Source organism: Bos indicus x Bos taurus, chromosome 26 (assembly GCF_003369695.1).
Source record: "Bos indicus x Bos taurus breed Angus x Brahman F1 hybrid chromosome 26, Bos_hybrid_MaternalHap_v2.0, whole genome shotgun sequence".
Lineage (NCBI taxonomy): Eukaryota > Metazoa > Chordata > Mammalia > Artiodactyla > Bovidae > Bos > Bos indicus x Bos taurus.
Window position 1 is genome coordinate 38,163,166 of NC_040101.1, and position 144,179 is coordinate 38,307,344.

General features: G+C 40.7%; 1 protein-coding gene across 1 annotated transcript; it reads right to left on the reverse strand.

The window, feature by feature from the left end:
* Positions 1–34,235: 34,235 nt before the first annotated feature.
* HECTD2 (HECT domain E3 ubiquitin protein ligase 2) lies at positions 34,236–108,359 on the reverse strand. Its single transcript, XM_027528590.1, has 21 exons — positions 108,079–108,359; positions 88,673–88,802; positions 67,613–67,751; positions 65,223–65,325; positions 64,589–64,675; positions 63,866–63,930; positions 61,553–61,598; positions 59,425–59,534; positions 57,834–57,982; positions 57,170–57,293; positions 54,394–54,490; positions 51,247–51,354; positions 50,285–50,417; positions 49,321–49,409; positions 45,337–45,495; positions 42,082–42,156; positions 40,816–40,903; positions 40,622–40,728; positions 38,764–38,879; positions 38,048–38,191; positions 34,236–36,733 (listed from the first exon to the last, which is right to left on the reverse strand). The coding sequence occupies exons 1-21, from the start codon at positions 108,214–108,216 to the stop codon at positions 36,613–36,615; spliced, it is 2,328 nt and encodes a 775-aa protein (XP_027384391.1). The 5' UTR covers positions 108,217–108,359; the 3' UTR covers positions 34,236–36,612.
* Between the last annotated feature and the right edge of the window lie 35,820 nt (positions 108,360–144,179).

Consider the following 144,179-nt stretch of genomic DNA (forward strand, 5'->3'; position numbering starts at 1 on the left):
GCTACGCAGCGTGGAAGGTGTGTATTTCTAGGTACAGAATGTTGTGCATGTATCCAGATAATCATAAAAATATTACAACGGCATTAGAGCACATGACAGGAAATTCATAAGATACAATGTCTTCCTGGAGACCCATTACAAGAATGGTGGGCCAATCTGTCCAGTACCTGGTACTGTGTTTTGCTGTGTATTGGGGGTGTAGCTTGCACCCTAGTATTTTGTTGCTGTAGCCTCTACTGCTGTTGTGGAATGTGGGTTCACGGGGTTTCTTTAGTCACTAAAACGATGCCGCCGAAGACGGAAATTGCAGTCTGTGGGGCGAGAGCCTCTGAAGGAGTGGCATCTAGAGAACTAGTCATTGGCTAAGATGGTGATGGTCAGGCTCTCTCTCCCCGCTTCCTGTAAACAATGACTTTGCATGGTTATATAACAACTGAGATCATCTATAGCAATGCACACACGTATCAGTATGCAATAGCTTGGGAAACTGCCACCTTTGTCCATGAATACCTATATAAGCCTGCCTGGGAAATCTCTGGCTGCAGTGCCAGCCAATAGCAAATAAAGCATGTCTGCAGTTCCTATGGCTCCTCGCATTTTCTTCCAGCTTCCCAGCTCATGCCTTGCCTATCCTAGCTGGGTTCAGTGATCAGCAAGACAGCAACCCACGCCAGTTTCTTGCTTGGGAAATTCTGCAGACAGAGGAGCCTGGTGGGTGACAGTCTACGGGGTCAAAAAGAGTCGGATAAGATTTACAGACTAAGCAAAAACATACCTATGTTTATCTGTCCCTTTCCCTGCACCATTGCTCTGGCTTGTTTTCTCTTTCTCTCTGCACGTGTATAGAATAGTAGATCTCAGGGAGGGTAATTTTGCTTCCCATCCCCCGCACATTTGGCAATGTCTGGAGATGTTTTTGGTCGTCACGACTGAGAGGATGCTACTGGCACCTTCTGGGTAGAGGCTAGATACACTGCTGATCGTCTCACAGCAAAGAATTATTCAGCTCCAAATGCGAATAGTGCAGGGTTGAGAAAACCTAGTATGAACGAATGTTTGTTGCCAAACTGTTAGTAATGTTTATTGATGGGACAGGGAGAGGAGGATGGAACAGTTTGGGAAAACTTGCCACTCACTAAGTTTATTTATGTGTTGTTGGGACTTTTTAACAACATGAGTGTATTACATTTGCACTCAGAATCAATTAGTAAGACAGAAATTTTTATGGTACACTTAGTGTATCTCAGGAGTCATCTAGACCCTGGGGATATAGAGATGAGTAAATAGTAGATGTTGCTCTTAAGGGGCCCACAAGTCAACAGAGAAGATCAAACAGTACTCATTTAGAGAGGTAGGAAGTGCTCAGAGCTAGCTGAAAATGACATGTTTTTTTTTTTGAAAATTAAGGAGAAAAAGTACTTGGTGTCACCAGGTGTAATCACTGTGCAGCTTGGTTCCAAAGCACGCAAGGGCATATTTGGCCTAAGGAGGAGGGGATGAGGCTCTGTCCAGGCCTGGAAACCCTCGTCTGGTCCTGGCCTCCAGGGCAGCCTCTCTGGGCAGGCCCAGCCTCTGCTCTGGCATCACCAACTCCTTCCCAGTGCCTCTCAGCCCTGATGGTGCAGGGAGCAGAGTCCCAGAGGAGACTGATATGAGAGGGAGCTCCCAATACAGAATAAGTAGCGAGATTCTCTGACCGAGCCCAGGGTTTCTGCTGGAAGGATGTTGGGAACATCAGTGTTAATAGCTCATTGAATGGAAGAGGCCAAGGGAGGGGAAAGGCTTGTCACACGGTGAGTTAATCTCAGGGCTGGGGCTAGAACCCAGATGCTAACCCCTAGGCTTGGGGGTCTGCTGCTGCTCCAGGACGCCCTTTGCTTCTTGCAGGGCTGGCCAATTTCCTCATCCCCCTCCCATCACCATGTGGAGGTAGTGGTGTTTAGTTGCTATGTGGTTATGTCCAACTCTGTTTCGATCCCATGTACTGTACTCTGCCAGGTTCCTCTGTCCATGGGATTTCCCAGGTAAGAGTGCTGGAGTGGGTTGCCATTTCTTTCTCCAGGGGATCCTCCCAACCCAGGGATCAAACTAGCATCTCCTGCATTGCAGGTGGATTCTTTATTGCTGAGCCAGTAGGGAAGCCCCCCCATTACCATAGCAGCCTTCAAATGTGTTTGCCTGGCCCTGAGATTGCTCCATGTTCCCAGGCTAAAGTTTTTACTTCTGCAAGTTCTGGTGAAGGCTAGGGAGATTCAAGAGTAGCCTGTTCAGACTCACAGGTGGAATGGTTTCCACCACCTCTGAGAGTCTAACCAGTGAGGTTTTGAAAGTGGTTGTGAGAGAGAAACCACACAGCAGTAACCTCATGTTTGGTAGACTTGGGGCAGTGCCAGTACGAAAAGCCTTGGGAATGAGTGTGTGTGTATAATAATACATACATTTGTGTTAGCAAAATAGATGTGGATTAAGTGTGTGGGTGTGCGAAGCCATTTAAAAGAGTTAGATCCACATGTGTTGGGTGGAAGGAATGTCCAAAATACAATATTAAAGATGAGAGTTACTGGAAAACAAGCTTAGTAATGATTCAATTTTTAGATCTAAACTTCTTGATGAACGTTTACATATGTTTGTATTAGTTCAGAGAAAAATACAGAGGGATACACACCAAACTGCTAACATATCTAATCAAGGGATTGAGACCACTGGCGGTTTAGAGGTTTCTCTGAGAAAATCCACATTCCCCTTGTATAGGGTTTGCGGGGCACCTCCAGTGTGTAGTGTGTGAAGTAGGAGAAGGTTTTCTTTTGGTTGGGGGTGGGGGTGGTGATGTGGAGGATGGCTGTACAAAAAAGAGGGTTTAGAAATCTCAGCCTATGTATTTTTAAAATTTTTTTGGCTGGTCACAGCTTGTGGGATCTTAGTTCCCTGAGGTATTGGTAGAACCATCTCTCTCCATCTCTCTTTCTCTCCACCTCCCTCTTCCCCCTCCTTCCTCCCCCCTCCCTCTCTCCTTCTTTCCCCTCTCCCTCCCTCCTCTCCCTCTTCCCCCTCCCCCATCCCACCCTCCCTCCCTCTCCCCTTCTTTCCCTCTTCCTCCCTCTCCCCCTCCCTCTCCCCTTCTTTCCTTCTTCCCCTCCCCTCTCTCCTCTACCTCCCTCCTTCCGCCCTTCCTCTGTCTCCCTGTCCCTCACCCTCTTCCTTCCTCTCCCCTCCCCTCTCTCATTTAGCAGGATTTCTCGGGCACCAGGATTTATTTGTTAAATTTGACTATGGGTCAGTGAAGTGGTTTACAGTGAAGCGCTCCCAACGTCCATTCCTACTCATTAGGGGTTAGAAAGCCTTTTTTCCAATGTTAGGTGAGTTCCCGTGCGTGTGTGTACGTGTGTGCACATGCACACTCACTGTCCCTCTGAGGAGACGCACCGAGACTGACCGAGGGTTGTACTGGCTGCTCCTCTGCGCACATGCGGTCCCTGTGAAACAAGCCAGCCATTCTGCTGAGCTGTTGTCCTTCTTGCTGTAAATGCTACCATGCCCCTTCTCCCCCTAGGCTGTTGGTAGCAGCCTGGGGAGTCTGAGAGAAAGAGGGACACCGTTGTCATTGGACCCCCTTCTTTGGGCAGGTGTCACTAGTAGTAAAGAACCCATCTGCCAATGCAGGAGATGCAAGAGACACAAGTTTGATCCCTGGGTTGGTAAGATCCCCTGGAGAAGGGCATGGCAACCCACTCCCATATTCTTGCCTGGAGACTCCCATGGACAGAGGAGCCTCGCGGGCCGCAGTCCATGGGGTCGCAAGGAGGCAAACATGACTGAAGCGATGTAGCACGGCTTAGCATGTTGGGACTGAGGCAGCTGCAGACAGGCTGGCGGGACTAGCAGGCAGAGGTGTTCTGGCATTTTTCTGATATTTCTGGGCCCAGTCACTGGGTGGGTCTGTCCTCCAAGAACTTGGGGCTCTGAGGCTGCTTTTCCCCCAGAAGCCAGAAAGTGAGAAGAGGAAGAAGGAAACCAAGGAGGGCAAGAGAGAGGAGGAGGAGGGGAGATGGGCCTTCCCTCAGAACGACTTCCAAGAACCCAGGGGGAACCTTGCCCAGCCCTCTCCTGACTGCCTCAGGGTGTCAGTGCGAGGGGCAGGCAGAGGGTGACTGTGCGCTCAAGCCTGCTGAGGGGAACCCTGGTTGCTGCTGTCTACTCTCTGTGCTTAATCACGAGCTCTGCCCTTTCTGCCCTCACTCAGGCTTCTCCAATCTGTCCATCTTCTTAGTCCTGACAGAATTTTCCTCCGCTGAGCCTTCAAACCTGGACCTCTGTTCCTGGGGAGGGAGTGGGGTGGGTCTCTACGTCGGTCTCCTGGTCTCCAGGTTCCCCTGTGCACCTTGGCTAGACCCTGCCACACCACCGCCCGAGAGCCTGCATCAGCTGCCGAAGGCTGGCAGCCCTCAACCACTGCAAACTCTTTGCTCCATTTTACTCAATGGACAGCTCGCCTGCTTTTCTCCCATCCAAACCCTCCTCTGATCTCCCGACTTCATCTCTGTGCTGTGCCTCACTTTGCTGCAGTTCTTATCCCTCCTGCATCAATTTAAAGTTCACTCTTCTCCCAAGACCTGTTCACAGACTGGAAACCTCAGGAAGCCTCCCTGGTCTCTTCAACCCACACTGACCACCCCTGTTGCCCCAATTCTCCTGCATATACAGTTCAGAAGTTCGTAGTTTTTGCTCATAGTTTTTTGTCCCCAGCTACATGCAGGCTCCTTTAGGGCATTTACCATGCCTTTTACTTTCTTCTCTCTCTTTCCCAACCCAAGACTGGGATCACTGATGGATTAAAATGGGAAAATGATCACAAGAGATTAGAGGAGGCAAGGTGCTTAGCCCAGAATCCTCCAGCAAGGTCGTCTTTAGCTGTGTCTGTGTTCACATGTTTGGCCATCGTAGGTGCCACCAACACTGTAGCAGATACTTGGATCTTCTATTGTTTATTGTCCTTTCTGGTTTCTTCTCCTCATATGGACATAGCCCAGGTGGCTACACAGAGGCAGAAAACATGAGAATGAAAACAGACTTGTGAGTCATTTCCCCTGCTCATTCTGTGACAAGAGAATCAACCACTCCATCTTGCTACCAAATCAGTTTTTTTGACTCCTACACACCAAGCCAAAACCCTGAGACACAGAGATTTGCAGCAAAACCACGGGTCATTCACAAAGGTAGCTAGAGGAGAAGACAAGACAAAAAAACTCAGTCTGCCTCCTGGAGGGTGCTCTGAGGAGTGAGGAGTGTTGGGAGGTTGGGGCAAGCTGATGAGAAACAGGTGTGGTAGTCGTTCTGCACCGGAATCACTAGGCTGTAGGCATCTGCATGTCCAAAGGTCACCTAGCGGACACTCACGCATGCCCAGTTGGAGGGTCAGTGGTCTCGTCCAGTCTTAACAAGCTCAGCTGCAGCTAGACACAGTGGATTCCAAGTTCCTAGAAAACTGCTCTGGCAAACACCTTGTTGTTTAGCTACGTGCAGCCTGGGGAACATTCAAGTCTTAAAACAACCCTGATTAGTGAAGGCAGGTGAAATGGACTTGGCTAATCATTACACCAGGTTTCCCACTGAACCACTGCAGCCAATTTCGGTGATCAGGAACTCCCTTCATCTCAGGTGCGTGCACGAATGTGTGTTCAGTTGTGTCCGACTCTTTGTGACCCCGTGGACCACAGCCCGCCAGGCTTCTCTGTCCAATTTTCCAGGCAAGAATACTGAAGCGGGTTGCCATTTCCTACTCCAAGGGATCTTCCCAACCCAGGGATTAAACCTGTGTCTCTTGTGTCTCCTGCATTGGCAGGTGAATTCCTTACCACTGCGCCACTTGGGAAGTCCCTGGATCTTAAGACCACCCACTGAATCTCCATGTTTCCAAGTGTGGGGGCATCCATCCTTCTTCAGAGTGCAAACCTGCCTGTGATGGGGCAATGTCCTGGTTGTCCTGTCACTGGTATCTGTAATTTTCTCCTAACTTCCTTTCCATGATGTTATGGCCTCTCTTTCCATAGAATAAAAGGTCAAGGAAGAGGGTGAATTTGAATGAGATTATCAGTTAAGATTCCTTACAATTTAGATTTGTGTTCCAATTATGATTTGCTATTGCTGTTCAGTCACTCAGTTGTGTCCAACTCTTTGCGAGTCCATGGGATGCAGCATGTCAAGCTTCCCTGTCCTTCACCATCTCCCAGAGCTTGCTCAAACTCATGTCCATTGAGTTGGTGATGCCATCCAACCATCTCATCCTCTGTCATCCCCCTTCTTCTCCTGCCTTCAATCTTTTCCAGCATCAAGGTCTTTTCTAATGAGTCGGGTCTTCTCATCAAGTGGCCAAAGTATTGTCGTTTAAACTTCAGCATCAGGCCTTCTAATGAATATTCAGGATTGGTTTCCTTTAGGATCGACTGGTTTGATCTCCTTTGACCTCCAATTATGATACATATCTTTATTACCTTTATAATGAGTCAGGAATCTCTGGTTGCAAGTTTCAAAAAACCTACAGATGTTTTCCACAGACACATCTGTGTCCATGGAATCCATTAACTGTTTCAGTGATTGATACTGTCCAAGAAGTATTGATATGTCTGGTGGACACTGTTGTCATTCCCCACAGCCATTCTACTCATCTTCTCCTCTGACAAAGCCTCAAGTGTGACCAGCCCCAGGTGCTGAATGTTGGGGGTTCCTGCGTTGGGGGTCCCAAGACCATCCCCAATTCTAGTAATTTGCTAGGAGGACTCACAGGACTCAGCACATAGTTGTACTCATAGCTAAGGTTTATGACAGTGAAAAGACAAAAAACCAAATCACAGAGGGGAAGAGGTACATGGACTATGGTTCAGAGGAACCCAGGCACAAGCTTCCAAGAGCTCCTCCCAGTGAAGTCACATGGGACATCCTTAATTCCTCTCTCAAATTGTGATAGTACATGTGAAATGTTGTCCACCAGGGAAGCTCATTAGAGACTCCATGCCCAGGGTTTGTATTGGAGACTCTCTGCCTAGCACATATCAATAATCCAGACTCCCAGAAGGAAAGCAGGTGTTCAACATAAACCATACTATTTTCACACACAGTTTCGACACAGTGAGGGGAGGTCTCTATGGGGAGGTCCTGAAGCAGAGGCAGAGAGAAGAGAAAGATCCCTCTTTGTGTCACTGGGTCTGGGACAGACCATAGCTGGTTATGGCTGTCTTCAGAGACAAGGACTCGCGGGGGGAGTCAAATGACAGTTACCTCTGTGTGGCCTCTGGCTTGTTACTAGGAAAGATGGTCAGTTTTCTGTGGGATGCCTTGGAATGTCCTTCTGGTCAGAATGATTCTGGGCCTCTTGAGGATATTGTGTGGCCCAAGATTACTAGCTAAAGGTATAAGTAAGTCAGAGTAGCCACAAACCCAACTCAGATTAATTTAAGCAAAAAAAAGATTTTATTAGCTTATGTAACTGGGGGTTCCAGAGCTGCAAGGGGCTTCAGTTGGATCAAGGGGCTCCTGAGGGTTGGTTTTCTTTCTCCACTTCCCAGTTCATCTTGTTTCTATGAGGCGTCATTCCTCCAACCGGCTGTTTCTACATGACTGTCAAGGAAGTCACTCGCACTCCTGCCAAAAGTAAACCCAGTCATGAGGAGATAATCAAACAGACCTAAATTCAGAAAAGTTCTACAAAACAGTTAGCCTATATTATAAAAAGATCCATCATGAAAGACAAAAAAAAAGCTAAAGAGCTCTTCAAACTATGTAAGACTAAAGTGTCTCATTTTTCATTTATGAAAAGTAAATATAATGTACCAACCTGGATCCTGAATTAGATCCTGGAAAGAAATTGTTATAAAGAAATGTTCTGTATATTAGGCAGTAGTATTGTTTCAATGTTAAATTTTCTGAATTTGATTTTTGTGTTGTGGTTATATGGGCTTTCCAAGTGGCTCAGTGGTACAGAATCCACCTGCAAGTGCAGGAGATGTGGGTTTTATCCCTGGGTCAGGAAAATCCCCTGGAGAAGGAAATGGCAACTCAGTCCAGTATTCTTGCCTGGGAAATCCCATGGACAGAAGAGGCTGGCGGGCTACAGTCTATGGGGTCACAGAAGAGTTGGACATGCCTTAGCGACTAAACAACAACAAATTGTGGTTATATAGAAGAATATTCTTGTTCTGAAGAGATAAATTTAGAGTATTTAGGAATAAAAGAGTAAGATGTCTGCAACTTACTCTCAAATACTGTAATAATTATGACAACAACTATATACTATAATACTAGAATAGACTAGAATAAAATATGCAGGGAAGGGGCAGAGAGATAGAAAATGATAAAAAAAATTTTGGCAAAATGCTAATCTAGGTGAAGGACAAACTAAGTTCATTGTATATATTATTCGTATTATTTTCTATAAGTTTGAGTTTGTTTTTTTTTTTGAAAATTTAGATTTAAAAATTGACAAAAAATGTTGTAATGGCAGACCTCTGTCTCTCAATGTGCCTGTATTGACCTCATAGACGAGTCTAATTGATGAGCCTGGATCATATACTCATTTCATGGGAATCAGATATTGTGACTGACAGCCCCACCAGGGACCTTCTGAAATGGGAAGAATTCCCCAAAGAATCCAAAGTAAAGAAGATTCCATCCATCACAACCCTCTCTGTCTTCTCTCTTCTCACAGCTCCCAGTCTCCCAGGCCCTCTTTTGTTGCTCTCCTGATGTCCACATGGCTCCATCTTTCCAGACCATGCCTCCCTCCAAAATGGCATCAGAAAAGGCAGATTCCTCTCAAGGAACAGTTCCACACTTGGGGCTTTGGGGGATTCCTCTCTCCTTTGATCACATCCATCCGGATCCCAGCCCTCTTGGTCCCACTTTCTCTTAGTCTGATGATGAAGAAATCTATGTTCATATAAAAGTGTTAACAAGGATTATGTGTGTGCTCTTACACTCAGCTTACAGATTCACATTTTTGACTGGACCTTACTTAACCCAGACAAGAGAAGCCAATGGCAGGAGTTTCAAGCACAGAAGTAGTCCAAAGAGAGAGAAGTAATTTGGGGCAGGGGGCCTATGGCTTCCTTTGCACCCCACTGTGTGGGTGGCTTTTTTCTTCATCTCAGGCCAGGATTTCTGACAGGGGGCTGACTGCTGTTCCTTGCAGTTGGAGGAAGCCAGGGTAGCCAAAAGGAACAGGGCCAATATCACTTCATTTCCCAAAAGGCAATTTGATAATTGATTTGTTCCCAAGCAGGAAAGCTGAGTTAGCAAAGAGATTGCTGGAACTCCATCAGTGCAGTCTTGGCATGGTTATCTCTGCATTCAGCCTTCTTGAGAACAAGGCGGAATTTAGGAGACCCATCTGCTGAAAGTGAAACTAGTTAGAAGAAATGAAGAGAATTCGTTCATCCATTTATCCTGTATTCACTCATTTGTTCATTTATGAAAAATTTAGAGATACCAAGGGAAACTTTCATGCAAAGATGGGCACAATAAAGGACAGAACTGGCATGGACCTAACAGAAGCAGAAGATATTAAGAAGAGGTGGCAAGAATACACGGAAGAACTGTACAAAAAAGATCTTCATGACCCAGATAACCACAATGGTATGATCACTCAGCTAGAGCCAGACATCCTGGAATGCGAAGTCAAGTGGGCCTTAGGAAGCATCCCTATGAACAAAGCTAGTGGAGGTGATGGAATTCCAATTGAGCTATTTCAAATCCCAAAAGATGATGCTGTGAAAGTGCTGCACTCAATATGCCAGCTAATTTGGAACACTCAGCAGTGGCCACAGGACTGGAAAAGGTCAGTTTTCATTCCAATCCCAAAGAAAGGCAATGCCAAAGAATGCTCAAACTACCGCACAATTGCACTCATCTCACATGCTAGCAAAGTAATGCTCAAAATTCTCCAAGCTAGGCTTCAACAGTATCTGAACCATGAACTTCCAGATGTTCAAGCTGGATTTAGAAAAGGCAGAGGAACCAGAGACCAAATTGCCAACATCTGTTGGATCATCAAAGAGCAAGAGAGTCCCAGAAAAACATCTACCTCTGCTTTATTGACTACACCAAAGCCTTTGACTGTGTATATCACAACAAACTGTGGAAAATTCTTCAAGAGATGAGAATACCAGACCACCTGACCTGCCTCCTGAGAAATGTGCATGCAGATCAAGAAGTAACAGTTAGAACTGGACATGGAACAACAAACTGGTTCCAAATTGGGAAAGGAGTACATCAAGGCTTTATATTGTTACCCTGTTTATTTAATTTATATGCAGGGCACATTAAGAGAAATACTGAGCTGAATGAAGCACAAGCTAGAATCAAGATTGCCAGAAAAAATATCAATAAATTCAGATACATAGATGATACCACCCTTGTGGCAAGAAGTAAAGAGGAACTGAAGGGCCTCTTGATGAAAGTGAAAGAGGAGAGTGAAAAAGTTGGCTTAAAACTCAACATTCAGGAAACTAAAATCATGGCATCCGGTCCCCTCACTTCATGGGAAATAGATGGAGAAACAATGGAAACAATGACAGACTTTATTTTTTTGGGTTCCAAAATCACTGCAGATGGTGACTGCAGCCATGCAATTAAAAGACTCTTGCTCCAGAAGATAAGCTATGACAAACCTAGACAGCATATTAAAAAACAGAGACATTACTTTGCCAACAAAGGTTCATCTAGTCAAAGCTATGGTTTTTCCAGTAGTCATGTATGGATGTGAGAGTTGAGAAAGCTGAGTGGCATAGAATTGATGCTTTTGAACTGAGTTGTTGGAGAAGACTCTTGAGAGTCCCTTGGACTGCAAGGAGATCCAACCAGTCCATTCTGAAGGAGATCAGTCCTGGGTGTTTATTGGAACGACTGATGCTGAAGCTGAAACTCCAATACTTTGGCCACCTGATGTGAAGAACTGACTCATTTGAAAAGACCCTGATGCTGGGAAAGATTGAAGGCAGGAGGAGAAGGGGACAACAGAAGTTGAGATGATTGGATGGCATCACCAACTCAATGGACATGAGTTTGAGCAAGCTCTGGGAGCTGGTGATGGACAGGGAAGCCTGGTGTGCTGCAGTCCATGGGGTTGCAAAGAACCGGACACGACTGGGAGACTGAACTGAGTAACATAGTGTTGAACATAGGCTCTCATGAACCTTCTTACAGGTTGTGCTGTGTTCTGCACAACTCCAGGGGGCGCTGTTCACAAGGATCGTACATGGCAGCCCCAGCTTAGAAGGCAGTTGTGTCGGGATTGCATCGCCTTGTTTCAAATCTGTTTACGTCACCTCCAGCTGTGTGATCTTGACTAGACTCTTCACATCTCTGACTGAATGACTTCATATGTAAAGTTAGGATACCATCTGCCTCAAGGGGTGTTGTAAGGATTAAACGCAAATACATCTTCAGTACTCTGAACAGTTTAGACAGCCTTGTAATGATCTGCTTCTAAAGGATTGGTAGAATTCTCTTGGGAAGCTGTTTGGGTCTGGAGTTTTCTGTGTGTCTGTATGTGTTTTGCCAGACATTTTAAAAGCAAATCCCAGACAACATATTATTTCACGATAAAGATGGTATGTACCTGTAACAGAAGAAGATGAAAGCAAAAAGCAAATAACAATGACAGCTCACTCATTTACAAGGCCATTATCACATAAACATAGTTATTAATACTAATTCCTAATATCCAGTTCATATTAAAATTTCTCTGTCTCAACTTTGTTGTTTTTGTATTATCCAAAACGTGTTTAGTAGGGTGGTTTCCCCTTCATCCTGGGGCATTTAGCACTGCTTCCATCCGAAGGAGCATCCTTCAGGCAGCCTTGCCTTGCCTCCTGCAGTAGCCAACACACACAGCTCCCCTTTGTGCTTGGTCACATGCCATGGCCATGCGACAGCCTCTGGGCATTTTGAATCCATGAAGTAGGGTCTGAGGCTCTGAACCAGCAATTCTGTTTCCTCCCCTGTTTTTGAGAGTGATGAAGAGACAGGGATCCTTTGAGAGACATGGTCACGTAGGAAGCTTGTTCCTGCAGGAAAGCTCATACTTTTTACAGATGGTTTTCAAATCAGAATCCAAACACAGTTCACAAATAGTATTCATCTGATATTTTACCTGGCCAGTGTGACTTGTGTGTACAAATGCCTCAAACTCCTTCCCACACGCTATGTCCCGTTTCCCTGGATGGGCGCCCTTGTTCCGTTTCCCACTTTGTGAAGGGTCTATATCCGCATTCCCAGGTTGCCTGCTTTTCTCCTTCCAGCACCCATGCTGACATGGATGGTGGCCCATTTCCCTTCATTTTCTCAAAACACTGCCTGCGTGTATTGCAGCTGTCGGGGGCCTCAGAGGGGACTGGGAGCAGCGGTGGTATGAGAGGAGAACTGGTGAAACGGTAGCAACACACAGCACAACACTCAAGTCCTGATGAACCTCTGCTCTCTCCGTCACCTGAGAATTCTCCCTAGTCTTTGCTTCTCTCCGGAATCCTGGTCTCTGGCCGTCTTGCTGGGCCCTCTCTCAGTTCCCATCAACGCAATATCTCTCCATCTCTGAGCTTCCTCATCCCTTCCTCTGAGATTGCCAATAGTGACCTCAGTTTGTTCTCTCATTATGGGGCCAGGCACAGAGTCCCCTTGGTCTAACTCCTCTCTCTCTCTCTCTTTAGTCGCTGAGTTGTGTCTGACTCTTGCAATCCCATGGACTGTAGCCTGCCAGGTTCCTCTGTCCATGGGATTCTCCAGGCAAGAATACTGGAGTGGGTTACCATTTCTTTCTCCAGGGGATCTTCCTGACCCAGGAATCGAACTGAGGTCCCCTGCATTGCCTCTGGGCAAACCCTCGAACCTCTTACTACAATGAAAAGCCCATCGGAGTGCTTTGTTAAACAAGAGCCGGAGTTCTCAGCTTCCCAACTCCCATCCCTAAGTCCTCTACAGCCTCTGGCACTGTGTTCATCCAGACTAGCACAGTTGTTCACCAGGACCATCACAGTAGCTTTTTACCTGGCCTCTGTGATGTCATCCTTGGTTCTCTCCAATGCATGCTTTATACTAAAGCTAGAGTGATCTTCCAAAAACACTGATGTGCTCACGCGGTTGTCCTGTTTAACATACATCAGTGGTTGGCATATTTAAGATGGATAATCAACAAGGACCTACTGTATAGCACAGGGAACTCTGTTCAATGTTATGTGGCAGCTGGATGGGGGAGGAGTTTGGAGGAGAATGGATACACGTATATGTGTGACTGAGTCCCTTTGCTGTCTGCCTGAAGCTATCACAACACTGTTAATTGACTTTACTCCAATATAAAATAAAAAGATTAAAAAAAAATCATTGGTGTTCCATTTGCTTCAGACAACACTCCAAATCTCCCACATGCTCAGTCCCTGCCTGAGTCCAATGTCCTCCCCACCCTCACCTCTCATTTTCTCCATCCACTGGTTTTCCTTCAGTTCCTGCAGTTCAAATATCTGTGGTTATCTCTAGTGGCCAGACTGTGGTCATGCTTTTTTCTTCATCATTTCTGCTCTCCTTCCTCCTTTCACCTGGTACCTCCCACTCCTCCTTTGAGTATTTACTTATAGAGAAATTTCCTGGCCTTCGGTTGCACCTTCCTCTGCCTTTGTTGTAGAGGACAAATGTCATAACATTGTTTGTCTAAAATCTGCTGTCCCTTCTGCAGTGTGAGGTATGTAAAGGCAGGGGCCATGACTGTCTTATTCATACCCCATTGCCAACTCCTGACACAATATCAGGCACAGATATTCAATGAATAATTGTAAATTCAATTGAGCATCTAAAAGGATACCGGTGGTGCCATGGCCTCTGGTGATAATGAAAAAACTCCAGTAACTCCAAAGCAGACTCATCGCTCTTTTAAGGAAATCAACAACACTGCATTAGGCTCGTACACAGGTGCCAGGATTCTGCCATTTCAAAAGGGAAAAAGAAATAAAAAGTGCATCCAAAGCTGCCCAGCTGGTGCTTACAGAAACATTGCTCTGCAACGTTGCTTTCTTCACCCAGGAGAGGGTACTTTTTAAACCACATTTCCAGAATTATACAGTTGCATGAGAAATGCTTCAGCTCCTGCTGATGAAGTGATTTCTGCAGAAAACTGACTGCCTTCCAAGAGGAAGGAAGGGCCCCGGAGATGTCTCTGAAAAAGATGAAAGAATTTCTAAAATAGCAGCTTAATGTTGTATTACATATGGGATTTTCAAATTCACAGCTGGTTGGAAAACCATTTCCGGCTTCAAGTCACTGACTTACTGTCTCTGTGGCTGCAAGCACCCAGAGCTTTCATTTATCTCCTGGTGACCCAGGGGGTTTCTCTGCCTTTTTCCTCCCCTGGTCCCTCTTTCCTGTTGAGTATGTCCAGTTGTGTGACATTAGCATTTGACGAAGTGTTCACATAGAACAGAAACTCCACGGAGGTTGTACCTCTTTTGTGCTTTGTCCCTTTGATCTTGCATATGGCTGTATCTCAATATGTTGTTGTTCAGTTCAGTCATGTCCAACTCTTTGCAACCCCATGGACTGCAGCATGCCCAGCTTCCCTGTCCTTCACTGTCTCCCAGAACTTGCTCAAACTCATGTCCATTGAATTGGTGATGCCATCCAACCATCTCGTTCTTAGTTGTCCCCTTCTCCTCCTGCCTTCAATCTTTCCCAGCATTAGGGTCTTTTCTAATGAGTCAGCTCTTTGCATCTGGTGGGCAAAGTATTGGAGTTTCAGCTTCAGCATCAGTCCTTCTAGTCAAAAAAGCATCCTGAAGAGAATCCCTTATGGATAATATTGACCCCTTATGATAATATCAAAAGAGAATATTGATACCAATCTAAACCCTCAACTTAAATGCACTCACTCATGCCTTATGCACACTTCAGTTCCTATTGCTACCTAACAAACTACTCCAAAACATACTGGCTCAAAACAACTACCATTTTTATTTTGCTCACAGACTCTGGGTCAAGAATTCAGACAGGGCCAAAGGGAATGGCTGGTTATTACTCTGTGATTTCTGGGACCTCAGCTGGAAAGACCCAAAAGTTGGGGGTGACTCAACAGATGGGAACAGTCGATTGGGGAAAAAAAAAAAGCACAACCTAAAAGCTGAGAGTTATGTTTTACTCAATGGACATACTGAGGATGTAAGCCCAGGATACAGCCTCTCAGATAGCTCTGAGGGGCTGTTCTGAAGAGGTAAGGGTGGAACCAGGATATATAGGAGTTTTTGCAAAAAAACTCGTGTAGCTGGAACATTGTAAGATTACTGTTAATTAAAGAAAAACAGACATCTAAAGTTAATAAACTTAGTGTTTTTCCACTATTTACAATATCCAGGACATGGAAGCAATCTAGATGTCTATTGACAGATGAAGGGATAAAGAAATTGTGGTATATATAGTGAAATATTACACAGTCATAAAAAGAGTGAATTTGAGTCAGTTCTGGTGAGGTGGATGAACCTAGAGCCTGCTATACAGAGTGAAGTAAGTTAGAAAGAGAAAAACAAATATTGTATATTAATGCATATATATGGAATCTAGAAAAATGGTACTGATGAATCTATTTGCAGGGCAGGAACAGAGACTCACACATAGAGAGCAGACTCATGGACATAGTGGGGGCAGGGGAATTGAAAGAGTAACATTGAAATATATACATTACCATATGTAAAATAGATAGCTAATGGGAAGTGTCTGTATAACACGGGGAGCTCAACCTGGAACCCTGTGACAACCTAGAGAGTGGGATATAGGAGGGAGGTTCAAGAGGGAGGGAACATATGTATGCCTATGACTGATTCGTGTTGATGTATGGCAGAAACCAACACAACACTGTAAAGCAATTATCCTCCAATTAAAAATAAGTAAATTTTGAAAAAATTTAATGCTTTCCTATGTATGGGGAGATGCAATGGTTTCTAGGTTCATTGAAATCATTCCTTAGCTATCCAGGGCCAGTATCCTGCTTATCTCCATCCTGACTCCCCTCAGGGTACACAGTCAGGGGTGGCTGTAGTGACTGATGACTTGATGACCACAACATCGTTTGTTTACTGGAAGAGACATTCTTCATCCACTTGCGATAATCACCTGCAGGTCCCTCAGTCACATCCGGTGCCTGGGCTGATATGACTTCAAGGTCAGTACTGACGACCAGAGCACCCACCTGTGGCCTCTCCATGGGGCTTGAGCTTCTTCACAGAGTGGCAGCCGCAGGATAGTTGGACTTCTTACACGGCTGTGAATTTCCAGGGAGTGAGGTACAATCTGTGGAGAAGGAAATGGCAACCCACTCCAGTGTTCTTGCCTGGAGAATCCCATGGACGGAGAAGCCTGGTAGGCTGTAGTCCATGGGGTCGCACAGAGTCGGACATGACTGAAGCGACTTGGCAGCAGGCAGAGGTACAATCTGCATCTCTTTTAATGAATTAATTTATTTATATTAAGTCTGCATTGCAGAAAGGAATGTGAGACAGGAGAGATTTTTGCAGTCATCTTTGAAAGATTCAGTCTGGCACATTCCTGCAGGCTTTCCCTGCTGATGGATGGGTAGCCAAGTTCCAGGGTATTGGAAGTAAGGACCTGGAGACAAGGCCATCTCATGTTCATACTGAATCTCTCTTGGGATTGTTTTTTCTTTTCAAGAAGAGATAAATGTCTTTTTTTTATCCATGCCTTTTTAAAACAAGTTTTTTCAATGATAGTTGATTTACGATGTTGTGCCAATCTCTGCTGTACAGCAAAGTGACTCAGTTATACACATGTAGACATTCTATTTTAAAATATTCTTTTCCATTATGGTTTATCACGGGATATTGAATATAGTTCCTTGTTCTTTACAGTAGGGCCTTGTTGTTTATCTATCCTATATATCATAATTTACATCCGTTAATCCCAAACTCCCAGTCCTTCCCTCCCCATCTTTCTCTCCTTGGCAAACAGGAGTCTGTTTGAAGAGATCCGTCTTTATCTTCTTAATCAGGATTGATTTTTGGCTTAGGAAATGATTGTTTTAGATACAAATAGATAGGCAAGATGAGACCAACATTTCCCACCTCCATTATTTATCAAGGCATTAATAAGTGTTTGTTGTGTAAGAAAGGACTTAAAGTTTGAAAAAAGGTTAAAAATGATTTTGCTCTTAGAAATTAATGCACATGATATAAATACTGAGAAGCCCTGCCATAAAGAAACCTTACATTTCAATTTGGGCACCTATTAGGTGGTCAACAAAATGGTTAATTTTGGGAGACCAGAGTCTGGTCCCTAGTGCTTCACTGACCATCTCATGACCCTGGGGAAGTTAATTCCCTTCTTTGAGTCTCAACTTACTCCATTTATAAAATGAAGAAGTTAAATTAGATGATACGGAAGGTCTGGTGGTCTCGAGGGGCAGATATCAGTTCCCCAAGCCACCCCCAAGTCGACTCAACAGTGTGTTTCCATGCACACCAAACTTCAAGATAATCCCCTTTCCAGGTCGCTGACCCAAAGAAATGACAATTCAGAAAACCTAACACGTGTGTGTGTTCTAAGCCGCTTCAGTCATGTCCAACTCTTTGCAACCCTATGGGCTGCAGCCCGCCAGGCTCCTTTGTGCATGGGATTCTCCAGGCAAGAATACTGGAGTGGGTTGCCATGCACTCCTCCAGGGGATCTTCCTGACCAATGGATAGAACCCGCGTCTCTTACATCTCCTGCATTGGCAGGCGGGTTCTTTACCACTAGTGCCACCTGGAGAAGCCCCTGAGAAAACCTAGGGCAGATGCCAAAGGTCCACCTGCTCTTAACCTGCTGGGCCAGCCTGGCCCCTTCAGCCTCATGGCGTTGTGGTGAGCTTTGAGGGGCAGGGTGTAGCAGAGATGCTGCATATGCTATGTCATTCATCTTTGTAAATAACATTTATCATTGTAAGTATCATTGAAATTCATCATTGTAAATAACATCATAACCGCTCAGAGGTGAGATCAAAGTCCAACCTGACTTGGTCTTTAGAGTGATCAAAGTGAGGAGTGGTTGATGATACATACGGCTTCCCAGGTGGCCCTAATGGTAAACAACCCGCCTGCCAGTGCAGGAGACATAAGAGATACAGGTTCGATCCCTGGGTCAGTAAGATCCCCTGGAGAAGGGCAGGGCAACCCACTCCAGTATTCTTTCCTGGGAAATCCCATGGACAGAGGAGCCTAGCGGGCTACAGTCCATAGGGTTGCACAGAGTTGGACAAAACTGAAGCAACTTAGCACACACGTGTAGATGATACATACCACTGACTACTTGAATTTGTAAACCATTTGTCAGGAGAAAAATTTTAGATTAGATTAGGTTAGGATTCATGGTTTGGTAGAAGGGCTAACAGACTGGGTGGTGAAATCAGTTGAGCAAACAGAAGTTTCCATAAAGCCTTTGGGACATTGGGTGGAGTGGTCTCTAGATGGAAGAACCAACCAGAAGCTTGTAGTTGTGGCTTCTCTCTCCGTGACCCCTGAGAGATCCTTACCCTATGTCTCCACTAAAGGCCATTGAGGGGTTTGTGTTGGGGAGTGATATGTACCAGTCAGCCTAGACTGCATGATCCACGAGCTGTAACAGCTGTAACAGTAGCCAACATTTATTAAGTGCTAAATAAATGCCAGGCCCCGAGCTAATGTTCTTACAAACTCATTGCATTTAGTCTTGCCAACAACCTTCTGAGCTGGGTCCTGTTACTATTCCCATTTTGTGGATGAGGAAACTGAAGTTCCAGAAGGCCATATCCTTTAGCGGGATTCAAACCCAGGTTTTCTAATTCCACAGGCATGTCCTAAATACTGCTTTGACCCTTGGCATCAGAGTTTCCACTGTTTGCTCCTTGAAGAGGGGAAAATGCCTTTTGAGCGTCCACGAGGAGGGTAGCACCAAGTACATAGTCTTCAATAAGTCTTCAGTAGCCCTGCAAGGAGGGTGTTATTATTTCCACTTTACAGGTAAGACTGAGCGTGGAGATTTAACACGGACAAAGTGACACAGCAGGACGTGGAAGATTTACACCTGACCTGCCCGGCTCTTCATCCTTCTCTGCTCCTGACCCTCCCTGAGCTGTCCCAGATCCACTCACAGAAATGATTGCTCCCTTCTAGGGATTCTGTGATGATTCTCTCTAACAGTACACCCCGCCGCATGCTCTATGACACCAGTGTATAGAGATCCCATCTCTACCAGGTGGAGAGCTCTCATCTCTGCTATCTGTGCCCTGAGGCCAAAGGAAAACATGGTCCTGAGTGGGACTGCAGAGAAGCTTGGTGGTAGAGTCCTTGGGCAGAGGTTTGGGAGCTCAGACTAGCAGGAAGGATCCTGAGATCTTGGGCAGAGGGGTAGAGCAATGCTTTGGGGATTCAAGGCCTGGACAAGGATCTAGGATGGAGTGGGGAGGTCATCGAGGGGGTAAGAGAGAGAAGAGGCTCTGAGAGCTGATGCCAACCAACAGGCCAGTCTCCAGGGCTTTATGTACACACATTCCCCCAAGGTCCTTTTTGGGAATGCCCTTTAAAAATGCCAAGGGGAGCATCACATCACCCCCACTGTCAGCCCTTGGTCCACACAATGCTTCATCAGTGCCCTGCAGTCCCTTGTTTAGAGGCGTCAGGCACAGCGAGCAGAGGCAGAAGGGGCCAGGGAGCTGGTGAGGCTCCCTGTCATGTGCCTCAGCACTGGGCCAGCCGTATCGAGGAGCCAGGGGTACCAAACGCTCTTGCAAACTGTCTGGGGCCAGTACTGATGCAACCACAGGCCTTGCTGCAAGCTGACATGGCCATCAGACCTCCAGGAAATCTTGAAAAGAGGAAAAGCGGCTCCATAAAGGCTGAGTCACCAGGGGAGCCCAGGCAGGGCTCTGCCAGCACTGTAAAACGATGGGACGGGTTTCCCCTCCCTGCCCCCCACCTCCAGCTCCTCCTGCAGCTACACCCCGAGGGGCTGGATTGGATGGGTGATGTTTTCTATTTAAGGTTTTGGGAGCCCTGAGGTTCTGCAAAGAGGCCTGGGGGAAACTACCAGATGGAAGCCAGGTGGTCTGAACCCTGAGTCCCTCACCCCACGTTAAACAAAGCTGCTCCTCTGATTTCTGTTCTTGGATACAGGCGTCTCTCCTCCTGCCTGTGTTGTCCAGTGCTCTGCCTCCCTCCCCGGCCTCTGCTGAAGAGCCAGTGTGTACATACATGCACACAAGCTACGAAGAAAGTCCACTTAGTTCTGTATCGCACATTCACAATGATGCATTCATAATTCAGACTACAGAAGTGGGTGAGGAGGTGGCCTGAACTTAGCTGCTCCACCTGTGCAGGGCCTTTCTCCAGCCCTCAGAGGTGTCCCAAAGGAACTGCAGAGCACGGCTCCCTCATCACTTCTCACCACCCTTCTCTGCTCCTACCCTGAACCCTGGCTCCTTCTGCAGTCCACGCCCCTAGATGGGGAAGTCTCCAAGCCTTGAATACGGAAGGGGGCCCTGTGATGAGTCATTCTTCCTGGGGGTGGAAGAGGGAGGGAAGATTGCCGAAGTGGTTGGGGGCTGGGATAGGGTGTAAAGGTGTAAGGGGACCCACCTGCCTTTTCTTGCTTTCTGACACACCCTGGAGAGTGAAGCTGAAAATCTGATGTGAAAAGGTAGTTTACTCATGAGACGATTCCCAGAGCTCTGGGGGCCTTACCTGCTGTATACACCATTCATCTCCTTTGTGGTCTTGGGTACAAAGCCTGGGATGCTGTGACTATGTTCCCTCCTAGGTGGTCTCTGAGTTCTGACCCAGTGTGTGAGGTTTCTGGTTCTGTGGGCGCTGACGTCCCTTACAACCAGGTTGCCATACTGGCCACAGTAAGGAGGCAAAAAAGAAGCAAGCCTTCAACAGATCAACCCATAGTGATGCAGAAAGGACTTTAGCATGGTCCCCAGGCATTTGAACAGAGGAACTGAGAATCAACAAAACCCTCCCCTGGGCGTCAGAGCTCCCTGCCGTCCGAGATCTGGTCTAACATCCACTCTACATGCCCATACCTGCTGTGCTGAGTAGGATTCCAGGTGCAAGACTTAGGGGTGGGGTGCTTTCTGCTTATCAACACAGGCTTACAAGCAGTGTATATGTGTGTGCTGGGGGTGAGGGTGGGAGGTATAATGGCTCCTTTTCCAGGGCCCTCTCTGGCTCTTGGGTGGGATAGAAGGACCACCTCACTGGCATGGAGAACAGCTTGTTGTCTTTCCCCACTGGTGAATCCTTAAAAACCGGGATTAATGAGAACAAAACCGTAGGTGGTTCTGGAGGAGACTCTCAGTGGTAAAAGGATGCTGAGTCAGGATGGACCCTTCATCTCTTTTCCTTCTCACTCCCACAGAATAAAGCACATGTTTCCAGCTTTCAAGGGAGGAAGCAGGGCAGTGGTTGGACTCAGATGGTGTTGGATCCAAGTTCCTTCGAGACAAACTTGGTGACTTCCTGGGATCAGGCTTTGCTCATAGGTGGTGACACTATGGGGGTGTCACACAGAAGCTGCTCTACCCTCCTCACCAATGCTACGTGTCCCCAGCGTCTACCACTGCATGCCCCGTCCTGGTTGCATGAGGGTATGGTGGCCACATCAATACTAGAAAAGAGTCTGGAAGAAAACGCTAGGTAGCTTTTCTAAGCTGGTTACCACCTGGGTCCTTCTGTCTAGATTGCTGCCCACTTGAGAGCCCTGGGGCAAATGCTGCTGTGTCCTGAGACCTCCAGTCCTGACCCTCTGGGCGGATCTCAGGCCTTTCCACATCAGGTAAGTCTTCCAGCTCTTTTGATGCTTGGTAGGTGATATAAACACCCCCCAGTGACTCTTAGAAGCTGCTTCCTCTTGTCTGCATCGATAGCGTCACTAGCCAGAACCAGCCTGGGATCCATGAGTCATGTCACATTTAGTTCAGTCAAATGCTGTTGTAAAACTGGTTGTAAAACTCCACACTTAAGGAGCCAAGAGCTCCCAAAGAGACCATCAAGATGGCAGTGTTAGCTCAGATGGTGCTGGTTTGTGGGAGGAGCAGCCCAGCCATTTGTGATATGTGCATCTCTGAGCTGTTTGGGTGACAAATGCTCCCAGTATCACTCCCTACGGTCACCAGTGTCCCAGCCTAGGCTGAAGTAGGGCACGAGTGGAGCCATTACTGCACAACTGGGCTCTGCCAGTCTATGGAGCCCCAGGATGGAACACCACATTCTGTGGTTGACCAGGGGCAGTCAAGGGGCAAGAACATGGCTTCAGGGGTGCAACCCTGCTGCTTACTAGCTGGTGACCCAGCTCTGGGCCCCAGGGTACAAGGGGGGCCCTGGTGTTCTGTGACCTCAGCACCCCTCCCTTTGAGAAAACTCTCGGATTCTGCTCTGAGGATTGGGAACTGGCCTATTTTGCCTGAATGTACTGTTTTCCAAACAAAATAAACCCTAGTTACTAATTACCTGACCTACATTTCCTGTGATTGCAATGGTGGGGGGCAGAGCTAAGATTTCTAAGGGAAAGTTGGAAAGAAGGGAACAGATAGTACTCAGAGGTGAGGCTGAAGGCTCACAACAATTGGGCAGAATCCTGAAATTCTGGTTGATGTCATTCTCCAGAAAAAGCTCTGTTTTAGAAGAGTCCCTTAGTCTTCAAACACAAATAAGAACTTTCCTTTTTTTATAGTTACAAAAATTAAGATGAGTTTATTATATGTATCACATTATGTAATTATGTTATTTATGATATATTATGTTACTATTCTATCAATATTCTATACATTCTCTATATATATGTTGCTATGTGATAATATATTATACATAGTAACTATTAGATAATGTATACAACATAGTTATTATGTATAATTCACATAATACACATGTGTGTATGTTAGTTGCTCAGTGGTGTCCTACTCTTTGAGATCTGCTGCCAGTCAGTCTCCTCTGTCCCTGGGATTCTCCAGGCAAGAATACTGGACTGGGTAGTCATTCCCTTCTCCAGGGGATCTTCCCAACCCAGGGAATGAACTCAGGTCGCCTGCATTGCACGTGAATAATACAGAATAATACACATAACTAAAATCAAACACCATAGACATGATGATTTAGAAAGATAAAATCTCCTGGAATTCTATGGCTATTTCCTAGCTGTTCCCAACCAAGTTAACAGTTTGGTTTATATTCTCATGTGTATTTTCAATGTAAAACCAAAAATAACTCTATGACTTTTATGGAAACTGGATGACACTGAATATGCTGCTCTGAAGGGTGTTTTTCATACTTAACCCATTTTGGATATCTGTCCACGTTCAGTTCAGTTCAGTTCAGTTGCTCAGTCGTGTCCGACTCTTTTCGACCCCATGAATCGCCAGGGCCTCCCTGTCCATCACCAACTCCCGGAGTTCACCCAGACTCACGTCCATCAAGTCAGTGATGCCATCCAGCCATCTCATCCTCTGTCGTCCCCTTCTCCTCCTGCCCCCAATCCCTCCCAGTGTCCACGTTAGCATGTGTCAATTTGTTTCATTTAACAGGAAGAGGTCTTCTTAAAGCACTGGGGATTTAAAAAAAAAGGAGTTTTTGAATTATATAAAGTTTTTTTTCCAGTTTCAGTATTGTTTCTGCTGTATTTAGGAAATGGAGACTGTCCAAAATTAGTTTTTAAATGCTTTAGATATAGTTGAAAAAACCATCACAGGAATGATAGTTGGATTGGTGTGGCAAATCAGTGAATAGATGGAAGGTGCACTTGCCAGGGGCTTCCCTATTGTGACCATTCCTCATCATTTTCTTTTTGTCCATTTTTGCCTTCAACTGGGCTGTTGGACAATGGAAACCTGTCTGTGGTATGCAGAACAGTAGCTTCCAAAGATGCCCACCTCTGAACCCACGGACTTGCGAATGTGTTACCTCACCTGGCCAGTGGACTTTGCATATGACTAAATAGGGATGTTGAGATGAGGCAGACTATCCTGGGTTATCTAGGTGGGCCTGAGGTAACCACAGCTGCTCTCATAGTGAAAGAGGAAGCAGGAGGGTCAGAGTGCTACACCGGTGGCTCTGATGATGGAGAAGGAAGGACCCTTGAGCCAAAGGAACACGGGCAACCTCCAGGTGCTTAACAAGCCAAACAAATGGATTCTCCTCCGGAAGGAAGGCAGCCCTGTTGACACCTCAGTTTCAGCCGAGTAAGACCCACTTGGCACATTGGAGCCCCAGAACTGCTAAGATGATAAGTTCATGTTGTTTTAAGCCTCTGGGTCTGCGGTAGTCTGTTACAGCAGCAATAGGAAATGAGTACACCTCCATTCATCTGTTCGTCTGCATGCTGAGATGACATCTGGTCCTCTTTTGGATCCAACCACAAAGGCTGTGTCCTAAATCATGACACTGAAGCTCCAATACTTTGGCCACCTGATGTGAGGAGCCAACTTATTGGAAAAGACCCCGATGCTGGGAAAGATTGAGGGCAAGAGGAGAAGGGGGCGGCAGAGGATGAGATGGTTAGACAGCATCACCAACTCAATGGACATGAGTTTCAGCAAACTCCAGGAGATAGAGAAGGACAGGGAAGCCTGGTGTGATGCAGTCCATGTGGTCACAAAGAACCGGACACGACTTAGTGACTGAACACCACCACCAAAATCATGACCCATCTGTGATCCCAGATGACCAGAAATCAACCAGAATTGGCTTGTGGGAAGCATTTTAGGTTATTAAAATGAAAAGAAGTATGACAGAGGAGAGCCCACTGGTCTCCAAGAGGATGTGCAGGATCTCCAGGTTTAAAGGCCACCAGAGAGACAGGGGGACTTCATATTCTGGCTCCATTTAGTGGCTGGATCATGAGGCTCTGTGAGGTTACTTCCCAAGGTCACAGAGTGGGCTAGGGCTTGAGCAGGTCTGAGATGATCTCCTCCCCTGGGTTCTGTGATGGCTCCCCAGCTGCCTAAAGGGAACCCCAGCTTTGGGCACCACTGAGGCGTGGCAGGGGGAGGGGTGGGCCTACAAATGTAGCCATGCAGCTACCCATGCAGCCAGGCCCACCCCTCACTTACCCCAGCTGGGGGCCCAAAGGGTTTCCTCCCTGGGGAGGTGCCATGGTACCCAGTCCTAGTTCCAGGTGATTAGGAACTCACCCGGGCAGCCTCCCTGGCTGGTCAGAACTTGTGTTTGGCTGGAATTTCCCAATGCTTCCATGCAAGAGGCCAAAGAGGAGGGCTGGGCAGTTGTGACCAGCACAGAGACCTGCCCAACTTGTCCTCTGACCATGGGAACCTCAGACGTGACAGTCAAAAGGAAAAAGTGGGTCACTTTGTACAAAGTGGGGGACTTACTCTAGGTCCTCAGATTTCTCTCTTGGACCTGAAGGTGACTGAAGGCCTTCAGCACCTCGGAGGTCAGAGCTGACAGGCCAGTACATAAACAAGGGCAGTTGTGTAACCCATTTTCATCTCTCCCTTTTTACTAAATACTTCACTCTGAGTTGTGATGAGAGGGACTCCAGCGGGGCTGGGCATGCTGTGAAAGAAGTCAGATCCAGTCATGAAAGCTGAGACAGAAGCCACATGGATTGGGCACCTCCCATCCAGGCACTTTGCAGATGCTATTCCTAGGGTTAGGTCTCTGTGCCTGCCACCCTGCTCCCCTCAGGGTTCTAGCAGGTGTGGGAAACCCGAGGCCAAATGCAGTTCAGGCTGTCTGCTGTGTCACTTCCCTCCCAAGTGCAGCCTCCTCTGTAAAGTTGGAGAGCGTGCTGAGACCTTGTCTGATTGTCAGCTGCCACCACACTGGGCTCTCCTTCCTCTTAGGCAGCTGGTCCACATTTCTTCGACTCCCTGGCAGTTAGGTGTGGCTGCGAGTGGCAGACTGCAGGCCTCCGGAGCCCCCAGGCAATGGCTTGCTGCCCAGGGGCAGACAGTTGCCGGCTGTCAGCCCTTCACGGTTAGCCTCAGCTGCAGAGAGCTGCCTGCCTGCCGTCACACCCTTCCCTGGGGCCACCTGACACCTGACAGGAAGGCTGGCCATTTTGGCCGACTGAGGACAACTCTGAGCGGCAGCATTGGCTCCATGACTTTGTCAGGACTGGGTTTTACCTCAATGGACCTCTCCCTTTGCCCGATGCGGCTTCCTCTTCTTTTCCTTTCACAGGCATTGATTCCCAGTAGCCTTTATGAACCCCACAATTTCATGTCAGCATCTGCATCCTGTGAATCCAGCCTACAACTGTGTGTGCTCGCTCTCCAGGGCGGTGTGGGCAGAGTGGAGGTCAGAGGAGAGGTTAGGGTGAGGGATGGAGCAGCCCTGGAAGGGGGCCCTGAGTGTGATGCATGCCTGCTGAGCAGGATCAAGCGGCTCTGGGGCTCACCCCTGCTTATCTGCCACTGTTTCTTGTTTCTAATCTAGTGTGGTTTTCCTTTTTACCTGATTATAATTTGCCAGAAGTTTATTGATTTTATAAAGCTCAAATCTCCTTTTGAGTTTATGACTCAATTATGCTTCTTTTATATTTTCTAATTGAACTATTGATTGATACTTTTTTCTTTATTCCCTGTTGTCTCCTTCCCTGAAATTTTATTTATTGAATTCATTACTTTTATCTTGTAGGCTTCCCTGATCGCACAGCAGGTAAAACATTTGCCTGCCAATGCAGGAGACTCAGGAGACGTGGGTTCAATCCCTGGGTCAGGAAGATTCCCCAGACAAGAAATGGCAATCCACTCCAGTTTTCTTGCCTCGAGAATCCCACAGACCAAGGAGCTTGATGGGCTATAGTCCATAGGGCCACAAAAGGTCGGATACGACTGAGCAACTAAGCACACACAATTTTATCTTTTAGTAAGTGAAATATTCAGGGCGATAAATTTCCTCGCAAATACTCTTTGTCTATATCCCATGAGATCAAATACATGGTTTTTGTCACTGTTACGGATTTCCAAGTAGTCCTTATTATAGACTTGATTTCTTCCTTAACCCAGAGCAAACTGTAATCTGTACTATATTTTAAAATTCTAAGGATATCTGTCACTTTTTTGGAAGACAAAAAGAGAAGCAAAAAAATCATTTCAGGTTATACAGCAATTGAGTGTCAGACTTAGGGCTAGAACTCAGACTGGCTGACTCTGACTCCTTGTCCAAACAGGGAGAACAAGTTTTATCCATTAGTATCAGAACAGTGCAAGCCTGGAAGTTTCTGAGCAGCCTAACTAGTTGAGGGAGCATATGAAATGGGATACAGTGATATTTAGAGCCAGAGAGACATGAATTCAAAATCTTGGGCAAGCTCCCAGGCCTGAGTTACCATTTCTTATCTTTAGCATGGAGACAATAACATCAGTTTTATGCTGTTGTAAAGATTAAATGAACGTGATATGGTGCACCTCATACATCTTAGATGATCAATAAACATCCATTTCTGCTCCTTCAATTTATATTCTATAGATACTTAGGATACTGGATGTTTTGTTTAGTCAGCGATTCGTGTCCAACTCTCTTGTGAACCTATGGACTAGAGTCTGCCAGGCTCTTCTATCCATGGGATTCTCCAGGCAAGAATACTGGAGTGGGTTGCCATTTCCTTCTCCAGGGGATCTTCGTGACCCAGGGATCAGACCCATATCTTCTGCACTAATAGGTGGATTCTTTACCACTGAGCCACCAAGGAAGATCTGGGGTACTGGATAACTGGTTTAAAAAATTAAACCAAGGGTTTTTTCTCTTATTACAAAGTGTTCATTGAAAGGAAACTTTTTAAGAAGCATGATAAAGCAAAAAAAGGTAAAATCATGTATAATCCCAGTGCTAATTACATTAACTGTGATAAAATTTTTCAGAACATACACGCACATATACACACACATTCATATACACTCACACTCACTCACAAACACACCCTCAGAATCTGGGTGATACCACAGAGCTGCTCTACAACCATCTTTTCCCCCCTTTCATAGTTAACCCCCGAAGGCACCACTGCTCACTGGTTTTGTGTCATTTGGTCACTGGCGGTGGGCAGGCCAAGGCTCTGTGGGAGTGAAAGGCTGCCCAGACTGATGGGACGTGGCAGTACATTTGGGGGCCAGGGTTTCAGGAGGTGCTTCCCTGAGGCTGCCACTCCCAAGTCGTGACAGCCAGGCTGATGGCGGGTCTGTGAGTCAGGGCAAAAGGTAACAAACTGTAGATGAGACTATTTACCCATGAGGGTTTTTGGTTCATTCCACTAATTTGATGAGTGTTTCACCTGCCCAGTCAAGTCAACAAGTCAGGTAGGATTTTATCTGAGTTGACTGACCCCGCTCTGTGCTGGATGAGGACACAGGAGATGCCTCTCTTTTCAAGTGGCTAATGTGCACACAATGAACCACAGCAAGCCTGAAAATATTAAGAGCCACCTGAGCAATGAAGACGGTGGGATGGGTGTGAAAAAGAGGGAGAGATGCCTTCCAGCTAGCTTCTTTCTTTGTGGGGGGAGGAATGGTGATGGTGGTGGTTCAGCACAAGGTTTGGCAGGGGAGGAGAGAAAATTCTAGTCTGGGGAGGTTTAGAGGGCAGGAGATCTGAGCTAAGGGAGGAGTTGATTAGAAAGCAGAAAGAGGACCTCAGAAGCACTGGGCTGAGCAGTGATGCCACAGTGCAGGGTGTCCACGGGACACAGGAAAGGAGCGATCTTTCTGGAAGATGGTACTGGGGAATATGCAAAATAAAAGTGGAACACAGGCTAGGCTTTGGAGTTAGGAGGTGGTCAGATAAGCATGGTAAGAACAGAATTTGATAAAGATTAATAATGGGGACCTTATGATAAATGGGGGAAGAGTAAGTCTATAGTCAGAGAAGCCAGTCAGCTATTGAGGGTCTAAACCAAGGAGGGGTCTGTGGAAATGGAGTAGAAAGAAGGGTCAAATCTGAGAAACAGCATAAAGATGAGGCTTGCAGACATGAGGTTAAAGAGAATGAAAAGTCAAAATGAGACCCATGTTTATGAGCCAAGCTCATCAGGAGAATCACGATTGCCAGCGACAGCAGTAAGGAAAGCATACTGAAGGTCTTACAAGCAGAGGTGACCAACATGCAGCTGGAAACAGCACAGGATTAGGCTCCTTGAGAAACTGAAATAATTCTATGCTTTTTCTGTTGCAACTTGTGTGTGTGTTTGCACACACAGGAAAAGTCAAGTTCGGATGCTGAAAAAAATCTACCAATTTAACTCAGTGGTGACTAATGCTTCTATGGTGCTTATATCTGAGTTGTAAAATTTATATGGCGTGAAAACTTTGAGTTGTAAAATTATCACGAAAGCCCTAGAGAAATTTTCTTGCTATGATACACATTAATGCTTTGCAAGGTAAGTACTCAGAACCACATTTGCTTATGTTTGTAAAGAATCAGCAAATGATGTATGGAACTGAAGATCAGCCTCTAACTGAAATATAATAGGCATGCAATACACAAATAGTAAATTAACACATAAATAAATTTGTGTAAATCATATATAGGAAACAATGCATTTAAAAGTTTTATGCACTGAATGGGGTAAAAAAAAAACCAAGAGGCAGGGCATGTATAGGCTGAGCTGAAATGGAAGAGGCCAGTTACAACCATAAACTTTTATAATTTGGGGGCAAAATATAGCTACAAAAGTCTTAAAATATAAATGTACAAGATTAAAAGGAAGAGAAGAAGAGAAATCAGTAATGGGAAATGAAGAAGAAATGCAGAAATAAAAAGCAAGATTAGGTGACTCATGTGGGTCATGAACTCTCTAATGGATATTAATGCCCATGTGAATTCAACAGACATTCCTTAAGCCCTATTCAAGGTGAAGAGCCAAAACTGATTCCACCTCATATAGCCCAGAATTTAAAAGGGCTGTTAAATCTATGAAAATGGGACAGAAAAACTTTACTCATAAACCCCAACCTGTGCCACTATAGGGGAGGGGCCCAAACATACACAAGTGGAAAAGAAGCCCCAATCTGAGGAGGTCACATACAAATTGGTATAGAAACCTGTAGGGCCTTTGTTGGCAACAATATGAAATTACTCTACTAGGACACTTGCATTTCTCAGGGCCCAAAATTAAATTAAAAGCAAAATTATAAGTGACACAAGGAAATAAATTACTATGAGAGCCAGTAGATGAACAAATACAAGAATCAGTATTTCAAGAACTGGGGAGAGTAAAAAAATAATATAAAATAAAATATCAAACAAGTATACTGAAAATTATTTTTTAAAAACCCATAGGAAAGAAACAACAGTATGAAATATGAGCGGATGGATTTGAAAAGGAACTGAAAGAATTTCTAGAAATGAAAAATACAGCTATTGAAATACACCTTGGTTAAACAGTATATTAGGCAATGAGAGGGATTTGATGATTGAGATGGTCCAACCTATGTTTAGTAAGAGCCAGACATCCTGGAATGTGAAGTCACATGGGCCTTAGAAAGCATCACTACAAACAAAGCTAGTGGAGGTGATAGAATTCCAGTTGAGCTCCTTCAAATCCTGAAAGATGATGCTGTGAAAGTGCTTCACTCAATATGCCAGCAAATTTGGAAAACTCAGCAGTGGCCACAGGACTGGAAAAGGTCAGTTTTCATTCCAATCCCAAAGAAAGGCAATGCCAAAGAATGCTCAAACTACCGCACAATTGCACTCATCTCATGTGCTAGCAAAGTAATGCTCAAAATTCTCCAAGCCAGGCTTCAGCAATATGTGAACCGTGAACTTCCAGATGTTCAAGCTGGTTTTAGAAAAGGCAGAGGAACCAGAGATCAAATTGCCAACATCCGCTGGATCATGGAAAAAGCAAGAGAGTTCCAGAAAAACATCTATTTCTGCTTTATTGACTATGCCAAAGCCTTTGACTGTGTGGATCACAATAAACTGTGGAAAATTCTGAAAGAGATGGGAATACCAGAGCACCTGACCTGCCTCTTGAGAAACCTGTATGTAGGTCAGGAAGCAACAGTTAGAACTGGACATGGAACAACAGACTGGTTCCAAATAGGAAAAGGAGTACATCAAGGCTGCATATTGTCACCCTGCTTATTGAACTTCTATGCAGAGTACATCATGAGAAATGCTGGGCTGGAAGAAGCACAAGCTGGAATCAAGATTGCCAGGAGAAATATCAATAACCTCAGATATGCAGATGACACCACCCTTATGGCAGGAAGTGAAGAGGAACTAAAAAGCCTCTTGATGAAAGTGAAAGTGGAGTGAAAAAGTTGGCTTAAAGCTCAACATTCAGAAAATGAAGATCATGGCATCTGGTCCCATCACTTCATGGGAAATAGATGGGGAAACAGTGGAAACAGTGTCAGACTTTTATTTTTTTGGGCTCCAAAATCACTGCAGATGGTGACTGCAGCCATGAAATTAAAAAACGCTTACTCCTTGGAAGGAAAGTTATGACCAACCTAGATAGCATATTCAAAAGCAGAGACATTACTTTGCGAACAAAGGTTCGTCTAGTCAAGTCTATGGTTTTTCCAGTGGTCATGTATGGATGTGAAAGCTGAACTGTGAAGAAAGCTGAGCGCCGAAGAATTGATGCTTTTGAACTGTGGTGTTGGAGAAGACTCCTGAGAGTCCCTTGGACTGCAACGAGATCCAACCAGTCCATTCTGAAGGAGATCAGTCCTGGGTGTTCTTTTGAGGGAATGATGCTAAAGCTGAAACTCCAGTACTTTGGCCACCTCATGCGAAGAGTTGACTCATTGGAAAAGACTCTGATGCTGGGAGGGATTAGGGGCAGGAGGAGAAGGGGACGACAGAGGATGAGATGGCTGGATGGCATCACTGACTCGATGGACGTGAGTCTGAGTGAACTCCGGGAGTTGGTGATGGACAGGGAGGCCTGGCGTGCTGCGATTCATGGGGTTGCAAAGAGTCGGACACGACTGAGCGACTGAACTGAATGGTAATATTATCAAACATATAAGGTTTATTATAGGTTAGGCATGACATAAGTACTTATTTATATATGCTAACTACATTTTATACGTGTGTATATATATATAAAATGTATAAGCATATATCTATATGAGTAACCCTAGTGGCTCAGCAGTAAAGAATCTGCCTGCCAGTGCAGGAGACATGGGTTCGATCCCTGGATGAGGAAGATGCCCTGAAGAAGGAAATTGCAACCCACTCCAGTATTTCTGCCTGGGAAATCCCATGGACAGAGGAGCCCAGCAGGCTGCAGTCCATGGGGTCACAAAGAGTCAGACACACCTTAGTGACTAAACAACAATATATATCTAATACATATATTTACAATAAGATATACACATACATAAGTATATAAACACACCTATAGAACTATATAGGTGTGTGTATAGGTTTATTGAACAACTCTATGAATTATGTATTATTAGAAGCAGTGGTTATAAGAGGTAATCCAACTGGAACCATGGTTCCTCTGGTGTCACATTATATTGCTTATTATATGCCAGGGACTGTGTAAGTGCTCTACACATACTAATTCATTTATTTCTCCCCAGTACTCTGTCATTGAGATAGGGTTATTTTCATTTCACAAATTATTATCATTTGATAATTAAGGCATGAACAGATTAACCTGACCAAGGAAACAGAAGTATTGAACAGTAAACTCAAACCCAGGCAGTTTCAAAGCTCAGTTCTTAACCAGTCACCAGGCCCTCTGGGTGAACCGATCTTGTACCCTCCCCTGTGAAAACTCACCTCAGTCTTCCACCCAGCTACCTAATTTCTCCTATCTATCACCCATGACATTCTCTCCTACATTCTCAGAATCTCTTCTCTTTGTTCATTAATCAAGGAAAATGTGGTAAGGGAAAACATGGCCAAACTAATGGTTTTGGTGGATCACAATAAACTGTGGAAAATTCTGAAAGAAATGGGAATACCAGAGCACCTGACCTGCCTCTTGAGAAACCTGTATGTAGGTCAGGAAGCAACAGTTAGAACTGGACATGGAACAACAGACTGGTTCCAAATAGGAAAAGGAGTACATCAAGGCTGCATATTGTCACCCTGCTTATTGAACTTCTATGCAGAGTACATCATGAGAAATGCTGGGCTGGAAGAAGCACAAGCTGGAATCAAGATTGCCAGGAGAAATATCAATAACCTCAGATATGCAGATGTCACTACCCTTATGGCAGAAAGTGAAGAGGAACTAAAAAGCCTCTTGATGAAAGTGAAAGAGGAGAGTGAAAAAGTTGGCTTAAAACTCAACATTTAGAAAACGAAGATCATGGCATCCGGTCCCATCACTTCATGGGAAATAGATGGGGAAACAGTGGAAACAGTGTCAGACTATTTTTTGGGGCTCCAAAATCACTGCAGGTGGTGACTGCAGCCATGAAATTAAAAGATGCTTACTCCTTGGAAGGAAAGTTAAGACCAACCTAGATAGCATATTGAAAAGCAGAGACATTACTTTGCCAACAAAGGTCTGTCTAGTCAAGGCTATGGTTTTACCAGTGGTCATGTATGGATGTGAGAGTTGGACTGTGAAGAAAGCTGAGCGCCGAAGAATTGATGCTTTTGAACTGTGGTGTTGGAGAAGACTCCTGAGAGTCCCTTGGAGTGCAAGGAGATCCAACCAGTCCCTTCTGAAGGAGATCAGCCCTGGGTATTCTTTTGAGGGAATGATGAGCTGAAGCTCCAGTACTTTGGCCACCTCATGCGAAGAGTTGACTCATTGGAAAAGACTCTGATGCTGGGAGGGATTAGGGGCAGGAGGAGAAGGGGACGACAGAGGATGAGATGGCTGGATGGCATCACTGACTCGATGGATGTGAGTCTCAGTGAACTCCAGGAGTTAGTGATGGACAGGGAGGCCTGGCGTGCTGCGATTCATGGGGTTGCAAAGAGTGGCACACGACTGAGTAACTGAACTGAACTGAATAGATCTGAAGCTGTTGATTGATGGCCAATGAAATGTCGCACTTAGTTCATTTCTAGGTGACCTCCATGGTGCTATAATGTTCATTTGGTGGATATTTGTGATCATCCAGTCATTGCCTATATGTTGTTTCATACCGAAAAATAATGCTAGTGGTTAGCTGCATTTGGTGTCAATAACACACCTTTTGAAGGAGTATGTAAATAATTTTCCAAAGCACCAGTTTAAAAGACAGTGTAACAAACAGAGTTAAATTTTAAAGTTTTAATTCATTGCCTAACGTTCAAAAAAAAATGAAGTCTAGTTGATTATATAACTTTAATATTTGAAAAAATTTATCCAGAAATTAACAATATAATACAATACACATTTGTACAAAAAAGAGGGGCATTTAAAAACTTCTGATCGTACAGACAAAAATATGATTAACTAAACAAAGATTTAAAAAGGACAGAACATTTTGTAAATACTGATAAATACTGTGCAATGCTTTAATTTACTGTGGCAGATACAAAAATCAAGAATTCATGAACAGATTATATAAAAAGAAAGCAACTGCATGAATTTTCTAGCTGTTTAAATTAACGAAATATAACAGTAGTGGTTCTTTTAAAAAATGAGGTATTAATTACACTGTAAACCAAAACCAGAGCATAAATAAATAAAGGCAATGTGCAATTTAGTGATAAATGATTATAAATTTCAACAACAGACAACAAACATTTTCCAGTTGTTTATGGACTCTGTCATTTAAAAATTTGGCTTGCTTGTATACTTCTTATTTAAAAATGACACAGCTATTGATATACAAGCACATCAAAGACATGCAGACCAAGCCACACAATTTTCCCATCTCTACCAAGTAGAAGTTTTGTTTACATTTTATTTAGAACACTTAAATCTGGTTTCTTATACATGATTCTTTTGTGCTTATTAGTTAGCAGTAACCTACACTAAACACCTTACTTTTTCTAGTTCAAGCAGTGTAAGAGAGAAGCAGTTTTATTTGCACATGGATTACAAACGGAGCAAACAAAACAAAACCAACATGCCCTTAAATCTCTTAGGTGTTCCAAGAATTTTAAGAAGAAAAATCCTTTAAATAGTATGTCCAAGTGGAAAAGTGGAATCACTTCTGTCCCAAACAGAATAGTAAATGAACTAACTCCTTTCCTCCAGGATTCACAAGCTGGCTTTGGAAATGCAGAACAAGCTGATTAGTTCCTCCACCCTAGAAGAATTCTGCTGGTGGGGGTGTAGGAATCATAGCAATAAGATAGTAGTGTAACTTGGAAATCGGGAAAGTATTATTTGCATGTGAACCATGTGCTGGTACTAAATGCTGGCTTCATTATTATTGCAAATACACCCTCAGAGTTTTCTGAAGGAAAGCTATCAAAGTATAATACAGAAGTCGATTTGGAAATACTGTAATGTGCTAATAAAACTGCTTCATTTGCTGTAAATTAAAACCATTTACTGTCTGACTTAAAATGCAGTTTCTTTTTACATGGTGCTTTATTAAGAAAGTCCAAAAAGGGTACTTTTGAATTTGCTATATTCAGAATCCAGTGAAAAACAAACATTTGGGCCAAAATGTTGAACCCTATCTTTTCATCAAGCTATGTCACTGAGTGACTTTCGCTTCGCTTCATGTCATTTTGACACAAATGTTATCGTATTCACTTTTGTCAAATATCTTATCCTACTTGTTTGCAAAAATTAGTGTTTCAGTACAACAGGTGATCAAAAAATACTATAAATAAGTCTTGTATGTCAGTCAAAGTATATATAAATCAGTTCTCTCTTTTTGTGCTTGTAATTGACTTCATCTATCGGTGACTAGTCAGATCTATTTCCTTTCTAGTATTCTGACCCCTAAGAAGAAAGGATTACACAAACAGTACAGAGTACTCAAAGTAACCAGTTTACTGAGCATGTGCATGCAGACTGACGATACTTAAAAGAATATAACCTGGAGTCCAATTAGTCTGAAAATAGTTACACTCTTGTACAATCATCTTTATTGATTTGTAAAAGCTGTACACACATCTAAAACCCTGAATTTACTTTGTAAAAATAAATCTTTAGCAATAAATGGCACTATCAAAATCCCATTATTCTCAGGCTATTATGTAGTTATTTACATGCTGATTTTCAGGAACGGTTGAAAAGAATCTTTAGAGGACCAAGCCAGTATATCAAAAAAACCCCTGTAAATTGCATTTGCTATTATACTGTTGTTTAACCGCTATATGAAAATATGGCTACATGCCCCACATTAATGATAATGTAGCTGTCCATGTTGCTACTGTGTGCGAGCAGCACACGCTCTGCCACTGGGCTCCACCCACCCTGTCATCTCTTTACTGCACGATGCTTCCCCAGCGGAACACCTGTGATGCACTACTTATGGAGGATGATAAAGTGCTATAAAAGGAGGGACCGGACCCACCTGTCTCTGCCATCTGGTCTTTCTCTCACTCAAACTGTGTTGTGTTTTTAGAAAACCATGCCTCTACTGAACACACTTCATATTTGATTTTTTTTTTTAAGTCAGTCTTTTAAAGTTGGTGAGCTTTTTCAAGGTATTTTGAGACAGAAAACATGAAAAGGTTAAAGGCACAGTAAGAGGGAAGTGAATGCTACATATAAATGTATTTCAAGTCTTCTTGGTCACTCAAGTCCAAAACCTTCTGAATTTGAAATTCCAATGATCAATTTCTGTTTCAGGTCCTTTTTGCTCTTGTAGGGGGGAAGGCAAAGTTGATTGAAGCAGGTGTGGGCCACAGGCAACCTAGGGGAAACATTTTCTTCAAAGATACCAAGTCTTAAAACACACACACAATGACTGCTAAGTAACTTTCCACCTACCTGAACACACATACTCAAATCTATTTCACTAGACTGAGACGACTCATCCATTCCTTTACTGAACAAATACTTCTGGAGTACCTGTTGTGTATGAGGCACCATTCCACACCCCGCGGCTGGGTTTACCGACAAGACAATGGCCCTGCTCTCACAAAACTTACATTCTGGAAGCATTATTTTTAGAGTCAGACAAATCAATCTGAATACAATCTCCCTCACTTTCTGGCTGTGAGATCTCGTTCAAGTGGCTTCATGTCTACAAATCTCAATTGCCTCATCACATAAGGCAAACTATCCGAATGGGTGGAAAGACCCAGTAGAATAGTAGGAAAAATAACTATTATTTTAGCCTTGACTGTCAAAAAAATCATAACATTTCTGAGACACTTGATACCCACACTTCTTCTGTTGCTGCCCTCAAGGTACATGCAACCTTCATCCTCTGAATCTTGCTGATCAGATCTCCCAGTCCTCTACCCAATGACACTTTTATCTATATCCAAGATTCCAGCAGAATCCTTAGACCCTTTCCCTCAGTTTTTATGAACTCCGCAGAATCAGAACAGCTGTTGTGGTAGCAGTGATAAAGGAAAGGACAAATTTCAGTTCTAATTGATGAAAGGAAGAACTGACAGAGCTCGGGGAATACATAGGGCAGGAGAAAAAACATTTATAATCAAAGTAGTATCTACTCAAATTAGCTTTAGAAATTACAATGAGATTGGGAAAAGAAGTAAGTAGATCAACATTACCCCACCAACACTCTAGAAAATAATTTAAAGCCACCATCAGCATCACTTTCATATGCAAAATAAGGAAAAAAAAAAGACCGGCACTAGAAGTATTCCAGTACAACAGGACTTCTGGAACTAATTATAATAATAGCCAGAAAACTCACCTGGCATCTTAAATAAAAAGACTTTCAAGTAAAAATGAAGATCAGACAAACTAAATACTATGAAAAACAAGCTAGATTCTGGAAGTGATGATAAAGTAATTGACTTGGCAAAGTAAAAAGTTGATGGAAAGGAATTATTATCAGTTAGTATTGGTATGTCTCAAAATTAATAAAGAACCTTAAGCCAGAGTCTATCTTACTTCAAAGCCATGTTTACTTCGAGGATTTTTCTAAGAAAACAACTTCATGTGGAAAGAATCTTCTAATTCCAAGCATACTATTATTAGCAAGACCTACAGATTAAAAAAAAAAAAAAAGAATGACAATCTGGAAATTTACCAGTTAGTAGATGTTTCATTCTTTGAGATTTTAAAGTTTAAATCAGCCATTCCTCCTACAGGAACTCTGTCGCTTCCTGTAGTAAAATGTAACAACTTCTTTTGAAGATCAAGAGGAAATCCAAGAACAACATCCCAAAAGTATCTAGAGAACACAAAGGAAATGTATATAAAATGTATATAAAATGACAAAAGTCCTGCAGATGAGAATAAAATAATATAAAGCAAGCTTTAGGGAAACAACTTCCCTTAAAGGTACATACTGCTCTCAAACTGAAATGGAGGAATGACAGGCTTCTATATATAAATTAGATTTTTGACTAACGTCATTATAAAAATAGTCCAGCAACAGAGAGTACATAAGCTATTTTTCTTCTATATAATTTTCCGTATTTTTCAACACAGTGCTATTAAAAGGCTTTTTATAAGCATGGCATCCCTGCAATTCTAGGACCAAAGTCATTTTTTAAAAGAAGTCAACTCTCTGGACTTCTGTAGAAACTTACTTATATCACTTTCTCCCAAGGGGACTGCTTAGTGATTTCATATTGAATATTCTCACATTACTTTCAAGAGATAAAAGAAGGCAGTGTGGGCTGTACGAGATTTCTGGTGACTTAACTTGATTCAAAGATTTTAAGTTACACAAATAAACCAACCACATTCCCTTTCATTCCCTCTTCAGCAGTCTCACTCTCAGAAGTACAAAGAGCTCACCGGATAGTCAAGTCAGTTTTTGCATAACCATCATACTGTGTACTTCTCTGCAGGGCGTGCATATCCAGCTCAGGACTTCCACAGACCAGAATTTCAACCTCTTCTGGACGAAGCAGCTGCCAATAATTATTCATCAAAAATGATAAGAAAAAGTGATGATGAAAAAACGTGAAACTGGAACTGTTTTCATTGAATCAAGCAACAAAAATCATGACCTTCTTATAGTAAATCAAACCATTTTTTAAGGAAAAATATTTTCCATTTATATTTTTCGTACTGAGATATTTTTGCTTCTGAAAGTTTATAAATCTTATCCAACTCTTAGATTCCCCCTTTTGCAAATAACAGCAATTAGCTAGAAAAACAAGCAGATGATTAAGCATAAATCCAAATTACAGCTCTTCCCCAAGACACAGCTTGGAACTCTGAGCCACTCTAGCATCTACTGACACGCCTGCGTCCAACACCCATGAAGCCGCCTGCGCACAATTGGCGGCTGAGTAGTAGGTTAGTCTGTTTTGTGTTGTTCACTTGTTTTTTCACCTACGTAGCTTGTCTCCCACCTAAAGAGATTAGAATTTAAAAGTGAAGACTTGCTACACTATTCATTTCCCCTCCTTCCACCCCTATAAATACAGTGCATCGCAGACAAAACTTAATTAGAAATCAACAAGTGCTCCACATTCAAAGGTACTTTCAATAAACATGTGATAAAGACCATCACATACTGAGAGCTGGACTAGAAACAAAGCTGAGCGCCGAAGAATTGGTGCTTTTGAACTGTGGTGTTGGAGAAGACTCTTGAGAGTCCCTTGGACAGCAAGGAGATCCAACCAGTCCATCCTAAAGGAAATCAGTCCTGAATATTCATTGGAAGGACTGATGTGGAAGCTGAAACTCCAATACTTTGGCCACCTGATGCGAAGAACTGACTCATTTGAAAAGACCCTGATGCTGGGAAAGATTGAGGGCAGGAGGAGAAGGGGACGACAGAGGATGAGATGGCTGGATGGCATCACCAACTCAATGGACATGAGTTTGAGGAAACTCCGGGAGTTGGCGATTGGCAGGGAGGCCTGGTGTGCTGCAGTCCATGGGGTCACAAAGAGTTGGACACGACTGAGTGACTGAACTGAACTAAACTGAAAGACCATTACTCTAAAGCAAGTTCTCTCCTATGCAAAATAATTCATATGGAAGACCTCACTCCAAACCCTCCTTATAAAACTGAGTGGAGATGGCTTGATGGAGTGTGCCCAGAGGAGCAGGGATGAAGATCACTTTTATGACATTTCTGATGTGGCATTCTCAACAGCAGCTGACCCACACTCACACAGCTAAGAAAAAGTCAAACCAAGCAGAGCCCACCATGACTCTGGAGACAAACTACTTCCTGAGGGTAAAAGGCCACTCAGAGTTGCTGGGGGACCCCTGAAGAGGAATGAAGCAGCTATAAAAACCTGTTCCTTAAACAGTGAGAAGTTGTAGCTTTTGCCGAGAGCTTATGTGTTAACCATTTTCTGTGCTTTGCACCTCAGTTTTAAAGATCTGGAGCCCTTGGGGATCTCTTCATCCACTCTACTTGGGGAAATTTTTTAAAGCTTAGAAGACATATTTTAAGACACAGCATGATGGGTGAGGGGGATGGAGTTGACTGGTCTTTTTTCCCTTTAGAGAATTAAGGCTGAAATGAGAGAACTATTTTTCTTTCCAGCTCTATCTTTAAAAACCAGAAAACAATTTTTTTTTTAATTTAAAAGTTAAAAAATTTTTTTTTAATTTAAAATGTTCTAAAGAATTACTTGTCAATATCATGGTATTACAAACCCTAACTGAAAGCATGAAGCTTTAAACTCACCATTAGGGCATTTGAAGCACACACACTATGAAATCCATAATAAAATGCAGCAAACTGCTTATAGATGGATTTGTTGAGAAGAAAGTCAATATAAAGCTGTACATATTCTGAAAAGCAATTTTACATCTGTTAAATAATAAAAGTAAATGGCAAACACTAATGTGCTTTAATTAAGAAATGGTGTTTTAACTTACCTTTCCTATTTTGATTGGTAACTGGAATTTTATCACCACCTGGCTTTAAATTATAGGACTTAATTATTCCGAATTCTTCTTGAAACACCTGATGGGAGATACCAACACACCACATTTATTGGTATATGTTAACAGACTTCAGTGAACAGGTTTGTAAAACTTGAAAAGTTTTTCCCCTTTTCTAAATTACAAAATACAGAAAGCTTAGGCTCTTGTGATATTTGTATTAAGAATGGTGTCATGAAAGCATTTTGGAGTAAAAAAGTGGGGTCTTAACCCTCTTAAATACAGCTAAACACTTTGCTGCTGCTGCTGCTAAGTCGCTTCAGTCACGTCCGACTCTGTGTGACCCCATAGACGGCAGCCCACCAGGCTCCGCCGTCCCTGGGATTCTCCAGGCAAGAACACTGGAGTGGGTTGCCATTTCCTTCTCCAATGCAGGAAAGTGAAAAGTAAGTGACGTCGCTCAGTCGTGTCCGACTCCTTGAGACCCCATGGACTTCAGCCCACCAGGCTCCTCCGTCCATGGGATTTTCCAGGCGAGAGTACTGGAGTGGGGTGCCATTGCCTTCTCCAAAGCTAAACACTTTACTGACGTTTAAAAAAATTTGTGTGACCATTTGGGTAGCACTCAGGCCTTTGGAGCTATGGGGATTACCACCATTTCCACCTTCCGATTATTTTTAGGCGAGTGGAAGTGAGAGAACTTTGGTCTGATGGAGTAACTTCTGCTCCTTACTTCTTGTCCTGAACCAACAGAAGAGGCTTGTTTTTAGAAGGTAAAAGCTCTGAGAAAGTAACTGCGTCCAGGATATAGGCCAGGTGCCTTGCAGAGTACCCTCAGCCTTGCTGGTTTTCCTTGATTGTTTACTTACACGTCTGCTTCAATGTCTTTGGGCTTCCCTGGCGGCTCAGACGGTAAGGAATCTGCCTGCAATACAGGTGACTTGGGTCTGATCCCTGTGTCAGGAAGATCCCCTAGAGTAGGAAATGGCAACCCACTCCAGTATTCTTGCCTGGAGAATTCCATGGACAAAGGAGCCTGGCAGGCTATAGTCCGTGGGGGTCAAAAAGAGTTGGATGCAACTGAGCAACTAACACTTACTTTTTCACTGTTTTTATCGGGTTAAGATCCTTTAAGATAGGGAGTGGTATGTACAGATCAATCCTTGTTCCTCTTTTCTAACAATGGGTATATGGTAACAAAAGGTATTTTTCATACATAAAATACCTGGTTAACAGAAAGCTATTTGCCCTTAATGGTACCTGAAATGTGGAATAGAAATCTTCTTCAACATTGCCTTCATATGACAGGAGTTCACTTAATCCGTGGGCCAACTCCTGTAAAGACAAACCTGTTATTTGTGTTTTTAAATCAAATAGTACTACCCAAACAGTAAACCAGATCTACTATAGCTCACTTACAAGTGAGATAAACTCAGATTTTGAAATAAAGATAATATTGGGACATATTTTCTAGGGTAAAAAATACTGGTTAACGATTTCGACCATGTAAAAGGTTTGGAAAAATTTACTGGAAAGGTCACATGAAGGAAAATATCCAGTTATACCCATAAAGGCATAACTCTGGGGTCTATTCTTATGTATAAGCTAAGAGTATAGTTTCCATCATAATTCACTGCTATTTGCAATATCACTGTTTATGAATTTGTAGTATTTCTCATTCTCAGTTTATATTCTTAAAAAAACCTGTTAGTGTTTTATAATTCCTCTTTTAAACGTAAAAATACACAGTTTATATGTGTTAAGTGGCTTTTACATTTCAGTTAAGGGCTCTCCCCCGCCAATAAAAAGTTGAGAACACTAGAAGAAATGTTTCCCTACATTGTAACTCATGTTTCCCCTTAACAGAGATTTATAAATAGAAAAACTAAGCCAGTATTTTTTAAAATTTCAGGTTGTATGAAAAATGTTTTATTTTAAATATTGGCAGAAAGATAAAGAACAGCATGTTTAGAATGAGCTTACACACTTTAAATATTAAGTTTTCCATTTCACTAAAATAAATTTTAAAACAAATCTAGGGTGACATAGGTTTTAGTATGATTCTTATCATTTGTTTCAATTACTAATAAAGTTATGGATGCTGAAAATTATAATTGGGAGATCTGAATTTTTTAAAAGAATTCAAGGAACTAGTAGATGAATCCAATTGAAAGAATTTACCATATTCTTTTAAAGATCAAATTTTTAGTGATAAAATACAAAGTCAATTAGGTAATAAAGTTATTTACTCAGATCTGCTTTATTCGACTGTAAGGAATTTTATTCCCAGCCTTTCTATTTTCAAAACTCAATTTTTATTTTTTTTATCTATAGTTAAGATTCTTAAATGTAAAAATATTATTAATTAGCCCATAGTTCATTTTCATGATTTTTATAAATATAAAATTAAAAGTGCATGAAGATATAGGTTTTATATACTATTTGAATACCCTGGTATTATTTAACAGACTGTATTGGACAGTGACTCAAACAGAAAAGAAAAGAGCTACTATAGTTGCTGATTTAAGGTTATACTTAGCCTCTCCATTCTCAACTGAACCCCTCAAGGGTAATTTTCACAAGGCTGTGTGGGGAAGATTTGTTGTTGCCATGGGATAGTTCTGATGCTTTGAGTCATGGATCCCTTCTCTACAAAAGCAATGGAGTTTCCATTAACGCGGTCACGGAAAAGCACTGGCCTATTAACGCTATACTGAAGGCTCCATCATTGAATATTTTGCTTATTTTCTGTGATTTTTTAAAATCCTTATTCATAAATACTGTGTTTAAGAAATGTATCACTATAGGTTTCTCTTTGCTTGCCTGCTTACTCTTCTTGAAACACATATTGTACAGATACAAATAGTAAACAAAGCACTGATAAAAAAAAAGCACAAAACTTTTTTCTAGATAATTTTGCCATATATGAAATGGGAATTAGGTGCTAATTTTAATAGATGCCATTAATAAATTGATATTCCATTTTAAAAATTTAAAAAAATTCCCTGTATTCTACTATCCTAACAAAGTAGTTTTCTTGCTTCCTTTCTATCTTCATTCATACCTGTACAGACACTCAGTTTTTTTCAGCTGATCTCATAGTTTATGCACAATCTTGATTCATCATTAAAGAGGCAATATAGGAATATGAAATTAACTCAGTATCATCTTTAGCTCCATAATATGAAAAAACATATTGGTATAGTCATTCATAAAATATCCATTATTATTAACTAAAAACTTGGATCCAAATGACTCAAGTTCAAATAGCTTTAATCCTAAAATCAGACAATTTATTGGTAAAAATCAGTAATAACATAAGGAAATTTATTGGTAAAAATTTGACAAAAACTGCATATATGAGACAAAAAAAAAATCACAGAAATCTAAAATGAGAAGTTAGTTCAGCCATTAGTATATATAGTATTCATATGTTTTATACACCAGTATATATTAGTGTATAGTTGTAACAATGACTCCCATTGTTATACAAATAAGCAAATTCAGTAAATTGTCCAGGGTCATAGGTAGCATGTGGCCAAAATACAAGACTATAGAGGGCAAATCTTTCTTAAGTAGAGTTTACTCTGTTACCTTTTCCAACTACTGAGTCTTGTAAAAATATGGATTTAGGCTCTTAATTCAAAAGAATCCAAACTTACTTTCAAAAATGTGTTTGATATCACATGAAGAATGGTTTTCTAATTGGTCACATGTTCTGGAGAGGTTTTTCAACTTTGGTAGGAAGGTTCCAACCCTACACCAAAGTGATCTGACCATTAACTAGAACACAACAATATTTAAATAGGCCCTTAATGAACAAAGAGGATGTCCACATCTAGCTACTTACTAATAATAAGGGGAATTCTCTGCTGACCAATGGCTATCGAAATTCAGCTGTGAAAAATACTATTATTGTAGGGGATTGTCAGGATGATGAGCATACTATCCACATTCTTCTACTAAATTTTAACACTGGATTAAATCTGATGATTGGAAATCTAGTCTCTGACTAGCAGAATATCAGAGCCAGGTCTGTGAAATTCATTAATTTTATTAAGGGTGTTGTTGCAGACATTGTTAACGATATTGCATAGTGACACATTGATAAGAATCCACAGAAGCAATCAAGTATTGAATACTGAATACTTTATCATCTCGTGTAATCTTCCCAATATGTAAGTTTTACTATTCCACTGTTCACATAAGGAAACTAGAGTTCAGAAACATAAACAGCTTATTCAAATTCACAAAGCTAGTAAGTTGCAGAGGCCAGATTCAAATCTCTGCCTCTGACTCAAAGTTTGTTCCACTATGCTGGAAGAACTAAGTGCTGCAAAGTGGGTTATGTGTCTCTACAGGGAAGGAGAAAATTAGACAAAAGAGGAGATGGGTTACAAATGTAAAGGGAAACCATATCTAAACATAAAAATAGTTATCAGGAGGAGACAGACTGTAGTAGAAGAAAGAAGATTCAGCAGTAAGGGACAAGATAGTAAACAACTGTATACTTACAGGCATAATTTGACACAAGTCGTCAGTGGTAACACTGCAGATGCCTACTGGCGTATTTTGATCACTAGGAACGATGGGAGGGCTCAATAATTTCTTATAGCAGCAGGGGGGGAAACGAATATCCAAAGTAATGCTGTTATAAACAGCTAGTCCCATAAGCTATGCATACTAAATGTTAAGCATTAACATAAAATCCATGACAACAAATGAGTTTTGAATTATGCATCTATTTCTCGCATACTTCTTTCAGATCTAACACTGATTTTCTAATTAATCCCACATACTTACTCTTTGCTTTATTTTCCCTTTATTTTACGTAATATAATTCCTTGATTACCAAAAATCATGTAAAAAGGAGAGGTTCAGGTAATAGTATTTAATGATTTCCCTAGAAAACTGCATATCTAAGATCACAATAGCAAGTTCATACATTTCTATAAAGTATTTAACATTTAAGAAAACTTCTACATTTAAACAAAGATGGTGATTTTATTAGCAGCAGTTTATTCAGAACTCCCTGCAGAACGTGCCATTGATTTTGGTGACCATTCTGGGTATTTTCAAACTAAATACAGGCTACGTAGAGAGAGCTGTATCGAGTAGGCGTATGGAAACACACACACAGACGTCTGCATACACACACACTACCGATAAGACACAATCTCCCACAGTAACACCTGAAAGACTCAGTACTTGGAGTTTACTCAAAGTGTTAAGTTAAAAAGCTACAGATGTTATATTTATAAACTTTGCCCAACTGTATTTTTTTTTATCAGTTATACAGCAGAATGTTACTTCATCCATTTGATAAATGAGGGGTTTTAGAGCAAATTTTATGACATTTCAACTGTCAAAGATTATATTAAGTTCTTAAGGAAGTCATTACTTTTACTGACTTAAAAGGAAATCTAAACATATGGTCTGGACAAATCATTAAAAACAATTTAAAGGATTAGAAAATAGCCAATATTTTAATTTGCTAGGGCAGAAAAAGGCTAATAATAATCTAAGGAACAGTTATGTTATTTTATAGGTAACCATACCAACAGAGACCGAGCAGTGTGTTCTAGAGGAAAGATATTGAAAATAAGCTCTAATATACTCCTATAACTACGATAATAACAATAACAGAGGGACCACACTACTGCAGTTACCATTTATGATCATTTACTGTAGTGATAAGTTCTAAGCATTTTTCATGACAATTTTTTAAAAAAAATTATAATCCTGAAGGAAGGTTTTTAACAGATAAGAAAGCAGGTTCGCAGGATCTGCTTTAGGGCACCTTGATTGCAGGAGAATCACGCTGCACTTCACGCTAAAGCTGCTCTGGCTGAAGCAGGGGTTGGGGTGTGGGAATTCTGCCGGAGATGCCATGTGGTGCAAACAGGGCGGAGTTTGGAAACCCTGAACTGCATTATATTGCCCCACCCTTAGTTCCAATGCCTTCCTGGTAATTCTGCTTCTAAAAAACTATTAGATTATGGCTCTTCATGTGACCTCAAAACATTTTATAATTATTACTATAGGTTTCACTATAATATTTCTTGTAAACTCCAAGGCCTTAATATTTAAAAATAATCGTATTAGACATACAACACTGTGAGAACTGATAGCCCAACCAATCTTTGGCTCTGAAATTTTAGTGAATGCTTTTGTGTGTGTGTGCTCAGTCGTGTCCACCTCTTTGCAACCTCATGGACTGAAGCTCGCCAGGCTTCCTCTGTCTATGGGATTTCCCAGGCAAGAATATTGGAGTGGGTTGCCATTTCCTTCTCCAGGGGATAGTCCCAACCCAGGGATCAAACTCATGTCTCCTGCATTGGCAGGCAGATTCTTTTACCACTGAGCCCACCTAAGAAGCCCCTCTGAAGTTTTAAAACTGAAATTATGTATGGAGCCAATTATATTTTCTTAATCACCATACCTACCACTTCTAAATGTTTTGTTCTCTTCACCTGTGGTAGATTTTTCAACCACTTATGTGACCACAGTCCACCGCCATCACACATTTTTCATATACAATATCATGCTTTTCAGGGCAGCAACCTTTATATAGTTTGTGTGTGAGATCAATACACATAATAATGAGATAGTGGTGGTTATAAATTAATTTTAGATATAACTGTTAAACTTGTAATATACAACATCTAAATACATTTAATATGATCTTTTGGGTAATGATTGAATAGAAACTAATGCCTATTGCCAAAAAAAAAAAAATCTGGTAAGCACGTTCACAATATCACATATACTACTCTAAAAATGTAGTGTAAGAGCTGATACTTTATTACAAACACTAGAAAGTCAAAATAAGCCAAACCTAAGCCATGATAAGAATGTGAAGTATGACAAACATACTTATCAGGAAATTCAAATGACTCCTAGTGTAGTGAGAAGCGTTAATAACGTAGGCCTTCAATGAAGTTACAACATTCAACAAATGACTACTGTCAATAACAGAATGAAAATATGAGTCTAGGAACTGTTACACGTTCCTTACTGTGGGCTTGGCACTTTGGACCTTTAGATACGACAACACATCATCAAATTTCAGGTTAAGTTTACTATCAGTCTGTGGTTTTCCCTACTCCCTTTTCTTCCATGCAGTTTCTTGATTTCCATATACATTCTTTGGGATGTATTCCAACAAATGTCACAAAGTCAGATGATATTCAAAGCCCTCCATCAGACGGCTCTTAATCTTTTTTTGCCTGAACATTCCTTGGAAGGACTGATGCTGAAGCTGAAGCTCCAATACTTTGGCCACCTGATGCAAAGAACTGACTCATTGGAAAAGACCCTGATGCTGGGAAAGACTGAAGGTGGGAGGAGAAGGGGACAACAGAGGATGAAATGCTTGGATGGCATCACGGACTCAATGGACATGAGTTTGAGTAAACTCTGGGAGTTGGTGATGGACAGGGAGGCCTGGTGTGCTGCAGTCCATGGGGTCGCAAAGGGTCAGACATGACTGAGCGACTGAACTGAATTGAATCTTTTTTGCCAGCACCATCTATAGCTCTCAGAGAGCCCCCTGCTCCCATCAAGTGGACCTACACATTGCTCTGTGGTGTGGACTCTTTCCCAGCCGTTCTCCCAGTCCGGGTCCCACTCTCTCCAGTACTGGTTCCATTTAAAAACTCTCCCTTCTCTGGGAGGAATGCAGTGAACTGCTTCCTTCTCAGGATTCCTCAGCACTTAGTGCCGAATGGTCACTGACTGAGAACAACCTACTGCATGGGTGGTCATCGTCCATCCAGACGGTAAGCTTCCTAAAGCAGGGATTTTTTCTTTTTTTAACCTGTGTATCCCTAGGGTTTGCTCATTTATTTATTCTCTCTTTCTTCCACAGACACTTATACTTTTCAGAATTTAAAAATGAATGCAGAAGGCATCCTGTCCAATCTCCTACCCAACACAGGAACACCCTCTCCAACAAACCTGAAGGAATCAGAGGATGGCGTAGGAATTTATATCATTTTAAAAAACACTATAAAATAATTCTGTATGCTTCAAATGTTCCCATTCCATTCAACTTTTAATTCTTATGACCGTCTCAGGATTTGAGGCCACATTAGGTTTAATCTTCATAATTTCAATTTAGAAAACTGAGTGAAGTAAGCACAAAGTCAAAGAACTAAAGGAATAGTTCATTGTGAATAGGAAAGATACTATGACTTTTAAAAATGTCTTAAATTTCTGATAATTTAGGTTGTAAATGAAATAGCAAATAATACTTGAGATAAGGTTTTCAGAGAAATATGTTAACAGTTCAGTCACTCCTTCCAGTTAACTAAATCTGCTGATAATTATATAGCTGTGATATTACAAAATAATAAAGACTACTGAAAAATCTACTAGTAAATTTAATAAGAATCTTTAATCTGAATAAATTAATGAGAACAGTTTTCCAAAATTCAGATAAAATTCTTAAAAATCTCTAATCTACTAGCACCTCCTAGTGGAAAGTTTAAAGGATACAATTCCAACCAATCGGAATTCAGAATAGTTATCACATTTAAAGCTGCTAAACCAATGGCAGTATGAATCCTTATGATACGTAAACATGCCTGAAAAATAGAAGCATAATTTCATCAATATGATTGATTTAAAAAATCAGAATGGTAAACATGTACATGATATCTTATCTATTAGAAGCAAAACAGTTCAGCAATAGTTATGTTACAGACCAATTGTCATGTTAAAATATATCAAATATGGGTCCAGAGAGTGTGCAAGAGCCTCTTATTCTTCACTGGTATCCTGAACCAAGGGTTGAAATGGTAAAAAGACAGAAACTAAATTAATCAGTTGATTTATAGAAACTATAGTTTTATACTTTATAAGTTATCAAAATTAATTCTGAGGATTATCTGGAAACTTCATCACTCTCATCTCTATTTCCCATTACCAGAGAGATATTATATAAACATATATACAAAATTAAGAAAAATAAAGAATTAAAAAAACACTTAAAACTCTTTTGAAGAAAACGCTTAACAATACTCAGGGTTATATATATAGGTGTTTTCTCTAAATCAAATGAAAGCAAATTAAAGTTCAAAGGTTTATTTAATGCTTCCTATTTATTAAAATGTCTCATTATTTTATGACAGACACTTTGAATATTAGTGATGAGCAAACTATAGCTCTGATCTTAAAATTTTTAATGTTCTTTTTATTTCAATGACAAATTTTTACATATTTGGCTTAGTCAGAAAACATGTGAATGCTTCTATGCTAATACATTTTGTGTAGGATTCCCAGTAAGATTATAAATATTATAATCATCAATTTGGTCAATTTAAAAAATGTAACTGTCTTTAAAAAATTATTCAACATTTACGATTGACAAAAAAATCTGTAAAATCATAGATTAAAAATGAGTGACTACTTAAATCTAATGATCAGGAAGAAAACACTTTCATAGAAATTAGCTACTCACCATAATCTGGATGAAAAATTTGGCGAATTAGGAGGAGGAACCATTCTTTAGTCAAGCCACCCATATCCAAACCAGCCTCCCCTACAAATGTAACTTTCAACTTCTTTTTCAGGTCTGCTCTTTTCCGAGTTAACTGTTTGAGGAAATTATAAGACAGAGGAGAACAAAAGGCAGTAAAAAAGGAAATTAACCTTTTAAATTCTTGGAAATGTATTATCATATTTACAATGTTACAAAACTTCATCCATCCATCCATCCAATAAATCTGCCCAACCCTATTGTAATGTTTGTTGTATAGATCAAGCAACAGAATTAGGAAAGTCAGGTACCTTGCTCAAGGTTATTGCCTACTGGCATCGTACTGACTCCAAGATTTTAATTTAGCCAAATACTATACAAAGTAATCCATTTAAACTTGCCTTCAACACTGAAGTTTAAAAAAAATCACATTACTAAATCAAATATTGTAATATTCACATGGAAATCTGGTTGAAGAACTGTACATGGTTGAAGCTTAATAATACATGTATATACAATCAAAGTATCAATATGTTTGACCCTAAATGTACCCAATATACCCTTGTAGATCAGACTTCCAATTTTACAGATGAGTAATCTGAGGCCTGGAGGAATTAAAATGACTTGTTAGGCACCCAACCAGTTAACAAATGTGGTCTAGAATCTACATTATATATTCAGAAATATGAATTACTCATTTAAGTGTTCTATATGAAATCCTTTTCTGAATATTTAACAACAAACCACTAAAAAACATAAAAAATGAACATAAGGCTTAACTGTGAATACAGAACTGATTTTAACCATTGTATCAAAATATAAGGAAGCACACCACTGGCACACAGAAATAAAGAAAGCTTACTAAGATTTTAGTAATAAGCCATATTATCAAATTATTTAAAGCTTTAGTCAATTAATACTATTCTGGAATAAATAATCTATACCTCATCAAGAGAATCGCTAACCAGATGTGTCCGCCTTACTTTCATATTTAGAAACAACATATTCATATCAGGTCTCTGTCTTCGAGATACTTTATCCACCAGACTTTGCTGATTGAAAAAAAGAGCAAACATTTTCATTTTTACTTGAACTATAATCTCATTTAACACATTTAAACACTTAGGTAAAAATAACTTACATTCTTCTCTTTACCATCTCTCACATAAACAATTTCATAAACTCAGTTATGCAAATTTTGATTTATGAAAATGCCTTAATTATTTCATTTTGGGACATTGATAACAGAAGGGGATACAAAATGGAGGACCCCAAAATAATTCAACTTCTACAGTAAAAGAATGTTGCATTACTGCTTCTACATGTCTCACCTCTTACACAGCAAAGTTTTCTGTTTAATAAATACAAACAAAGGGGAACACTGGGAACAAGGCACATACTTCTGATGATAAGCTTGGCTTATGCTTTTTAAGATACTGGATTTACTCTAAAATCTACTTTTAGAAAGTAATTTTCAACATATTTCAGAAACCATCAACAATGTTCATATCTTTTGTCCCAATCGTAAACAGAGGAAATATTTTATACAGTGACATTCATCACAGCATCATCTATAAGAGGAAAACTTTAGAAATATACTAAGTATGAATCTCTAGTGGAATTACAATACTTATCAAAAATGATGGTCATAAAATTATGTAAATAACATGGAAAATGTTTAAGGAATGTACAACTAAAAAAAGCGAGGAAACAAAATTGTATACACAATATTGTTTCAACTCTGATGCCTTTTAAAGATAATATACGTAAAGACTATCAAAAGCAAATTCCCTACAATGTCAACAATATTTATGCCTGGGTGTTGGAAATAAGGGGATGTTTTACAAAAATATAGGAAATATATGAATGTCATTTATCATGTAAAGTCTACATGCTTGTATAATATATTTATCTAAACTCTTTTTCAGACTACCTCATCCTCTTTGGTAGCAAAGAAAATGAATTATTGTGCAGATTAAAGATAAACATTCTGACATTTTAATTACATGCAGCAATATGCTTTAGCAGGTAAAATTTTAATACCCCAAGTCTATATAGTAAGGCTACTTTCATGATTTTGTAGATGACTATAATAATACACTGATTCAGAGCCCTTCTTCATCTCTCCAAGTATTCGATTCTAAAGGCTTGCAGAAGGTTTTTTTTTTTTTCTTTCCCCTTCTCTGGGTCCTCTCTTTGGTGCTCAAACAGATCTATATTCCTAGCGTAGTATGCAGTGTCATGGACCTGTTTTTCCAACCCTTTCTTATCTTCTGTTCCCAGTCGAGCTCCTGGGAAGCCATCACACTGGAAATATCCAACAAACAAATTTGAACTAGGATGCTAATGGAAGACAAAGCTTAGTGGCTACTCCTCCCATCAGAAATTCATACTGCATAGAAAGTGCTTCAGATGAAAGAAATAACCCAACGATGGTAGAATTTTAGACATAGACTGATGAGGAAGTTATTTTTAATCTGGGAAATCACTTTCACAACTTTAAATTATACTATATAAGTTCTTGCTTATATTAACCATCTATAAGGTTACCCTGTGTCAAAATAGTCACTAGTCATTAATTCCAAATGGTATGGCAGTTTACAAGCTAAAATGCTGGGAAATACCCATAACTGAGAATACCACTGGACTCTTCAATTGCTACTCATTTGTGCCCATGCTCTGAGGAAGACAGCCCAGGATACATTCTACAGCTGCCACTCTCCTTTTGATTGGAAGGAAATTTAAAAGAAGATATTTAAAATCTTAAGTGTGAGTGGCACAGCAGAAAACTGCTCAGAGGAACTTAAACTTCTAGCTCTTTAGATTTTTTTCTTATAAATAGAAAAAAATCATAGCCCAAGGCTTTAAAAAAAAAAAAACTAAAAAGGCACATGAGATGGCATAAATGCTAATCATCAAAATGACTAGCTATATATAGACTAATCTTTGAGCCAATATCTAACCAGGATTAATAATTCTGGTGCTAAATACTCCTGTTGAAATCTACTTTTCAGCAGGGTAATATGGCTATGTTACTCCTTTGGTACACAGTGGCGGTATCATTTCTTCTAATATGCCAATACTCAGTGTAAACTGACTCTGGGATGTCACTAGTCACTCAAATTCTTTGCCCTGCTCTGTGATAGCAAACAATACTCACCTTCTGGTAAATTACTGAAGAATCAACAATTCTTACTTTTATGATATTTGAAGTATTATAATTTATGCCTTAGAATTCTTTTTATATCCTTGAACAACACATGGAAATCATTTCCTTGTACTCTACAGGTCTCTCTTGGGGTCTCTATTTTAAGAAGACTATAGCCAACCTCTCTAAGTTTTAAAGTTGTAAGTAATCATGTCGCAAAAGCAGAAACTCAAAAACATTTGAGTATAAAAATGTATAGTCTAGAGCTCTAATTTTTTTTTTTTTAAAGCACAATCAAAGTAATTATGTACTTCATCTATAACTTTACTGTGCTATGCAGAAATCGTGGTAGGTAGTGGACAGGACAGGCCCAGGGATGAACTTCATCCTGCCTAAAGCCGGCCTGACTGCTACCCGTTTCAATGGGCCTGCAGGCATTTTGGTTCCCTAAGACTCAATAAAACACCTCTCACCGTCTATGGACATATTTCTCAGTTTTCTAAGACTGCACTTTCTGTTGCATTTTCTAATTTTTCAGCTGTTTCTGTTTGACTTTCATAAAATTCAGAAAACGTGTCGGTGGTTTGAGTGGTTTGCTCTTAAGGACAGCCCCTTCCCTTGTCCTCCCTGTAGTTCTTTCTCACCAATGCACTGCCAGTGACCCTGGAGGATGGTATCTACAAAATGATATCCAAGTTCCCACTACTTTGGATCTGTGAGAGGCATTTAACCTTCCTACTATATTTATAAAACAATGAGAAGTTGATGAGGAGTATTTTTTTCCCTGTATCATGAATAGGTTTAAGTACTTTTTGAGGGAGTATGATATGAATTTTACTTTTGACATTTCCTGATTATGCTAGAACAATTCACATGACATTTGACTTGTTAAATTATTTACTATAGATTATAGTCAGCATAAATGTTTTCATAGCTGGCTTACCCTTGCGATGCTTATCATCTGTTGTTCTGAGTCTCTTTGAATAATGATTTTTTTTGCAGCTATAGAAATAACGAATGGGTACTGACAGAAGGAAAACCTGCTCAACAAGTGAAAACAGAAAAAGCAAAATGGTGTATTTTTAGCAAAATTATACTAAGGGAATCTAAGGTACCGCTTCCAACAATATCAAACCATTACTTTTGTACTGTGTTTTACCATTCACAAAATGATCTGATGTGCATAATTTCTTTGAATCCCACAGCCTTGTGACCTAGACATCACTATCTGACGTGCAGTGGCTTTATTCCCTAGAGGAAGCTACATCCAATGTTCTGAAATATGTGCTGACAGCTTGCACTGTTTATACAAATAATCTCAGTTTATGCAGCCACTTGTACATCATTACCTGGGAAAAATATGGCCAACATCAGAAACAGGAGGCAGAAGTGCTGATGAAGGATTAGGACAGAAAGTCATGTGCATAAATTAATATAAGAATGCATTACTTTCTGAGTATGCATATGCATCAGAAATGCTTATACATCAGAAATGAGGAAATCTAGCAAGAACTATGGTAGGAAAAGTAACACATTTAAGAGTAATGAAATAAAAGTGTTGCTTTAGCACTGTTATTTAATGATGCAGTAATATGAAATGGTATGTATTTGTAAACACACAACATATGATCAAAAGTTATGAAAATAACTTCTTTCCTGGGTCAGAGCTCACTCTGTTATATAAAAGAGCCATAAAGCACACAGATAAAATGCATTCAGAGAGAACTAGTAAGGCAGCAATGACCGTTCGGGGAGCTAGACTCCCACACAAGTGGCTGTAATGAATCCATCAGCCGTAGTTGGAACACATCCAAGGACAGTTCATCAGCACATGTATGACCACTGGTCACACTGTGATGTAGGCATTAGGAGGAAAAAGGAGATAGCCCTGGAATGACCTGAAAATGAAATGGTTTTCCTCTTGGAATGAAACTGTTAGAAAGCAGTAAGAAAATTGTTCAGTATTAATGTGTAGTAATTTTGAATCACAAAGTGCTAACTAAAAATTTGGAAACAAAAAGAAGTGCAATGAACTTAGCAGGATAATGCTGGTCTAACTATGTACTTTAAAACAGTGTTCTTAGCCCTTCCCTAGTCATAGCACACAGACAAACGATACCATGTGTACGACACACTGAGACAAACACAAGAGGCTGGCCATGGCCAGACAGTGACTTGCCCTGGGGCTCTGATCCCCTTCTAGGTCCCAAGGGCTGAAGGGATCATAGGACCAAGCCTCTATAACTCATTCTTGGTACACCAGTGTTACCATACAGTGTTTAGAGGACCTTTGCATTAAAAGATGTCACTGAAATATGCATAGTAACTCTTGGCACCGTATTGTAGATTTGTCTAAAACATTACAAATACATTAAAGTGGGACAAAAAATACCTTTGTAGAATAAACTCTGTCAAGAAAAAATCCATCAGACTGGCCAAGGTCCCCCAGAAACGGAATTCTTACTCATTTCAGGTGTGGATTGAGATATATCCAGGATTCTAGTTTATGCTGCTGCTACTGCTAAGTCGCTTCAATCGTGTCCGACTCTGCGCCACCCCATAGACGGCAGCCCACCAGGCTCTACCATCCCTGGGATTCTCCAGGCAAGAACACTGGAGTGGGTTGTCATTTCCTTCTCCAATGTACGAAAGTGAAAAGTGAAAGTGAAGTCGCTCAGTCATGTCCAACTCTTCGTGATCCCATGGACTGCAGCCTACCAGGCTCCTCCATCCATGGGATTTTCCAGGCAAGAGTACTGGAGTGGTGCCATCGCCTTCTCCAATTCTAGTCTATGTTTTAGGTCAATTCTGGTAGAAAAGGTCCCTGGAAGCTTGAACCAATTCTGGGGTCATGGGTTACTTATATCCATATCGTATTTCTCAGTTAGTCTCTCTTAGAATAATGCATTCTGTAGGACATCTCAGAGTCTAGGAATAAATTATGTCTGGGATAGTCTTGCTGGTTTAATCCAAACTGTAAGTGTGACTATAAGGTGCAGGGTAATGAAGAATTTGGCCAAGTGTTTTGAAAATCTATTACACTAATGTAACAAACCGTTTCTGGTGAAGCCCTTTCTGTGTAACATCCATTCTTTTAATGCTATGTACAAAGAACAAACACTTCATCTACAGGAAAAGGGAGAAAAGGAGTGAATTCATGTGTGTATGTGCACACATGTGTGATCACTGTGTGAGATCAGGCACCAGCATACTATGGTCCACGGGACCAACATGGCCTACTACCCAGGCTTGTGAGTAAAGCTCTGGAACACAGACACACCCCTTCAGTTACATATTTTCTAAGGCTGTTTTGTGCTATAATGGTAGACCAGAGACTGCACAGCCCAAAGAGCCAGACACATTTATAATCCTGTACTTTCCAGAAAAAGTTTGTTGACCTCTGTGCTGGGTGATGGCACACAGAAAAAGAAAATTTATAAGAAACTGCATACTAAGGACTTTTCCCTTCTTAAAAAGATGTTACTAACCAAACAAAAATCATATTAACATAAACATAAATTCAGATGAAGTACAAAAAGAAGATGCTTTAGGAAATATAATGATATAATGATTTCAAGGCTGGATATCTAAAATACACTTAAAAGTTTATATGTTAAGGTATGTGTATATGTAAATTTACTTACACAAACTTATAAGTCAGTCATTATTTTGAATAGTATTTTATTCAGGTGAATAATCAAATGAACTTCTGATCATACCTGTGAGAGTTTCCAAAGCTCTGCCAGGTGTGGTATTCTTCCATGAGGTCAATGTGATCCAATGTAGAATTATAGAAATCAGTGTAAGGAATAAGGGGAGGGTGAACCAAATTGTTTGCAGTATCTGTAAAGATAAATTCTAACATAATGATCTTTCCCAATATGTACATGATTCACTCTAGTAGGAAGAATATTTTAATGCCCCCCAGAAAGCCTTTATCTAGAAATTCCTCTTTTAAGCAATTGTAGTGCTGTATGAAGAAGGTAGCTTTAAAATTAAGGTCAAAATGCAGCCAATAATTACTTGCTTTAAAAGAAAACTTGAATGGTGAGGATTATAATAGTATACTAAAGGGAGTAAGCAAATGGCATACTCAGGAATGAATATAAGTTCATGTATTCTTAGGAACCTCTACTTAGGAGGTCATATGCAGTTGACAGCCATAAAACAGAATTCTGCTCCATAAAATGCATAAAGCTTTTTCATGCTTATACATTAATTGTGAAATCCATTAGCAAAATAGAAAACACATTACTACAACTCTCCTCCTCAAAGGAATGATTTAAGATGTACGTAATGCCTCTATAGTATTTTGAGGTCCTTATGGAAATATCCTTATATTTAATAAAAGAAAAGTAAAGATGATTGAATAATAAAACCTACTAAGTAAAGCCAGTACTTTAGATGCTGACGGGATCCACCACGAACACTTTGATATAGGTGGAAATTCTTCAGGTTTTGCAGGAAACAGGCGTAAAGAAATAAATTGCAGCAATCTCTCTACCAATGGTTTGAACCTCTTCTGGGGTAATCTGGTAAAGATTTTGAAATAATTCCAATCAAAATTCACATTTTTCTATTTTGGCAATATATTTGTTAGAGATCAAAGTTCATCCTTTATGCATAAAATTTTAGACTATTCCCCCAAATTCTATTTCTTTAATTGCCCCAAATTTGAAAAGATGCAAAATTTTACCTCAAGTATCATTTCTTAATTAAATAAGAAATAAACACTAAAATTACTATAAAGTTAGCATTAAACATTTCACTTTTAAGGCTTTTAGTATTCAGTCACTCTTCATTCATAGACTCTGTATTTGCAAATTCACCCATTTTCTACTATTTAATTCTAAACCCCAAATAAATAATTGTGGTGCTTCTGTGGTCATCTCATGGCAGTGCAAAGAGTAACAAAAAACGGGAGTTGCTTCTGCTGAGGCTGAATAAGGTGACGCTCTGCCTCCTTGTTTTAGCTCTCATACTGCAAATAAGTATTCTTTATGCAATCTACTTGGGTCATGCTTTTCAAATTCTTATGCTTTTCATTTGTGATTTTGCCCCTAACTCTAGTGTTAAAGTTCTAAAGTTCTGACTAGTGTTCCTAAGAAGGATGTGATGTGCCTTACGGAGAAGGGACTTGTGTCCAATAAACTTTGCTCAGACATGAGTTACGATGCTATTGGCGGTGTGTTAGCTGCTCAGCTGTGTCTGACTCTTTGTGGCCCCATGAACTGTAGCCTGCCAGGCTCCTCAGTCCACGGAATTTTCCAGGCAAGAATACTGGAGTGGGTTGCCATTCTCTTCTAGAGGGGATCTTCCCAACCCAGGGATTGAATCTGGGTCTCCTGCATTGCATGCAGATTCTTCACCTTTTGTTGGCTGTGAGTTGAATGTTAATAAAATAATGATTTTACCAAATAAGGTGTCTTTAAAATGAAACACAGATAAAGTAAGGCTATGTACTGATATGCTGATGGAAATGTGAGCAAAGGCTTGTAGGAATCTAACCCTCTTGAGTGGGAATAATGGTTCACTATTCACCAACTCAGTACTCACATTAGCTTTATAGAATGTAACTATTGCTAATAATGAGAACTTATTGTATTTAAAATTAATTTTGGGACAATTTAGCTTCTTTAGCTTGTATTAGTCATGGGGAAAAGTAATTGTTAATGTAAGTACAGTACTGTGAAAAAAAATACTGTACTTTTATAAATTATATTGATGGCTTGCTTATATGTTCAATGATAGGAATGTGCTGTATAAAATGCAAAAGCAGTGGACAGAAATCTCAACAACAGCAGGTACAAGCAAAATGGTTACTTACACACAAAACAGATCTTTAATAACCTCTATGTAGTACTAAACAATACACTTGTAATTGGCTTCTGAAGCACTGTGTCATTTCTAAAGACCTGAAAACATTTAATGTTATTATAAAATTAAAAGTTCTTAATATCATAGAGTAATTTACTTTTTAAACCAGTGAGCTAGGAAATGATGGTCAGCTTCCACTAAGCTGGCTGTCTGTCGTAGCAAGTGGGCATAGATGACATACGTAGATGTGTTATTAAATTGAGGATTCTGAAAAAGATATTGAAGATAAGTGTGTTAAAATTGTGTTAACATGTAAAAGGAAAGACACTAAGCTTAATGAACTAAGTGGCAAATTCAGAAAACTAAATTTGAGATTATGAAATACTAGGTGAAATCCTTTAAAATAAGAATCTATTTGTTTCATTATTTAATTAACAGAGACTTGGATTTCCACAATGGTCCAGTGGCTTTGAATTAAGAAAGATTTAGGTCTGAGGGCTACTTCTACCACTTACTACTATACGCCCTTAAGAATGTTCCTTAAACTTTGACGCTCAACTTCTTCATCTAGAAAATGGGAATGATAATATCTATCTTGGGGGTTGTTTTGAGTATTAAAAAAAAAAAAAACTATAACATAAAGCACCTAGCTCACTGCCTCGTATAAATGGAAGGAATCACTCCTTTCCAATTAAGAAAAACCTGGTTCTCTCTTGATTTAAAAAAGGGAGGGACAGAGAATGCTAGAAAAATAAAAGCTGGTAATGAAACTTGCAATGTGAAAGGAGTTATTTGCATATTTCACAAAGAACAAGGGGAGAATCACCTAACAGCTCCTGAGAACTTTTAAATGTTAAAGGAGAGCTTGTAAACCAAGCACAAACTCTAGTTACATTTCCAAAATCTAAAACTCAACAATGTACATTTCAGAACTTGATAGTAAAAATAAGTATTACTGAACAATAAACTGAAATTGTAAAAAAGAAAAGAGCACCACATGTTTTCAAAACCATCCTGATTTATGGTCAGGATGGTTCAAAATAAGGGAGTGACCCCAGCTGATAATCTCACTAAGTGATAGCTCTTATGTGTAGAGCTTGCTGCTGCTGCTAAGTCACTTCAGTCATGTCCGACTCTGTGCGACCCCATAGACTGCAGCCCACCCAGGCTCCCCTGTCCCTGTGATTCTCCAGGCAAGAATACTAGAGTGGGTTGCCATTTCCTTCTCCAATGCATGAAAGTGAAAAGTGAAAGTGAAGTCGCTCAGTCATGTCCGACCCTTAGCGACCCCATGGACTGCAGCCTACCAGGCTCCTCCATCCATGGGATTTTCCAGGCAAGAGTACTGGAGTGGGATGACATTGCCTTCCTGAGGATCAAATACACTCTCCTAAAAATTTGAGCTTCATGTTGTAACTTTCTAGCTTTTACTATCTTCACATACATTTTCATTTTTTTTTCCAGTTTTGTCTTTCTCTTCTTACCTTTTTACCTTCCCTTCCTCTTCTTAGATCTCTCAACTGCTTTTTATCTATTTCCCCCTATTTCCCCCAACTTTTTCTTCTTTTTCTTTTTTCCTCTCTCCTCTTCCTTCTACCCATATCTTCCGTATTTTTTTATTGGACATAATATTAAATTAAACATTATATCTTATTTAACATAATTTTTCTTATCTTTAAATGAGACAATAATCTATACAACCATCTTTGGTAAACTGTGAAGAATAATACAAATATAGTATGCTAGCTATAGGAATACCATACTTCTCAAAAAATTATAAAAGTTAAAATTACTTTTCATTTGTTTGGACCTTATTTATTTATTTATATCAATGAATCTGTATCTCTTGAGAGGAAAAAGTTCATCATCTTTGCTTCAGCAAACATAAACAACCACTTTGATTTTTCCATTAGAATTCTAGCTTAAATATTTATTGAAAAGTTAGAAACCTACTAATTGGGAAACAAAAAAAGAGTTTTGAAGCCCCCTTAAAAAACTAGTTACAAGAAAGGAAGTTGACTGGAGGGGGAAGAAGTGCTTTTATTCTGTTTGTTCCAGAATTCAACAGCAGGAAGGCAAGAGCTAAATTAACATATTAATTCTGGAGATAATTTAGCTTCCCACTGTTTGTTATAGCTTTAATTCTCTGATTAAAAGTAATTATAATCTAAAAAGTATCAAAAACGCTGCTCAAAATAATACTTAGTACTGGATATCATTTTACTTACACATGTACAGATTGAAATATGAATTATCCAATTTCAACTAAGTTCTTGCTTTCTTACCTGTAAAAGTATAAAATATGCTCTAAGATCATCTTTTGTTCGTGGACTGAAAAAGAAAGAAGTGTAACTGATGAGAGATGCTTAATCTTACATCATCTAATAAAAATTATCAATGTTTCTGTGAGAACTGACTTGATAAAAGCTAAAACCTAGACTTGAATCTGAAAACATAAATGTAAATCATTGCCTAAAGTGTACTAGATGCCCTTTATAAATGTAAAGCCACATCATCTGAAATATAAATAAATAACATGTGTATTAAATTTTGAAATTTATATGTATGTATATTACATATATAATTTTAAAATTAGTAGTAATATTCCTCTATGGAAGAATTATCTGACTGAATAATGATTTAAATTATTTGGGTTTAAATAAAATCTAAACTATTTCTTCCTATAGTAGTCTACATAATTTTCAGATTATTTTCTAAATGGGACTACTGTTTTATTTTAGAAATTATATTTGAAAATATTTTAATAAGATCAAAGCAATTCATAAATATTAAAATTCCTGGTGATAAGAGAGTCCTGTTTTTTTTTTTCCCACTTTATAGCTGTACCATTAAAATGTCCATCTTCCTGTCCTATGCACTAGTATTTTAGTTCAGTGTACAGCTTTGGGTCCAGAACTGGTGGTTAAGATCATAGGCTCTTTTGCCAGACAGCCTGGGTTCTAATTATGACTAAGGCACTTATTGTGTTAACCTAGGCAATTTACTTCTCTGTAAATTAATTTCCTCAAGTGTGAAGTGAAAATAATCCTATTACCTATTTCACAGGATTGCAGTGAAGATTCAATATAAGAAATACATGCAAAATCATTTGAAAGGTCATTAGCCTATAGTAAACAGTCAATAAGCTATAGATCTTGTTGTTGTTACTATAAGTCCAAAATAAAACACAATTTTGGGGGTAGAGACCACATGATCCTTTCATAAGTAAGTTGCATCAAATTATTTTAATCTGTCTCAGGTACACATTTGAGGAGCAGGGGTTAGAAAGCTGTGGGAGCGTGCTCAGAGGGGACTAGGGTCCTGCAGTTTCAGATCACTGGACTTCCTCACTCTCCTAAGCATTCTGTTGACATTCTAATTTTTCCTCTTCATCTCCAATGAGGCATTATATATTCAACCAGAAACATAAAGTTCAAGGAAAATGCAAAAGTATTACTAGAACGATAAACTAGGAAAATATTAAGATAAAAATCACATGCAAAATATAATATGATTTCAATTGTTTTAAAAAGACAACTAGAAAAAAACTGCACAGTTACATTTTTACTTTTTTAATACTATTCTGCCTTTTCTCAATGTTCTATAAAAACCACAAATTTCTTTGAAAATTGGAACAATGTTAAAATATATAGGGTATATTTAACATATTTAAGAACTGTGGTTTGGTATTTTCAAACCGGGCTTAATATAAACATTTATATTATAATTTAATGGCACTGCTTGGCTTTAACAGCAGCTATTATTTAAATTGTTATTTAAGTAATATCAATTAAAATATGTACTTTTAAAACTGTATTTTTGTGTTCTGCATATTCCAAACACTATCAATTACATTGCCCATTCTTTACATAACAATTCAATATTCAGTTCCAGAAAAAAAATGTTTTAGTGGCTAAATTTATGTTTCCTTGTATTAGAAATAAGGAAATGTCTACTCTGCTACCCGGAAGCCCAAGGATAAATTTAATGCTCATATTATTTCATTCTAGGTTACTGATTTAACCACCCATCCTATTTTTGTAAAGCACATATATCTCTATACAACAAATTTTATATATAGTTTTAAAGAATTCACAGATCCTCTGAGGCTCACATGTGGATCCTCCTAATAAGTCATAAGTCTCGAGTTAAAAAGCTTTGTTATAAATGGTTTACAATTTCATTCTATGTTTTTACTATATCAACTAAAATCTTTTCTGAGTAAAACTGCTGCTGCTCCTAAGTCGCTTCAGTCGTGTTCGACTCTGTGCGACCCCATGGACGGCAGCCCACCAGGCTCCCTGTCCCTGGGATTCTCCAGGCAAGAACACTGGAGTGGGTTGCCATTTCCTTCTCCAATGCATGAACGGAAAAGTGAAAGTGAAGTCGCTCAGTCGTGTCTGACTCTTAGCGACCCCATGGACTGCAGCCTACCAGGCTCCCCCGTCCATGGGATTTTCCAGGCAAGAGTACTGGAGTGGGGTGCCATTGCCCTCTCCGTCTGAGTAACACACACATATATATATTACAGTTGGATGAGGTATACAGATTAACCATCTATACTGATGAGCTACAACTACAATATTGGTCACAATTACCCTTTCCATTCTTGTAACAGGCTGTTAATGATTCCCTTTAATACTGTCTTCTGAATGTCTTGAGGCTGTAGGCAAAAGAAAATCATGAAATAATTACGATTAGATATTTAGGTGACTTTTATACGTTACTTATATTTACAGATCTGTTTCAGTGGTTAAAATTGGACTTGATGACCGATTACTGCCGTTTATGGTGGTCTCAATTTCACTTCTGAAAGATTACAATGAAAATGTCCCCTGGGATGTGCACTGTACAACCTGCACAAACAGTGGTGGCTGTTTAATGATTACCATCAGTTTTATGTAACAGTGAAAAACAGAAAAAGAAAAATAGTTTCACTGTCTCTGGATCAACAAGATTAAATCATTAACACAAACTGAAGAACAGCATGTTTAACAATATAAAATGATGGCATACATTTTATACATATTTATATGTTATAATTAGCAGTTCAGTCCACATTTCATTATAAAGTACAACCAAATTATGTTAAAAAAAAAGATTAAAAATTTTTCTTACGGAATTTGAAAAACTTTTTAATTAAAAAAATATAAGAATTAAAAAATAATCTAACTTTCTGAGAATTTCAACCAAATTTATCAAAAAACTTTCTTATGTAATTATGTTACAGGTGAGTTTTACAATATTTGTGTGGCTGATTTCCAAGTACAGTATAGACTCAAACAATTGTATGATTTGCATGTTTCGTAAATGATACTTACAGTATTAAGTAAGGCATCATATACAGCATTCACAAATTTAGCATTAATCCCAGAGTCTTCAATAGTATTAGAGGCAGAGGCATCTTTCTGAAAATTCAATTAAAGAACTAAGTGTATATAACATTTTAAGAACTATTCTAAGTAATATCTGAATCATAACTATTCCTTCATAATTTGTAATATTAGTATGATGATATAAAAGAACTGTTACGGCTAAATTGCTAAAAATAAAAATAAATACATAAGGATTATTTTAATAATTTCTTTTTTAAAAACTTAAAGAATGGAGTCAAATGTTGTTATTCGCTAAGTCATGTTTGACTCTTTGTGATCTCATGGACTGCAGCATGCCAGGCTTCCCTGTTCTCTGCTATCTCCTGGAGTTTGCTCAAATTCATGTCCATAGAGTCAGTGAGATTATCTAACCATCTCAAGTATTACATTAGTACAAATAAAAACAATTTTTAAGATATCACTTAAGTAATTATTGTGATACCTATAATTTCAGAATTAATACATACTTATATTTGCTTAAGTAGCTGCGTAAGCCAATATTGGGTAGAAAAAGAGGTAAATTCAGTGTCTTTTGGGGGGAAAATTTAAAAAGTGAAAAATGTGCTTTACATGTTATTACCTTAAATGCAGCACTTAGTTCTGGAAAAGAATCAAATGTTGTAAGATAAAAATCATATACTGTTTTCCAATCTCCTGATGACTTAGCTTTTTCTACATCTTCCCTAAAATAAAAGCACTTATTAGCCACAACAGATAAAAACATTATTCAGATAATACAGCACTGATTCTTTACAGATAAGTGTTACCCAACATGCAACTTGAAATAATGAAGCTGAATACAGGAATGTGTTCCAGTTAATGTAAATATGTAGTTTCTGAATTTATAATTCTTAATTGGATTAAGATATTAATCCAGCTTCAACTTTCCCATTTATTTGCTTTTATAAAAGTTCACTTTTGGGCTTCCCTGGTGGTCCAATGGCTGTGAATCCACCTTGCAATGCAGGGGACGCCAGCTAGATTCCTGGTCTGGGAGGATCCCACATGCCACAGAACAACTAAGCCCAGGCACCACAACCACTGAGCCCGTGTGCCTGAAGCCTGTGCTCTGCAACCAGGGAAGCCACTGCAGTAAGGAGCCCGTGCACCACACACAGGAAGTAGCCCCCACGTGCTGCAACGAGAGAAAGTCCATGCACAGCAACAAAGACCCAGCACAGGCAAAATAAACAAACAAATATTTTTTAAAAGTTCATTTTGACATGCTCCTTATAATTATCTCTCTTTCCTTTCCAGCCAAATTTCTTGACAGATTTTGTTTACATTCTGTCCCTACTTTCTCTTTCTCACTGAGTCCTTTGAGTATCCATTTGGTTTTTATTATTAGGTTGGTGCAAAAAGTAAATATGGTTTTGCATTGTTGAACTTTGCCCTTTGATATTGGAATACACTCTTAAATAAATGTGGTTATGCTATTATACATCATTTTAATGCAATTTCTTGCTTTATGTTTTTTTGCTTTATTACTAGCTGTTTATTTTGTATTTTAGACTACAGAAATGATGTTAGACAAAAAGCTAATTTGAGCAATTTTTGTATTCGAGTTCAAAATGGGTCATAAAGCAGTGGAGACAATTAACAACATCAACAACACATCTGGCCCAGGAACTGCTAACGAATGTACAGTGCACTAGTGGTTCAAGAAGTTTTGCAAAGGAAATGAGAGCCTTGAAGATGAGGAGCATAGTGGCCGGCCATTGGAAGTTAACTATGACCAACCGAGAGCCATTATTGAAGCTGTTCTTATAACTACACGAGAAGTTGCCAAAAAACTCAACGCTGACCATTCTAAGGTCATTCGGCATTTGAAGCAAACTGGAAAGGTGAAAAAGCTCGATAAATGGATGCCTCGTGAGCTGACTGCAAATCAAAAGAGCCATTGTTTTGAAGTGTCATCTTCTCTTATTCTATGCAACCAACCATTTCTTGATTGGATTGTGACCTGTGACGAAAAGTGGACGTTATATGACAACTGCAATGACCAGCTCAATGGCTGGACAGAGAAGATGCTCCAAAGCACTTCCCAAAGCCAAACTTGCACCAGAAAAAGATCATAGTCACTGTTTGGGGGTCTACTGCCTGTCTGATCCACTACAGCTTTGGAATCCCAGCGAAACCATTACATCTGAGACATCTGAGAAGTATGCTCAGCAAATTGATGAGATGCGCTGAAAACTGCAACACCTGCAGCTGGTACTGGTCAACAGAAGGGATCCAATTCTCCATGACAACACCTGACCACATATCACACGACAAACGTTTCAAAAGGTGAACAAGTTAGGCCATGAAGTTTTGCCTCGTCTGTCATATTCACCTGACCTCTTACCAACTGACTATCACTTCTTCAAGCATCTTGACAACTTTTTGCAGGGAAAACACCTCCACAACCAGCAGGAGGGAGAAAATGCTTTCCAAGTGTTTGCTGAATTCTGAAGCATGGACTTTTCTGCTACAGGAATGAATGAACTTATTTCTTGTTGGGAAAAATGTGTCAACTGTAATAGTTCCTATTTTGATTAATAACGATGTGTTTGAGCCTACTTTTAATGATTTAAAATTCATGGCTGGAAACCAATATTACTTTTGTACCAACTTAATAGCAGCACGGTAGCTTCTATGGTCTATGGGTCATGTAGTAAATGAAATCTTATTTTTTAAATAGGACACAGTCCTTCATCTCCGCTTGTTTTGATTCATTTTCTCTTATTTAGTGTTTCTTTTGTTGCAACATTATCTATCCCTTACCTGTTAATTAATTTGTTCTCACCTTCAACTTAAGACATCCAGTCTTTGGTTCCTTCACTCTTTTTTTTTTTTTGGTTCCTTCACTCTTATAATACCTTATGAGCCATAAATTCAATTAATTTCCCACACAAAAATATTAAATTATGTGAAGTGCCGACATGCAGTTGATTATATGTCTACATGTAACAATGAGCCAAAACTTACAGAAAGTCTTTCATAGTTTTGGGCTGAACTGGAAGGATGGGTTCTGGCAGAACTGGGGCTTTCATTTCAGATGATAATGGATCTGTGGAGATGCGCTGTTTTTGTCTAACATCAAGGGAAATTGGTGGTAGGTCTCTCACTGTGAAGGATAAAGTATTCAATGCAATTAATCATAAGCTTTTCCAAATTACAAAAATGCCATGCTAAGTCAACATGAACAGAGAACGAATGGATTACTTTGTATTGCATTCACTTTGGGATCATATAATAGGAAAACCTACCACACTGAAGGGCACTCACTGGGAGAGTCTGTTGTCACCCTACCCAATTTCACCCACAACAGAGAAATTACATGCCATTAAAAGTTATATACAGATATAATATAGGGCTTCCCAGGTGGCTCAGTGGTAAAGAATCTGCCTGCTAAGCAGGAGATGCAGGTTCAATCCCTGTACCTCCAGAGGGCTGGGAAGATCCCTTGGAGAAGGAAATGACAACCCACTCCAGTATTCTTGTCTGGAAAATCCCATGGACAGAGGAGCCTGGTGGGCTACAGTCCATGGGGTCACAAAGAGTCAGACACAACTTAGTGATTGAACAACAACAAAAACAGATATAATATAGAATTTTTCTTTCACTGCCTCCCTTCCTATAAATTGTCTTTTAGAGACTATTTCAGCGAGATGAGATGTTTTTAGTGATTATTAGCTTTCTGAATATAGTTGCTCCTTGAATGGTGCAGAACTTGGGCACCGACCCCTCACATAATTTTACAGTTGGCCTTCTGCACCCTCAGTTCAACCAAACACAGATTCTGTCGTAGTACAGTACTTCTATACTGAAATTCATTGAAAAAAAAAATCAGCCTGTAAGTGGACTCACACCGTTCAAAACCATGTTGTTCAAGGGTCAATCGTATAGGTAGGTCACTTACTTATATTCTCTGCAATTTTCTGTTGGGGTTTCAGCACTTTGTTATCAATTTGCATGAACAGTTTATGTATTTTTCTTTTCCCCCAAATACCCACTGGTTCAATGACTGGCCTTTTTGTTACATTTCATAACCTTATAATGGTAAAATAAAACAAGTACAGAAATAGCTCATAAAACAAATGTATGGCTTAAAGATTACTGCAAGGCAAACACCTGTGAAACACTAACCAGTCAAGAAACAGAGTGTTACCAGCCCCTCCCTGCTCTGTCTATTCCTATGTTAGTTAATTTCTCTCAATTTCTTTATAACTCTTTCCTCATTTCTTTTTTTTTGTTTGTTTTCATATTTTGTCTTTATTTTTTTTAATTAATTTTATTTTATTTTTAAACTTTACATAATTGTATTAGTTTTGCCAAATATCAAAATGAATCCACCACAGGTATACATGTATTCCCCATCCTGAACCCTCCTCCCTCCTCCCTCCCCATACCATCTTTTTTAAATGTTTTTTTTTAAATGTTAAATATTTTCTCATTTTTTAGGTCTCATAAGGTGCTTTTACATTTGTTTTTTTTTATGTTCCTTCCAGTTTATTTCTAAAATTAAATTCTAATTATTTCCTTTATTGTCACTTCAGTTTTCATCTTTTGCAATTCTAATTTATGGCATTCTTTCAGGTGTCATATCATTTTCTTAATGAATTTTAGCTCATTTTGAAATAGAATTTTATCTTTTTTTGTGGGCATGTGTTTCTGATGCGCTCTCATTGCTCAAGTGGCTATTATTGTTTTTTATTACAATAAAATTTTGTAATTAAAAATTATAAATTTTGCAGCCAATTTGATTTGAAATTATTTCCCCCAAATTTTTAGAAGGAGGTGTAGCTCTCCTTTTTTCGTTTTTATGTAGAACTCAAATATATGGTAGCTTGCTTTCTGGGATTCCAGGCCCTGCTTCCCTGCTCCACTTTTATTCCAGTTTTCTCTGTCTTTAATCGCTATTGTCCCAGAGCTGCTCAAATTTGATTGTAATCTCAGGATACCCTCCACACCCACCCCCAGACTGGAGGGAAGTACTAGTTGGGTTCAGACCTGACATGGGCCACCTGCATGCACCTGCTCTTGGCAAAACCCCTCCCAATTTCAGTTTCTGTTCTCTAATTGGCCTCCTGAGCTTTCCAATGAATAGCCATTCCCTTCTTCAGGGGATCTTCCCGACCCAGGGATCAAACCCTTGTCTCCCGCATTGCAGACAGATCCTTTACCATCTCAGCCACCAGGAAAGCCCTTATCCAGTGAATACCTGCTGCTTATTTGAAAGCTCTCTTGATCTTGAGTCCGTCAAACAGCCCAGATGCTTCCTTCTGCTTACATCTTCTGATTCTGGTGGTTTGTCCTGCTATCTTTTGGGGTTTACAGGGACATTTTATGAGCTAATTCTGTAGTAAATGATGTCCAAGATGTTTAATTTTGCTATAGAGGTGGTGTGTGTTTTACTAGGGACTCAGGGAGATTAAAAAACAATACTGCTTCTGCTGTTACCTTCTTTAAAATCTGTTTGCCTTTTAATTTTATTTCTGAACACAGAAAAGTAATTTTTCTTATTTTATTCATTTTTAATTGGAGGATAACTGCTTTACAATATTGTGCTGGTTTTTGCCATATATCAACATGAAACAGCCACAGGTATACATATGTCCCCTCACTCTTAAACCTCCCTCCCGCCTCCCACCTCATGCCACCCCTCTAGGTTGTCACAGAGCGCCAAGTTTGAACTCCCTGTGTCATATAGCAAATCCCCACTTGCTATCTGTTTTACATATGGTAGAGTATATTTTTCAATGCTACTCTCTCAATTCATCACACCTTCTCCTTCCCCAACTGTGTCCACAAGTCTTGGAAACAGAGAAGAATTTAAATAATACTTCTATTACTTAATTTGTCAACATATTCCTTTAGTAATTTTTTATGATTAGTAATCCAAGCCTTCTCTCCCTAGAGACCTAGAGAGCAGATGACCATGTATCTCTTCTAATCTGTGCTTCTTTTCCCACTGCAGTACATGTGAAGGATGTACTTACCACATTGCCAAGCAAACAGTAAATGCTCAATAAATTTTATCATTTCTAGAATTTATGAGGCAATGCAATGTAAAGTGTATTTTTTTCCTAAATGCCCCATTTCAGAATACCATGTATAAAAGTATATCACTGCACACTGTTTTTTGATACTTTTATCATATATCAAGTTCTTCTATATTCTGGAGCCTATTATTGGGCTAATGCATATGACTCTACTGACCTGTTAACTTTTGTACGAAATAATTTCACTTACTATAGCTTAATATCTATCAATACCTGGTAAGGCAATAGGCTTGGTGAGAGATAGCTGGTGGCTTGGGCCTGAGTGGTAGTAGTAAACTGATGAGAAATGGTTGGATTTGTGACATATTCTGAATATAGAATGATAGGAAGATGTGTCAGCAGACAGAGAAATGCCAGGATTTATTAAAAGAAAGATGAGCCAAAGATGACTTTGATAATTTAGCTTGACCATTAACTGGGCCCATTTACTGAAATGGAGAACACTAGACCACTCAGTTCAGTTCAGTCACTCAGTCGTGTCTGACTCTTTGCAACCCCATGAACCGCAGTAAGCCAGGCCTCCCTGTCCATCACCAACTCCTGGTGTCCACCCAAATCCATGCCCATGGAGTCGGTGATGCCATCCAATCATCTCATCCTCTGTCATGCCCGTCTCCTCCTGCCCTCAATCTTTCCCAGCATCAGGGTCTTTTCAAATGAGTCATCTCTTTGCATCAGGTGGCCAAAGTATTGGAGTTTCAGCTTCAACATCAGTCCTTCCAATGAACACCCAGGACTGATCTCTTTGCAGTCCAAGGGACTCTCGAGAGTCTTCTCCAACACCACAGTTCAAAAGCATCAATTCTTCGGTGCTCAGCCTTCTTCACAGTCCAACTCTCACATCCATACATGACCACTGGAAAAACCATAGCCTTGACTAGACGGACTTTTGTTGGCAAAGTAATGTCTCTGCTTTTTAATATACTGTCTAGGTTGGTCATAACTTTCCTTCCAAGGAGTAAGCGTCTTTTCATTTCATGGCTACAATCACCATCTGCAGTGAATTTGGAGCCCAGAAAAATAAAGTCAGCCACTATTTCCACTGTTTCCCCATCTATTTGCCATTAAGTGATGGGACTGGATGCTAGACCACTAGAGGAAGTTTGGGGTTTTTTCAGGGGTTGGGGTGGGTGGGAGTCAGAAAGTTTTCTTTAGGCCATATTAAAGGTAAGATGCTTATGAGACATCCAAATGCAGATGTTGAGTAGATATGACTCTTGAGTGCAGGGGAGCTGTGAAGGTTTATAGCTCATAGTAAAAATGCTCGATTAACGAGATCCCTAAGGAGAGGGTAAACAGAGAAGAAGCCTGAGAATTGAGCTCTGGGGACTGTGTCCTGGAGCAGTTCAACACTGGAAGCCAATTAATTCTCTCTCTTTTATTTCACAGTGAAAATACTGAAGGCTGGACTTTTATTTTGAATGTAGCTCTAGTCTTCTCTTCTAATTTATGATGCAGTACTTTCATATTAAATAGTTGCTATTTTCTAAACCTGTAAGTTCAGTCTTAAATTTCTTAAATATAGAAATTAAGGAAGCTATTAAAATTTTTTTCAGCCAGTATGCTTAAATTTCTATTATTTATTCTAGTTTTATGCCATTGCAGTTAAGGAATATAAACTTAACAATTTCTTATATAAGTAATTTATTGAAAACAACTTTGTCCATTTATTATAAAATTTTATTAAAGACTCAGGATTAGAAAGGATGAAACAACACCATCATTTTCAAATGATTTAATTATAAACACTAAGTCGCTTCAGTCGTGTCCGACTCTGTGCGACCCCATAGACGGCAGCCCACCAGGCCCTGCTGTCCCTGGGATTGTCCAGGCAAGAACACTGGAGTGGGTTGCCATTTCCTCCTCAAATGCATGAAAGTGAAAAGTGAAAGTGAAGTTGCTCAGTCGTGTCCGACTCTTCTCGACCCCAAGGACTGCAGCCTACCAGGCTCCTTCATCCATGGGATTTTCCAGGCAAGAGTACTGGAGTGGGGTGCCATTGCCTTCTCCCAATTATAAACACAGACAAATCCAAAACAACCTCCAAATATCGCCAATAATCCAAAATAGAAAAACTAAGAGTTTAGCAAGGTGCATGGATTTTTAACACCAGCAACAAACTACAAAATACAGTTTTTAAAATGTGTAAAACTATTAAAAAAATAATAAATAAATTGTAAAATCTCCATCGAGAAAATACTAAAAGTTTGTTTACAGATTGAAAAAAAGATCTAAATAAATAGAAAGCAATACCACATTTGTGGCTGATGATCATAAAGAAGACAATTTTCCCTAACTGGTCATCAGATTCAAAACAGTTCAATAAAATTCCAGGCTTCCCTGGTGATTCAGACATAAGGAATCCACCTGCCAGGGAGGAAGAACCAGGTTCAGTCCCAGGTCTGGGAAGATCCCATTTGCCATGGAGCAATAGACTGGGCACCACGACTACTGAGCCTGTGCTTTAGAGCCAGGGAACTATAACTAGTGAAGGCCACGTGCCCTACAGTCTGTGCTCCAGAACAAGGAAGCCACCGCCATGAGAAGCAGCTCATGAACCGGAACTAGAGGGCAGCCCCCGCTCGCTGTAACTAGAGAAAGCCTGCACAGCAACGAAGACCGGGCACAGCCATAAATAAATAAATAAAATTATTTTTCAAAAAATCCCAGCAATATTTTGGACTTTATTTATTCTAAAAGTCATATGGGAGACCAAATCCACAAGAATAGCTACAGAATTTCTAAAGAAACAGGAGTAAGAAGAGGGGACCTTGCTATACCCTCAAAATTTTTTTGAGGTTATAGTAACCAAGACAGTGTTTTACTAACATAGGATTAGATAAGTTAACCAATGGAATAGAGAACCCAGAATCATATCCATCCATACATAAAAGTTCAATATATGAAATATATGGCAGATCATTGGAAGAAACAAAGAATTTGAAAATATGGTTAACCACATGGGGAAAATATGAGGTTGAATCCCTATCACATACTTTATAAATTAGGAATAGGAGAATCCTTCTGCTTTTGGGACAAAGAAGTTTCTTTTTTTATAGGTGTAACCAAAAAGTACAACTATAAACAAATTGATACTTTTGACTATGTTAAAATTAAAAACTTCTGATTACCAAAGATACCGTGAATTAACAAAAATGTAAGTTACAAGTTGGAAGGAAAATCTGAAATAAATACAACAAAAGATGAGCACCTAGAGATATTTCCTAAAAAATCACTGAGAAAAAAAAAAAAAGAAAAATAATACAGACAGAAAGTCTATTGTATTTTTTGCTTATCATGTTCCTTCTTGAGTTCAACATTGCTTCTTTCATTGTTTCCCTTCTGTTCAGGGAACCCCGTAATACATTCTTTTAGACCATCTACTGGCAACAAATTCTGTTTTTTTTTTTCCTTCATCTGGGAATGTCCTGATATCCTCTCCATTCCTGACAATAGGATTCTGGGTATAGGATATATGATTCGGGGTTGGCAGTTCCCTCAGCCACTTCCTTCTGGCCTCCTTTACTGATAAGAAGTTGTTATTTGAAAGATTTCCCCCTATCAGTAACGGTATCATGTTTCTATGGCTACTTTTCAATATTTGTTGCTGTTGTCTTTAGTTTTTAGAAGTCTAATTATGCTAAGACTTGATGAGGATCTCTTTGGGCTTACCCTGTATGGGATTTGCTCAGCTTCTTGAACCTAGAGGTTCATGTCTCTTACCAAGTGTGGGAAGTTTTCAACTATTTTTTGAGTACTTTTTCAGCCTACCCTCTCCTTTCTCTCCTAAGACTCCAATGACAAGAATGTACTATCTTTTGTTACTACCTGTTACCCACAGGTCTCTGAGATGATTCATTTTTGTTTCTATCCAATCTATTTTCTCTTTATTGTTCAGATTGGGTAATTTCCACTGTTCTATATTCCAGCTCATTAATTCCTGTCCCTTCCATTCTGCTGCTGAGTCCACCTACTAAGCATTTTACTTTGGTTACTATATTTTGTCAAGCATTAATACTGTGAAGAAGGCTGAGCACCGAAGAATTGATGCTTTTGAACTGTGGTGCTGGAGAAGACTCTTGAGAGTCCCTTGGACTGCAACGAGATCCAACCAGTCCATTCTGAAGAAGATCAGCCCTGGGATTTCTTTGGAAGGAATGATGCTAAAGCTGAAACTCCAGTACTTTGGCCACCTGATGCGAAGAGTTGACTCATTGGAAAAGACTCTGATGCTGGGAGGGATTGGGGGCAGGAGGAGAAGGGGACGACAGAGGATGAGATGGCTGGATGGCATCACTGACTCGATGGATGTGAGTCTGAGTGAACTCCGGGAGTTGGTGATGGACTGGGAAGTCCGGCGTGCTGCGATTCATGGGGTCGCAAAGAGTCGGACACGACTGAGCAACTGAACTGCACTGAACTGAATACTTACAAACCAATAGATTAACATTCTGTAGATTCTAAATTCTACAATAATGAAATGTAATTCCATTACTGTAATGTAATCAGAATATATTTCAACTAAGAGAACACAATCATCACAGCAGTAACATAGCTATAAGGTTCTTCCTTCCTTCCTTCTTCATTCTCCCAATCAAGCATTATCTTTGGATATCTCACTAACTTCAAATTTAGAGTATCTTTTAAAATAAACTTTTCACATTAGAAGATAGCACAGAACTGCTTATTTCTTATACTCAAGAGCAATAATTTTTGAACTTTACTGTACATCAGAATCACCTGAAGACCCTGTTGAACTAAAACAAAAATAACTGGGCCCCCTAAAGTTTGTGATTCAGTAGGTCTGGGGTAGGGCCCAAGAATCTGCATTTCCAACATGCAAGCCTGAGGATAACATTGAGGAACACAGTTCAGTGATTTAGAGAGAACAAAGACAGTGATAATATAGTGAATAAAGCAGATGATTAACCTTCTTTAATTCAATTCTACAATTTAGTTTTATACCTAAATATTAAATATGGAAATATCTCATTTCTAGCAATCTGTACTTTAAGCACAAATCAGACAGAAGTTCATCAGTTAGTAAAATGAGATAGCTCTGTAAATGATTTGTTAGGTGTTATGTTTGGCAATCGTTAGTAAAGGGAAAGAAAGCTGCAGAAAAGAACCTCTCTCCAACACCAGACTTGTTTTATTATTACTTTTTGAGGCTCCTCTACAGTTTCTCTTCCTCTTCACCAGGCTTACCCTTTCCTATCCCTTCCCACACACCTTTCTCAACCTGGCTATAAACACCCACTATTAGATACAAACAGGCTCATTCACATATAAATTAACTTATTCACTCACAGAGCATATATACACATTTTTATACCCACTCATTTTTATTAATATCACGCTGAGGTGGAAGAGAGAAATTTTAGTTAGTAAGAGAACTGGATTTTGGCAAAGATTGAGAGTGGGGAGATTCTTACATAAGAGAAATCGTAATGCCAAAGCCGAGAGGATTAGAGGATGAGGTTAGAACCAGAGGCCCAGATGGAATTTATTTTTAGTTTGGAAGGTAACTTGGGCTGAAGAGTAGTGCAGAATGCTAACGTACTATGTTAATGGGACTTGAGTCACAAAGAAAGGCAGAGTCCTTTGCTCACATTAGTGAATGAAAGCCAAACTACAGGATGTGACATTCAGTTATTAAGAAAGGAAGAATAACAGCTCACAGCTGCTCTCATGTCCCTGAATATCAAGGCATTGTTTCCAGAGACAGGCTTTCAGCCTGTTCTCGCAGATGGTTATTAAAACCTAATTCAAAAGAGAAAATCAATAACGGTGGTGATGAAGGATTAATTAAATCTCAAAATGATATTATAAATAGAACAGCAAATCTTGTTCTATCATATACAGCTTTCTCTGCAATATAGAATATCATAATACACAGAAAAAAGTCACAATATACCCTTATCAGTGAACCTGTCATTTAGGTTTCATTCAGCCAATACATAGGAACACTCTGTGCTAAATTGATAAGCAGTAATCATTTTCCCTTTCTTTTTTTTTTCCCCCTTTCTTTTAATATACTGTTGCCAATTTTAGTTGGTTGCTTAGAAACATTAAGTAAAATACTTGCTGCCATGTGAGAAGAGTAAGGGTTATGGTGGGGGTTGGTAGTGTATTTTTTAAAATGTGAGGATCATAATATAACCACATAATATAACCACATAATATAACCATCATAATATAACCACATAATATAACCACATAATATAACCACATATAACCACATAATATAACCATATAAGGGTGTGAGATTATTAGCAAAAATTTACCAGCTCACTGTTTTCAAGAAGTTATCATAGGCTGACTCTGGTTGGAGACCAGTAATATGTAGCTTTCCACAACCGCATCACCGAGATGATGACTGACATTGTAAACTGGCCACATGGATAAGAGACTGAAGGTAGCTTCTAGTTAGTCAGCACAGGTACCAAGAGCAGCATCAAAAGCAATAGGAGTCTCTATGAAGGTTAGGCATTCAACAAGAGAACTGGGTCTTTGATCCTTATCCCCCTGTTGCAGGAAAGTAAACGATGATGCTTTTTTTGCTGCTGGTTTGCTGCTGGTGACACACTGATGCAAAACGCTATACCCCAAATTATCCCAAATAATTTGTAATTAAATAAGTAATAAGTAATGGAAAAAGCACCAGTCTTGGAAACAAGAGCCTAGGTCCTGTTGCTGGCTGGGTTACTAACTTTCATAACCTTAGACAAATCACTGAAACTCTTTCGGCCTTGGCTGTGACCTTATAAAATAAAAGAGATGGCCTAAGTTGATCATTCCCAAGGCTCCAAAGAAGAACTTTAAGGGCCACCTCAGGGGAATGGTGCTGTGTCCACTCAGGGAAACTAAGCTTTTCTCTGCTTAATACACTGAAGCTCTACGAAAGATTGCTTTTCAAAAGGTGTTTGCTCTGAAAATTTAAAAGCACTGGTTCAATAATTTCTAATTCCCATCTCTAAAACTTTTAAGAACAAAATGGACAGGACTTATAAACCAACTGAAAAGGTAAAAATTCTCTATTATAGAACATAATGTAATGACCCATAAAAGAAAAGTTGAAGGAGCTTGGAAATTTAACATTCATATGTCATCTAAACACCTGATTTTAGTTATAAGTTTCTGTCTTACAACAGGGTAAAGGAAAAAGTTCTGAAATAAGCCTCAAAAGACCTGTTCCCCGCCCCCACTCCTGGATATACACCTTACATTCACATGATGTGGCAGTTCTGAAATAGGTCCATAAATTCTTTGATATTCCTCCCATCACAAGATGGAGTCTAATTCTCCCTTTGAAGATAGCCCAGACTTAGGGGCTCCCTGCTGATGAAAAATGTGGCAGAAGTGATGCTGTATGACATTACAGAATAAAGCCAATCTTTCTATCATGTATAAAGACAAGTGGCAAAAATGAAGCCTAAGTTTACATGGAAGTAGGAGCTAGAAAACTATGAAATGTCAAAAACAAAACTCAACAAGGATCAAACAAGATCAGTATCTTGGAAAATTAACCCTTTAAATAAAAAAACCCTCAGGTGTAGAAGATATTTTACAACTCATAATGCCCTGTTTCCTCAGTCTATAGATGAGCAAATGAAGGGCCATCAGGTCTAGGTTTAATGTCTAAGGTCCCAAATGACAAGTTATTCCCTGGTAGCTCATCTGGTAAAGTATCCTCTTGCAAGTATCCCTGGTTCGATTTCTGGGTCAGGAAGATCCCCCAATCCACTCCAGTATTCTTGCTTGGAGAATCCTCATGCACAGAGGAGTCTGGCAGGCTACGGTCCATGGCGTCGCAAAGAGTTGGACACAACCGAATGGCCAAGCACAGTAACAGCAAACTCAAAGACTCAGTTCATACTTAATATCCTAATTGACAACCTGCAAGTGCTGGGCAGGTAACAAGTGAGTTACAATTTGAAGGCTCCCTCTTCTGGTTCAGTACTCTGCACTGCTTCTGACTACTTCAGCAGTGGCAAGCCGTGGAAACAGGAAGAGACCAGAGTGAATTAGTCATAACAGGTGGTGTTTACATCTTTGTCTATAGGATGACTTTTCTGAACATTTGGCAGAAAATAAAATTGAAGGCAGGAGAGAGAAAAGAAGAAAGAAGGGAAAAAGAACCCACTCTGACTCAGAGAGCCATCAGAGCCAAATAAAAGTGACATATGACATATTCACTGGTGTTTGGAGATGTACTTTCTTACTAAGTTCAATAGTGTGTGTGTTTGTAAAGCTTCAGCAGAAGCATACATAAAATGTTCTTTTTTGGGTCTAGTCATAAAAATATTCAAAAGCGAAGTCACTCAGTCGTGTCCAACTCTTTGCAACCCCATGGACTGTAGCCTACCACGCTCCTCCGTCCATGGGATTTTCCAGGCAAGAGTACTGGAGTGGGTTGCCATTTCCTTCTCCAGAGGATCTTTCCAACCCAGGGATCGAACCCAGGTCTCCCACATTGTAGGCAGACGCTTTACCATTTGAGCCACCCAGGCTGCTTGTAAAATATTCAAAAGCCCTTTTTATACAAGGTTACCTCTAATAGAATAGATGTCTTACCCTGGACATACATTAGAGAATTGTAGCTCTGAGACAGATTACAGGATGAACTGGCCAGAAACCCAGAAAAAGTTCTTCCCACATATTTCCTCAAATTATTTGTTGAGTAAAGTCTCTGAGTACCATGGACACTGGATCCTGGGGATATACAGAGATTGTAAATGTGTTTACTGCTGAACCCAACAATTCCACTTCTAAGAATATCCTACAGATAAGCCACACAGGAACAAATGACACATGTTTAGAGCCATTCATTGTGGCACTGTACACAATGCAAGAGACAAAATAAACAATTTATTGATTTTAGGATCTTGGTAAGTCCAATATAAAGGAATATAAAAAAAGAGTAAGGAAGCTCTTTATGCACTGATACAGAAAGATATCCAGGATACATTAACAACAACAAAAATAACAAGTGCTAGGTAATATGTAGGCAGTTATTTTTTAAGATAAAGTGGAAAATCAGCATGTATATTTATATTTGCTTTCATTTGCATAAAAACACAGGAAAGAATACAAAAGACAGCAGTGTGAAAGTGAGACATCTAAAACACACCTATTTTTACAATTTTGATTTTTGAAACACATAAGTGTGCTAGCCATTCAAAAAATTATAATTTTAAAAAGTTAGATGGGCCCTTTCCCTCTCCCCACAAAAAAACCTTAAAGAGTTTATAGACTGGTCAAGAGACAGATGAATCAATAATTCAATGCAGCAAGGTACTCTAAGTTCTTGACAGATAAATCACTCCCACAGGCATGGTTAAGAAAAAGTAAGTCCAAGGTGAGTCACTCTGACCTAGAAAAGGATCTTGGAGATTTAGCCCCAAATCAATTCTTTCTCCCAGGAATCCTGGAGATGGGGTCATCTGAGGCCTTGAAAGTGAAAGTGAAGTCGTTCAGTCGTGTCCAACTCTTTGCGACCCCATGGACTGCAGCCTACCAGGATCCTCCATCCAAGGGATTTTCCAGGCAAGAGTACTGGAGTGGGTTGCCATTTCCTTATCCAGGGGATCCTCCCGACCCAGGAATCGAACCCAGGTTTCCTGCATTGGAGGCAGACGCTTTGCTGTCTGAGCCACTAGGGAAGTCCTTGGAGATACTTTTTCTAAGGCAGAAATCCTACAGCAGCTATTGTGAGCCCTTTTCTCTCCCCAGATGCCAAGTCCTGGGTTTCTTCTCACAGTGTTTCCCTGTCTGCCTCTAAAGCTGCTCCTGGAGAGGCTGTGAAAACTCTGTGGCACTTCACCTGCACACAGGTCACAACACCCCACCACTCACAGACCCAGCGCCCTCTGAGCTGAGACCACTCTCTTCTTCCCTGGGCTCTTGGAGCAGCATGGACCATGGGACATACTTCTCCAGGTAAAAACCACACAGTTCACTATGGCACCTCATGGCTCACCTAGAGTCAACTCAGAAAATGGACTGAGCAGGGAGAGGACCGGTGCCCCTGGGCGCCATCAGAGTTCATGTCAACTCTTCCTGAAATAACCGAGAGTGCAAAGACATTTGAAAAGGCATGGAGAGGAATTACTTCCCTTCTTTCAGAGACAGTCTGTGCTGTTTAAAGATGTCTTAAAATAATCTGACAGGAGCATGATCACTGTAGAAAAGAAGGTACGAAAGAGTAAGAGAGGATGTAGTGCTCACCCTGTCCCCCATTATTGCCATTTATATTGTTTCTCTGAAGATGTATCATCCCCGGCAGCTGTTATAGTAGGTAAAACTCCCACACTGCTCTGATCTTTAAAAGGACAGCCAACTCGAAAGGCATACCTAGTCACGTGATCCGCAGGGAAGCGAGGCATCCCTGGGCTGTGAGGTAAACCCACGCTGGGCTTTTGCAGCTTCTCTAATACCACTTGAAGATCAGACGGGGAGACAAGCTGTTAAGAGAATACCCAGCATGGGTCCCGCGAGAGGGAGGAAAACTGGAATAACTGCCAAGAATGAGGCATCTTTGAGGAAACAATCTTATTGGCAAGAGAGGCTTTGCAAAAGATCAAGGAATTATAAACATGCTTCCATTTGGAAGGCTTGGTCTAACTTCCCACTCAATAAAAGAGTTCTTTTGCAGCAGCCTTGACATATGAACTCCACATCACGCCTGAATTCAAGCGGCACCCAGACAGAACGGTTATGAGAAGTCAGCGCCAGCAGTTCCAACACAGTAAAGGAAGTCTGCTAAGATGCCTACTCCCGTAGGGTGATATACACATAAAGATATATACACTCCAAGATGAGGGTGGGGCTGAGTGCAGACTCCACAAGAATGGAACAAACGAGAGGGCCAAGTGGTGGGAGCCCAGATATGTGGACCACATTCCGAATCAAGACATGCACCCCAGGGAGGAGGCAGGCGGGTGTGGGCACCAAGTTGGCAAGCTGGGTTCAGAGGTCAAGACAGTAGTGGTATAGAAAGAATGGAATAGAGGAATCAGTGGGAATCAAAAGCAAAGGATTTGAACAAACAGTCCAAAGAAGGTTATGGCTATGCGTTGCTTCTTTTTGACTCCCTGCCATTCTCCTTAGCAGGTAATTCAGTGTTTATAAGGTTCCTAACCCTCTGTTGTGGGCTGAACCGTGTCTGCCAAAAAGATACGGTGAAGTCCTAACCCCCTGGGAGCTGTTAATGTGTTAATGTTAATATCTACATAACGTCTTCGTAGATATAATCCAATTAAGATAAGGTCATATTGGATTGGGGTAGGCCCTAATCCAGTGACTGATGCCTTTGCAAGAAGAAAGAAACCTGGGCACAGGGGAGAAGGCCATGTGAAGACAGAGGCAGAGGTCAGAGCGAGACATCTACAAGTCAAGGCATATCAAGAATTGCTGACAACCGGCAGAAGGTACGAGAGAGACATGGGAGAGTTTCTTCCTCAGAACCTTCAAAATGAACCAGTGCAGCCAACACTTGGGTTTTAGACCCCAAGCCCCTAGAACCAGGAGAGAATAAATTTCTGGTGTTGTAAGCCACCGTGTTTGTGGTGCTTTGTTACAGCAGCCTTAGAAGACGAATACGTTTTCCATGAAGATGACTGAATTCAGGGCAAGAAAGAGTGAGTTTCCTACTTGCTTCTCCTACCTCCTCTCTTCCTTCAAGTCCACAGTCTGAGCAAGAAGTGCCCTTCCCTCCTTGCTGGAGCCAACCCCTGAAGCCTTCTGCCCGCCTCTTCCTCGATCCTATCCTTTTACCACTGCTCTGTTCTCTGTGCATTTTATTAGTTTGTGTCTCTACTGAAACTTTAACCTCTCCCTGCATCACATCGTTTTGCTTGATCACACTATCCTGCAAGACTCCACTGTTCTTTCTTCATTTCAGTTCAAGCTCCTCTAAAGGCTGTCTACACTGCCCCCAGATCCTGTTAACCTACACCTTAACTTTTTAAACCTGAATTCTCCTTCTAACTATCCTACTGAAATGGTTCTCAGAGTCACCAACAAGCACACTGACCAACAAATCCTTAGCTCTGCCTCAGCACTCACTCATCTTGTGCTCTCTCAACAGTGGCACCACTGACTAAATCCTCCTCTTTAAATTCTCTTTTCCTTTGAATTTTCAAGTCAGGGCACAACCTGGTTCTTTGACTTCCTTCAGGGCTTATTTCCTTTTACCAACTCTCCTTTTAAACTCGCTTTTCCTTTTCTGTCTCTTTCATTAGTTATAAAAATTCATGCAGGGCAAGGCACTTACAACTCCCTGTGGTTTAAGTTTCCCTACCCCTGGCCTGGGAAAATAATTCCTATCTTAGGCTGGAGGATCAGACGGTAAAAAACCTGCTTATAGTCCAGGAGACCTGGGTTCGATCCCTGGGTTGGGAAGATCCCCTGGAGAAGGGAATGTCTACCCACTCCAGTATTCTTGCCTAGAGAATTCCAAGGACAGAAGAGCCTGGTGGGCTACAGTCCATGGGGTCGCAAAGAGTCAGACATGACTGACTGACTGATACATAAGAGGCTGCTGCAGGGACTACATGTGTCTGTGTATGTTCAGTGCCGAGAACTGTGTCCAACACGCAAGAGGCACTCAATAAAATTGCTGGTTGGCTCCTGTTGTTACTGCTTGAGTGCACCCACTTTCCCACCCCAAGCTGTCTCTTGTTTCACTCCATGCAATAAATACTTGCTAAGAACCCTGATGGACAAGGGGACTGCCCTTAGGCTCTGCAGGGGTTACCAAGGTATTTATTCCCTCATGAAACATACAGTCTAGGAGATTAAAGTACACAAATGATACTACGCAAGATTGAGACTAAAATACGTAAGAAAAAAGAAACACCTATACTGTAAGAAGGGAAGAATTACAACGGTTAGGGAGAATCAGCAAGGGTTCAGTTAAAAGGTAGCACTGAAGAACAGACAGGATCTGCCAGCGAGAGAAGAGGGAAGAGTGCATTCCAAGGCAGTGGGAACAAACTGCAAAAACTCTGCAGTGAGCAGGTATGAGGCATCCAGGAGAACAGTTGAAATGTAAGTTGTATGGAGGAGAAAGGTGGGAGATCAAGTTGAAAAGCTGTCATATTATGAACATCCTTGCGTGTCAACGTAAAAAATTTGTATTTAATTTTGGAAGCTTTAGGGAGTATTAGAGATGATGTAATTAGAGTTGTGTGATTAATGTCATATGATTAATCAGACAAGAGAAACAAGTCAATCAGGAGTTTCCTCTATCTGTCAGAACAAGAGTTTTGTTGTCAGAAAATGTGGGATTGAATTGCAGTTCTGTCACTTAGCAGCATGACCATGGCCAAGTCACTTCCCCTGTCTGAGCTCCAGTTTTTTTACTTATTAAATATGTGTTATAAGCAGAGATTTAAGAAGGCCTCAGGAGTCTCAGCCACCTGGTGGATCACATTACATGACCAAAGAGATTGTGCAGATCTAATTAAGATTACTAACTGTGGTGTTGTTCAGTCACTAAGTCATGTTTGACTCTGCAATCCCAAGAAGTATAGCACACCATGCTCCCTGTCCTTCACTATCTCCTGGAGTTTGCTCAAACTTAAGTCCATTGAGTCAGTGATGCCATCCAACCATTTATCCTCTGTTGCCCCTCAGGTGGCCAAAGAATTGGAGCTTCAGGTTCAGCAGTAGTCCTTCAATGAATATTCAGAGTTGATTTCCTTTAGGATGGACTGGTTTGATCTCCCTGCTGTCCAAGAGATGCTCAAGAATCTTTTCCAGCACCACAGTTCAAAAGCATCAATTCTTCAGTGCTCAGCCTTCTTTAGGGTCCAACTCTCACATCCATAGATGACTACTGGAAAAACCATAGCTTTGACAATACAGACCTTTGTTGACAAAGTGATGTCTCTGCTTTTTAATACACTGTCTAGGTTTGTCATAGCATTTCTTACAAAGAGCGAGTGTCTTTTAATTTCATGGCTGCAACCACCAACTGCAGTGATTTTTGGAGCCCAAGAAAATAAAATCTGTCACTGTTTCTACCTTTTCCCCTTCTATTTGCCATGAGGTGATGGGACCAGATGCCATGATCTTAGTGTTTTGAATGTTGAGTTTTAAGCCAGGTTTTTCACTCTCCTCTTTTACTTTCATCAAGAGGCTCTTTAGTTTTTCTTCACTCTCTGCCATTAAAATGGTATCATCTGCATATGTGATGTTGTTGATATTTCTCCTGACAATCTTGATTCCAGCTTGTGATTAATCCAGCCCAGCATTTCACATGATGCACTCTGCATATAAGTTAAATTATCAGGGTGACCATATACAGCCTTGATGTACTCCTTTCCCAATTTAGAACCAGTCCATTGTTTCATGTCTGGTTCTAACTGTTGCTTCTTGTCTTGCATACAGGTTTCTCAGGAAACAGGTAAGGCGGTTTAGTATTCCTATCTCTTTGAGACCTTTCCAGTTTGTTGTGATCCACACAGTCAAAGGTTTAGTGTAGTCAATGAAGCAGGATTAGATGATTTTTTTGAATTCTCTTGCTTTTTTCTATGATCCAACAGATGTTGGCAATTTGATCTCTGGTTCTTCTGTCTTTTCTTAATCCAGGGAGATTCATCCAGGAAGGCAAAACCTTATAACATGAGACCTTTACAAGCAGAGGGTTTTCTCCCACTGGTTGCAGAAGACAAAGTCAGAGACACTGAAAGCATGAACGGGATTTGACACAAGGGATCCTCCTGCCAGCCCTGAAAAAGAAGGCTGGGAGATAGCCAGTGAGCCCATGAGCAGCCTCTGGGAGCTGCGGGCAGCCCTGGTGACAGTCAGCGAGGAGATGGGACCTCAGTCTTAGAACTGCAAATAAGTTCTGCCAGCAACCTGAGTATTCTTGCCCAGAATCCAGCCCAGCCTCCACGTTGAGAGGCTGTGAGTAGAAAGCTCAGCCACACTCACCAAGATCTGACTTAAAAGAGCTGTGAGCTAATATGTGGTGGTGTTTTAAAGTCATTGTTATTGTGGTTTAGTAGCTAAGTCATGTCGAACTCTTTTGCGACCCCATGGACTGGACTGTAGGCCACCAGGCTCCTCTGTCCATGGGATTTCCCAGGCAAAAATCCTGGAGTGGGTTGCCACTTTCTTCTCCAGGGCATCTTTCTGACCCAGGGATTGAATCTGTGTCTCCTGCATTGGCAGGCAGACTCTTTACCATTGAGTCACCAAGGAAGTACCCTTCTGAGTCATTAGGTTTGTGATAATTTGTTAAGCAGCAACAGAAAACTACATCGTAGCAATTCTAGTATATATTTTTTGTGATTGCTATGATGCTCAAAAAAAAAAAATCACATGAAAGTTTTCCCTAAATCATAAATATTACTCAAATAAGTTAGTTACTATCTAGCTAAGGTCTAAAATAGAAATCATCTCTCTCAATTTCTCTCTCCCATCGAATAGGCTCATTTTCTTTATTTCTGTAATTTTACCTATAACGGAATCACAATTATAAGTTTGTTTTGTTGTGGGACTGTGACATATGAGCACTGGTGCCTCCTTAGAGTAAGACTGAGGTGATGAAACGTTTGTGTGTATATATATACAAATAAAAGAAGAAAGCAGTTATCAGGGACAAAGGTTGATAAATGAGATAATAGAAATACTAACTGGTAAGAGTGCAGAATAGGTCTAGCAATCCCTTGGAGTGTCAACAGAAAATATATGCAAGAAAAAAAAAAAAAGAAAATATATGCGAGAATAACTTATGCCATGTGCAGCTTATCAGTTCAGTTTAGTCCAGTCGCTCGGTTGCGTCTGACTCTTTGTGACCCCATGGACTGCAGCTTATGGGCACAGGCAATTTACCAGAACAAGGTCCTTAAACATTTTGAGGTTTGTTTTGTTTTGTTCAGGTGTGAACAAATTTGCCAATTTGTTTCGTTACAGGGTAAGGGGCACTTAAAATTGTGCAAGTAATGTATGATTCCTGTGATAAAACAATATAGGGTTATATAAAGAAACAGAACATATTAGTAATATCCACCCAATCCTACTTTTCCAAGGAAACCACAGACAGGTTGGTGGTCATCCTTCCACACCTCTGCATCTGCTCAAAGAAGCCTAAAAGGTTTACCCACATTTAAGAAAACTGGAGTCATATTCTACCTACTAATGTGTAACTTGCATTTTTCATTTGACAATGTTTTGCATTTTTCCTAGAAAATTTATATACATGACATATTTCTCTTAATAGATGCATGGCATTTATAATATGGATTACCACAATTTAGTCAACCAGTTTATTCAGATAGCTTTCAAATTATCTCTATTGTAAACATTCTTTCCATATGTCTTTCAACATATATTATTTCCTTAGAATAAATTCCTAGAAATGGAATACTGAGTCAGTAAGTATATGAATATTTTAAAATTTGAATATATGTCAAATAATTGGCTCTCCAGAAAAGTTGTATCAATTTTCAAGCCCTCTACTCAATAAAAGTGCCAATTTTCACACTCCACAGACAACACCACAGATACACATGCCTGTTTCTCTGCCACTAGGTAAGGAAATGTTAACTCCTTGTTTTAGTCTGTACTTCTTTATACTAGTGAGACTGAGCCTCCTTTCACATGTGTATTAATTGTTCATATTTCCTTTTTGGATTGGTCTGTTCATACCCTTTGCCTTTTTTTTCCCCCTCCAGGAATGTTTATTTTACTGATCTATTAATGATCTCTATGATACAAGAATTTATTTTTCACTGACTACATCTTAGTTTATGATCTTATAAAATTTCTTCAGAAGTTTTAAATTTTCTTATCCCACAAACATTGATTTTTTTAATTTGTTTTATGGCTGTTGGCATTGTCATTGTGCCAAAAATTTATTTTAAAAACATCCTGTGCTTTCTTCTAGTACTTTTGTAGTTTTTAAAAATCTAAAGTTACTATTTTCCAAAAGTTGGAAAGTTTCCATAATCCTATATTTTAAAGTAATTTAACATCCTATATATACAATATGTTTTACTGATCCATTTCCATCTATGTGACTATCTTGGTAGTATCACTAGCGCAGCTTTATGTTACGACAAATGAATGGGATCCTTCGTTACTTTTTCTTATACTCTCTTCTTTATTCATACAGATCAAATAGAGCATGCATCATTTTCTTAAGTTTTCTCCCAAAAAACTGTTGAAAAATTCATCACATGTTAGAGAACAAATTGGTGTATCTGATATCTCTACGATATTTAAGATTTTCCATTAAAATCACCTTTTAGTTTTTTGATCAAATTTTACAGGTTTACTTCATATAGGTTTTGCTTTCTCTTTGGTTTATTTATAAATATTTCATATATTTTCCATCAAGTCTTCTAATTGATTACTGCTCAAATAAAGGAAATCTATTTAATTTTCATATATTTTTATTGTGTCAGGCTCCCTAACCAAACTTTCTTATTCATGAATTTTGTATGTCATTCTCTTATTCTAGGTAACAATTACCTAAATATAATGATTTTGGTCCTTTCTGTAAATATTTATAGAGCTTTTTTTTTAAATTGTATTGACTAACCAGACGTAGCAGAACAATGCTGAATAATTAAAATCTACTTAAAAAATTTTTTTTTAATTTTATGTTGGAGCATAGCCAGTTAACAATACTGTGATAATTTCAGGTGGACATGAAAAGGACTCAGCCACACATACACATGTATCTATTCTCCCCGCCAAGTCCCCTCCCATCCAGGCTGCCACATAACACTGAGCGGAGTTCTCTGTGCTGTAAGTAGGTCCATATTGGTTACCTATTTTAAATAGTAGCAGTGTGTATGTGTTCATTCCACACTACCTCTCTCTCCTTCATTCTTCCCTCCGGCAACCATAAGTTAAAATCTACTTTTTTAATATTTCATTAATATACTTTCAGCCAAGATATATAGACTGTGTATACTTTTAATAATTGTAATTACATTTATTTTAAAATTTTTAAATCTTTTACCATTCTTGATGTTAGGGAAAACAAGATGTGTAGGTGAACTTCTGTTTTCAGCGGCTTCTTTCTTTTGGTTAACAGTTGAAATAACACTGCTGAAAGTAGAAATCTGGCCTTTGAATCCTCTGTCCAAACCCTAAAAATAGAAAAGTTAACACTGCAGCATAATTCCTACTAGGTATATTCAATTTTACTGTGAAAATCATAACCATTTATAATAGAGATTTTAGTTTGATAACAAATGCATGATAGATAAAACATGTATATAATATTGACTTACCTTTTCTAGGACCAAATTGTTTTAAGTATAAAATGAAAATAGTCATACCATCTAACGGCTTGTAAGTTGACAGAGTTTGGAAGTGAGGATAACAGTGCCTTTCTCACAGAGTTATTGTGAGGTTTACCTAAGATAATATGTGTAAAGCAATGAGTTTTCTTGTCTTCTGATGCAACTTTAAAAGCTCAGGTAAAAAGATAAACCCTTTAGAGTTCATTTCTCTCTAAATATGTGATTACAGTCTTTTGGACTATGTGCAAGAGGGAGAGGGTGGGATGATTTGGGAGAATAGCATTGAAACATGTATAATATCATATAAGAAACGAATCGCCAATCCAGGTTCGATGCAGGATACAGGATGCTTGGGGCTGGTGCACTGGGATGACCCAGAGGGATGGTACGGGGAGGGAGGTGGGAGAGGGGTTCAGGATGGGGAGCACGTGTACACCCGTGGCAGATTCATGTTGATATATAGCAAAACCAATACAATATTGTAAAGTTATTAACCTCCAATTAAAATAAATAAGTTTAATTAAAAAATAAATATGTGATTAGACTTTCAGTATAAGGAGATTTAAAAAAAATTAAAAGCAACTTAAATGCAAATAACAGAGCAATCTGCCTATAGCATAGAATCTATCCATTAAAGTACCTTCCACAAAATAATGCCTATAAAATTCATAATATATAATCAATGTGCACTTTAATTGAAACATGTATAATATCATATATGAAATGAGTCGCCAGTCCAGGTTCGATGCACGATACTGGATGCTTGGGGCTGGTGCACTGGGACGACCCAGAGGGATGGTACGGGGAGGGAGGAGGGTTCAGGATGGGGAACACATGTATAAAGTTAAAAAAAAAAATAATAAATAAATAAATAAAACCACATTACCAGGTCAATACTCAGTTATAAAGCTAGCTCGGGGCTTATTCTCAGTTCTCAGCTCTTTACAGCTTACACTATATTCCAGTTTCCAGATGCTTAATCAAACATAGTAGTTAAATTCTTCCCTAACATTCACTTTTTTACACTAAATATATGTAATTTCTTTGCCTTCAGAGGAGAGTTTCTTTTTCATTTTCTTCTACATTTACCAGACTGATTTTCACTTACCTTTTCAGAATTAGCTCAGGTGCCATGTAGCAAAAATATACACTCACCAAATATTTACTCTCCCACATCACCCACTCTCTTACAGCTAAATGAAACTATCTGATTAATTCTAACAGGCTACAGGTGGAGGTGATGTTGGCCATCGGTGGCCCAGAAAGTACTAATGCATGTAAGGCTGGTGGTAAAATCACCAGCTCCTTTTTCTCCTCTCACCGTGACAATCACAGAGGCTCCGAGCCGAGATGTGAGAGCGTCCACTGGCTCAGGTCCCCAATCGCTATGTGGAGCAGAGGCACTGATGGCCAACAGCGGCTCATACAATCAACAGTAAATGCACCTTTAGAATTTCCAAACACTGAAATTTGGGGACAACTTGGTAAATGCAGTCTAACCCATTCTATCATAACTTCTCTGCAAAGCATTTTCTGGTGGCCACCATTTCCACAAAAATCCATCACTCTTATTTATGCTTGGGATTTACTTAACTTATTCCACTGGAATTATAATTGTTTATATACTGCTCCTTCATGTTGGACTTGAAATTTCTTATTCATCACAAAGCTTGACATCCAGTGAACCCTGTGCACAGATCTTACACTTCAGAGTAAATTTATTTTTCTTTTAAAGAGATTAGTATAGAAAATAACCCAGAAAAAAATCACATACACAGAATTTAAAAGTTTCTAGACTTGAGACTTTTTAGAAATTAGCTATCTGACCCCTTTATTTCACGGATGAGGAAAATAGTATTGAGATTCACTTAATGTCATTCAGCTAACAAGGAACAGAAATGTGATGGGCACTAAATGAGAACTTAAAGAATGCTTTCATAAGGAAAGTACATGTATGCAATTCTGTGTATGCAACATCTTTGGCTGCTCACAGAATATGTTTTTTTTTTTTTTTTTGGTTGTTGTTTGTTAGCTTGTTTGCTTTTGGGCTAGATTTAGGCTCAGTGAAGTGTGAATCAGTATTTCTGTTAGGATTAGCCTACATGATCCAGCCTACAAAAGTTAAACAACTGAAATAAAGTCTTCTTCTAACGGAAGCCTGAAGTTTCAGAATCACAGACAGTATCAACAAGGGTAGTGTACAGAGCCTATGACACACTGGATGTTCCATAAATGATTACTCTTGTGACAATAACACTTAAAACAAGTCACGTATTGAGTGCTTGGTAGAAGGAAATGGCAACCCACTCCAGTATTCTTGCCTGGAGAATCCCAGGGACAGAGGAGCCTGGTAGGCTGCCGTCTTTGGGGTCGCACAGAGTCGGATGCGACTTAGCAGCAGCAGCAGCAGCAGCATATGCATACTACTAATTATAATAGGTGCTTTAATACAACATTTCTAAGAGTTATATATTTACACCCCACTTTACAAGTGAGGAAACTCAAGTACCACACCAAAGATCACAGAGCTGGAAAGTGGGAATTCAATGAATGACCTTGAATGACCTGAATGACTTTGCTCACTACAAGTAGCCATCACTTATTAAGAGCTCAGCATGAGACAGTGTGCTCCATATATCAGCCTGTTTTCACAACCCTTGCGGCTGATATTCTCTTCTCTACTTTTATAGATATATGCCGAATGAAATTTAACAGCTTTGGGAGCAACTCACCTAACCAGAGGAAATCAATGTAAGTGGGAAAACTAACTGTATTTTAGGGAACCCTCTGATATCCTAGCAATCTGAGAAAGGCTCAATATTTTATTTTATTTTCCTCCTCTTTCCTCTACCCCTTCTTAATAATAACAGATTCCAGAGAACATTGCTTGATTCACTAGTGGAATCTTCAAATAATAATTTAAAAACCCACAAGTAACTGACTGAATCAACAAAACCATTTAAAAACTATCAGTTCTAATCTCTTAACAGATTTATAATATAGATTCCCAAGGAGGAGAGACAAAATTGGAGAAAAAGATTAATAAAAGAGTGATACACAATACTTTTCTATAAAAGTCTTAGTAAATTACATACTTTGCATAACTTTGGTAAATTAAAACATTATGCTCAAGTTCACAGAACTGATTAGAAAAATAAAATAACCCATACATTTGAAAAAGTATTATCATCCCTTGCTATAAATATTATGACACTTACATAAGAAATATATTAACTTCTGGGGCCAAGTTTGTTTATTTGTATGTTTTGTCCTATCAAAACATCTTAAATAATAATGGGAATGAATGTCAAATTTGATATATATATATTTCATTTATGCATGAGAGTTGATAAAGTAACCAATCTATAAAATGAGGTCAATGAATGGCCCCTTGGAACTTTGTAATGTTGTTGTTTAGTCGCTAAGTCATGTCCAACTCTTTGCAAACCCATGGACTGTAGCCCACCAGGCTCCTCTGTCCACGGGGTTTTTCAGGCAAGAATACTGAGCGTGTTGCCATTTCCTTCTCCAGAGGATCTTCCCGACCCAGGGATCGAACTTACATCTCCTGAATTGGCAGGTGGGTTCTTTACCACTGACCTACAAGGGAAGCCCAGAACTTTGTGAACTTAGCTGTAAATATTTACAATGAATTAATATACCAAAGGTTTTTTCACTGATAACTGTCACTGATGTTATCTAAGATTGAGCAACTTAGAGGATTTAAAGAGCAGTGTAGTTGCAGTGCAGAATCAGAAAGGGAGAATGGTCTAGTGAGGTGAGATTGGAAAGATAGGCAGGGACAATACTATGAAGCCTTCAGGACAGGGAGTATAGATTCTGTCCTGGAAGGGAATAGGGAACAGTCATGGAGGACCTGTAAAAAAGGCGTGACATAATTATATCTGTATCTTAGGAAAATCACTGTCAGTAGGTGTAGGGGATAGACTGAAGGGGAGCAATACCAGAAAGATACATCAAGTCTACTTACTGGGAGAAATAAGTCTAAACTGAGAAAGGAGTTAGAGGAAATGAAGAAGAATGACAGCCTGGGCCAACGTATGGCAAAATAGCAAGAGTTATTTCAGGTCATAATGAGAATCAGAGAACCCTTCAATAAGTTATAAAATAAATGAAATGAACAATGTAAACTGCTTTATTTCAAATTTCAGGAAAAATATTTTGACACCTCACCATAAAGAAGAGGGCATACGATTAAAGACTATTGACTATGCCAAAGCCTTTGACTGTGTGGATCACAACAACTGTGGAAAATTCTTAAAGAGATGGGAATACCAGACCACCTGACCTGCCTCCTGAGAAATCTGTATGCAGGTCAAGAAGCAACAGTTAGAACTGGACATGGAACAACAGACTGGCTCCAAATCGGGAACGGAGTATGTCAAGGCTGTATATTGTCACCCTGCTTGTTTAACTTATATGTAGAGTACATCATGAGAAACGCTGGGCTGGATGAAGCATAAGCTGGAATCAAGATTGCTGGGAGAAATATCAATAACCTCAGAAATGCAGATGACACCACACCTGTGGCAGAAAGCAAAGAACTAAAGAGCCTCTTGATGATAGTTAAAGAGGAGAGTGAAAAAGTTGGCTTAAAACTCAACATTCAGAAAACTAAGATCCTGGCATGTGGTCTCATCACTTCATGGCAAGTAGATGTGGAAACAATGGAAACAGTGGCAGACTTTATTTTCGGGGCTCCAAAATCACTGTAGATGGTGACTGCAGCCCTGAAATTAAAAGATGCTTACTCCTTGGAAGAAAAGTTATGACCAACCTACACAGCATATTAAAAAGCAGAGACGTTACTTCACCAACAAAGGTCCATCTAGTAAAAGCTATGGTTTTTCCAGTAGTCATGTATGGATGTAAGAGTTGGACTATAAAGACAGCTGAGCACCAAAGAATTGATGCTTTTGAACTGTGGTGTTGGAGAAGACTCTTGGGAGTCCCTTGGACTGCAAGGAGATCCAGCCAGTTCATCCTAAAGGAAATCAGTCCTGAATATTCATTGGAAGGACTGATGCTGAAGCTGAAACTCCAATACTTAGGCCACCTGATGGGAAGAACTGACTCACTGGCAAAGACCCTGATGCTGGGAAAGATTGAAAGCAGGAGGAGAAGGGGATGACAAAGGATGAGATGGTTGGATGGTATCACCGACTCAATGGACATGAGTTTGAGTAAACTCTGGGAGTTGTTGATGGACAGGGAGGCCTGGCGTGCTGCAGTCCATGGGGTTGCAAAGAGTCGAACACGACTGAGAGACTGAACTGAACTGAAGAAAATTCTACACTGGGTTATATAAATGTATTTGTGGAATGACTAGAAAAGGAACCAATGGTCACTAGGCAAAAGTATGCATCTCATGCCAAAATAATGTAATTTTTCTAGCTGACAGGGTTATCATTATGCTACGGTCATGTAGCAACTGCTATGCAAAACTAGTATAAGGGCAAAACCATGGAAACACTGGCAAATATGACACGAGCTTACAAAGAACATGAAGAATGAATGACCAAAAAAGATAGGAGATCTAAGAGAAGATCATGTGTTAAAAATGAAGGAAGGATCATCAAGGAAAAAGCGGTCAGCAATGCTGAATAATGAACAGTGGCTAGGTCTAAAGTGTGCCCACTAGCATATGCAGCTGTGAAATCTTGGGGACAAAGGAGACAACAGATTCCGGGGAGAAACTGCCACTGCTGGTGGCAGAAACTGTATGAAATAGATTGGCAAACGAAAGGGAAGTCAGGAGGGGAAAGCACTGAGTAGGATTTGCTCTGTCCAGAAGCTTTATGGAAGGGTACAGAGTGGCTGGAAGGGTACAAAGATGTGAGGGGAGATACACTGAGCATGTTATCATGGCCGTCAAATCCAGGGGTCGCGACTATCTACCCAGAGCATTACTGATATTCTTTGTGCAGCAAAGGCCACAGATTGGAGCAGGGACAGGCACTCAACCAAAAGGCAGCCATCTGTCGATCAGGTGGCCACACATTAGGTGGCCTGGCATACAGGACACTGATGCTTCCTAATATGTCAATCAGAGAAGGTCTTTCCAGATTTCAGATGGAGGAATATGGAAAAGAGCAAGCAGCCAAGAATGAGAGAATAGCAGGCGCACAGAGAGCAGCTGGTCTCTGTTCCTGCCTGCTTTCTGGTTCTATCTATGTATGTTATTTCCATAAATCCCCCTTTTCCAAAAGGAGGCATATATGGCCTGATTTTCTGTTCCTTGTGATCAAAAAAGCTTAACATGAGAAAAAAAATCCTTGGTCTAATAAGTCTCTTGCTTATAAGATGACTGTGCCCTTGATACTTCACACTTGAAATGACAGGAAATAAATCACGGACAATTTCACAGGTTGACAGTGTACTACAGATAAATAAGAACAAACTCTCAAAACAGCAGTTGCCCCACACTGGCTTGCACAAGAGAAACCTTCCCATAGCCTAATACTTCCATGAGAAAGCAGGGTCACATGTTGCATGATGGTAAACTACTAAAAACTAGAGAATCAAGATGCTAGTGAGTGTTAATAGGACATGAGTAAATTAAAGGTTAGGGAACATTACAAGTCTTCTAAGAATTGGATCTTCCACCATTATTACATCTGGTTCCCCGAGGAGTTCTGTCTATGAGCAACTGTTGTCTATGAGTCCTAAGTAAGTACCACACTAGAGATGACATCCTGGAATGTGGCCAGCCTGCAAACAGTGGGCTGCATGTGTTGAAGAATAGATAGTAGCAGGATACCCAACCAGCTGTTACAGAGGAAGAAGTACAAATAGGGAACACAGGAGGAAAGAGACGCTGAGAACTCATTGAGGAGAAAAACTCAAAGTACACCTAGCATAATAAATAAGACTTGACTCTCTCTCTAGGTAGAGGCTGACCATAAGTTTAACAAACAGCTGAAAAATTTTATGTGGTAATTGCAAAACTAATCAAAGATCATACTTCTTTCAAGTAGCTAACATAGACCTCAATGGTCTTTTTGACTATATAATCACACAGATTATATGTAAGATTATAATAGTTTCAAGAAATTAAATATAATTTCAAAAAATTAAATAGAATTAAATTAAATGGAATACCTGTTTTTCCCTGTTAATCTATAATTAAATACTGTTGACCTTATTTTTAAATTTTAATACATGAGCTCCTACTTTCAACATTTACTGAGGAACAGACTACATCTGCTCGGAGAAGGCCATGGCACCCCACTCCGGTACTCTTGCCTGGAGAATCCCATGGACGGAGGAGCCTGGTAGGCTACAGTCCATGGGGTGCTAGGAGTCGGACACGACTGAGTGACTTCACTTTCACTTTTCACTCTCATGCATTGGAGAAGGCAATGGCAACCCACTCCAGTGTTCTTGCCTGGAGAAACCCAGGGACAGAGGAGCCTGTTGGGCTGCCGTCTCTGCGGTTGCACAGAGTCAGACATGACTGACGCGACTTAGCAGCAGCAGACTACATCTGAGTTAAATTTCTGATTTATCATATTTTTCTATTAGATGTCAATAAGAAGGATACTCATGGTTTTCCATCATAGCTTTTATATTTTTATATTGAATACCAAGTTCTTTTTATATTCAAAATTCTGATAAAATTTACTTTGGTCATCTACTATTCTACCAAAAGCGGCCTTAGAAAATAAAACATTTTCATTCACATTGTAAACCAATCTTTTTTTTGGTCACATTGCACAGCATGTGGGATCATAGTTTCCTGATGGTGGATTGAACCTGTGCTCCTGTGGTGGAAGTGGCTGAGTCCTGACCACTGGGTATTTCCTAAACCAATCTTTGATAAAAGAACAACTGCTGGCTCTGTTCCATCGTGAGGAGAAGGCAATGGCACCCCACTCCAGTGTTCTTTCCGGAGAATCCCAGGGACGGCGGAGCCCGGTGGGCTGCCGTCTATGGGGTCGCACAGAGTCGGACACGACTGAAGTGACTTAGCAGCAGCAGCAGCTGTTCCATTGTGAAACACTTTTTAAAACCAAAATATCTCACTATATTTCTCACTATATATATCTCTCACTATATATATTTGAGGTGAAATATTTTAAACTGTATACACAATTCATTATTTTGTAGTGTTTACAAAATTCATTATTCCTAACATTCATTGACCATTTATGCTAAAGCCTTTGACTGTGTGGATCACAACAGTGGAAAATTCTTAGAGATGGGAATACCAGACCACCGTACCTGTCTCCTGAGAAACATATGCAGGTCAAGAAGCAACAGTTAAAACCAGACATGGAACAACTGACTGGCTCAAAACTGGGAAAGCAGTACGCCAAGGCTGCATATTGTCTCCCCGCTTATTTAACTTCTATGCAGAGTATATCATGCGAAATGTGGGGTTGGATGAATCACAGACTGGAATCAAGACTGCCAGGAGAAATATCAGCAACATCACATATGCAGATGATACCACTCTAATGGCAGAAAATGAAGAGGAACTAAAGAGCCTCTTGATGAGGGTGAAATAGGACAGTGAAAAACCTGGCTTGAAACTCAACATTAAAAAACTAAGATCATGGCAGCCAGTGCCATCACTTCACAGCAAATAGATGGGGGAAAAGCAGAGGTAGCAGCAGATTTTATTTTCTTGGGTTCCAAAATCACTGCAGGCAGTCATTGCAGCTATGAAATTAAAAGATGCTTGCTCCTTGGAAGAAAAGCTATGACAAACCTACACAGCATATTCAAAGAGACATCCCTTTACCGACAAAGGTCCATATAGTCAAAGCTAAGGTTTTTCCAGTAGTCATATAAGGATGTGAGAGCTGGACCATAAAGAAGGCTGAGCGCTAAAGAATTGATCCTTTTGAATTGTGGTGCTGGAGGAAACTCTTGAGAGTCACTTGGACAGAAAGAAGATCAAACCAGTCAATCCTAAAGGAAATCAACCCTGAATATTCATTGGAAGGGCCGATGCTGAAGCTTAAGCTCCAATTCTTCGGCCACCTGAGGTAAAGAGCTGACTCACTGGAAAAGACCCCGAAGCTGGGAAAGATTGAGGGCAGGAGGAGAAGAGGGGGACAGAAGATGAGATGGTTAGAAAGTATCACCAACTCAATGGACATGAACTTGAGCAAACTCTTGGAGATGGTAGAGGACAGAGGAGCCTAGTATGCTGCAGTCTATGTGGTCACAAAGAGTTGGACATGACTTAGCGACTGAAAAGCAAACATATTTTAAACTACCAACTTCGCGAACAGCTGGAAATGTTAGCATTTTATACCATATCAAGTGAAAATTAATGCTGTTATTCTAGCTATTATATAGGTCAGATTGGCAGAAGTTTTATTTACTATAGAGACCACACACACAAATGCACAGGTAGATGGATTCTACACAGAGCCGTCTGGTTTGGCTGGTGATACAAAGTTGTCATACAGGATCCAGTCACCAGCATATGTTAAATTATGTTCAGTAGCTTTTATTTAAGAAGCTGCTGCTACTCCTGCTAAGTCGCTTCAGTTGTGTCCGACTCTGTGAGACCCCATAGACGGCAGCCCACCAGGCTCCCCCATCCCTGGGATTCTCCAGGCAAGAACACTGGAGTGGGGTGCCATTTCTTTCCCCAATGCATGAAAGTAAAAAGTGAAAGTGAAGTCACTTAGTCGTGTCCGACTCTTCGAGACCCCATGGACTGCAGCCTACCAGGCTCCTCCATCCATGGGATTTTCCAGGCAAGAGTACTGGAGTGGGGTGCCATTGCCTTCTCCATATTTGAGAAGAGATGTACGTATTTCAGAAAGTGCTTCATGCAATAAATAAACAGGTATTCTAAAATGTCCAAGAACACTTGGCTAGCTGGGAAATTCACTTATGTGGAATACCTGTCATCGGTAATACAGAACAAAAAGCACTAATGGTAATAATACAAAGGAAATTCTAGATAGATTAGCATGGTGGTTTTCAAACTTTCTGGTTTCAGGACCTCTTTACATTCTTAAAAATTATTATATGTATGTACTCATTCCTGTTTAAATACCACTAAATCCACTTACAGACAACAACTATTTTCCCAACAAACAAAAATCAGTGAGAAGAGTGACATGGTTTACATTTTGCAAAACGATTTTTATATTTGTTTCTGCATTCAATTTGTTGCAATATCATCTGTCACATAGAAAACTACACCGTACACTAGAGAGAAGGAGTGAGAACAAGACAACACAAATAACATTCTACTATCATTGCAAAGGCAGTGCTGACCTCATGGACATCTTAAAGGATACTGAGGATCACATGCTGAGGACTGCTACAGTAGGAATAAACAGTAATCAGCACTAAGAATGAGTCTAAGAAATCTTGGGAGAACAAGAAGACAACGTTTAAATCTGTTCTAATACAAGCATTTGCCACATGTGGCTGTTGAGAACTTGAAATGTTCTAGTAAGTGTAAAATACACAGTTTTCAAAGACTTAGTGTGAAAAAGAGGTTAAATATCTCATTAAGTGTTCATACTGATTAAATATTGAAATGGTTAAGTTTCTGGATATACTGGATTAAAAAATATGCAATTAAACTTTATTTTTACCTCTTTTTATTATCTTTAATTAGCTATTAGAAAAGTTAAAATTACAGATGTGGTTCACATTTTATTTCTACTGGACAGAGCTGATATAAATGAAAATATACTTTCCTAAACTAGATCCAATCTAACATACAATCTTAGGAAACAGGTCAGAATTATTATTTTAATTCATCATTTCTCTGCATCGTTCTGGAGAAAAAGACCTGATGTAGCAAATGTAAACATGGTATAGTATGTAGATGAAGAATCAAAGATATCTGAAGGAATAAAATCTGAGTTTCTTGCTTTGGTCATCTCAGGTATGTATACAGAGACAATGGCAATTTCTACACTTTCGGCCACACCTCAATGAAATTTATTTTTCAAACCCAAAGGTAAATAGTTTGGCAACATATTGAGTGCGCCAAGTCAGCTCAGTAGTGTCCGACTGTTTGAGACCCTATGGCCTGTAGCCTGCCCGGCTCCTCTTTCCATGGGATTCTCTAGCCAGGAATACTCGAGTGGGTTGCCATGCCCTCCTCCAGGGGATCTTTCTGACCCAGGGATTGAACCCTCGTCTCTTATGTCTCCTGCACTGGCGAGACCTGGGAAGCCTGGCAATACATTCAGTGCTCCTAATATAAAGCGGGGATCCTCAGTCTTACGAGGACACGGAATACTGGGAAGCCTGGCGATACATTCAGTGCTCCTAATATAAAGCAGGGGTCCTTCAGTCTTACGAGTACACGGAATACCTATGACACACAGAAAAAACCTACAAAAGACTGAATGGCTTCCTGAGATACTGAGCAAAGGTTTCTGCATCACAAGACCGGTGAACAAAGTACATTTATATGTTTTAACTTAAAACAGAGTCACCAGGGAAGCCCTTAAACATTGACTATACTTTGCTTTACTAACTTTTAAAATAAACTGACCTAAAGTGCCTGTTAGGGCCACACTAGATGAGAGGCCTCAATTGTATTTAGGGTCTAACAAAGGAGACTATTTTAGGCCCTGTTCCCAGGTAAAAAGATTTTGCTTTTCTTTTTTGTATGTTTTTTCACAGTTCCCTGTTAGGATGCTGTGTTATAAAATCAGTGCTCTACCTCCTTCTATTAAGCTGTGAAAAGTTGGCTCATTTCAAGATGTGAACCTTCTTCCCCTCAAATAAAAGGCACCAACCCAAGTTGAATTGTTTTAAGTGATATAAACCACAACTTTCAAGGGAGACTAGGAAGGACACGGATTCTGAAACAAAAGTTTAACACCAAAAAAATCACAATGCAATTGATCTTACAGATAACTGAAAATTAACCCTACTTGATACAAATAAATGTTAGTCCTGAAGCTCAGAAATTTCAGTGTTTGCTTATCAGGAAGGCAGTGTGTCTTCGGAGATTTTATTATTATACAACATAGGGGAAAAAAGCAATTATACCAACAGATTACCCTTATACAGCAAAATGCTACTTTTAACTGCGTGATTTGATGAACTCACAATTCTCAATTTATTGTTCTTTAAAAAAAAAGGATCAAAACCAAGTTAATTTGAAACAAAAGTTTTCTTTAATGACTAGATTCAAACTTCAGACTGATTTTTCAATTAAACTGAATTAGTAAAATTTCAATAATTTCTATTTTTAAAAGGCACATTCATATATTATAATTATTCCCCTCAAAATATTTCTTGACTGCTTACAAAACTATTAGCAAGTTATAAATATCAACTTAGCAACAACTAGTTATTCATATAAGGCTTAGCAGTCTAACATTTTTAAAGTGCAAGAAAGTATCCTCATAATAAATGTAGAAAAACACAAAATTTCCAGAGGTTTCTCAGCTCCACCCACTTCCTTATTCATATTCTGTTGATCTTTCTCTCTGTCTCTTCCTCAATTCAAGTAAACATAAGCAAATTAATTTCCAAACAATATGCCAAAATAAGCTGCTACTCTGGGACACCAGCAGTACCCCTTTCTGAAGCCATTACTTTTCCCTCTCAAAAAAATTCTTCTGAACCCAGGAATACCCCAGCCCTGAAGACTTCAGAGAGCACAGGATACCTTTTAATTCAGAGAGCATGTATGTGAGCATGTGTGTGGAGTGCAGGAAGAGGAGGGAGGTGCATCGGTAATATCTACAGAGTAATACAGGTAATATCTACAGAAAAGGTTGTAAAGGGAAGTACCATAGCCACAGGATAGATTAGAAAGAGAGCTACAAATAGCAAGGCAGTATCATATTGGACCAGCTTCCCTTGTGGCTCAGTGGTAAAGAATCTGCCTGCCAATGCAAAAGACTCAGGTTCGATCCCTGGGTCAGGAAGATCCCCTGGATAAAGGAAATGGCAACCCCCCCCTCCTCAGTATTCTCACCTGGGAAATCCCATGGACAGAGGAGCCTGGAGGGCTATAGTCCAAAGGGTTGCAGAAGGGCTGGACACAGCCTAACTAAATAACATCATACTGGACACTTTGGGAAGTTCTCGTTCATAACTTACAATGACCATTTTTCTTCAGTTGTTAAATACAGTCAAATTATTTGTGTCCTAACACCCTGAACTAATTATGAAAGGGAGGATAAGCAGGCAACTACAATATGGCTTCAAAGTTAAAAAAAAAAAAAGTGGACAAATGACTTTAAAAGTCACTCAAAATTAAACACATTCTGGCTAAGTGTTTATATAGCTACAGCCCTTCCTCTCTGTGTCTTAAGACTCTCTGATCACTTCTTTAATGAGACTGCTTTATTTTACATAGAATTTAATGATACATTAATACCATAATGAAAACTGATATTATCAGATACATGTTTCTCTCCTAAATAGTTCTATCTCTAGTAATAAAGTTTTGAACAAATATGTCACTGGACCACATCCTCTTTTCTAATCTAAGAAATACTGCTATAGGTGGGGGGTCTCTGAACCACACGGACCCTGACCACAGACAGAGAGTACATGGAAAAAGAGCATGGGTTTTTTTTTTGTTTTTTTTTTTGAGTCAGAAAAGTCTCAGCTGAAACTGAGTTCTGCCCCCTTACCAGCCATTTTACCCTCTGGCAAGGTATATTATATGTAACCTGATTCTAAGATTCCTGTCTGTGTGAACTAGGAACAGAATCTTCCTCATGATTAGAATGATCAAGTGGTTAGTGATGAATTTTGGTTGAACTAAGTGACTAGATGAGAGACATGAGAAGGTACTAAATAAAGAGTAGCAATCGTTTGTATTATTTATATGTATTTCATCTATGGATACATGATATACCTGTGGTTTATTAAATTGCTTAAGACATCTTCACTACAACAACCTCTACTCTTCCCTATCTCAACTCTTGTTGAGAAAGGTACAAGATTTCCCAAAAATAAGACTCTTCCAAACACCTAGATGGGCAAGTTTTGTCAAAGTTCACACATACATATGTTTATTTGGAATGCTGTTGGCTGGACTGCCTTTTTATGTAAATGTTTTCCTCTAAGAGAATTCACCTGCAAACTCTAGAATTCTTTTCCTTTATCAATCTTCCTTCTCTTTCATTCCACTAGATTCCACTTTGTAGGGATTCTTCCATCCCTTACACCTTATCACATGGCCATGACCCTAGTGGGTGCTCCATCTCTTGTATGAACTGCAAAGCTCCTTCCTTGCCCTCTTTCTCCTCCCTCCTCCAGTCTAACTACCTCTAATCACTTCCATTAATTTCATTCTGTTGTTCTTTTATTTAAGAAACTCCAATGGTTTCCCATGAAGCACAGAAAAAAAAAAAGTCCCAACTTCCCTGCCTGCTGATCTGGTCCAGCCCCCATGCAATCTCATTTACCTCCCACAAGTTGCCAGCATGCTTCCATTGGCTTGACTTTATTACTCCCTAATTCTTCCCTTTAAGCCTTGTTCACGTTCTTTTCCCACTTGCTTTTGCCCATCCAAATCCTATCACCCTTCAATGGCCAGCCAGCTTAAATAATTACCACTGCTTAAAGGCCTTTCTTCACAGTTCTGCACGCGCTGATTTCCTTTTTCTGATCTCCTAGAGCGCAAATTGTTTCTACGGCACATGGTGGCTTTTACACATTGCTTTGCTTTGTTGGGTTTTCCTGTGTTAGCTCTGCCTACCCTGAGGCAGGAATCTATTTTTCTTTTTTAAACTTTGTGTTTTCTGTAGCATCTAGCCCAAAGCTAAACATAATAGAGGTTCAATAACTGGTAGTTACATTGTGGCCCAGCGGATCCATCAAGCCAGGTGACACACCCCTGATAGACCCTGTACAAACTTCTCATTTTTATTACTGGACTTCCTACCAAATCCTCTCCACATACCTCAAGACTTGCTCTCGCCTTCCCCCTACTTGACAAATCTCCTGACCTTCACTGCGGGCAAACTTTCCCTTTCCATCCTAAACTGATTTCCTCCATTTCCCTTCACTGCCCTGACCTAAGTAAAGTCCAGCTCTTTCTTTCGGAGAAGGCAATGGCACCCAACTCCAGTACTCTTGCCTGGAAAATCCCATGGATGGAGGAGCCTGGTAGGCTGAAGTCCATGGGGTCACGAAGAGTCAGACAGACTGAGCGACTTCACTTTCACTTTTCACTCTCATGCATTGGAGAAGGCAATGGCAACCCACTCCAGTGTTCTCGCCTGGAGAATGCCAGGGACGGGGGAGCCTGGTGGGCTGCCATCTATGGGGTCGCACAGAGTCAGACACGACTGAAGTGACTTAGCAGCAGCAGCTCTTTCTTGAACCCACTTCTTTTTCATAAACCTATGCCATGAAGAGTCTCCCCTTCTCTTCTCACCTGATTTTTTTTTAATTTTTATTTTATTTTTAAACTTTACATAATTGTATTAGTTTTGCCAAATATCAAAATGAATCCACCACAGGTATACATGTGTTCCCCATCCTGAACCCTCCTCCCTCCTCCCTCCCCATACCATCCCTCTGGGTCGTCCCAGAGCACTAGCCCCAAGCATCCAGTATTGTGCATAGAACCGGACTGGCATCTCGTTTCATACATGATATTTTACATGATGATGAGGTAGACAGACTCATCTTCACTCATCACTATTATTTGCTCCTCTTTTGACCCTTTTCTCCTTCCCTATTCACCAATTTTTTCTAACTTCCATATTACATCAGCAACTAATTTATAATATTCTTCTCCAGTCCAATCTGTCAACTTCAGTAAATACTCACATCATCAGTCCTTCATATTTATTTTCTACTCCCCCTAGCTCTCTGAGCCTGCATCACTTCTCCACAGCAGCAGAGCCAAACTCCAAACACTGACAGGCTTCTGAGGACTCTATCTTGGGCCCTTGAGCCACTCTAACGAGGAACCACTTTAACTGCCATTTCTCTCAATTCCCCAAACTACACCTGATTTCTGGTGTGCCTCATTCACTTAACCCATACCTTTTACTATTCCATTTCAAATGCTGCTCCATAAACTAAGCAGACTTGGGGCAGTGTAGTTAAAATACAGACTCCAAGGAACTTTTAATTCAGTACACAGAACATCAATTTTCAATCTTTGCTACACCTGGGAATTAAAAAAAAAAAAAGTAGTTGCCTGAGCCCCACTCCCAGAACTGATCTAATTGGCCTGCATCTGGGCCTGAGCAACGATGGCTTCAAAAGTTCCCATTCCCCCGTGCAGCAGAAGTTGAGAACCGGTGAGCAAAGGTGAGATCTAGGAACCTGGACTTCACCAAGCTACCAAGGGATCCATGGTCAGTCGGGTTTGTGTGTTAGGCACTTCCTGGCTGGAATGGACTTCCTGCATGCTTAGAAGTTGTAGGATCAATCACGTTAGGGTTGTTTTTCCGGCACCGTTAGGGTTGTTTTTCCGGCACCGTCAATCCCACTTTTGCACCTTTTAAAAAAAAAATTTCTGGGATACAGTCCCAACTCTTCAAGTGTAATCAGGGTCATCATAACCTGGCCTTCTGCTTATTTTAGGGAGCTGTCATTCTAAATTATTTCCAAACTCTCATAAAAATGTAATATGGTGATTTTTGGAAAATGTCAGTACTGTAAGGTTACAGTAATTGAGTCATAAACTCAATCAACAGAGACAGAGCTGTTAACCTGGGGCAAAAAGTAGGCATCACTAAAATAGCTCAAAAAGATAAGTTATTGATAGTACTCAGCTTCCTAAGCAAACCTCCAGAAGCTCTATTTGATCCACATGGAGGCTAAAAAAGAACCAAGCAGGCCACAAGCTGTCTTTCCCTGTCCCCCACACCAAGGCTTTCCCATCTATACTGGTGAGCTTGGACGTCATCCAGGCTGCCTGGCTTTCTCATCCTCAGGAGGATCAAGCGCACATTTTCTTGACTAAGGCTTTTCACCGCTATCACTCAGAATTCCAGCTCTAGAAATCTCTCTTTAACAAATACACACCAAGTATCTTCATTACTGGCTAAGTTTCTCCATCCTCCCCCTTGCTCTCCTAACACTTGCTGCAAAACCTGAGAACTCCTTTTCTCTCCTGACGTGACTCAAAACCTCAGTGCTAATGATGAACTCTATCATTTCAAAGAGTCTGAAATTCTGAATGTCATTAAAAAACAAAAACCTGTCATTAAAACAAACAAAAAAACAATGTTACCAACTCTGCTTGTAAGGTACCAGAAATTGCCTTCAAAAATCTCAAGTCTTCATTCTTATCAGCTTCTAATTTAACCTATGTTTTTTTCAAGGTTTTATTCAAGATCTTAAAAAACTTTTTGAACTCTGTTCTTCTGTTTGTCCAGCAGTACAAGCCCATACTCCTTTATTTACACTTATGAAATCCTCTAAGCTCTTAAGACTGAAAGAGTTCATTTGGTAATTAAACACATACCTGAACTGAACTTTTTGACAATCCAACCTGAGCTGAACTGATAGGAAGCTACCAATAGACCTTATCTCATTTAGTGTGAACAACCCACACTTTTCACTGCAGAGTTATTAGTATGCTTAATTATGAAGAACTGGCCAGGACCCCACTGTGGATAGTATACATGATACATATAAATTAACTTTCTAAAATCCAAAGAACTCTCAATTTCAAAGCCCCAAGGTTTCAGATAATAGTCTGTAGACCTATGTCCACACTGTATCAATTTCTCCAAGTTTTTATTCCAAGCCTTCGATTTTTCAATTACACAGAAATAAATAAGTTTTGGGGAGCGTCCTTACTTGAGGACTTAAACCCATTAACACAACTATTAGTATAAGCGTGCATGCATTCATTGTTTTAAACTTACTTAGAAATAAACTGCTGAAATACTATTTGCCAGTTAAAAACACCCCAGATAAGCTCCAAAAGCCCAGGAAATCAACAGCAAGAACTGGGTCTATAAGCAGCTGAATGACAAATTCCTTCAAAGCATTTCCCAAAGTAATTTCTACCTGCAACTCCAATTTACCAATCAACGGTAGTAATTTTTTTTAAGTGTCTTTTTATCACTGTCTACACTTTGCTGTGATTTAAGGTATGATGCTCGTTCTAACAATTTTCAGTTATCACAATCCTTAGACATTTTCCAAAAACCTACTGAATCAAACGTTATTTCTATAACATTTTAAATTAGAGTTAGCTATTTTAGTAAGTTCTTAGTCACTTAAGAGGGAGGTTTTAGGAAATGAATTGCATCCAGGAATAAGGGAAATGTATCATGTTCTCTAAACTTTTACTATTTTGTCACACAGGCTGCGTAAGTCATGCTCTTTAATGTACTGAAGTTTCAAGAAGTACATAAATATGGGATCAAATAAAAAAAATCTTAAAAATTAGAGGTTAATTTTGTGTGTGTGCGCGCTCCAAAGTAAACAGTCATAACCACCAGTAAAAGTAGGGAAGAGGGGCTGTCCCATTACATCATCTGGCAATCTGTAGTTTGAAGCCTGAAAGCGCTCTCCAAATAATCCTTAAGAAAATCCAGCTGGGAAATCATCCCCGAGAAGCTTAGATCCCTTGAGTTTAAATATAAGGTTAAAAAAGCTTCCCCACCTTACGTCACATGTCTGTACCATATGAAAAAGAAAACCCATCACCGAGGCATCTACCTCCCACTATCCTGACAGCAACCGAAAGGTCACAATTAAGTGGAAACTCGCCTCAGAGCCTGTTCAGTCTGAAGGGGGAGCGGAAAGAAAAAGCGAAGAAAAGGGGAGAAATCTTCGCTCTCCCACGGCAGGCAGACGGCTCAGCGGAAAACCCACTCCCGCTTGCTTGACACCTTATCCTCATCCAAGAGACGATGGACTCCAAAATGCTGGTCATTTCCTTAGAGAAAGAGGGAAGCCCCCAAACCCGAAAATGACCGAAAACAGCCAGCTGACTCGGCCACCCCGGCATTCCCCGAGGGTGGAAGGTGCAGCTCGAGAAATGATCACGGCTGTCCTCGAGACACAACTCCTCGATTTCAGCCCGAGGAAGGGCAGCCTGAGCGCTTCTCCCCGGGCGGGTCCTGGGCTCCCTGGAGGTGAAGCGGGTCCCCGGGCGCCCCTCGCCCCCCTCGCGACCGGCCGTCGGGGCGCCCCGCGGCCCCCGCCCGGCACCTACCGCAGGGGCACTGGCTCCCGCCGACACGATGGGCGGCAGCTTCTCACGCTCCGGTTCCTTCCCTTTCTTCTCCTCCGGCGCACTCGCCGCCACCGCCGGCGGCGCGGCGGGCGAGGGCACCCGATCCGCTTCACTCATGTCGGGCCGGGCGGCTGGAGCGCGAGGCGGCGGCAGCGGCGGCGGCGGCCAGGCTGCTGCTGGGGTTGGCGCTGCTGCCGCCGCGGCCGCGAGAGGGCTCTGGGCCACCGCGTCCAGCCTCCGCCGCCGCTCCGCCCCCGCCCGCGCCCGCGCCCGCGCCCGCGCCCGCGCCGCGGCCCCGCGCTCGCGCCGCGCGCGCGCCCGGATGCCCCGCCCCGCCCCCGCCTCCGCCCCCGCTCGCTGGGCCCGCCAGCCCGCGGCTCCCGCCAGCTCCTCGCCTCTGTCGCCCCCTCCCCGCCCCCGCCTCGGCTCACAGGTAGCGGGGCCCGGACGCTGGCCACTGCCACCCTCGCCAACCCCGGGGCCCTGGAGAGGAGGCGCCGCAGCCGGGCCGCCATGTTGTTTGCCGATCGTCGCCCGAACCGGCGAGGAGGGGGTCGGGACTAGAGAGTCGGTACTCTGGGGGACAAGGCGAAGCCAGCAAAGGTCGCGCGGGGATAGAGCGTTCCGGAATGGCTTCTGTGGGGCGGGGCGAGCGCGGCAGCCTCCTCTGCACGGACGGCCCTGACTTGGGGCGCCTAGACCCGCGGGGGATTTTTCCTCTCCAGCGCCTGCAAAACCGTCGCCTTCGGGCCGCTGCTTGTCCGTGCCACCCCTGCCCGCCCACCCGCTTGCCCCAAGAGCGAGGTCTCGTGCCTGGGCGTCCTCAGGAGACAACCTTCCTTTTATAGTCGACCGACCCTTTGTAGATGCCCCAAGAGCCCCCATCTACAAAGGAAAAGGCTGAGGTGGGGAGAGGGGAAGTGAGACGCCGTGGGCTCCACCTTCCCCACCGCAGGGCGGGACGGCCAGGCCACACTTTCCATTCCTGTTCTTCCCGTCCCTACTTGGACTGCCAAATCCGCCTCTCCCTTCCCGTCCCCACGCGCCTACATCTCGCTGTCTCCCCGCATCTCTTTGCTGCCTCCTATCCCTTCCTTGTTCGTTTCCTTTTATAAGTTGCAGATGGACAGACCCAAACTCCGCTGCATAATCCTTAATGTCAGATCGTTAATATGGGTGCGAACTTTAAAAGTGAGGAGGAAAGCTTTTAATCATGATATTAAACCATCCCCCATCCCCACCCCCACGACCAAGCCACACAGACATTTCCTTTCCTTTCCGCCCCCTCCTTTTCCTTTTCTCAGTCTACTGGAGCTGCGGAGACACCTGCTGATATAAGGGAAAGGAGAGAGTAAGAATGTGCTGCATCGTCTATTAAAAACAGGGAATTCTTGACAGTCACATCTCCACAATTCTCGGTAGCGGCTTTGTTATTTTACTTGAGGATGAGTGAATTTTCAAATCATGGGTACCTAGATCCAAATAACTAAAAATAATCTCTGAAACATGTTTGGGAGGATGTTTGGGTTATCCGTTATTTTACATAATTCAGAATTATTAGCATAACTGAGTACTAGTTATCAGATCAGATCAGTTGCTCAGTCGTGTCCGACTCTTTGCGACCCCATGAATGAAACGAGGTTGCATGTTTTTTCCTTCAAACCCAGAGTTTGTAACAAACAGATCTGAAGTAAATCATGTAATGACTATAATAATTAGTATTCAGGATTGCCTTCTATATTATAAATTCCAACTTTCATTTATAGAAGGGCTTTCTAGTTTTAATATAGTTGCTGTCATCACCTATTTGAATGTTAATTAGCAAAAGGTTTGAAGGGCCATATAGTTGGCAAAAAGTATTTCACTGCTAATTAGTCTTGGAGGGAAAATGACACGGACACACATTACTTTTACGCATTCTCCTATTTTTCTTGAATTCTTTTTTAGGATTTTCATTTCTTCTCAAACCTATGAAATATTCACCCTATAGGAGGAATATATAATTATTTCCTACTTTTAGCAGGTCATTGTTCTGATCTTTTGATACAGCAGCAACTGAAATATTATAAATGGAAGGCTATAACTGCAGTTCAAGATAGTCTATGCTGCCAAGCTATATTGATAGAACAAATTGTTGTTAAGTTGCTAAGTCTGATTCTTTGCGACCTCATGGACTGAGGCAGGCCAGACTCCTTGTCCTTCACTATCTCCCAGAGTTTGCTCTAATTCATATACATTGAGTCGATGATGCTATCTAACCATCTCATCCTCTGTTGTCTCCTTCTCCTGCCCCCAGTCTTTCCCAGCATCAGGATCTTTTGATGGTTAGCCAATGAGTCAGCTCTTCGCATCTGGTGGCCAAAGTATTGGAGCTTCAGCATCAGTCCTTCCAATGAATATTCAAGATTGATTTCCTTTAGGACTGACTGGTTTGATCTCCTTGCAGTCCAAGGGACTCTCAAGAGTCTTCTCCAGCACAATTCAAAAGCATCAGTTCTTCTTTGGCACTCAGCTTTCTTTATGATCCAACTCTCACATCCATACATGACTACTGGAAAAACCATAGCTTTAACTATATGGGCCTTAGTTGGCACAGTGATGTTTCTGCTTTTAATCACACTGTCTAGGTTTGTCATAGCTTTCCTTCCAAGGAGCAAGCGTCTTTTAATTTCATGGCTGCTGATAGAACAAATACTAGGGGAAAAGAACAAAATCTGCCCTCCATATCCACAAGCTCAGCCTCTGTGTATCGAAAATACTCAAAAGAAATTTTTTTAGGAAGTTCTGTAAAGCAAAACTTAAATTTTCCACCAAATGTTTATATAGCATTTACATTGTATTAGGTATTATAAGTAATCTAGAGACAATTGAAAGTACGTGAGACCATATATGTAGGTTAAATGCAAATACAATGCCATTTTACAAGGGACTTGAGGATCCTTGGACTTTGGTATCCAGGGGGACCTGGAAACAATCCCTCTTGGATAGAATGAACAATTGTATCTTTTGCTATCCTTTTAAACTAGATTTAGTAATTTGTGATTAAAATGCTTGGAAGAGAAACCAGTTGAATTATAGGCCTTATGCTTTCTCTTTTCATGTGTGAGACTAAATAGAAGTTTGTCTGTACATGTAGTCACATTCAATAGAACAAATGCTTCAATATTGGCAAAACAAGGCAAATCATAAATTGTAATTTCTGCTACTGTGCCAGAATAGATAATCCACTTCTAAACAAGTATGCTGATTAATTCACCTGGAAGTTACATTCTCCCCCCCACCCCCTGCAAAAAAGAAGAGGTAATTCATTGATGTTTTCTTTTACTTCCTGTTAAATACATTGCTCTCAATACTCCACCCTATCCTTTCATCATCTACATGTGCTCCAGAATGGAGAGTGGGACAGGGATTTCTGGAATGCTGCAGAGTGATGACTCCAGTGGGCTGGGGAAACAGAGTCCTAACGGCCACCAAGACACGTCTGAAGGCCCAGGTAGGAGTGAGAGATTGTGGTACAGGACACACAGAGTGTTCCGATTGCTCTGTACAGAAGTGTGGAAAAGATGCTTTTCAATCCTGCCAAGCGTTAACAAAAAGTCCAACCGTGGTGGCATCTAAGTTCAAACTCGTTAGCCCAGGAAAACTTGGGAGTGAAGCAGGAGAAACATTTCACCTTCCTAAGTCCAGATGGAGAACGTGAGCTGATTCATCATACCTGTGGGGTATAAGAGTTTGGGGGTGGGGTGGAGAACTTAGAGAACGGGTTGTTTTTGTGAAAGCAAAAACAAAACTACAAGGTAATTAAAAGATCTAAATTATAGGTAACATTCTACTGTAATTGTATACAGAGGTACTAATCTAGTGAACAGTAGCACAGTAAGTTCTGAAAGTTTGGTTCAGTTCAGTCGCACAGTCGTGTCTGACTCTATGTGACCCCATGGACTGCAGCACACCAGGGTTCCCTGTTCATCACTCACTCCCGGAGCTTGTTCAAACTCATGTCCACTGAGTCAGTGAAGCAATCCAACCATCTCATTGTCTATCGCCCCCTTCTGCATTCAGTCTTTCCTGAATCAGGGTTTTTTCCAATGAGTCAGTTCTTCACAGCAGGTGGCCAAAGTATTGGAGTTTCAGCTTCAACATCAGTCCTTCCAATGAATATTCAGGGTTGATTACCTTTAGGATTGACTGGTTTGATCTCTTTGCAGTCCAAGGGACTCTCAAGAGTCTTCTCCAACACCACAGTTCAAAAGCATCAATTCTTTGGCACTCAGCTTTCTTTATAATCCTACTCTCATATCCATACATGACTACTGGAAAAACCATAGCTTTGACAAGGTGGACATTTGTTGGTGAAGTAATGTCTCTGCTTTTTAATATGCTGTCTAGGTTTGTCATGACTTCTTCCAAGGAGCAAGCGTCTTTTAATTTCATGGTTGCAGTCACCATCTGCTGTGATTTTGGACCCCAAGAAAATAAAAGTCTCTCACTGATTCCATTGTTTCCCCATCTACTTGCCATGAAGTGATGGGGCTGGATGCCATGATCTTAGTTTTCTGAATGTTGAGTTTTAAACCAACTTTTTCACTCTCCTCTTTCACTATCGTTAAGAGGCTCTTTAGTTCTTTGCTTTCTGCCATAAGGGTGGTGTCATCTGCATATCTGAGGTTATTGATATTTCTACCAGGAATCTTCATTTCAGCTTGTGCTTCATCCAACCCAGCATTTTGCATGTTGTATTCTGAATATGTTAAATTAGCAGATTGACAATATACAGCCTTGAGGTACTTCTTTCCCAATTTGGAACCAGTCCATTGTTCCATGTCCGGTTCTAATTGTTGCTTCTTGACCTGCATACAGATTTCTCAGGAGACAGGTAAGGTGGTCTGGTATTCCCATCTCTTAAAGAATTTTCCAGTTTGTTGTGATCCACACAGTCAAAGTCTTTGGTATAGTCATAAAGCAGTAGTAGATGTTTTTCTGGAACTCTTTTGCTTTGTCTATAATCCAAGGGATGTTGGCAATTCAATCTCTGGTTCCTCTGCCTTTTCTAAATCCACCTGGAATATCTGGTAGTTCTTGGTTCATGAACTGTTGAAACCTCACTTGGAGAATTTTGAGCTTTACTTTGCTAGCATGTGAAATGAGTGCAATTGTGTGGTAGTTTGAGCATTCTTTGGCATTGCCTTTCTTTGGGATTGGAATGAAAACTGACCTTTTCCAGTCCTGTGGCCACTGCTGAGTTTTCCATATTTGCTAGCATAATGAGTGCAGCACTTTCACAGCATCATCTTTTAGGATTTGAAATAGCTCAGCTGGAATTCCATCACTTTCACTAGCTTTGTAGTGATGCTTCCTAAGGCCCACTTAACTTCTGACTCCAGTATGTCTGGCTCTAGGTGAGTGATCACAGCATCATGATCACCTGGGTCATGAAGATCTTTTTTATATAGTTCTTCTATGTATTCTTGCATTGCTTCTTAATATCTTATACCATTTCTGTCCTTTATTGTGCCCATCTTTGCATGAAATGTTTCCTTGGTATCTCTAATTTTCTTGAAGAGATCTCTCGTCTTTCCCATTCTATTGTTTTCCTCTATTTCTTTGCATTGATCGCTGAGGAAGGCTTTCTTATCTCTCCTTGCTATTCAGTTATGGTTATGCTATGACAGTTTGGTTAAAAGTGGTTTATAACTAACTAATGCCTTAATTATGTAAGATAAAGTTATGAATTAGTAAGGGCTTCCCTGATAGCTCAGTTGGTAAAGACTCCATGTGCAATGCAGGAGACCCCAGTTTGATTCCTGGGTTGGGAAGATCCCCTGGAGAAGGGATAGGCTACCCACTCCAGTATTCTTGGGCTTCCCTGGTGGCTTAGCTGGTAAAGAATCCACCTGCAATGTGGGAGACCTGGGTTCGATCCCTGGGTTGAGAAGATCCCCTGGAGAAGGGAAAGCCTACCCACTCCAGTATTCTGGCCTGGAGAATTCCATGGACTGTATAGTCTTTCGGGTTGCAAAGAGTCAGACACAACTGAGCAACTTTCACTTTAATGAATTAGTGAAGATTTTTAAAAACTTCTTTTTCACATTTCAACTGCATGTTGTTCTGAAGTACTAGACTTGGAGAAATGAACTTATTTAGCCATGTTGATATTGTTAAAAAAACATCGTTAGAACTCTTCCTTAGATTTAATCACTGTGACTTTTAAAGATTATTTTAAAGAATAATTTTGGTTTATTAAATGAACAATACATTATCATTACAGGAAAAGTTATAAAATATAGTTTAGCAAAATGAAGAAAATAAACTCTGGATCCTTCTCAACTTCGATAATGGCTAAGACCTTGGAATGTATCTTTATAAATATCCTGTCTGTCTGCCTGCCTATCTGTCTACACACACACATTGTGTTTCTTTCTTTGTTTTTATGCAAACAGAACATCCTGAAATACTGTTTTGAATGTGTGTACCTCATTCTTCAAAATACCCACAGTGGTGTTGTAAATCTATCCTCAGAGGATGAAGTTTTAAAAATTACTCACTGTTACATAGGGCCAAGACTGAGGGAAAGAGTGAATGATGATCAAGCTTTATATTTTGAATCTGACCTCTCTTGAATCTATTCTATCTGAATTCTCTTGTCCATTGACCTAGTCAATCCTTTAACATCTCTAACCCAAAATATTAACATAGTTTTCAAACAGGTCTTGCCTTCAATGTTTTACCTGCTCCTATTGCCACCAGAATGACGTTTTCAAAATATGTAACTTCTTGTCAGACCTTTCTTTAATAAAACTTTCATGATCTCTTGAAGCAAAACTCTGAAACCCGTAGTATAACATTCACCTGAATTGTTTATGATGAACTCTTTCTTTTTTTTTTTTTTTTTAAATTTTTTAATTTTTTTTTTTTTATTTTCAGGTATACACGTGCTCCCCATCCTGAACCCTCCTCCCTCCCCCCTCCCCATACCATCCCCCTGGGCCGTCCCAGCACACCAGCCCCAAGCATCCAGCATCGTGCACTGAACCTGGACTGGCATCTCGTTTCACACATGACATTTCACATGTTTCAATGCCATTCTCCCAAATCTTCCCACGCTCTCCCTCTCCCACAGAGTCCATAAGACTGTTCTATACATCAGTGTCTCTTTTGCTGTCTCGTATACAGGGTTATCGTTACCATCTTTCTAAATTCCATATATATGCGTTAGTATACTGTATTTATGTTTTTCCTTCTGGCTTACTTCACTCTGTATAATAGGCTCCAGTTTCATCCACCTCATTAGAACTGATTCAAATGTATTCTTTTTAATGGCTGAGTAATACTCCATTGTGTATATGTACCACAGCTTTCTTATCCATTCATCTGCTGATGGACATCTAGGTTGCTTCCATGTCCTGGCTATTATAAACAGTGCTGCGATGAACATTGGGGTACACGTGTCTCTTTCTCTTCTGGTTTCCTCAGTGTGTATGCCCAGCAGTGGGATTGCTGGATCATAAGGCAGTTCTATTTCCAGTTTTTTAAGGAATCTCCACACTGTTCTCCATAGTGGCTGAACTCTTTCTTAATGTCCTATGTGTGTGCTCGGTGGCTCAGTTATATCTGACTCTTTGTGACCCCATGGACTATAGCCTTCCAGGCTGCTCTGTCCAAGGGATACTCCAAGCAAGAATACTGGAGTGGGTTGCCATTTCCTCCTCCAGGGGATCTTCCTGACCCAGGGATTGAACTCGAATTTACTATGGCTCCTGCACTTTTAGGCAGATTCTTTACCAGTGCCCCACCTGTAATCTTATCCTTAATGTCCTAACTAGAATCAATTGTTTCTTTCTTTCTGCTTCCAGAGTGTTGTACATACTTACATTTATGTACCCAGTTACTTGTTCCCCCAATAGGTCATGACAGAGAGGAGAAGTTCAGTTCAGTTCAGTTCAGTCGCTCAGTCATGTCCAGCTCTTTGTGACCTCATGGACTGCAGCATGCCAGGCCTCCATGTCTATCACCAACTCCCAGAGTTTACTCAAACTCGTGTCCATTGAGTTGGTGATGCCATCCAACCATCTCATCCTCTGTCGTCCCCTTACCCTCCTGCCCCCTAATCCCTCCCAGCATCAGGGTCTTTTCAAATGAGTCAGCTCTTTGCATCAGGTGGCCAAAGTATTGGAGTTTCAGCTTCAACATCAGTCCTTCCAATGAACACTTAGGACTGATTTCCTTTAGGATGGACTGGTTGGATCTCCTTGCAGTCCAAGGGACCCTCAAGAGTCTTCTCCAACACCACAGTTCAAAAGCATCAATTCTTCAGAGCTCAGCTTTCTTTATAGTCCAACTCTCATCCATACATGACTACTGGAAAAGCCATAGCCTTGACTAGATGGACCTTTGTTAACAAAGTAATGTCTCTGTTTTTTAATATGCTGTCTAGGTTGGTCATAACTTTCCTTTCAAGGAGTCAGCATCTTTTAATTTCATGGCTGCAATCACCATCTGCAGTGATTTTGGAGCCCCCAAAAATAAAGTCTGCCACTGTTCCCACTGTTTCTCCATCTATTTGCCATGAAGTAAAGGGAGCGGATGCCATGATCTTAGTTTTCTGAATGTTGAGCTTTAAGCTGACTTTTTCACTCTCTTCTTTCACTTTCATCAAGAGGCTCTTTAGTTCCTCTTCACTTTCTGCCATAAGGGTGGTATCACCTGCATGTCTGTGGTTATTGATATTTCTCCCAGCAATCTTGATTCCAGCTTGTGCTTCATCCAGCCCAGCGTTTCTCATGATGTACTCTGCATATAAGTTAAATAAGCACAGTGATAATATACAGCCTTGATGTACTCCTTTTCCTATTTGGAACCAGTCTGTTGTTCCAGTCCAGAGAGGAGAAGGGTCATGTTTAATTGCACCTTGAATCCCCACATGTAGTACACTATGTGGCATGTGCTGTTGAGGCACCCAATAAACTCAGAATAAAGGAAAATAAGATGTTTTTCTTAATGTGGCTTGTAAGGTGTTATAAAAACAGTTTCCAAAGGGGAATAACAAAAATGCTTCACGTGGGGAGACACACTCATGTTTTTCTTTTTCTTTTTTAAATTGAGGTATAGTTGATTTGGACCCCACGTCCAAGGTAAGAGAAACCCAAGTAAAATGGTAGGTGTTGCCAGAGGGCATCAGAGGGCAGACACACTGAAACCATATTCACAGAAAACTAGCCAGTCTGATCACACAGACCACAGCCTTGTCTAACTCAATGAAACTAAGCCATGCCCATGGGGCCACCTAAGACGGCGGGTCATGGTGGAGAGGTCTGACAGAATGCAGTCCACTGGAGAAGGGAATGGCAAACCACTTCAGTATTCTTGCCTTGAGAACCCCATGAACAGTATGAAAAGGAAAAATGATAGGATACTGAAAGAGGAACTCCCCAGGTTGGTAGGTGCCCAGTATGCTACCGGAGATCAGTGAAGAAATAACTCCAGAAAGAATGAAGGGATGGAGCCAAAGCAAAAACAGTACCCAGTTGTTGATGTGACTGGTGATAGAAGCAAGGTCCGATGCTGTAAAGAGCAATATTGCATAGGAACCTGGAAGGTTAGGTCCATGAATCAAGGCAAATTGGAAGTGGTCAAACAAGAGATGGCAAAAGTGAATGTCGACATTCTAGGAATCAGCGAACTAAAATGGACTGGAATGGGTGAATTTAACTCAGATGACCATTATATCTACTACTGTGGGTAGGAATCCCTTAGAAGAAATGGAGTAGCCATCATGGTCAACAAAAGAGTCTGAAATGCAGTTCTTGGATGCAATCTCAAAAACGACAGAATGATCTCTGTTCATTTCCAAGGCAAACTATTCAATATCATGGTGATCCAAGCCTATGCCCAAACCAGTAACACTGAAGAAGCTGAAGCTGAACAGTTCTATGAAGACCTACAAGACCTTTTAGAACTAACACCCAAAAAAGATGTCCTTTTCATTATAGGGGACTGGAGTGCAAAAGTAGGAAGTCAAGAAACACCTAGGGTAAAAGGCAAATTTGGCCTTGGAGTACGGAATGAAGCAGGGCAAAGGTTAATAGAGTTTTGCCAAGAGAACGCACTGGTCATAGCAAACACCCTCTTCCAACAACACAAGAGAAGACTCTACACATGGACATCACCAGATGGTCAACACCGAAATCAGATTGATTATATTCTTTGTAGCCAAAGATGGAGAAGCTCTATACAGTCAACAAAAACAAGACCAGGAGCTGACTGTGGCTCAGATCATGAACTCCTTATTGCCAAATTTAGACTTAAATTGAAGAAAGTAGGGAAAACCACTAGACCATTCAGGTATGACCTAAATCAAATCCCTTATGACTATACAGTAGAAGTGAGAAATAGATTTAAAGGACTAGATCTGATAGAGTGTCTGATGAACTATGCATGGAGATTCATGGCATTGTACAGGAGACAGGGATCAAGACCATCCCCATGGAAAAGAAATGCAACAAATCAAAATGGTTGTCTGAGGAGGCCTTACAAATAGCTGTGAAAAGGGGAGAAGTGAAAAGCAAAGGAGAAAAGGACAGATATTCCCATTTGAATGCAGAGTTCCAAAGAATAACAAGGAGAGATAAGAAAGCCTTCCTCAGCGATCAATGCAAAGAAATAGAGGAAACAACAGAATGGGAAAGACTAGAGATCTATTCAAGAAAATTAGAGATACCAAGGGAATATTTGATGCAAAGATGGGCTTGATAAAGGACACAAATGGTATGGACCTAACAGAAGCAGAAGATATTAAGAAGAGGTGGCAAGAATACACAGACCTGTACAAAAAAGAGCTTCATGACCTGGATAATCATGATGGTGTGATCACCGACCTAGAGCCAGACATTCTAGATTGTGAAGTCAAGTGGGCGTTAGAAAGCATCACTACGAACAAAGCTAGTAGAGGTGATGGAATTCCAGTTGAGCTATTTCAAATCCTGAAAGATGATGCTGTGAAAGTGCTGCACTCTATATGCCAGCAAATTTGGAAAACTCAGCAGTGGCCACAGGACTGGAAAAGGTCAGTTTTCATTCCAATCCCAAAGAAAGCCAATGCCAAAGAATGCTCAAACTACCACACATCTCACTGACACGCTAGTAAAGTAATGCTCAAAATTCTCCAAGCCAGGCTTCAGCAGTACGTGAACTGTGAACTTCCAGATGTTCAAACTGGTTTTAGAAAAGGCAGAGGAACCAGAGATCAAATTGCCAGCATCCACTGGATCATTGAAAAAGCAAGAGAGTTCCAGAAAAACATCTATTTCTGCTTTATTGACTATGTCAAAGCCTTATCATTGTGTGGATCACAATAAACTGTGGAAAATTCTGAAAGAGATGGGAATACTAGACCACCTGACCTGCCTCTTGAGAAACTTATATGCGGGTCAGGAAGCAACAGTTAGAACTGGACATGGAACAACAGACTGATTCTAAATAGGAAAAGGAGTTCATCAAGGATGTATATTGTCACCCTGCTTATTTAACTTATATGCAGAGTACATCATGAGAAACCCTGGGCTGGAGGAAGTACAAGCTGGAATCAAGATTGCCAGGAGAAATATCAATAACCTCAGATATGCAGATGACACCACCCTTATGGCAGAAAGTGAAGAGGAACTAAAAAGCCTCTTGATGAAAGTGAAAGAGGAGAGTGAAAAAGTTGGCTTAAAGCTCAACATTCAGCAAACTAAGATCATGGCATTCTCTCCCTTCACTTCATGGCAAATAGATGGAGAAACAGTGCGAACAGTGACAGACTTTATTTTTTTGGGCTCCAAAATCACTGCAGATGGTGATTGCAGCCATGAAATTAAAATACGCTTACTCCTTAAAAGAAAAGTTATGACCAACCTAGATAGCATATTCAAAAGCAGAGACATTACTTTGCCAACAAAGTTCCATCTAGTCAAGGCTATGGTTTTTCCAGTGGTCATGTGTGGATTTGAGAGTTGGACTAGAAAGAAAGCTGAGTACCGAAGAATTGATGCTTTTGAACTGTGGTGTTGGAGAAGACTCTTGAGAGTCCCTTGAACTGCAAGGAGATCCAACTAGTCCATGCTAAAGAGACCAGTCCTGAGTGTTCACTGAAAGGACTGATGCTGAAGCTGAAACTCCAATACTTTGGCCACATCAGAAGAGTTGACTCATTTGAAAAGACCCTGATGCTGGGAGGGATTGGGGGCAGGAGGGTAAGGGGACGACAGAGGATGAGATGGCTGGATGGCATCACCAACTTGACGCACATGAGTCTGGGTGAACTCCAGGAGTTGGTGATGGACAGGGAGGCCTGGCATGCTGTGTTTCTTTGGGTCGCAAAGAGTCAGACACGACTGAGCAACTGTACTGAGCTGACAGTTGATTTACAGTATTTCAGGTGTACAGCAAAATCATTCAGTTTTCAGATTATTTTCTATTTTAAGTTATTACAAAATAGTGAATATAGTTCTTTGTACTATACAATAGGACTTTTTATATATTTTATATATAGTAGTGTGTATCTTTTAATCACAAATTCCTAATTTATCCTTCCCCATCCCCTTTCCCTTTTGGTAAATTTAATTTAGATGACCATTACATCTAGTTCTGTGGGCAAGAATCCCTTAAAAGAAATGGAGTAGCCCTCGTAGTCAACAAAAGGGCCTGAAATGCAGTGTTTGGGTGCAATCTCAAAAAGGAGAGAATGATCTCTGTTCATTTCCAAGGCAAACCATTCAATATCAAGGTAATCCAAGTCTATGCCCAAATTACTAATGCCGATGAAGCTGAAGTTGATGGTTCTAGGAAGACCTACAAGACCTTTTAGAACTAACACCAAAAAAAGATGTCCTTTTCATCATGGGGACTGGAATGCAAAAGTAGGAGGTCAAGAGATACCTGGAGTAACAGGGAAGTTTGGCCTTGAAGTACAAAATGAAGCAGGACAAAGGCTAACAGAGTTTTGCTAAGAGAACGCACTATTCATAGCAAACACCGTCTTCCAACAACACAAGAGACTACACGTGAACATCATCAGATGCTCAATACTGAAATCAGATTGATTATATTCTTTGCAGTCGAAGATGGAGAATTTCTACCGAGTCAGCAAAAACAAGACCAGGAGCTGACTGTGGCTCAGATCATGAACTTCTTATTGCCAAATTCAGACTTACTTTGAAGAAAGTAGGGGAAACCACTAGGCCACTGAAGTACAACCTAAATCAAATCCCTGACAATTATACAGTGGAAGTGACAAATAGATTCAAGGGATTAGATCTAATAGAGTGCCTGAAGAATTATCAACAGAGGTTCATGACACTGTATAGGAGGCTATGATCAAAACCATTCTGAAGAAAAAGAAATGCAAAAAGGTAAAATGGTTGTCTGAGGAGGCCTTACAAATAGCTGAGAAAAGAAGAGAAGTAAAAAGCAAATGAGAAAAGGAAAGATGTACCCATCGGAACGCAGAGTTCCAAAGGTAAACAGGGAGAGACAAGAAAGCCTTCCTAAGTGAACACTGCAAAGAAATACAGAAAACAATAGAATGGGAAAGACTAGAGATCTCTTCAAGAAAATTAGCGATACGAAGGGAATATTTCATGCAAAGATGGGCACAATAAAGGACAGAAACAGTATGGACCTAACAGAAGCAGAGGATACTAAGAAGAGGTAGCAAGAATACACAGAAGAACTACACAAAAAAAGATCTTGATGACCCAGATAACCACAATGGTGTGATCCCTCACCTATAGCCAGACATCTTGGAGTGCAAAACCAAGTGGGCCTTAGGAAGCATCACTATGAACAAAGCTAGCAGAACTGATGGAATTCCAGCTGAGCTATTTCAAATCCTAAAAGATGATACTGTGAAAGTGCTGCACTCATTATGCCAGCAAATATGGAAAACTTTCCAGCGGTGGCCACAGGACTGGCAAAGGTCAGTTTTCATTCCAGTCCCAAAGAAAGGCAATGCCAAAGAATGCTCAAACTACTTCACAGTTGCACTCATTTCACATGCTAGCAAAGTAATGCTCAAAATTCTCCAAGTGAGGCTTCAACAGTATGTGAATTGAGAACTTCCTAGATGTTCAAGGTGAATTTAGAAAAGGCAGAGGAACCATAGATTGAATTGCCAACATCCCTTGGATCATGGAAAAAGCAAGAGAATTCCAGAAAAACGTCTGCTTTATTGACTACACCAAAGACTTTGACTGTGTGGATCACAACAAACTGGAAAATTCATTAAGAGATGGGAAGACCAGACCACCTTACTTGCCTCCTGAGGAATCTGTATGCAGGTCAAGAAGCAACAGTTAGAACCAGACATGGAACAACAGATGGTTCCAAATTGGGAAAGGAGTACATCAAGGCTGTATATTGTCCATCTGCTTATTTAACTTATATTCCGAGTACATCATGAGAAATGCTGGGCTTGATGAAACAGAAGCAGGAATCAAGATTGCAAGGAGAAATATCAACAACCTCAGATAATGCAGATGACACCACCCTTATGGCAGAAAGTGAAGAGGAACTAAAGAGCCTCTTGATGAAAATGTAAGAGGAGAGTGAAAAAGCTGGTTTAAAACTCAACATTCAAAAAACGAAGATCATGGCATCCAGTCCCATCACTTCATGGCAAATAGATGGGGAAATAATGGGAACAGTGGCAGACTTTATTTTCTTGGACTTCCAAATCACTGCAGATAGTGACTGCAGCCAATCCTAGAAAGCATATTAAAAAGCAGAATCATTACTTTGCCAACAAAGGTCTGTCCAGTCAAAGCTATGGTTTTTCCAATAGTCATATGGATGTGAGAATTGGACCATAAAGAAGGCTGCTGCTGCTGCTGCTAAGTCGCTTCAGTCATGTCCAACTCTGTGCGACCCCACAGATGGTAGCCCACCAGGCTCCGGATTCTCCAGGCAAGAACACTGGAGTGGGTTGCCATTTCCTTCTCCAGTGCATGAAAGTGAGAAGTGAAAGTGAAGTCGCTCAGTTGTGTCCGACTCCTAGCGATCCCATGGACTGCAGCCCACCAGGTTCCTCCATCCATGGGATTTTCCAGGCAAGAGTACTGGAGTGGGGTGCCATTGCCTTCTCCAATAAAGAAGGCTAGGAACAATTGATGCTTTTGAGTTGTGGTGGAGAAGTCTCTTGAGAGTCCCTTGATCTACAGGGAGATCAAACCAGCCAATCCTAAAGGAAATCAGTCCTGAATATTCTTTAGAAAGACTGATGCTGAAGCTGAAGCTGCAATACTTTGGCCACCTGATGTGAAGAGATGACTCATTGGAAAAGACCCTGATGCTGGGAAAGATTGAAGGCAGGAGGAGAAGGGGACAGCAGAGGATGAGGTGGTTGGATGGCATCACCTACTTGATGGACACGAGTTTGAGCAAGCTCCAGGAGTTGGTGATGGACCCGGAGGCCTGGTGTGCTGCAGTCCATGGGGTCACAAAGGGTCGGACATGACTGAGCAACTGAACAACAACAAAGTTTGTTTCTTATGTCTATGGGTCTATTTTTGTTTAGTAAATAAGTTCATTTGAATAATGTTTAATATTCCACATATAAGTGATATCATATATTTGTCTTTCTGACTTACTTCACTTAATATGATAATCTCTAGGTTGATCACTGTTGCTGCAGATGGCCTTATTTCATTTTTTATTTTTTTAGTTCTACCAGTTTATTGCTACCAGCCCATCTCCCTTGCCCTCATGCACGTGTGCTCAGTCATGTAACCCTATGTACTGTCTGCCATGCTATTCTGTCCATGGACTTTTCCAGGCAAGAATACTGGAGTGGGTTGCCATTTCCTTCTCCAGGTTTATTTCATTCTTTTTTATGGTTGAGTAAAATTCCATTCTTGGAAAAGACCCTGATGCTGGGAGGGATTGGGGGCAGGAGGAGAAGGGGACAACAGAGGATGAGATGGTTGGATGGCATCATCGACTCGATGGACGTGGGTTTGGGTGGACTCCGGGAGTTGGTGATGGACAGGGAGGCCTGGCGTGCTGCGGTTCATCGGGTTGTAAAGAGTCAGACATGACTGAGCAACTGAACTGAACTGAACTGAAAATTCCATTCACATCGTCTTTATTGAGCTGAACTCATTTAGATGATTCTGTCTGGTTTTGCTTCTTAAAAGTCTAGATTTTCTAGCACGGTCCAGTAGAACTTCCTGCTGTGGTGGAAATGTTCTCTATCTGTACTGTTCTGTATGTAGCCATTGGCCACATGTGGCTACTGAGTACTTGAGATGGGATTATTGTGACCGAGGAACTGAATTTTAAATTGTGGTCATTTAGTTAACTTATATTAGAGTAACCAAATGGGACTAGTGGCCACCATATTGGACAGCACAGCTCTAGAGTCACATATGAACTTTAAAAGAATAGTCAGCTCCCAAATTCTTTATTAATTAACTTTATTATATCTTAGGGTTTCCCTGGTGGCTCAGGGGTGAAGAATCTGCAATGCATAAGACCTGGGTTAGGAAGATCCCTTGAAGGAGGAAACGGCAACCCACGCCAGTATTTTTGCCTGGGAAATCCCATGGACAGAGGAGCCTGGCAGGCTACAGTCCATGGGGTTCCAAGCATCAGACATGAATTAACGACCAAACCACCACCACCATTCATTTCCTTCTTCAGAATATATGCAAGCAAACATTTCCAAAATAATGAGGACAGGTTTAAATGAGCTCTGAAAGGCTAAACCTAAAAGACTAAACAGTTTCTTTTGGAGGTGGTGGTTGGGTTCTTTTCTTTACTATTTTCAAAGAAATTTGCATTTTCACAGAAGTAAATGAGACAAACTACATTTGACTGCATCTTGTTTTAGCCTAGTGCTGTGTGGAAATGACCCTAGTCTGTTGCTGTGGAGAAGAAAATGTTAATGGCAGTAAAAGTTGAAATCCGTGTATGTTTTCAAATTGGTTTTGGATGCCCTCCTTAGATGTTTCCAAAGAAATAACGATAACTAGGTACCTGTATTTATACCTCTTTTAAATCTTAATCCCAATTTTATATTTGTTTTCCACTCACAGGAGACAAAAAACAAATCCCAATAAAACAATAAATGGCACAGTAAAAGCATTCCACATATGATTCACCTATTTCAAATTTTCATGGGTCTAAGTTAACAGAAGCTCTGTATGTCCTTAGGTTGTTGAAGGCATGAAAACAAGTCCGAATGGCAGACACTGCTATTCATTCTTTCCTTTTATCTTGCTAGCAGAACCTGGTTTTAATGTGGTTGGGAATCTGCACAGTTAAGAGGGGTTTCTTTTTTGGACTTCCTTGCAGTTAAAGGTGGGCATCTGACATAATTCTGACCAATGAGGTGTAAGCTGGATGGTTTAGGGGAAGTTTTTGCTACCTTTGTCCTGCTTGAAATGAGGGTTCGATGTGTGGATGTGGTGCTATAATCTTATGACCATGAGTCTGCAAACATGAGGATGAATGTTAAAGGACTCTGGGGAGTGTAGTGGACAGACAGAAGGAATTTGGAATGTTTTTGAAATTGGGGAGCTTATACACCAGCTTGAATTATCTATATGTGGTTTTTCTCTCATTTTGGTTAAACACATTTCTTGTATATTCAGCTTGCACACATGTGAATCCACAATTTTTTTCTTAGTTGATCCTCAAACTAGTTAATTGGTTGAATCCCTACAGGTTAAACATGTTGTTTCAGTTATGAAGACACAATCCTAATAAAGTAAAATCTCTTGTCTTAATTCTAAGATTTTTGGAAATTGTAGTAACCTTTACAAAAGCACAAACTTTATTGTTTGGAATTAGAAAAGATGCCTCTATATTTCAACTCAAAATACTGGGAAAAGTTAAGACTTGTGAAAGTTGGTTCTTAGTTCTGGTTTTTCCTATTTTTAACTATTTTGCGGTCATGGCAAAGTCACTCTGTCCTTTAGTTTGTTTCCTGGTCCTTGCATGGGTGTTGTGAAGCAAAATGAGGAAACGTACAGAAGTGCCTTTTGAATTATGAAGCATTTTAACAAATCCAATTAATGAGCTCTCGCTGGGTACCAAAGAATCTGCTAAACACTTTCCAAGGACTGGTTCATAGATTCTTCTTAGGAACCCACTTTTAATATTGCCAGAGAATAGCAACTTGTCCCCATTTTATACCTGGGGAAATGAAGGAGTCGCCCAGTAAACTGTGCAGATTCATCTCTTTATTCCCCACAAAGCACAAAGAATAGTTGCTCAAAAAATATTTCTGGCAGGGACAGATGTGCATTTTATTCCCTTTGATGTCCTGTTACTGTGTACCACTTATGGACAGAGGAGCCTGGCAGGCTACAGTCCATCGGGTCACAAAGGAGTCAGACATGATTCAGTGACTCACTCACACACACACACATACACGGATTTTGTAACTGCATAGGTTTAGCCATGATTAAGGATGGCTACTGAGGGCTTACCTACCACCTCCCTCTTGCTTGACATCTTAACAGGCCATTTCCTGCTAGATACTGAATTAATCATCCTTTATTAAGATGGCAATCCAGGTTCAGCATCTTCGGCTAACAATTTCTCTTGCCGCTAGTTGTTTTTGAGGACAGATACAGAGGATCCCCAGCCTTTTGAAGACTGCTGGCCCACAGGTTCAACAAATACTTTTTAATGGACGAATGTTTAATGTTTCACTGAGACCCTGCTTTTTGAGGCTCTGCAAATGTTATTATGTTACAGTCATGTTTTGATCAGGGGAGAATCAAAGGATATTCTCAAAAGATTTGAGTAAATCTTACATTTAAATACATCAGGTATTACAGTTTATTTCTGAAGGGCAGGCAAATATGTAATTGGGATTCCAGTGGCTCAGGTGGTAAAGAATCTACCTGTGATGTGAGAGACCCAGGTTTGATCCCTGGTTTGGGAAGATCCCCTGGAGAAAGAAATGACAACTCATTCCAGTATTCTTGCCTAGGAAATTCCATGGACAGAGGAACCTAGTGGGCTACAGTCCACGGGGTCACAAAGAGTCAGACACAACTGAGCTACTAATGCTAACATGAATGCTAAGCCACCGTCAGTTTGGTGAAGGTGTTAGCATTCGGGGGATGTACTCACATGGTAAATTTCCTCCAAAATCAAAGGCGAGGCATTAAGCCTTCCTGGGAATGACCCTATTTCTGTCATGTTTTCTTCACAGGAAGCTGAAATCGAGTCACTTTATTAGCAACAGGATAGTGGGACCCCGTGATGGGATTGCTAGCATGAGGACACCTTCCAGAATGTCAAGGAGTTCCTGGCTTGAGAGTCTGTACTAATTCATTCTGATGATCATGAACCATTGTTTCTTAAATCTGACCCTTCTTTTCACCATGCAAGAGCTTTGCTTTGTGACAGAGTGCTAAATGGCGCTAAAACATCTACTTGGAAAAAAAAAAGCAACACGGTAAAAAGTTCAAGATGAAAGAAGTTCCTTAACTACGTTAATACTCATATGCTTTTATGTTTATGCTGATTACAAACCTCTTTTGGAAACCCATTTTTAAGGATGATTTTGGATGCTTTGTGATAGTTCTATTAGAAGGTTGTATTTTCTTGTCTGTCACTGCAGATGGGACACCAGGCTATAAGCCCAGAAAAGGCAGGATGAATGTCAATGCCCTCAGCTATCTCCCACTGTAGAAACTGTGCCATGGAAAGGTTTAATTTTAGAAGGCCTTCCTGACTGTTGCTGGAACTCAGCCTCTGTATACCAGTGCTGGATTAAATCTCACAAATTTTGGGTGAAGTAGAAAAGAATAGCTTTCTTGTAGTGCACCAAGCAAGGAATCCAGGCAGCTAGTGCTTAAAAGGCCCATACTCCCTGCAAGCTTTCAGGGAAAGGTTCATAAAGACAGGGTGAGGGAGAGGGGTTTTGGGTGTGTGATCAGCTCATTGTCATTCTTCTGATTGGTTGATGGTGATATAATTGGGAGTCAGCATCATCAACCTTCTGGTTTCAACTGGTCTGGGGTCTACGTGCTTAGGGGTAGCTTACAGTGAACTTCTTCCGCCTGGTGGGGGTTTCAGTATCTGCAAAACAGCTCAAAGGATATGGCTCAGAGTATTATCTGTGGTTAACTAAAGGTCCTTGACTTTGTTTAATGGCTAAAGTATTATTATTTTGTCTTGCTTGATTGTTTTCCTTTCTTTCTGCATCTTCTCACTTCTCGGACTCAATTTATTCTTTGACTAAAATTTTTCTGCAGACAAAGGTAGCCCAAGGACTTGGCAGGGATTTATTCTGGGGAGGCCCCATCAGGTCCTGCTCAGTTACTTGACTACCTTTATCTGGTTGATAAAATTGATAATTCAGTCATCAATTAGCCAGTGTTACTGATCACTTACTATTCAGCAGGCAACATATTGGACTTGGGTGCTCAGGATACAAAAGTATGAAACTATCCCCGGAGGTTTACAGTGTAGTGCCATGCTCCTCAAACTTTCGTGTGTAGCCGACTCTCTTGGTAGGTTTTTAAAATGTAGATTTTCAGACTTCACCCAGAGATTAAGACTGTCAAATTGCAAAATCCTCAGGTGGGAACAGGGGAAGGGTAGGCCTTCATGCAAGCAGTCAACACGTAGTCAACTTTTGTAAAAAAAATTCTGAATTTTTGTAAATGTACTCTAAAATGTCTAGAATTTTTGTAAATGTACCACCTGTGTGCCTGTTCAGTCTTGGACATAGAGTAGGTGTTGTGGAGTCTTCCCAATATCTATTTTCCCATCTTTTGGTAAATGCACACTTCCCATCCCCACCCAGTGTGCTTGAGGAGACCATGTCTCGATGTCTGGTCATGTGGGTGGACACACTGCTCAGAGTTCATCAGCACAGTTCCACTTCTGCATCACGGTATTTGGCTTGGGAATGGGCCCATGACCTAATGTGAGGTGAAGAAGTGCGTTCTGAGAACTTTTAGGGGAGGACACGTCCTTACATTGGAGAAGGCAATGGCATCCCACTCCAGTACTCTTGCCTGGAAAATCCCATGGATGGAGGAGCCTGGTAGGCTGCAGTCCATGGGGTCGCTAAGAGTCGGACACGACTGAGCGACTTCACTTTCACTTTTCACTTTCATGCATTGGAGAAGGAAATGGTAACCCACTCCAGTGTTCTTGCCTGGAGAATCCCAGGGACAGGGGAGCCTGGTGGGCTGCTGTCTATGGGGTCGCACAGAGTCGGACACGACTGAAGTGACTTAGCAGCAGCAGCAGCAGCAGCATGTCCTTACATAGACAACTTGCAGGAACAACCTCCTCCCTTCCAAGATGTGGTATAGGAAGCAAGTTTCCAGGGAGTTAGGGATACCACTCTGCAGAATGAAGCTGACACCATGGAGTGCAGAGAGGAAGGAGAAAATGGGACCAAATGTTTAATGACATTGATGAGCCACTTAATTCCTTTGGCTCATTAACTTTTGTTTCTCTTAAGAAACAGCTGTGTGTGTGGTGTTTTTGTTTGTTTTTTTGTTAAGTTGTTGTCATTACTTGCAGTGATATAAGTCCTAGCTATTGTAACTGACGTGGCCACAGGAATCCTCATTTTAAACAAGTTACTCCAAGTGATTTTAAAGTAGGTGGTGATGGACCTAGTCTAATACATTTGGATAGGTATCATTTTCAGAGTAGAGGTGATTGCATCATTAGCTTAGTTTTAAAAATCCCTAAGGAAAATATGTAATGTAATGAAAGTTGCTCAGCTGTGTCTCTTTGCAACCCCATGGACCATATAGTCCATGGAATTCTCCAGACCAAAGTACTGGAGTGGGTAGCCTTTCCTTTCTCCAGGGGATCTTCCTAAACCAAGGATCGAACCCAAGTCTCCTGCATTGCAGACGGATTCTTTACCAGCTGAGCCACAATATGTAGGTTAATACAAAAATGTTTAACTAAATTACATTTAATGAGTTGTATTTTGAAGGTTTGATTCATTTGTCCATAATGCATCTGTCAAGGATAAATGTTTCTGAAACTTAAAATCATACATTTTCCTGCTCTGCTAGCGTAAGAAATGATTTCACTGCAACCACAACAACCATTGTTATTCCTCTTATGTGGTGAAGTGGAGAAAAAGAGTTTTAAGTGATCATTACTTAGTGAAAATTGAACCGTCACCATAGTCAACAGATCAGAACATTTAAACAAAGCTAAAAGTTCCTTTACACTTCAACTCCATTGAAGTAAAAAATGCTGCATAAAATTTATATGAACTCTTATCATCATCTTGCCCTTTCAGATATTGTTACTGAGTCCAAGTTCATACTGCTTGTTAAATGACTGGCCACTAAATTAAGAGATGAGATGCTGGGTCAAGGAACAGTGACTTTATTTGGAAAGCCAGCAGACCGAGAAGATAGTGGACTCGTGTCCCAAAGAACCATCTTGCCTGAGTTAGAATTCAGGCTCCTTTATTACTAAAAGAGGAGAGCGTAAACTCAAACATTTCCTGGGTCCCATCAGCTTCAGGCGGGGAAGTGTTCATTTCTTCCTCCCCGCAGTCATTCACAGGTGAGCCTGGTCAGGAGCTTTCTTGTCAGCTAAACAAGAGTATTTTAACTTAATGTTCATTACCTGGGAAGCAGAGACAGGCCATTATGTATAATTTAAGCTTAAAGGCAACATCCCTTTAGTGATTAATTTCTATTAGAATACAAAGTTTTTTTTCCCTGTTACATCAACTCACCATATTTCTATTCTGTTGATGAAATACTGAGATACTAAAATTTAATGAATGGTAGATCCAAAATGGACAAAAGAAAATTGTATAATTTATTAATATACTTTGGAGGACTAGCCATAAAAAGATTTCTATAAATGACAACTCATTAATATGTATTTTACTTGAAGGTACTCATTGAACCTGTGATTACCTGTCAGTTTCCTAAATAGATATTTTCTAAGGAAAGGACATGAAGAAAAAGGGACCAAAAAAATCTTAAAAGAGTTTCTATAAAATTTCAACATGCACTTCTAAAAGACTTTCCTTTGATTAAATAAAATAATCCTATACGATTCTAAAAACCTTATCTGTGGCACAGGTCTGAAATCTTTCTGTCTGGCAACAAAGGTCTCTGAAAGACTGATTACTTGAAGCAGAAATTCCCACTGGTCAGTGGAGTAGGTAGGCTTTCTGAAATGCTCCCCCCAAATGTCCCACCCTAATCCCAGCCCCTGTGAATATGAGGCGTGCTCTCTCCCATGATTGTGTTAATGTAGTACAGCTGACCTTAAGACAATGGTTCTCTAGGTGGACCTCATCTAATCACACAGGCCCCGAAAAGCCGAGGGCTTTCTCTGAGCAGCAGCAAAAGTTGTAGAGATTCAAAGCGTGAGCAGGATGTGGTGCGCCATTGCTGGCCATGATTGTAGAAGAGACCATGAGAAGGAATGTAAGCATCCTAAAGGAGCTATGAGAGTGGTCACAGTGACTGCCAGCCAGGAAACAGTGACCTCAGGCCTACAACTGCGAAGAACTGAATTCTGCCAATAGCTTGAATTAGTTTAAAAGTGGGATCTCCTCAGAGCCTCCACACAAGGCTGACACCTGACCTCAGCCTTGCCAGGCCCTAAGAAGACAGCCCAGCCAACCAGGGAATGCAGCCAAGCCAGCCTGGACCTCTGCCCTACAGAACTGTGAGTTTGGGTGTTGCCTTACACCTCTAAGTTTGTGATATTTTTTTACATTGCGATAGAAAACTGATAGAGTCAGGAAAAATGTGACCAGACTACTTAAGGTAGAAGGAAATTCAGTGTATCTGGTGCACCAGTTCCCTGGGCCAAGAAGGTCTCTAGACACAGGAAGCAGTGTGAAACCACAAGCTATTTTAAATTTTGAAAAGTTTACATCATCATACATTTATTATCAAATACTGCTGTACAGATATACTTGATCTTGATAACCATCAACTTTCTCTGTTTCTAGCCCCACTAGAATATAAGCACCACTTGGGCAGGAGTGTTTTCTTTCTTTTTCACCATTATCCCCAAGAATAGAAGCTGATACCCAATGGGCACTTAATAAGTGTTTTTCAAAAAAACAAACAAATGACTTGGGCCAGGATTATATCAAGTTGGTATTATAACATCAATTATTCAACTGTTGCCAATTACTTGTGTTTTGAACACATTAGAGAGATAATAATGATAAACTTCTATGTAAATGAAGTTAGATTGACAGATCACTCAAATCATAGGCTTCATGGACAGGGGAAAGCAATAAAAAGGACATTAGTTATTAATCTGTTTTGATGAAAACATGTTTGTCCACACCCCACCTCTAGACATATAGATGAGGGTAATTAGTTGGATTAAATAAGTCTGTAACTGTTAGCTAAATTGTGGTATTGGCTCTAAATGTTTATGCTAAGAAGTTTTTTAATCAACCAAAAATCTTTCCAAATTTAAAACTGATAAGTGCTACTGCTAAATCAGCTGTGTGAAGAGAAAGTGGGAACAGGCTGAAAAAACAGGCTTCAGATTCACAGTTATTGGAACACGAACTCAATTCCATTCAGTTTAATTAAACTTTACCAAACACCAACTATATGTACAATATTAATAGATACTCTTTGGCTTATGAGGATGAACAAACCTACTATGATCCTGGAGGAATTCTGGTGTAGGAGGGGAGCAAAGGCTTGCACTCACATAAATACAGCACGAAGGAGATGTGAGGGGAGTTATCAGGGGAGCACAGAGAACCATGGAAGGAAATAGGTGATGAGCTTACCTGAAGCTGGAAGGGGCAGCAGTGTTTCCTGGAGGAAGCATCATCTGGCGTTATAGCAGTGACCACTGAGTGGGCTTTGCTCTGAAGTTTATTCACATTCTACAGAAGAGGTGTTTCACGAGAAACTTGCCCCTTGAATTCTTGCCCCATCTATGGTTTGATATCTAAACAGAAGCAAAACCAGCTGTAGAGCTGATGTACCTCAGAAATAAACAGGCAGGAAGTATTTATTAGACTGAAGGTTGCCCTCCATTTGTATTTTCGCAGCACGTGACCCATATGTGCTCCTTGTATGTATTCTTTGCCCCTCAGTTTTCTCTTGAATGCACTGATGCTGAACTTTACACTGAGGTTAATATGGAGGATCAAGCATTTTAAAACGTGAAGAGATCCAGCTCTAGTATTAAATAACTGCTTTATATCTGAGAGGAAGGAAGAACATCTCCAGTCACACCTGTAATTGGTAGTTTCTTCTCCCCCAGGTCAGAGAGCTGTAATCCCCAGTCTCTGCACTCTGGCACTTAGCCTCTGTTTAGCGTTCTTTCTAAATCTGTGGAATGTTTCCTCAAACCTAAATACAGGATTGCCTAAACGACATGGCAAAAAATACGAAGAACATCTGGGAAATAATGTACATTTTTAAAAAAGCTGCTTTTCTTACTCATCTTGGCACTGCATTGGTGGTGCACAGTTCTCTTGGTTACATTGCCCTCTAGTGGTATCATGAGGGTGTACGTGCAATAAACATTTCTGTTTAGTTTTATTCAATGTTTGCCGGGAGCCGGCATATTGCATATTGAGTGCATATTGCATATTGAGTGCAGCACTTTTCAGGATCTGGAATAGCTCAACTGGAAATTCTATCACTGCCGGTAGCCAGCGTGAGGAACTCCGCCCATGACAAAGGTCATGAGGAAGGAGGCTCAGCATACGCAAAGGCGGGATCGAGCTTCAGGAGTCCCCCTGGAAATTCTCGAGCATATACCCCCAAAACCAGAGTCTGCCTACTTTCTGCTTTGTGCTTTCACCTACACCTCTGACTTTACGGGGGGCTGTCCCCCACTACCTCTCTGAAAAAAGTTAGCTTACAGCTCCTGTTAATAATTCCTGGGTGTGACAGTGTTTAACCTACAAACTCCTTTGGAAATCCTCTAGCCTGCCTGAATAGGTTTTTCCGGCCACATGTGATTGTTCAGAGCCTCCCAACTGTGAGAGGCAGGAGATGTTCTAAACTGTCTAAACACAGATTCTTTTGAGTAGTTAAAAGATTGATTAGAAATTGTATTGGTGAAGGGATTTTCACTTGTTGGGCCAATGTTTGCTGCTAAGTTTCCATATCCCTTACCTGCTGTGTCCCTGGCAGTGTATTGGTTAATATAATTGGTGTAAATAGTAGCTTTAATGTTTGTAACCTGGGACCCTTGAGTTAATTGTTTTTGTAGCCCACCACACCTTTGCGCTGTACGAATGCAACTTTATCTAATGCTTTTGGAGGGTGGCTCCTGACCAATCACCTTTAGAGAAAAATAAGTTTTCTGAAGAAAAGGTCTTAAAATGTTAACAGGCCTCCGGGCCAGAAGATGATGCAAATCACCTAAGCTTTTGCATATGATAAGTTTGCAGGAAGAAAGCCTGGTTTGCTGCAAGACTCTACCCCTTCCCCCATTATCCTCTGTGCATAACTTAAGGTATAAAAACTACTTTGAAAAATAAAGTGCGGGCCTTGTTCACCGAAACTTGGTCTCACCATGTCGTTCTTTCTCTTACCTTCTGGCTGAATTATTCAGCCTCTTTTCTCCACTGAATTTCCTCACTGAGCTATCCTTATTTCAGCCTCTTTTCTTCACTGAATTTTCCTACTGAGCTATCCTCATTCTATTACTCTTTATATCCTTAATTAACATTTAATTAAGCAATTGTTTCCTGATCTTCGCCTACGCCGTCTCTCCTTCGAATACCCTGGTTCAGCCGGGGCTGGTCCCCGGCAAATGTTTATTGAGCATCTGTTGTATACTTAGCATTGAGGTAGGTTCTGAGAAGACTGAGACATTTAAGACATAGTTTATACTCTTGCTTATTTCTTGGCCTGACAGTAGAGGTATTTAACCATAGCATAGTGTGAAAAGGAACTACCAGAGAAGTATGTACAAAGATCTATGAGTACGCAGACGAGAAAGCAACTAATTCCCTGTTAAGTGTGTCTGGAAGGGCTTTTCAAACAAATTAACAGTTAAGCAACACCTTAAAAAATTCATAGGAGTTTCCCAGGTGTGTGTGTGTGTGTGTGTGGGTGTGTGTGTGTGTGTGTGTTGTTTCAAGACTGACGGAGCAGCCCGAGTAAAGGAAGTTAGTCCTTTATTAACTATTAAAATGCATAATGTGTTCAGGTGACAGTCAGGTGCCTTTCACGTGAGATTCAAACTTGCTTCATCCTGTTGTTATAATCCTGAATCTCCGCAAAAGACTTCACAAACTTACTGCATGTTGTATATTAGAAAGATTGGGACAAACTAATCAAATAGATATTTATATTGGAGTCAAGATGCTGCTCTAGCATGATCCGAACAATAAATTACATATGATACAAAATACAGTTTTATAATATATAAATTTATAATAAATATAAATTAGAAAATACACAATGATAATACAGATCACTGTTTTGACATACAGTCTAGTTTCCATCTTCCCCTTCCTGGATATATAATACTGACTTTCTTTTACCATCCCTTTAAAAATTCCTATGTTCCTTAATTTGCTGAAAGAAAAAAATCAGAGTTTGGAAAATACAACTAACTGTCAGACTCCAATTCCAGTGTATTTACTGACTGACATTGTGGGAATATCTTTTGCCTTTTGCTGTGCAGAAGATTAGCACCTTTCTGGCTTCTGGACTTCTAGTCCACAATTGTGCAGAGTCCTGGACCATCCCCAGCTCTGCCACTGAGATGCATGCCTTAGGCAATTCTCCTGATGTCCATTCCACACCCCCTTCCCAGGTCTGTGGAAGGGTGGAGGGATGGAGGTGTGATTGTAATCTATGACCCAAGATTCTTTCCTCTGCAAAAGCAGCATCCTGTAGGGGGCAAACTTGGGTTCTGAAGGCAGACAGATTGGGAAAAAATCTTGGCTCTACCACATACTAGCTGTGTGATATTGCAAATATCTTGGTCTTTGTGAGCTTCAGTTTCCTCATCTGTAAAATGGAGGTATGAACATCTACCTCCAGGATTGCTGGAGGAATTAATAAGAATACATGAAAAGTTTACTTGGCCAACAGAAAGTGACCAGTAAAGATTCAATCCTTTCCCAACACCCTTCATTCATTGTAACAAACATATGCTGCCCCAAACTTCTACTTAAACCTGAGCACAGTGTAATAACTTATGTTTTTCCATTTTGCCAGAACTACCTAACATCCAGAAAGTGCCTTATCATTTGACACTCAATATCATAAGCCTCATCTCATTGAATCCTTGGCCAACCCTGTGAGGAAGTTTATCTTAACATCTCTCACCCACGGTTGACTGAGAATCTGCCCTGTGCCAAATGAAATGCTGAGAGTAAAGCACTTAATCCCTGCCCTCCAGAAGCCCCTTCAGCCAGGTAGGGTGAGGCTGATAAGAAAACCAGTTTGAAAGGTGCCGTAATGCAGGTGGAAGGTTTTAAAGGAGCACAGAAGAAGGGCACTTAATTTAAGTTGGTTCTTGGAGTAAGAGGGGCAGGTAAAGCGAGTTGGAAAGAATACAGAGTTTCTCTTGTGAATAATGAAAGGAAATATGCATGGGGGGTGAGGGGTTGAGAAAGAACGAGGGTGGTAGAGAAGGGTGCTGGAGTGGGACTTTTCCAGAAAGAGGGAACACAAATTATTGAGGTTAGATGATGAAGTCCACATTTGTAATCAAATAAATCTTCTAGGCTGTCACATTTGGTCATATTTATGTGTATGGTCGATGTGGTGCTGGAAGATGAACAGGCTTTGTAGCCCAGGTAACTGAAGTTTCTTAGACAAACCATTACCACTCTCCAAAATAACTTAGCCATGTTCCAGTTAAAAATGAAAGAAAATTAAGTCACCAATTTCTCTAACCCTAATCAGAGTAATGATATTTGTCCATGGAGTCATGGTGCCAATACTGTTTTATATACATAGATAGTCCTGTGATGTATCAATATTTTTCCTGAAACGTGTGCATTTTCTAGATGACAAAAACTACCTTAAAAAGTAGCAAAAGATGCTTTGCTAACAATAGGGCTCATTTATTCACTCTGCATTTGCCCATCCTATCCATGCAACCCAGCTCTTCAGTGGATGTGGACATCATAGATTCACTTCTCCCTTTGCTTATTCTCAAAGGGAGTGCTTGGGCTTGCCAGGTGGCTCAGTGGTAAAGAATCAGCCTGCCAATGCAGGAGACATGGGTTCAATCCCTGGGTCGGGAAGATCCCCTGGAGATGGAAATGGCAACCCACTCCAGTATTCTTGCCTGGAAAATCCTGAGCCTGGTGGGCTACAGTCCATGGGGTTTCAAAAGAGTCAGACACGACTGACCTTGCAAAAATCAGAAGGCCAGAAGTGAGGTAAGTGAGCACCACAGCAGTGTGATAAATATGCTTCCAAGCCACGGTGGCGATGGAGTGCTGTGAGATAACAGAACAGATTTTTTCGCCTCCCTAACTTGGGCACGGATGCAGTCTCTTCTTCTCTAACCTTGATTCCTGGCAGAAACAACCAAACATTTGCATTTTAGAGTCCTTTTTTGGGGTGAACGTTTGGTGTGTAGAACTTTTTCTCCAAGGATAATTTTAGCACCAAATTATTTCAAATCCTGGCAAGTTTCAAAATATGAGTGGGCGACTTCGGAAAAATCTATTCTCAAGAAATAACAATGGTGTCAATACAATCCAAGAGACTTGGAAAGGGGTTTATACACACACACACACACACACACACATGTACATACTCCTTCACTTTCCAGAAATTGAAATTGATTTAACACATTGAGATTAAGTTACTTGGGTATTTCTCTTAAATGCCAAAGAATAAATTTATTTTGGCGTTAAAGACAAACATTTCTAACTCACAGAAAAGAGGGCAGAGAGTTTGGGCTTAACAAGAATTTTAGGAGAATTGCTGTTACAAAGGCAACCCTCATTCCCAATATACCACTTCCCTCTCTCTCTTGAGTCTTTCCTTCGAGGAACACCAAAATCAATGAGTCAATTAAGGTATAGATCCAGGGTATATGCCAATCATCCTGTGTGGTTCCAGAACATAATTTGCAAGGGCAAAAATGAAATACCCTCAAAGAATGATTTTGCACATATAATTACTCCTATTTGCTTGCATTCCACATTCCTTTTAATTTCTCCTCCTACCTCCCAAGTTTTGAGAAAGAAATAAAAGTTATATTTTTCTATGTACAATATCCTTCCAGGTGGGTGGTCATTGCAAGGTAAATAGTAGGTAAATAGCAAACATGAAGTGACTGTTCCACTTCTGTGTATTTCATGGAGTCCAAAACAACATAAGAGCTCAACTTAGCATTTCTGTGCTGAGGGAAATTAACCTACTGACATATACAAGTTTTACTTGGGGGATTTTCTCTTTCTAAAAGACAGGAGAAGGCAGATTATCTTTGAAAATTTGAGAATTCATAACTCTTTTCTGTGGCCTCAATTCCTGACATAGATGTAATAATGAAATAAGAATTACCCATAATTCCAAGTAGAGATGATCATTGCTAACACACTCATATCCCATGGATGTCATTTACTTATGTCTAACACAATGTATGTGGGTGGGTGGGTATGTCTGTGTAAATTACAAGCTGAGTTATGTCAGGAGGGCCACAGTGAGGTGGTCACCAGGCCAGGGCTGCAAGTTTGCAAGGGACTACATTTCTGGGCACTTAGCTGAGGTGGAGCACCAGTAATGTTCAACACTTCACAGCCTCTACGGCTTTGTATTATGGCTATAGTATAAACACACACACGTGCGCGCGCGAAAGGAAAGCCTCTTCCTCCAAGTCTCCCCAGTGTACCATGCTGATAAAGCCTAACACTGTCCTTTGGGCAAAGGATCCATCTGCATTTTCAGAAAGCAGGTAACAAAAGAGTGTATTTGTAATTGAGAGGCAATAAATTGATAATGGGCTTCCCTGTTGGCTCAGTTGGTAAAAAACCCACCTGCAGTGCAGGAGACCCAGGTTGAATCCCTGGGTTGAGAAGATCTCCTGGAGAAGGAAATGACAACCCACTCCAGTATTCTTGCCTGGAAAATTCCATGGACAGAGGAGCCTGGCAGGCTACAGAACATGGGTTTGCAAAAGTTGGACAAGACTTAGTGATTAAATCACCACCACCAAATTGATAACTGACACCTGCCCCGAAGCAAAGGGAAGCATTTTTGCAAGCTCTTCTCAGAGTGCCCACTCATGGCAGGTGACCTGGCCATCTGTTTATCAAGATTTCAGGTCACGTGCTTTGAACTCCTTACATTTTTCTTCCCTCTGCCTGAATTTTGTTTTTATTTTTCCTCTTCTTGCATTGCCTGCCATGGTTCTGCTGAGTGGATGGTGGATAGGATCTTGCCCTCTGGCCATAGCTGATTGTAGTCTGACTCAAAGCTACACCTTTCAACGGCCAGGACTGGCCATCCTGGGTCTCCCTTTGAAAAGTGAAAAGGCACAAAGATTTCAACTCATATCTCTATACAGACTTGAACCACAAACTGCATGCTGGGCAAGCAGAAAGTGGAAGGAGGGGGTCAGGTGGTGAGTAGAGAGCTGAGACCCCAAAGTAAGCACGAGGCAGGGAATGTCTTCCAAATCACTTTCCAGTTCCTATGAGGCTGTACCTCTAAACTCAGGTTCTGGGAAATTTCCTTGAATCCCATCAATAACCCCCGATTTTGACCTGTGTTGGTTTTAATGGGTGTCTGTTTCATACTCATATTTGGCCTCTTTCTAGGCTCAGGTTTCTCATCCTTGAGGAGCTTCCCTCATAGCTCAGTTGGTAAAGAATCCGCCTGCAATGCAGGAGACCCCAGTTTGATTCCTGGGTCAGGAACATCTGCTGGAGAAGGGATAGGCTACCCACTCCAGTATTCTTGGGCTTCCCTGGTGGCTCAGTTGGTAAAGAATCCACCAGCAATGAGGGAGACCTAGGTTCTATCCCTGGGTTGGGAAGATCCCCTGAAGAAGGGAAAGGCTGGCCTGGAGAATTCCATGGACTGTATAGTCGATGGGGTCGCAGAGTCGGACACGACTGAGAGACTTTCACTTTCTCATCCTTGGTCCTATGGACACTTAGGGTGAGAGAATTCTTTCCCATTTGAGGGAAAGTGGGTTGGCTGTCCTTTGCATTGCAGGATGCTTAGCAGTGTGCTTGAACACTACTCACTAGATGCCAATAGTTCCCCTGTCACAACAATCAAGAAAGTCTCCAGCCAGTGTTAAATGTCCCCTGAGGGGCAGAATCACCCCCAGATGAGAATATCTGTTCTATACCAGTCTAATGCTTAGGCTCTCAATGCTGGTCCCCTTGTCACCTCCAAGACAGACCACATCATGTCTTCTTTTGACCTAGAGACTTGCTCAAAGCCCCTCTCCATCTTTGACCCAATTTTTTCAGAAAGCACTCTTCTCTCTTTCCCTTTAAGTCTGATCTAGACTTGCTGCTCTTGGCTTACAATCCCTATCTTCAACTAGTCTGATATCCTGGGTAAGAATCTCCAAGACTTAAACTATTCTTCAGAAAATCACTAATGACCTAACTCTATATTCAATCCAATATACTCACGAGGACTCACATTTTTCCTGCAACTTGTGTCCATTCCTTTCTGCTGCTGCTGCTAAGTCATTTCAGTCGTGTCCGACTCTGTGCGACCCCATAGATGGCAGCCCACTAGGCTCCCCCGTCCCTGGGATTCTCCAGGCAAGAACACTGGAGTGGGTTGCCATTTCCTTCTCCAATGCATGAAAGTGAAAAGTGAAAGTGAAGTCGCACAGTGGTATCTAACCCTCAGTGACCCCATGGACTGCAGCCTTCCAGGCTCCTTTGTCCATGGGATTTTCCAGGCAAGAGTACTGGAGTGGGGTGCCATTGCCTTCTCTGCCATTCCTTTCTATTCACCTTTAAATTAGTTTGAACAGGAGATGGCAAAGAAGCAAATTTTTTGACACACTCAGCAAGTTTACAACTTCCTTGCTATAGCAAATTGTACCCACAAAACAATAAGAAAATCATGGAAGGAAAATATAATTCTCAATTGAATACTATTGAAGATCAAGCAAGAAAAAGTGAGAGAATAAATGAATCAACAATATTAAACCATCATGATATGCCCCACCCCATTTCTGATGTTATGGGGAATAGAGAAAAAACTATTTGCTTTCAAGAAGTTTACATTCTAATTAAAAATTCAGTGCATATATATGCATGTGTGTGTGCTCAGTTGTGTCCAGCTCTTTGCAACCCCATGGACTGTAGCCCACCAGGCTTCTTTGTCCACGGGATTCTCCAGGCAAGCATATTGAAGTGGGTTGCCATTTCCTCCTCCAGGGGATCTGTCCGACCAGGGATCAAACCCATGTCTCCTGTGATGCCTGCATTGGCTGGTGAATTCTTTTTACCACTGAGCCACCTGGGAAGCCCCATGCATATATATAATTGAAAAATATGGCATATAATAGATCTCATTTTACAGTGCATAGATAACAAATACTGCACCGAGTTGACAGGGCACCAGCATCAGAATACTTCATATGTTTATACCATTCTTAGAGCACAGGCACGTCACAATGACCATTGTAGAGTGTATATTATGCCAGAGTCTGTATAGAGAATTTGACATTCTTTGCTTTATTCCACATAAGATGGATATTCAAAGGGACTTCTCCTGAGGCCTGCAAATCTCGGTACAATGGATGATAATTTATATTTAAAAAATTGTGTAAGTTGATTTACATTATTGTCGTAGTTTCGGGTGTACAGCATAGTGGTTCAGTGCTTTTGCAGATTATACTCCATTATACAAGGTACGTAGGGTTGGTCAAAAAATTGGTTTGAGTTTCCCCATAAGATGTTACAGAAAACCCGAATGAATTTTTTGGTCAACCCAATATAAATTGTATATATTATTATAAGATAATGAGTATAATTCCATATATAAAGTAAATCCTTGATGCTTATCTATTTTATATATAGTAGTCTGTATCTGTTAATCCTGTCTCCCTAATTTGTCCCCCCTCCCGCCCTCTCCCCTTTGTTAACCACACGTTTATTTTTGAATAGGTTTCTGTTTTGAATATACATTCCTGTCCTTTTTTAGATTCCACATATAAGTGATATCATATAGTATTTTGTCTTTCTCTGACTTCTTTCACTGAAAGTGCTACATTCTCTGGGTCCATTTATGTTGCTGCCAATGGCAGTATTTCATTCTTTTTTATTAGTCCCACATTTTAAACTGGAGTTGTCAGACACATCCCTGCAAGACTAGCTGAGAGGCTGCCAAACTGGTGTTTCATCCCTCCCAGCCATTACCCATCCATGGTCTCTGTAAAGAGAAGGCTGGAAGAGAGAGAGGGCTGAAAATGTCATAACAGAAGAAGAGTTACTGACTTGTTGACCTAGAGCTAAGTTCTGTGCTCCACCCCCTCCTAAGCTCCATGAGATGTGAGCCAAGAATGATTGGGGTGCTGCAACAAGAGGAGACGGGGTCTCCTGTCCCAGCTGGCTGCTGACTGAGCTGCGTTTTGCTTGGAGAGTCTGAAGGTGGGGCTAGGTTGCAGTCACCCACAAGGGCAGGGGTACAAGAGAAAACATGGAGGTGGCAGTATGTGTGCTTGGTACCGGTAGGGCAGAGAAACACAAGGTTTTTCAGGGCCAACTAGATACTGGGGAAGAAAAGTGGGATCCTTCCATCCTAATGGAACCCTTGAAATGAAAAGGCCTTCTTGTCAAGGAGAGATATCCACATAAAAAGATGAGGGGGTATGTGATGCTGAAGCCAGTGGCAGGTAATGTATCCCCTGCCATAGAGGCCTGTGAATTTCAGGGGTCCTTGAGGAATCTTCAAAGAATCCACACATTGGCACCCCACACAAGAGCCAGGCTTTAGTCTTCTGTTGTGACAGAGGGCACAGATGTCTTAAGAGAGAGCCAGGTAAGTGAAAGACTTTGCCACTTTCCTTCTGTTTCTCTTTCCTCCTGTCCTGACTCTAGAAGACCTAGAAGCAGGCAAAAGAGGAGGGGAAGAAAAATAGGGAGTGAAAAGGTTCCTGAGCCATGAGTCAAGCTGAGTTGGTGGGAAGAGGTGGGTGGGGGAGAAGCTTTTAGATCTGTATTTGGATTGTTGTTGTTTAGTCACTCAGTTGTCTCCAACTCTGCAACTCCTTAGACTGTAGCCTGCCAGCTTCCTCTGTCCATGGGATTTCCCAGGCAAGAATACTGGAGTGGGTTGCCATTTCCTTTTCCAGGGGATCTTTCTGACCCAGGGGTCGAACCTGTGTCTCCTGCATTGCAGGCAGATTCTTTACCACTGTGACACCAGGGAAGTATATTTGAATTGGATGGGATTTTTTAATATTTGAAAGTGAAACTTGTCCTTGTAAGTTAATTTGAACCTGTTGTTTAACAGCCAGGAATGGAGAGGTGATATAACATGGTGGACGATAGGAGCTGGAGAAAATAAAACCATTTCCTGTTTGTCCCTCATCAAATTCAGGTTAACAAACTGGTTGAAAGCACAAAAACCCTGTAAAGTATGATTATTAGCTATTAACACTGCAGTTCAGAAAATATCAGTTCCCTGCCTTAAGGTCACATGGCCGGGAAGTGGTCTCAAAGCTGGAAAGCTGGGACCTGTGACACCATGCCCAGTGCTTTCTCACTGCGTCCCAGCTGCCCACTTGAAACAGCGAGGTTTGAGCTTCGCATTTTAAAAAGAGGTAGAATTTTGCAAAGAGTACAAGTGAGGGCATGGCAGGCAGGTATGAGGGTGAAGCCTTGGGACACTGGACCAAGCTGGGGCCAGCATGCCGAGAGGAGGGTACGCTGGAGGGAGGATGTCCGGTGGAGCTAGGTTGTTGAGACCTCGGAAGGGGCGCCTGGATCTAATTGTCCTCATAGGTTCTGAGCCAGCAAGTGAGGTGAAGAAAGCCAGGAAGAAGTGCTTTAGTGGGGCTGAGAGAAGACAACACAGAAATCAGACCCTCTCAGGGGCCAGGATATGAGATAATGAGGATGAGAACAATTAGAACAGTAACGGTAGCAACCGAAATTGGCAGGACATGATGACCAATTT

Coding starts and splice junctions, on each gene's coding strand:
- HECTD2 (XM_027528590.1), bottom strand. CDS start 108,216: ATGAGTGAAGCGGATCGGGTGCCCTCGCCCGCCGCGCCGCCGGCGGTG. Junction 57,983..59,424: donor CTAGCTCACTGGTTTAAAAA/GTAAATTACTCT, acceptor AATCTTTACCAG/ATTACCCCAGAAGAGGTTCA. Junction 36,734..38,047: donor AATGAAACATCTACTAACTG/GTAAATTTCCAG, acceptor TGTTTCCCCTAG/GTTGCCTGTGGCCCACACCT.